Below are 124679 nucleotides of genomic sequence, written 5' to 3' on the forward strand. Positions count from 1 at the left end.
ACGTCCCCGGGAGCATGTCCCCAGGGAGCGTGCCAGCGCAGGGTGGCCCAGGGAGAGCCTTTATCGCTCCCTACAACTGCCTGAAAGGAGGCTGTAGCGAGGTGGGGGTCGGTCTCTTCTCCCCAGGAACAAGTGATGGGACGAGAGGGAACGGCCTCAAGCTGCGCCAGGGCAGGTTTAGGTTGGATATTAGGAAAAACTTCTTCACCGAAAGGGCTGTCAGGGCCTGGCCCAGGCTGCCCAGGGCAGGGGCTGAGTCCCCATCCCTGGAGGTATTTAAAAGCCGGGGAGATGTGGTGCTGAGGGACATGGGTTAGTGGTGGGCTTGGCAGTGCTGGGTTAATGGGTGGCAAACCCCGGGGAGCCATTGCTTCCCCGAGGAGGGGCAGGTGCGGCAGGAGAGTCCCCTCGGCCGGGCTGCGGTGGCACGGGGAGGGGAATTCGCTCACCTGTGGCCCCGGAGGTGCTGGGAGTCCCGCGGTGATCCCCGGCGGCTGCAGCCAGGCGCTCGGTCCCCGGCTCAGGATGGCCAGGGAGCCCTCGCCGGCTGCTCCTGGCGTCCTCAGCCCCAGCTGCCTGGCAGGGGCTGGCACAGGGCACAGGAGGCTGGAGGAAGAGCCGGTCCAAGCAGGGGAACTCCCCGCAACCCTCTCGGCTTTCCCAAGTACCACCTCTACCTCCTGGCATTCGAGGTCGGCGGCCGTCCAGCCGATCACCTGAGTGCCGGTGCCTCCTCCCCATCCTGCCGTTTCTCTTTCCCTTCCTTGTGGCTTCATGCACTGTTTTTCCCCCTCTGCAATCTTATGTCTTTCTTTTCCCACTTCCGTAGCTACGAACACCCACATGCGTTATCTCCTTCCCCCATCCCATCCTGAAGCCTATTTATACAGAGCCCAGCTCCTGCCCAGCTTGCCAGAGAGCGCCAGAGGAGCGGGACGGGGCTGGCAGTGCCCGCAGCCCAACATGCTCTTGTTTGAACACCGGCTGGCTGAAAGAGGATGCTTGCTGCTCTGGCTGCTCCCGTCTGTTCTCAGAGCCCAGTCTAACGGGGAGGCGAGGCCCAGGGCCACGCCGTGCCAGCAGGTAAGGCTGCTTTCCGAGGAGCCCCTGGGCTGGGATGCGGGGCTGCGAGCATCCCTCTGCGCAGTGCAGGGTGCATCTCCCCACGGCTCTCCCCTCCCTCCAGCCTCCACCTCTTTAACCTTCCCAGCTTCAATCTCCTCTCCACTCTCCTCTCTGAGCCGGTCTCCCGCTAGCCCCCAGCACCCAGCTGCTCCCACGTCCCTGCTGTGCCGGTGGCACCTTCCAGCAGTCCCTACCACGGGGGTGTCAGCTCGAGATGCTTGCTAAGAAGCAGGATGGAGTGCAGGGTCTCACGAGGATTCAGACAGCTGCCATGGATGTTAGCAAGGCAGTCGGGAGCCTGGACGTGGAGCAGCTGGATTCTGTCCCCAAACTCACCTCGAATGAGGGGTGGGGTGGGGGACAGAATCCAGCTGCTCCATGTCCAGGCTCCCAACTCCAAACTGGCTGAGGAAACCAGTTTGGAGGAAGAGGGAAGGTGGAGCCCACCAGGATGGTGCCCTTCCTCTGCCCAGACAGGACAAGGATGCTCTGGACCAGTCCCTGGGCTGTCCCAGTGCTGGTTTGCCCCACCAGCCTGCTGCATCTTCAGTGCTTACGCTACTTTTTTGCCCATCTTGCTCACCGGGATGCATGGGAGGACAGCCAGAGACTGAGCCTTCTCCTTGCACCATCAGAAACAACTCAGCAGTGTCAGCCAGTCTTGGGAAGCCCACCTAAAGCCTGGGGACACGTTCTTTGCCTCTGATCCCGGGCTCGGGAAAGGGGAGCAGTACTCATTTCCATGTTGCTCAGGCCCATCTTGGACAGCAGATGGCTCGGCTGGAGCTGTGGTTTGTAGCCCCGCTCATGCTGACGGCTTCTTCTCTCTCTCTGTAGAGCCCTACAAAGGTGTCTTGCAAAGGGGTTGGCCTGCGCAAGTTTCCAAAGGAGCTTGGCCAAGGAGTTAAGTACCTCGAGCTCTCCAGCAACTTCATCCAAAACCTTACAGGCAGCTACATGCCAGGGTTTGGGCAGCTTGAGTACCTGGACTTGTGCTTCAACCAGCTGGAAGCCGTGTCAGCCACGACCCTGGCTCAGCTGCCCCAGCTGCGCTCTCTCCTCCTGGGATCGAACCACCTGGACCGCAATTACCTGGCTAACGGGCGAGCCTTTCGTCTGCTCAGGAGCGTAGAGGTCCTGGACCTGTCGGCAAATAACCTGGAGAGCCACATGGCAGGCTGGTATGTCAGCAACCTCACCAGGCTGAGGACGCTCGATCTCTCCGGGAATAAGATGACCAGGCTGCCAGCAGGGATCTTCTGGAGCACACCACAGCTGCGCGAGCTCAACCTCAGCAACAACTACATCATGGAAATTGAGGAGGGAGCTTTTGAGGCTCTGGAAGAGCTGGAGGTGGTGAACTTGGCTTTGAATTCCCTCCACTGTATCTCTGGCTTCAGCCTCACGCAGCTGCGAGTTTTAAATCTCAGCCACAACGCCCTGGAGCTCTTCATCTCAGAGGAGGGAGCGGAGCCCTACCTGCTTCAAGTGCTCGACTTGAGCCATAACAGACTCCTCTATTTTCCAGAGCTCCCCAAAGCCCATTATCTCACGCACTTAAACCTCTCCAACAACCTTATTGCTTCCCTGCTCCCAGGCTCACGCCAGCCAGGGGAGTTTGTACTGCACTATGAGGAGATGGCGAGGTTTAATAGGACCTTGCGCACCCCGGCTGGTCTGACACATGTAGTTCACTTGGACCTCAGCAATAACCGGCTGCAGCTGTTCCCATTTACCTTCTTGCACAGCCTGGGCTCTCTGCACAGCCTCAGCCTGGCTATGAACTGTCTCCAGGATGTAGCCGGAGAGTCGCTCGCCGGCAGCACGGAGCCCAGCGACCGCTCGCCTGCACCGCTGGAGCGCGCCGCCCTCTCCGTGCGCTCGCTGGACCTCCACAGCAATGCCATCCGCGTGCTGCCGCGCTGGTTTTTCGATTCTCTGCCTCAGCTGGAAACGATCGATCTGGGCTCCAACAGCCTCCAGCCTTGCGAGAGCTGGGGGAGTGATGGGGGAGGGAGTGTGGGAGGGGGGTCTCATGTGCCAGCCGCGGGAGGCACCTGCACCCCCTTCTACAACGTGCCTCGCCTCAAGCATCTGAGTCTTTGCAAGAACAACATCACCAGGCTGCGTCCCTACGCCTTCAACCAGACCTCGCTGCTCTCCCTAGACCTGTCGGGGAACAAGGACTTGTTCATGCCGAAGGAAGCCCTGGGCGGGCTGGAGTTCTCCCTGCAGAAACTCTCTCTGAGGGGCAACCAGATGGACAACAGCAAGGCAGAGCTCCCCTGCCTGGACACACTCAAAGTCTTGGACCTCTCAGGCAATAATTTGAGCCTTTTGCCCACAGGTCTTTTCTGCTCCCCGCTGGAAAGCCTGGACGTTCGCGATAACAACCTGCTGACGCTGGAAGAGCCGGCGCTCGCGAGCTGGTCCCGCAGCCTGAAGGACATTTCTCTCGCTGGAAACCCCTTCAGCTGTTGCTCACTGGCCTGGCTGGACACGCTGCAGGCGGCCGGCGTGGGCGTGCAGGACCTGGACGAAGCCCTTTGTGCCTACCAGGACCAGGGCAGGAACTTCTCTGCCAAGATCACTGACAGTCCTCGGTGGCTTTGTCCACGTCCCAAGGGCACCGGCTCTCTGGCTCTGCTCGTGGTCGTGATGAGCCTTTTCTTTCTCAGCTCTGGGGCTTGGTGCCTTCTGAAGAAAGGGCAGAAGTCGCCGGGGTGTGCGGGACTCCGCAGCAACAGGGTGGGGGTCTTCCCCCACCGTCCCAAAAGAGAGGAGCCAGCCGAGACGAGGCCAGCGGACAGCGTCACCAAAGTGTAGCCCAGCCCTGGGGAGCAGGAACTGTAGCAATCGGTCAGAACTCTAATTATTATTAATAATATTAATAATATTAATAATATTATTGTATTTTAGGTCTCCTTCCCTCACTGGTATCCTGTGTGTTTTGCAAACCCAATAAAGGGAGCATGGTTGGTGCTGAGCTCTGGGCTGGGCAGAGGTGGTCCCTGGAAGGTGTCCCCATCTGCTGTGTTCCCTCCAAGAAATTAAACACGCTGTAAGCAATTGTGGGTGGGTTTTCTGCCCCGCCATCGTACGTTCTCATCACCCAGGACAAGAAGCCAAGGCCTGGGCTGCTCGTGTTGATCTGCCCCCCCCCCCCGAACCCATCACCTGCTCTTTGTGGGAAGGGAATTGTCTCCATTGGTGCCACCTGAGTGTTTCACAGCTTTCCCAGCAGTCACCCTCTGCCTTTTAAGCAGAGCCCAGCTAAATACCTGCTCCTGCTCCTGCAAGCATTCCCAGCCCGGTGCCGTGAGGAGCGGGCAGCGGCAGGGAATGGTGCCTGTTGGAAGCCGTGCCAGAGAGGGGGCTCCAGCGGTGGTGGGTCACCGCGCCAGGGTGGGAAGGGGTTTCTGCAGGCTCCCACACACCTCTCTTCTGCCTTCTGCTGCCAAGCTGTCGGCTGAAGGATGATGTGGAGTTGGCAGGGCTTAAAATGACCCCAGGCAGTGCTGCGGGTGCAGGAAGGAAATCTGCCCTGTCCTCACCCACTGAGATTGCGAGAATGAGGAAAAAAAACAGTCTTGCGCTGTCCCTGGCTGCTGCTGGGCCACTGGCTCTTTGGGTGCGTGCCGGGCGTTCCCACCCTCAGCGCCTGGACTCCCGGGGCGGCGGTGGCAGCGGCAGCTCGCTCTCCATCACGGGGGTAAGTGCTGTCTCCCGCAGGGGCAGGCAGGCAGCGGGAAGGAGCGATGCTGCCCAGGTCTGCCCGTGGTCCCCGGTGCATCTGGCACCCTCTGGGCATCTGATCCACGCAGAGCCAGTGTTAATATGGGGGCGGTGGACCCCCAGCTAGGGAGAAGGCGCTCGGTGGGACAGCGAGCCACACCAGGGCTGCGGGATGGCCGCTGTCGCGGTGCGATGGGTGCGATGCTCCCGGTAAGCACACAACAGCCGGTCGGCTGTCCCGGGTGCAACGTGTCCGGCTTCCCAGGGCAGAGTCGTGCTGCACCCCCACGATGGCGGCCAGGTGCCCGACGAGCAGCTGAAGGGCTGGGGCCAGCTCTGGTGAAGGATAAAAATCAGGCTGCCGTGAAACCTTTTACGTTTCACATCTCTTTGGTTTCACCTTGAAAGTCCCCAGCTGGCCCGGGCCACCTACTTGCCCACACACCTGCTGGGTTAGGGGCTGTGAGAGCAAAAGGGCTTGGAAGTCACTTAAAATCCCAATTACTTAACTTTTTTTTTTTTTTCTTCCTTTCAAGCTTATCGTGGTTTTACTGTGAAGCAAAGGGCATTTTTGCTGTAAACCATATGCCTTCCCCATGCTGCCCGTATTGCTGCTGGGGCTGCAGCTTCCTGGCCTTTGATGGGCATCCAGCTCCCGAGGGACCCCCCAGCGCCTTTGATGCCCCCGCGTTTCCATCCCCGCCTCAGTTTCCCTTTGATCAGGCACTCTGCGCCTTGTCATGGCGAGCGACCGGACGTGCCGGTGCCCGCGGCGTCGCGGGGGAGCCTGGCGCTGCGTGTCACCACCCCACAGGGACCTTTGGGATGGGCAGGCAGCCCACACCACTGGTGAAAACCCAACCTCCCGCTCCGGGGTGGCTGTTTGGTGGATCTCCTGCTTCCACACGTGCCCTTCCCCTCATCGCTCCTGCTCCCGTGTCCCTCTCGTTCGCCAAAGTCCCGGTGCGTGCCTGCCGCTCTCCCACCGCCACTGCAAGCCCTCGTCCTCTCCCAGCCCGGTGCTCCCCGGGTCCATCCCCTGCTCCAGCAAATGTCACCGGGAGGCACAGCCAGCTGGGCTCTGGGCATGGCGCACAGTGTGCCAGGAGCCACCGTGCCCCCCTTGTCACTTCTGCACTTGTCCTCAGCAGGGTCCCCTGTCCTCGGGTGGCACCCGAGCTCGCCGGGGCAGGGACGTGCTCTCCTGCGTGCCCACGAAGCACCGTGACAGCAGGTGGGTGAGCTCAGCCCGGCTTCAGCCCGTCCCTAAAGCTGTGCCAGCCTCCTTCCCCATCCTGGGCACTTGGTGACCTTGCAGGGACACTCTTCACGCCGCCTGGCTGCAGCCCAAAATGCTGCTGTCACCTTCGGTGGGTGTTTCTGGTACATTTTGTGCTGCCTCTGTTCCTCATTTAAACCCCCTCCCAGGCTGTACTTTCCGTGCGTGTCGCCATGAGATGTCCTGCCCTTTGTGCTGCTGCTTCACCGGCTCCCACCAGCGTCCTCCTCCCCTTAGGGCTTGCGGAGGGCTGGAGCCTGGCAGCCACGCGGAGCTGGGTGACCGGCGGGGACGCCGCGTACCGCCTGGCGCTCAGTCGGTGCCGGGCGCTGCCCCGGGCTTACCGAGCGCTCCCGAGCCGTGTTGATCCAGCGCTGTTGACGCAGGCCGTGTCATGTCCCCGCGGACCAGCAGCAGCAGCTGGTGGTTGACCCCTGCGGGGACGGTGGCACTTGGGGACAGCGGGCTGCCGATGCCTGAAGCTTTCTCCGAGGATTAGAGCACCTGCTAAAGCATGTACTAAAAATAGGAGAAAGGATCCTGGTACTGGTTTCGCGCTGCAGGGAAAGCTCCCAGAGACACGTAAAGCTTAGGGTAAGAGGGGTGGAAGAGAGATGCTGGCCTTGCTAAGGGACAGGGAGGCTGCCAGAGCCCGGGGAGGGGGAGGTAAGCTTTAAAAGAGAGACGAAAGGCTGGAGAACCCCTGAGGCCAAAGAAGGGTTGAGAAGGTACAGAAACTGAGCCAGGGAAACGGTGTGTCTGGTTATTATCTTTCTTGATGTCCGCGTGCTTTCCCAATTCAAAAACAGGATTCCAGGTTGTGGTCTCACGGGTACACAAGAAAGATTAAATCCACGTCAGCGCTCCCTTCTCCCAGCGAGAGGAGAAGCGTCGTGCTCTCAGCTTGGCCCGGAGCAGGGCAGGAGGTAGGCACCCAGGACTCATCCCGGCACGGGGGACAACGAGGTGTGACCAGGGTGGCCGGACCCTGCCCCAGAGCCACGTTCGTGTCAGCAAGAACCAGCACGAGTTACCCACAAGGTCAAGAGAAACCTGGCTGCGGCACCGACTGGTGTTAATGGGAGGGGGACGTCCTGTGTCCGGCACTGCTCCTCAGCCTGAGCTTCCCACCGTTGAAGGGAAATGGCTTCCTTGTCCCAGGGATGTCTTGGCACCTCAAGCTTTTTCTCGATCCAAAATGAAGGTAAGAGATCTGTAGAATATTGACGATCAAACAAATAAAGTGATGACGCCAAAAATGTTGCATTGTCATGTCAAGCTGTAAGACACCAGGAGTATAAATTTTGGGCTGAAAAAGAGCAGTGGTGGTTGAAATATTGTGACCATTTACAAATTTTCTGGAGAACTAGTTGAGAAATCCAGCAAAACTCATTCTTTCCAGTGGAAAGCCTTCACATTTCACTGGATCTGCATTTTCAAAGAAAAATAGATTTTATCAAAAATTTCCAACTAGCTGTTCTGCTAACTCATGTGGAAATTACCTTGCCTGCAACTAACTTGAATTAGAGGACTCTTTTTTTCCTTTTTCCCTTTCTCTCCATGGAGATGAGAGCCAGAGCTTCATCTGCGTCAAGAGCTGGAGCGTTCCCTGGTCGCTGGCTGGCAGACGTCACTCCTCGAGCCGCCCTGCCCGGCGGAGCAGGGAGAGCGCTCCTCACCCTCTGCACTTCGACGGAGCACAGGTTCACCTCAACCTCCCCAGCTCTGCTCCAGGTAACGCAAGGCACCGCGCCTTAGGCTGTCGCAAGGCGCGAAACCGTCGTAGCGGTGAACGCTGTTTTCCTCCCAGCAGCTCCTGCCCCGGGTTTCACCTGCCAGAAGAGCTCGGGTGAGTCCACTTCGGTGCACAGACAGCAGCAGAACGGCTGCTGAAGGTATCGTTTCTTCTATTTTTCACTGATATTGCTGCAATAGGCATTCCCAAGTGCGGCTGATCCCATAAACCCCCGTCCTCTTGCCTGGCTCCCTGCGGCAGGGTGCCTTTTACGTGCTCTTAGCTAATGAGGCGTTTGCTCTGTGGCTTTGGGATGGGGCAGGAGGCTGGGGACAGTGGCTCTTCCCCACGTGTCACCTGTGGGACACCAACCTGCGTGTTCCTCCCATTCGTAGGGCTGTGCCGCCGCCACTTTCCATTATCGCTGACTGCCACAGCCTCTTCTGCGTGACTCAACAAAACTCCCCTGGCAGCCAGCCTAGCGTTTCTAGCCTAGTTAGCGAGGTCGAGCATGTTATTCATGACACTTTCTTCCTCTCTGGTGGGGCTCTGGCCAGGCTGGGACCTGCCACCAGCTCTCCAGTACGCAGACCTTCAACCAGAGGAGACTCTGGCAGGGAGCAGATGGAGAAGGCAGCTCCCAGCATCTCCCCTGCCTTGCAACGTCCTGTCCTGCCTTCTGCAGCACCACTTGCCCGGGCTGTCCCGGGCTGCTGGGGGTGGACTGCAGATGCCAACACATGTTCTGCAGCTGGATCCCCCCAGCCCAGCTGTCCCAGGGCCCTGGGGACAGGGCGTGCTGCAGAGCCTGCTCTGGGCTGCCTTGGTGTCTGCTGCCTGCCATGGGACACTGCCACGGCTGCAGGCAGCCCCGGGCACAGCAGCTCACAAAATGCCACCAGGTGCTCTGTCTCCTTGAACCCACAAGCAGGTGCGGACCCACGGTCCCTGGTCCCAGCTTTGGGACCTCTCCAGGCAGAGGCGTGGGAGCAGCCTCGCGGCGAGGCAGGGAAGCCGCGGGGCCAGATGAGGCTGGAAGGCAGCACCGTGCGTAAGTGGCTCTGGAGGAGATCAGCTGGCAGGAACGAGTCCTTGCAGATCCCCGTCACCCCCAGGCTGCTTCTCAGTATCCGTCCTGTGGTGAGGTCGCTGACTCCACCAGAAAGAGGAAGGAGGACGGTTTTACTAAAGAAAAGCAGCCCTCTGCAGCAGGACAGTCACCCAGCACCCAGGGTGGCCCTCGCCAGCATCCCCAGCCTCCGGAGGGGACGGGATGCTCCCAGGCGCCCGCCTGCAGCAGGGATCCCGTCCACAACCTCTGGGACGCGGCGGGAGCTGGCCAGGGAGCACCACCTGCCTCCTCGCCGAGACGTCAGTGCCACATGACAGAGTGCCACCGCTGCCTGCGTCACCGCAACCCGGTGCTGTCACACCCTCCCAGGCAAAAGGATGTGGCTCCTCACGAGGTCCGTCGGTAGGTGAGCGTGGGGTGGGGAAGCGCCGAGGTTGCCAGGGGCTCGAGGGCACGCGGGGCGTGCTGACGGCAGGGGAACCCCTGGAAGGTCCGCGTAGGAAGCTGCCTCTCCTCAGCCTGGAAGCCACAAGCCCTTGCAAGCTGGGACGGTACGTGGGGAGGGGTCCCCGCATGCTTACACAGGTCACAAAGCATGGGCGTTTGCTTTGGCCCCTGTCCGAGTCCCGACAGTGGGACACACGAACCTTTGGCCATCCAGGACAACTATTTGATGTTCCTCCAGTAATCACCTTAATCCCAGGAGCAAGCCCTGGGTGCAGGCAAGCCCTGACCCGGCAGCAGGTCTTCTCCTTGCCCTCCTGCGAGCTCCTCCTTGAGCTTTCCCCTCCTGGCTGTGTCCCCAGGGCAGCCAACACCAGGCAGGCAGTCGGAGGGTGACATTTTCCAACGTCCCTCCCGGCTCCTCGCCCACTCCCCGCTGGGCTTTCCCCCCGCTCAGTGTCCGCAGGCGAACCCCCAGCAGCACGGCTGCACCTTCTCCCCGCGGCGGCTCGCCGGCGCGGGCAGGCTGGGGAAGGGAAGCCTTTCTCCTGGGCTGGGAATCCCCTCCTGCCCTCCTCCTTCCCCAAGAGAGAGCCTGACACCGAAGGGGAAGGGGTATTTTTAGCACTTACCCTACGGTTGTTTCAAGGATTAAGCTAAGAAGAGGAATTGACATCAAATGAAGGATTGCTTTTGCTTTAAAAGGAAGCCTTTTTTTTTTTTTTTTTTTCCTACTGCTCAGTCATTGCAAAACTTTTCTGTGAAAAGGGATTGGTAAAAATCACTTTTCGTAGGAGGCGGTGGCCTTGAGCAGGAGATTGGCATCAGAAATGGCTGGACGCTGTTCCCTGTGCTGGCACTGGCTTCTCGTTCCTGCCCTTGCCCAGCTCCCACGGTCACCTCGTGTCCCAGAAGAAGGGGACGGGGTGGTACTACGCCCCTCTGCCCCAGCGCTGATCACGGCTCCCAGCACCTGCGAAGCTATGAGATGCCTCCACCCACCAGGCCGCCCTCGCATGTCTCCGCTCCGCATTCCTGTTCTCCAGCAGCTTTTCCTAGCTGTTGCGCACGGCTTTTCCTAAAATCCCTGGCATCCCAGGTGCTCTCGCCTTCCCAGCTCCCATCCAACCCCAGTTGGGTGCTGGCTATGGCAACCCACCTGAGATCCTCCAGCTCCCAGACGAAGATGCCATCCACACCTTGAGGAGTTTGCCTGAAAGTCATATGGTTGATAAGGGGAAAAAAGTGCCTTGGTGCAACGCGAGAGTGGCCAGCACCAACACAGCAGGCAGGAGCATGGTGAAAGCAGGTTCTCCAGGGACCCGAAGGGGAGATGGTGGCCCTTAAAAGCAAAACCACTGGCCAGAAGGTGGCAATATCCCCTCTCTTTCCTGGGCCTGACACTGCGCAGAGCCAGAGGAGGGGTCAGCCCCTTGTGCCGGGATGGGGCCAGTTTGGTTTGGAAGCTCTGACCCCACTCGGACCCGCCTTTGGACTGAACAGCTTGGGCAATGGCGGGGCTCCATGCCTCACCCAGGCTCCTGGGCATCCCAGATGTCCAGCTCCTGAGCTCAGCCTGCACCGGCTGTAGCAGGTGCTGGTGGTGCGAACGCCGCAGCACCTGCGGCCAGCGGGGAGGAGGGCGTTCAACAGCGGGGAGCGCAAAGTCCTGCCCCGCTGAGAACAGCCCTGGGCACCAGTACGAGCTGGGGCCACCAGCTGGAAAGCGGCTTTGCCTAGATAGCAACCCCAGACCTTCCTCCCCCTCCGCCTGCACAGAAGTGGGCTTGCACTTTGCCCACCTTTGTGTCTTGCTGAGGGGCGATTAGGGGACTGCTGACCTTCCTGACCCTCTCATCTGAAACCCTCCGTCCTAGGGGCTAGTTGTGCTGATGGTCGCTTTTTCCTTGGGCAGCGTGGGGCTGTTCCAGGCAGCTGATGAGATAACGTTAGAAATCGCACCAGCAGGATTAGCATCTCCGGCAGAGCCTGTGTTCCCACTGAGACCCCCTCATCCCTCAGCAGAGACATGGCACTGGGATGCTCTGGAGCAAGAACCAGCAAAGCAGCTCTTCCTAGCAAGCGGGATGCAGGGCACCTGCCGCAAAGGAGTCCAGGGAAGAGTGACTGTAACTGGGAGGGACTGGAAGCCGCTGGAGCCCCTGCATCCCTCTGGCTGGAGTCTGGAGAAGGAGGTGTCTGGTTAGACATGCCCAGCACACGGGATTGCCTTTGCTCGGCAATTCCTGCCTTGCACGTGCTTGATGAGCTGCTGCCCTGCCTCTGCCTGCCGAGCACATGATGCCCAGAAAAGCACCCAGGCACCTCCCAACACTGACAAAAGCAGCTTTTCCTGGTCAGAAAATTCCTAATCCCTCCAGAAGCTGTTCAGATTTCCCCGCAATGTCCCCCTCGGGGCCCAAGGCATTTCCCCATTCCCCAAGGCTGAAAAGGGAACTTACAGAGCCCATGACTTCATAACATCACAATCCTCGGGGTTCGAGTGAAAGGAGCACTTGGGCGAGCACGAGGGAGAAGTGTGGACACCGTGTCTGATTGCAGGTCAAGGTAAGAGAGGGATCTGCAAAAGCCATGATTGGGAAGGTGGGATGTCAAAGAAATATCAGGGACTTCCAGAGCGCAGCGAGTACCCACAGGACCAAACTGAGTCAAGCAAGGTGAAAGCTGAACTATGTCGCTGTGGCGAGACCGGGCTGACTTCAGTCTCAGCAAGCACGACAAATAACTTCACAGCAAAGGACCCCAGCTTTACCTCAGGCCCTAAGGAGTCTCGCAGCACCAAGCTGTCGGTCATACGGCAGGGCCCCAGGCACCCCGGGGTGCTGTCACCCTGTCCCACACAGCACCAGCACCTGGCCCCCGCAGCAGGTCCTGCTTCATGGGGCTTTTCTACCTCCACCCTCGGGGTCCCGTGATGCCTACAAGCAAAATCCATCATGCCAGGGACTTAACAGGGACGGACTCTCATTGCAGAGCCCTCAGACCAGGTTCGGAGATTGGGTTCATCTCTGCTATGTGCCACCTCGGATTGCAGCCAGGGAGAGTTTGGTCTTCCACGGGACGGCAGCACCAGGCCCCAGGTACCACCAGAGCAAAACAAACAGCATCTTTCTTAAACAGGAGGGATGCTGGAGGAGACATGGGGCTAATGAGGGGGCAGCGGGGTTGGGCTGAAAAATCTAGGGGCTTGCAGAAAACTGAGAAAAAAGTGAATTGCGTTGTGGAAATGGTGCTTGAATTGTGCCTGGGACCGTAAGGAAGCCTCGAGGGTGAAAGATGCTCCAGGGACTGCCCAGGCTGAAACAGCACAGCACGTCCCGACTCCCTCATCTCCCCCTGGCAGGCTTTCCCAGGCGAGCCCGCTCCCGCAGAGCATCCTTCCCATGGCGGTCGGTGCGTTGCCAGCAGATCCCATTGCCCCTGCGGATGGATGAAGTCTGCCCAGATGCCTCTGGCCCACCTCCCTGCAGGCTGTGAGTTGCCCATCCCACAGCTGGGGATCGCAAACTGCTCTGGCCCTTGCACCTTGCTCCACGGGGCAATAATCGGGGCTGGCAAGGGACAGGACCTGCCCTGCTCTCCCACGGGTGCTGCAGGACCCTGTTGTACCTGATGCTTGGTTTGCAGGGTTGGGAGCAGCAGGTGCTACAGGAGAGGGCATGCTCGTTGCTACCTTATCCCATAAAAACAGGCAGACCATTGTTATTTTAATCAGCTTAGTCCTCGTTTTAGAGACAGAAACCGAAACATGGGGTTTGGCGTTTAGGGAATATAGACTTGGGTTGTCCCTTGTCCTCTCCAACGGGGACTCTGCTTTCTACAGCCAGGAAAGCATTTCCCACCCTGAAATCCTCAAGGATAATTTTCTAAGTACCGGTTGCAGTGAGAAAAGGCTCCTCTTTGCCCAAACCAGGGAGTCCCAGCCCAACAGTGCCCATGTTCGGGTAGCGGCGGTGCAGCCGGCGGGATGAACAGAGCAGGGCAGGCTTCCAGCTCGGACCACTCCGAAGCAGAAGCCCGCGGATGGTGCTTGCTGGCCTCCACGTGCCCTCTGCAGAGACGTCCGAGCTCTGAGCAGCTCAGCAAATTTGCTTTTATCCCATATCTTTCCTGCCCCTGCTGAAAAATCATTCCTCAGCTGATGAGAGCTTGCTGTAACTTTGGAGCCCTTTGGTGTCAGTCCGCAGGCATCAGGGAGAGGAAGGTTAATGGGATGAGAGCCAGCCGATTCCAGGGACACTGAATACAGCGTCTTTCTTTTCTCTCTGTCCTTTAATTAAACCCCTTGTAGCTCTGCTTGGGATTTAGGAGTGACCTCGGCGCTTTCCTGGCAGGACCCTTCCTCATGGGCCATTGCTCCGGCACAATGCACCCTGGCCTTTTCATCCCGAGGGAGCAGTTTGGGAAGGTCAACGATTCAAGCTGCGTGTCCTAGTTTCAGCGCAGATGATAGCAAGTCAAAGGGAGGTCACGGTGGGATGCTAACCAACCACCCAGTTATGTCCTGTAAAGGGAAAGCACCTTCCAGCGAGAAGGGAAGTTGTACGGCGAGGGAGAAAGTGAAAGCCCAAAGTAGAGGTTTTCAACCTGTGACTGTTTCCAAAAGAAGCTGGTGTCAGCCGGATTCGTGTCTCAAATGTCACCTCCCACTGTGGGAAAATATCAGCCTACCTGGTTCCCAAAGGTCTTCACAGCAGCAAGGCTGCACTTTTGTTTTTCTGCTTATGGAAGGGAAAGATTCAAAAAAACTACACCTTGGGACAAGCACGTGCAAGCCAGGGCAATGTCACACCAAACCAGCTCCTGTGCAAGCAGGGAGCGCTTCCCTGGCTGCGTCGTTTCTGCCCGCTGTAACCTGGTTCCTGCAACGAAGCGGGCGCTTCTGCGGCTGACGCCCGCGCCCGGCGCTGGCTCAGGGACGCGCACGCATCAGTTCGCCCGCAGCACCAGGCAAACTCCCCTCCGGGCTGGCTGGGAGACAGGCAGCGGACTTTAAGCTCATTTTCTCGGCCTGGAGAGGCAAATTGCTGCGGAACCTGATTATGCTGATTTCGGGAGCCTGGAATTAGCAGTGCACATCAAAACATCGGTCCCGATCCGGAAAGCCCAGTGACAGAGCCACAGCAAAGTCCTTTACCTGTCCCTCCTGCCCCCGTGCACTTTGGGGTGCTGAAGGCGACAGAAAGCCCCGTCCCAGCTACGGACTGGGGATTGCAGCGCTGCCAAGCCACAGACAGCCCCGTGCCCAGTCAGATCCTGCTCCGACCGCGTTTTCTAATGGGCGCGTTCAGTTTTAGGGCTGTTTCTCAAGTTCGCAGGGGCAGGGCCGCAGAGCGGAGCGCGGCGGAGGGAGCCCTTGCAGCGCAGCCCAGCACCTTCCTGCAGCAGGGAGAGGCTGCTTTAACCCCGTTACGTTGAAACGTGTGTGCGGGCTGGGTGCCGAGAGCCCTTCCACATGTCCCCTCCTGCTCACCCTCTTTCTCTGCGGCTGTGGAACCCGTTAGCGGCTGCGGCTGCAATGCCCTGACGAGAGGACGGGTCAGTAAGATGGTTTGTCTGTAAGAAAAGGGGCTGTGAAGTAGGTGCCTAGGGGCAGGGTTTCCCCACATTCAGCTTCAGTCCCGCACCGCCTTTGCCTGGGTCCTCTCCAGACTGGTGAGACCGGTGTCCACCCCGTGACTGACACACCTACACCTGGAGTCCTGGTTATTTCACTCTTTCTGGGTCAAAATGTATTTTTTAAAGCTTCTTGCAGAGAAAATAAGGAAAAAGCCAGAAATTAATATCAACCCCTTTTGTCCTTTACTAATCTGTCCCTTTCTGATTCCTGCCAGCCAGTTACAGGGAGGAGTTTCTACCCGCTGAGCAGAGCCGGGTGTTTGCTCTGGGATCCGAGGGCTCTCCTGAAGATGCCGAAGGAGAAGGCCACGCGTCGCCGGTGCCGGGGCACCCCTGCGCCTTGCGGGGGCACGAAGGGGTACGCGCCGGCCCTGCTGCCCCCCAGCTCCCCATCGCCCAGAGCCCCTCCGTCCTGCAGCGGGTCATTTCTTAATTGCTCCCTAGGTGCTGGTTTGGGGATGGTGGCAGCTAATAACAGCTGTACCCCCCCCGACATCCCCCCCCCGGCCCTGACCCGCTGTGAATGGCACCGAAACCGCCTTTGTTCCCCTCCCCGGGGGGGAGGACCCGCCGCCCGCTGCTATAAAAGGGGGCGGTGGTGCCGAGCGGCCCCGGCCCCGGTCCCAGCTCCATCCCCAGCTCCATCCCGGGTCCCAGCTCCATCCCCAGCCCCGACCCCAGCCACGGTCCCAGCTCTATCCCCAGCCCCCGGCCCCAGTCCCAGCTCCAGCCCCAGCTCCATCCCCGGTCCCAGCTCTATCCCCGGCCCCGGTCCCAGCTCCAGCCCCAGCCCCAGCCCCAGCCCCGACCCCATCCCTGGTCCCAGCTCTATCCCCGGTCCCAGCTCCAGCCCCAGCCCCGGTCCCAGCCCCAGTTCCATCCCCAGTCCCAGCCCCAGCCCTGGTCTCAGCTCCATCCCTAGTCCCAGCCCCAGCCCTGGTCTCAGCTCCATCCCTAGTCCCAGCCCCATCCCTGGTCCCAGCTCCATTCCCATCCCCGGTCCCAGCTCCATTCCCATCCCCAGTCCCAGCCCCAGTCCCAGCCCCATCCCTGGTCCCAGCTCCATCCCCAGTCCCAGCCTCAGCCCCAGCCATGGGCCACCTCACCGCCGCCGCCGCCCTGCTCTGCCAACTGGGGCTGACTGCAGCCATCCAGTGGCTGTGAGTAGTGTCCCCGGGGGGGATGCACCCAGTGGCTCCCTTCGGGGCTCCCTCTCTCCGGCTGGGTCCCTGGAGGGGTGCCCGTGGTCCCCCCCACCCTGCTGACACCCATCCTCTCCCCACAGTGGGCTGACGGAGAGCGGCAGCGGGGTGGCCTGGAATGAAAGCCACCACTGCAGATTGCTTGCCGGGCTGGTGCCCGACCAGTTCCAGATGTGCCGGAGGAACCTGGAGGTCATGCACAGCATCGTCCGGGCTGCCCGCCAGACCAAGAGCGTCTGCCAGAAGACCTTTGCAGACATGAGGTGGAACTGCTCCTCCATCCAACGTGCCCCCAGCTTTGGCCCTGACCTGCTGAAAGGTAAAGGTTGCTTCATCCGCTGTGTTCGTGCTCCTCTTTCTGCCCCACGTAGCTTTCCGGGCAGGCAGCGCTTTAATATACAGCTGATGGGTGTCAATTTTGAAGAAACTTGCTGCCGTTACACTGGTGTTAATCCTAGGCAACTTAGATCTGCAGGAGATGACAGACAGTGACTTCCATTTCCAACAAAAACAGCTGCTAGGGCTCCAGAAAAAGGGGGGGAGAGGTGGGGACACAGGCTGTATGCTGACAGCATAATATAATGGGTGGCACAGGTTAAAAACACAGCGCAAGAAAAACGCTGGGCCTTGGTTTTATCCTGTTGCAAGAAAACCCCCCTCATTTGCATTGTGAGATCTTTGAGAGGAGCATTCAGCTGGGCAGGGAGGAAGGACATCTCCCCCTCTTCTTCCCAGGAACCCGGGAATCCGCCTTTGTCTACGCCCTGGCTGCCGCTGCCGTCACGCACGCCATCGCCCAAGCCTGCGCCTCGGGAGAGCTCCCGCTCTGCTCCTGTGGCTCCGTCCCCTCGGAGGTCCCCGGGCCGGACTTCAGATGGGGCGGCTGCGGGGACAACCTGCGCTTCGGCCTCCAGCTTGGCGCCGCTTTTGCTGACAGTCCCTTAAAATCCAGCAAGCTGGGGACACAAGGGCTCAAGGCCATGAATCTGCATAACAACGCGGTGGGCAGGCAGGTGGGTACGTGCCCACCAGCACTGCTGCAGCCCAGCACATCGTACAGCAGCCTGGGGGGCAGAGGTGCCTAATGTAAGGCAGCAGACTCCGGCCAGGCTGTTGGGATGCTGTCCTTAAAAGCCAGGAGGCGACTAAATGGTTAAAATGGAGTTAGATGTGTTTGTAGAGACATCCCCCACTGCTACCCTCCCCTGCACCCTTTCCACAACTAAGGCAAGATATTTGCCACTTCACACCAGTACTTCCAGTGCTTCTTTCCGCCACTCTCATGGGAGCAGAGGCCCGTCCTGCCCCGCTCCAGCTGGGCTCCCAGCCCTGCCCGGCGCTGCGGGGTTTTGTGCTTTCAGGCACTCGGGTTGCCCAGGTGAGGCCGTGGCCGTCCCGCACCCGCCTTGGCTCGGGAAGCCACCAGCCCCACGGCAGGCTCCAGCAGGGAGTTCCCCGAGGGTTAGGCTCTTATCACAAGGGGAATGAAGCAGGGTGAGTCCTTGATTGCCCCATTATATTCATTTAAAGGTGGCAGTAAGCAGCCAAGCTCTTTCATCTCTTGAAGCTTCCCATGGATGCTCTTGATGAGCTCTTTCATCTCTTGAAGCTTCCCATGGATGCTCTTGCAACTCAATCGGTAGGGTGGGTACCAGGAGAAAGCAGAAGGAAATTCATCTGTTTTCCTGTCCTCTGCAGGTGCTGAGCGACTCCCTGGATACCAAGTGTAAATGCCACGGTGTTTCAGGCTCCTGTTCGGTGAAGACCTGTTGGAAGGGACTGCCGAACCTGGGTGAAATCGCCTCTGACCTCAAGTCCAAGTACCTGGCAGCCATCAAGGTGACCCACCGGCTCGTAGGGCCCAGGAAGCAGCTGATACCCAAAGAAACGGATGTCAGGCCAGTGAAGGAGACGGATCTGGTTTATCTCATCAACTCTCCCGACTACTGCACGCCAAATCTCCACCTGGGCTCTCTGGGGACACAGGATAGGTAAGAAATGGCTGCAAATACACTCTAACTCAGCCTCCCGCTTCACCAGTGTCTGTACCACTGGGTTTGAGAGCACGCTCCGGGAAGCTGGTGCGGATGGGTGGTCCCCCTTGGATGGGGATGCCCCAGGGACTGCTGCGAAATTTTTGCATCTTTAAGTCCCAAGGAGGGCAGGAAGGTAGATATTATTTTTGCAGAGCTATGCAGGTATAAAGGCAAGGGAGAGCCCTCACCGAGAGCCTGTCAGCTCCACTCTCCAGGACAGGATTCATCCACTGAGGAGTCAGAAAGGAAAATATCACCTCTCCCTGCAAGCCCTCGGGTGCTGCCTGCCGTAACCAGAACGGTTCCGCAGTCCTTGGAGTCCGCGGTGCTTCCCAGATGCCTCCTTTCTGGAGCAATTGCAGGGCAGGGGACAGCTTTTAGAGGGATGGGGAAGCCTTGCCTGAAGGCTGAGCCAGGGCTGCCTCAGGGTTGCGACTTGCAATCCCTGTTAGACTTAGCGCTAGCAGAAGTGCCCGGTCCTAGCCATCCACCCTTCCTTCTCCATGGGAAGCTCCTGCCCCCAGCGTGGCACAGTGAGCGTGCCCAGCCTGAAACACGCCGCAGTAACACCAGCTGACATCAACCCCAGTTTGCAAGCAGAGCCCTGCAGCTCGCTGCCTCCTGCTACGGGCACGTAAGCTCTGGGAGGAGGCCAGGGCAGATAGCTGTGGTCAGCACCGCCGCCGTGGGCGGGCAGGTAATGCTCCCTCAGCTCCCGCTTGTGCGTCCTCCTTGGCAGGCAGTGCAACAAGACCTCCGTGGGCAGCGACAGTTGCAACCTGCTGTGCTGCGGCCGCGGCTACAACGCCTACACGGAGGAGGTGGTGGAGAGGTGTCACTGCAAGTATCACTGGTGCTGCTACGTGGTGTGCAAGAAGTGTCGGCGGAAGGTGGAGAGATATGTCTGCAAATAACGCCAGAGGCGTCACGGCAGGCGGGAGGGCTCCTGCGCCGGTATCCTCCGGGGCACAGCTGGAGACCGAACGCCAACCGCAAGGGATGCTCCGAGCTACGGCGAGAAGCGGGCTGTGCGGGAAGCCTGGACTCTCTCGTTACCACGGAAGACCTCAAACTGAGAGATGCCGGGAAGCCCAAGACCGGGGGCCGACCTCTGCTCCGTCTCTCCAGAGCAAGACAAAGGGCTGCCCTCCTGCCGCTGATCGGGAGCATCCAGCCCTCTGCCTCCAGCTGGGGACAAACCATTTATCACTCCGTATGCACAGGCCCTTTTCTCCAGGGGTGAATGGGGACCCTGGGCTGCCATTGTCTCTTTGCAGGAGGTTTCTGACAGTGGCCTGAAAGCCAGGAGTGATGGATGGGAAGGGGGGTAGAGAGTTGCCCGTTGGGAGTAGGCTGCAGGGGAAGAAAGCTGCTTCGGGTGAGGGGGTCATGGGCGGCTCCTTTAGGGGCAGGTTTCTGCTGTGGGCTCACCCAGCACCACGGAGTGTTCCTCCTCAGGGGCAAATACTGCTCCAGTGCCCTTTGCAGCACCTGAAATGAAGACCAGGGTTGGACAAAGGCAGAACCAGTTCTCGCTCCAGGAGACAGAACTCCTCAATCCTCCCCACGACCCGCACGGAGACTGCCGCTGCTCTCACAGTAACGAGCCTTCGTCTCTGACTGATGATGGCACACAGACCTAAGGGCAGGAGCGGTCCTGGAGGCTGGCGAAGCAGGGCAGCATGGCAAAACTGCACCTAGCAGCCTTGTATTAACAAGGCAGCCATGGCAGCACTGTAGCTTCTGCCCTCTGGGCTTGCGTTGGAGGTGGAAGCCCACTCGACGCGTGGCATGTCCTTCCTGCCCCTGCTTCTAGACCACTAAGGTCTTCAGCCCACTCCTTCCACCCCCTTAATACCAGGTGTGCTGGCACTCTGGCCTGGAGAGAGAACCTTTAGTCTCTACACTTGATGTAAGTGGGATTCTGGTGTGTGTTTTTTAAATAAATGTATTATACTATACCTCTCTGTGACATGTTTCCTAGGACAACCTCCTTCCTCCATCTCCTTCTCAGCTGGCCACAGAGAAAGCGAGGCTGTAAGGAGAGCATAAAGCCCGGTGTCTGTGTCCGTACCCTCACACGCAGCGGGGGACCAGCGCAGTTTTAACTCTTTCTGCTGCTCATTGGCCCAGGTTTGCCTTTAATTACAGATATCTGTCAGCCTCAGCTACCGCGCACATACGGAAAACCTGTTGGAAGGTCCCTCAGGTCTCTGACCAGCCAGCAAGGAATCCGTCTTCCTGGGACTCAGCGCTGGCGGCTGGAAACCGAGGCAGTCCAGGATTATTTTCTGATCCTTGTGAGCATGGGGTGCACTAGCCAAGCAGCGTGTGTGAGCAGCAAGGGATGGGGAGCCAGGCATGGGGGCTCCGATGGCCCCCTGTTTCCCCCAGCGCGGAAGCTGGCCAAGTGCTTGCATGGGATAAGAGATTCCTGGTCATGCAGCCTTTGGAGAGAAAGGCTGAGTCTAAATACACAGGAGCTGAGGAGGACCCACGGCACAAGGTAAGCATGATGGAAATCCTAGGGCACTTTCCTGCAGCTCACACCATGACCTTGAGATTCTGGCGGCTTTGCGTGCGCCGTGGTTTATTTGTGGTTCGCATTGAATGGAGTTGGCCGCGTTCAGCCCCAAGTCCAGCTGTACGATTACTCATTTCCATATTCATTCAATCATTTTCAATAGCCTCTGCTGGGTCACGGAATCAAGTCATGAGCTTTTACTGTAAACCGTCCCCTCCACTTAATGTGCTCCAGGTTTCTGTATTAACCGTGAATAAGAGCTGAGAGTCAAAGGTGGTTTGAGACAAGCCTGGGAGCTGGGAGTTGGAAAGCTCGGGGGTGAAGCATATGCTCGCACAGTTAACCCAGTGAGTTAACCATCATCATCAGTTGTTAACGTGCCATTGACTTGATCTGGCTGCTGACATCTGGCCTTCCCAGAGTGACAGTAAAGCCCCAGCTGCAAGGCTTCCGTCACAGCTGCCGAAGGCCAAAAAGCTATCTTTTAAAATGCAATTAGGGGTTAGTCCCTGGCATTCCTCAGAAAAGGGAGTCTTCAGCTGCCAGGCTGCAAAATACCTGCAGTTTCTGTGTCCAGAGCCGGGCTGAGCCAAGAGGTGATGCAGGTACTTAATTAGGAGGATTGCTTAAATACCTTCCCTGTAGCCACCTCGCTGTGCATCAGAGGGAGGTGAAACCGGGAGGGGCTGTGAACTCTGCCGAGCATTGCAAAACGAGCTGGTGAGAAAAAGACAGGGGAAGGATCTTGTGGAGTGAGGGATTCAGCCAGGAGGGTGGGAAATGTGATTTGCATTTGGTAACTACAAGCACACATAGCCTGGGGTAGAGGAGAGGAGCCACAATAGCTAGGAATGCCCTGTGGAGATGTTGTGATCCCCTCCTAGCGAGGTCCCATTTGAATTTCTGCCTGGGAAAAAGCAGGGTCAAGTGCTGAATATGCAGAGTCCTCTCCTCCTCCTCCTCTTGCTCCTTGCATCTTGACTGCAAGCCCAACTGGGAAGAGCTGGGAAAGGACTGGCGGGGTCAATCAGCAGCGAGGACCTTGGGCTCCCTTTGTGTCCTGCGGGAAATCGGAAAGCGCTGTAATTAGTCGAAGGGTGCAAAGGGCCAGGCTGGCAGGAAGGACGATGGCGGGGAGGTGACAGTTAAGTGACAATGCTCCGAGTGGGAGGTGGTGTAATCTGGGCCCACGCCTGGATTTAGCAGGTTTGTGAGATCTGCTGGACTGGAAGGGTTTCCCATGGACCGAGAGCCAGAGCAAGGGCAGTCGGCATCAGACAGTGGATCCAGAGGGAATAAACCCTGTGCTTGGTCCCAAGGGTTGGGGGGACCCATCTGACTGCCTGCATTTTCCCTCTCTAACCCTGCTTGGGCAGAAAAGCCAGTAGGAAGGTGCCAGGGGGACACGGAGCCCCTTCACCCCACCCAGGCTAGCACAAGCACCCTCTGAGGCGAAAGGTGGGAAAACCTGGACCCTGACATCACCCTCCGGTGGCTTCCAGCACCAGCCAGTGCAGCCCTCTGCCAGAGAAATGGGTGCGGGAGGGCTCTTCTCCAACCCTCTACACCTTCGCTTCCACCACAAGCATCTCCAGCGCTGGCAGATAGCCCTTCAGGACCTGAACAAACCTGGGCAAGGCCAGTAGCCGTGTCCTCAAAACTGAGAGCATTTCTGTAACAACTGTGACTTTGCAGCCCTTCAGACACATCTTCACGCATTTCTTTTGCCCCGCTTTCACAATCGCTCCTCTCCAGCCTGTGGTAGGCTGCTGTCATTACCCTCTGCTTCAGGAACCCTCGCCAGGCTCACTGCTAATGTGATGGATCTACCTCTTTGACTTTCCTGTCATTAGCCATTTTTCCCGATGTCTTGTGGCTTTTTGTTTATCTGTCTCTCTGGAAATGAGACTCCCTGGAGCTGAATTCTCCATGGCCATGGCAGAAGTCTCTCACTTTGTGGTGCTGTGAACTGACATGGGAGAGATGGCTCTAAAAATGGCTTGTGCACAGAAGAAAACCATCCCTCTCCATGAAATGTGGTGAGAACCAGGCAGAGGCTTTGCTCTGAAAAGCCTCCTCTCGGTTACTGCTTGATTTTTAATTTGGGCTTGAAAGGAGTAACGCTGGTATGAATGTGATTGTTCCCTGCTGGTTAGACTTGTGCACACAATGAAATCTGAAGAAAGGAGAGTGGTTTTCGTGGACTCTTTTGACTTTGCTTCTAAAGCACTGATTTTTTTTTTTTTTTTTCCTTTTATTTCTTTATTCATTGAGGGATGCTGGATAACTTATTCCAAGAGGATAATCTGAGCAAGGGCAACAAGCTGTTGGTAATTAAGTAAGCATTTTGGAGGAAGAATGACTCTGTGTTCAAGAACATGTCGGGACATTTCTTCCCTACAGCCCGGTGTTGCGGCTGGGCCAGGACCATGGGTCAGGACCTCCACCTGCTTTTTGCTTGTGCTCTTCCCAAAGGAAGCTGAGCCAGAGCAAGGAGAAGGCACAGGATGGGGCCGCTGTCTGGGGGCTCTGCTGCCCATCGGCATCTGTACTGCTGTAAATATTTGGGGGATGTTGCTTTGACCTTTGGGATGATTGGTGCCTACACTATCACACCACAAGACACAAACATGAGTAAACGCTTGTATTTAAGGAAAAACCCTTGCATCTCTGTTCTCCTTTATTTCTGGGGTGTTCAGCAATATCATGATGCCCTAAGGATGACAAATGATAACAGGGATTGTCCTTACGGGGATCTTCAGCTGAGGGACAGGGACAAATCAACATAGGTGAGTAACAGCCATAAGACCAGAGGGGGAAGCAGGCTGAGGGCCCTTGGGCGTGCTTGAAGGGCAGTTGCGGCAATGGCTGCGCGAGGTTCGGAGGGGAAGCAGACCTCCGTCCCCTCTCCTAGGCTGGGCAGGCTGGCATCCCTTCCAGCTCAGAACCCTGTATTTCAGCAAGTTGCTCAATCAGAGCGGAAAAGTCCCAGATGCCGCAGGTTTGTGGTACCCCCACAGCGTCTGCAGGGGCCAGAAGGAGCGGGGTGGCACTGCTGAGCACCCTGCTCTCCCATCACCAGCCCATATTTCTCCCTCTCCCTTGCTTAAACCCATCCATCTTCAGCGCAGGCAGCATCCTGGAGGCTGCTCACGGTGGACGTTTCGAATCGCCTTTCTGCCAGTACAGAGAAGATGCCATGGCCTTCCTGTTGAATCACTAAATAGCAGCATCTTCCCTTTGTGCCCCCCTGGGGACACTGCCTCCAAGGTCCGTCAGAAAGCGAGTTAAAGCAGGGAGGGAGCTGCAGAACAGTCTCCTCTCCAGAGCAGAAGCTGACGTGGGCCCGTGAGCCGCTCTGGGGCTACCATCCAACTGGGCTTTTCCAGGAGCATCCTCCCACCAGCCCGGAACCGGGGCCGTACAGATTTTGAGGACTTTCTCAGCTTGCTTATGTGTCAGCCGTGACCACTGCGCATGTCCTGTGTGGTGGAGTAAGGAATTTCCAGGCGTGCTTCAGTCTGGCTGGAGCAGCACTCATGTGCTGCAGGACGACATGCAGAAGCTCTAACACCTTCCAGGAAGACTGGATGTAGACGTAACGTGCTGGAGCTCCTGGGAAGCACCGGGCAGGCCTTCTGGATGCTCACGGCCAGATGTTCCACACATGTGCGTTAAATGCAATACACCGCGGCTGCCGGTTTTACTACCTGTATAATGGAAAGCACATGGGCACGCTTCATGTCTGGAAGCAGAAACGCAAGAACCCTCCAGAAGCTGAGGCTGGTCCCTAGACATTGACTTTATGCTGAAAACCTACCGCACCGAGACACCTGGCAGAACTGGGGAGGAGCGGGAGAGATCGATCCCCAGCTTGCCAAAGCTCCAGGAACTCCCCCTTTTCACACGCAGTGGGACTAATCACAGCTACTATTCCTGTAGTCCCCAGCTTGAGGTTCATTGTGGTGTGAATAGGGGCTTGCTGGGTAATTACGCCTTCCAAAGAATCATTTATTTTTTCCTTGTGTTGAGAACATTAGCTCTGTAATTAGAAGGGGCAGCTCGGAAAAACATGTCCTGCCAGGCGGACCTCAGGCAGGAGGAGAACAACACGTGTGGGTACTCGCAGTTTGCTACGCTGGCGCCGAAGAGCAGCCGGAGGGTGATTCTGGTCACTAACCCTTACTGATTTCATGCCTCCGTGGTGTAACTGAAACCTGTTCTTGACCTGTTGGGACAGCGGAGAAAAACAGGGGGGTGATTAACTTCTAGCAAGAAGATTCAGCAGCGTCCAACCAGCTAACCCACGCGGCTCTAGAGGCAAAGCCTTCTCCATCTCAAAGGAAACCAGGCCTCACGCGGATTTCCTATTCTCGTGGTCTGGCTTGCCTGGCGAGCGGGATAAGGTGCTGCGCCTCCGGCAGCCTGGGTCGAAGCTGCCTCTCCCGGTTCTAAGGGGCAGGGAGGTGGGCTGAGATCCCACTCTCCATCATCAGCCCGTTCGCAGTTACCTGGGGAGGAAGCCTATGAATCCGCCTGGCTTGCTCTGAGGGGCAAAGGCCTGGAGGAGAATGCCCTAAGGAGATGTTTGTTAAAGATTAAACAGAGATATCCTATAGAAAGGTGATCTGTGAACTGCTCAGAGACTCTGGGTGAGACAAAGGACAATGCAACAGAGGAGCTCACTCCAGCAGTGTCTTTTGCTCTGATCCTTAAAAGCCTTGCTGAAATGTTGACTCATAGCAGTTACAGGGGTGATGAGGTGACAGGTTTACTGTAGCTTTTAACTAACACATACGAAGGGGCAAGATGGTCTGTTGAGAGTGGTATTGCCTCGATGAAAGCAAACTAGTTGTAACTGTCGGTGACGCCAAAGCATCTTCTGCTAGCGAAGAACAAACGGCTGCAGATTCCTGGCCCCGCTCCACTGCCAATCGTTATACTAATTAATTTTCCCACCGCCGGACACAGCATTGTGCTTCGCCTGCTGCCTGGCGTGCAGAACACCCCAGAACGACGCGGTCAGCTCTTGGCGTACCTCACACCTCCGGCGCCTGCCTTTGCCGCCCACGCAGAGCCGTCACGGGCAGGGAGGGCGACAGGAGAGCGGCACCACCGCGGGGTGCTCGGAGCACAGCCAACGCAAACCGAAACCCACAGCTCTTCGGGTGTTCATGAGTAACTTTTTATCGAGCTAGCTCGCGTAGGTATGAAGAAAACAAACAGAGTAAATCGTAAACTGACCTCATTCTTGGAGGCTGAGTGCTTCCAGCCCGCCCTGAATTATTGTTACACCATATACATTTCTCACACCCTGTCAATTACCTGTGTTTCTAAGGGACCAACATCAGGTCCTAAAAGCCCAGCTTTAAGCCTTACCTGCCTTACGCCTGTTTAAATTTCAGAGATATTGTAAGAAGGGACTTAGGAGTGAAATAAAAATGAGAAAGGCTGCTTATCTTACTTTTGTTATGTGCTGGTTTCAGCTGGGATAGAGTTAATTTTCTTCCTGGTAGCGGGTATAGTGCTGTGGTTTGGGTTTGGGACGGGAATAACGTTGATAGCACCCTGATGGTTTAGTTGTTGCTCAGCAGCGCTCACACCAGTCAAGGAGTTTTCAGCTTCCCCTGCTCTGCCCGTGCACAAGCAGCTGGGAGGGGGCACGGCCAGGACAGCGGCCCCGACTGGCCCAAGGGCTACTCCATACCCTATGGCATCGTGCCCAGTATGGAAACTGGGGGAGCTGGCCGGGGGGGGCAGCGATCGCTGTTTGGGAATGGGCTGGGCATCAGTCGGCGGGTGGTGAGCAACTGCATTGTGCATCACTTGCTTTGTATATTATTATTGTATTATATTATTACTCCTACTCCTCCTCCTCCTCCTCCTCTATTTTGTTTTACTTCAATTATTAAACTGTTCTTATCTCAACCCATGAGTTTTCTCCCTTTCACCCTTCCGATTCCCTCCCCCATCCCACTGTGGGGCAGTGAGCGAGCGGCTGTGTGGTGCTTAGGTGCTGGCTGGCATTAAACCACGACACGTTATGAAAAGAATACAGAGAGAAGAAATGGAAGGTGCTGTACTTAAAACAATAAAACGTAGCGCTACGCTAGCGAGCGTTCACGCCGTGCATTGCGTGCTGCCGGGATCGTCTGTCCGATTCAGGTCCCAGGCCATGCAGCCATAGCCCTGCGCAGTGCAAGCCCTACTGAGCCTGCTACTGGAAAGCGGCGAAATAATTCACTCTCTAAAACTTAATTTTGGAGTTTTAGAAAGCAGGCATTCTTTATTGCAGCGCTGGGCAGCACTGGGGATAATTCCACCATAAGTGCTCCGACAGCTTGATAAACTTTTAGTAATTATATACTATGAAAATACACATATTCATAGGATTTCTGAGAATTTGTCTACATAAACATGAGATTTCCTGGAACTTATTAGCATATGTAAATGTCCGATCCGCATGCACAATCATCTTCCGTGGCGGTCTTCAGGTGGTCTTCGGGGGTCTTCAGATGAAGGCTCGTAGTCGTCTTCACTGTGTTCGCTGACTGACCTTTACTTCTGCGCAAACTCAGTTCTGGGATCATGTCTACGATGTCCTTCAAGGTCGGTTTGTTCAGGTCTAATGCAACTTTCTTATCCTCATGGCTCCGCACGTCTGCTCTCCCAAGGCCTAGCTGTCTCAAGGGGAGTCTGAAGGACTAGCTGTCTAAAGCCTCCCAAGGCCTAGCTGCCTAAAGAGGAATTCAGGAGCTTCTTATCTTACAAGTGTCTTAACTATTCACAAAGATTTGCTTTTGTCTGGTTACCTCTGTTGTATAATGATTCTAACTACGTAAATTGATAGCTTCTATCTATATTCGCAGGTATCAAACCCAGCTGCTGTCCTAAGGCTCGGTGTCATCCGGGCTCTCCCAGGAGCAGACGCGGACCCCGTCCGTCACCCGCCGCCCCGGTCCGAGGCCCTGCCCTAGCAGCGCGGGCAGGACGCCCTCCCTTCGCCCCGTCTGCCCGGGGGTGCTGCCTGCCTGGCGGGGCGTCGCGGCCAGCCAGGGCCCGGCTCCCTCCTTGCAGCCGCCGGGACGGAGCGCGCAGAGCCAGCAGCCCGCAGAAGCGCGGGCCCGGCGCCGAGCGCCGGCCGCACCCACCGCTTACGGCCCCGGAGCCACGGCAGCGCGGGTGCACCCTCCTCCTCCCTCTCTTTTCTGGAGCGGGGGGCGCATGCTTTCCGCCTGTTTATCTAATTATCCTCATTTTTGCTTGTTTATGGGATCACGTCACCAGCGCGGGCCTAACACTGCCTCCCTTGGGAGTGCGCGGGGAGGCCTCTGCGCTGGGCGGCAACCAGCGGGGCAAGCTTTGGGAGCACCGGCCGCATGTGAGGGCCCACCGCCCCGCCGAGCCTCGTGTGGGCGACGCCACCGTCCCCGGGCGCTGCCCGGCCCGGAGGGGCGAGCCCGCGGCCCGCGGCCCGCCGCCCGGGAGCGGCCTCGCCAGGCCCTGCCTCCGGCCCGGCCCTCCCAAGATGGCGCCCCCGTCGGGTCGGGCGGCCCCCTGCCCTCACCAAGATGGCGGAAGAGGGCGGGGCCACCGCCGGCCGCCCCGGAAGCGGTTGGGCGGCGGCGCCTTCCCGGCCCAGCATGGCGGAGGGGGCCGGTGCGGGGCCGCGGCTGGCCGAGCTGCTGGCGGCGGGCCGCCGGCTCTGGGAGGAGGTGGAGGCCGGCGCCGAGCCCTCCTCGGGGGCCCCGGCCGTGCAGGATAAGGTGCGGCAGGGGCTGGAGGCCCTGCAGCGGGCGGCCGCCATGGTGGCGCAGCTGGACCTGTTCAGGTGAGCGGAGGGGAGGGACGGGCCTGGGCCCGGGCCCGGGCCTCGGGGGCCCAGCGAGGCCGTGCCGGGGTCCTCCGTGCCTTCCGCCGCCTCCACACGGGCCTCCGGGCCACCGCGGAGCGGGCTGGGCCTGGCCGGGCCCGGGCGGAGCGGAGCGGGAAGGGAAACGGGAAGGTTCGTCTGGTCTCTCCCCTTGCAGCGAGAACGAGGAGCTGGAGGAGATCGCCTCGGCCGACCTGAAGTACCTGCCGCTGCCCGCCCTGCTGGGGGCCCTGACGCTGAAGCAGGTGGACCTGAGCAGGAGGCTGGAGCACCTGGAGAGCGCTCGGGCCCACTTCTGGCGCTTCCTCAAGCTCTGCAGCAGCTACGGGCTGGGCAGCTTCCACCTGCCCCCCGCCAGCCCGCCGGGAGAGGAGGACGCCGGGAGCCCGTCCCCGGGGCGCCCCGCTGCTGCCCAGCCCAGCCTGGTGGCCATGGCGGCGAGCAGGCAAGCCAAAATCGAAAGGTAGGCTCTTGCTTTGCGGTCTTTAAAGGCATTTGGGAACCAGTGTAAGAGGAGGGGAGAGCCTCAGGCAGTGCGAGATTGTACAGACAAGGACTGTCGGGGAAGAACTGCTTCCCTTGACATGGGAATGCTTTGACCGTGAAACGTTCATTTTAAGATAAGCACCACGTATTATTTAATGCTGTTGGATCGTGCACAGGCTGGGGAGGTGCATTTATGTCTTTCGTTTCTGGTCTTTGAAGAAGAACTGCACAAAAGCTGTTACGATTAGTTCTTAAATCACCTCTAACAGCATAAAGCCACCCGCTTCGGAAGTTACCTACCAGTGTGCTTATCTTTAAAAAGGAGGTGATTGATAGCTCTTTGTCATGCTTTAGTTGGGATTTTGACGATCAAGTTGTTGCTTGTTGTGGTAGCACTGAAAGGCCCAAACTGAGCTCAAGAGCTGTTTAAATTGCACGAATACAAAAATATGACTTATGTTCTAGAGAGTAACCTAACCGAGATGGGTTTGGGATGCTACAATACATCGGGGCCTTTGGGGTCAGCGCAGCACAGCCTTTTCAGCACGGGCAGCTTGTCAGCCGTCTGAGAGCTCGCGTCGCCTCCCGAGTGCGAGGGAGTTTTGTAGGCGCTGCAGGCAGGGCTTCGGTTACGCTCGAACTCCCCTCTCGCTGAGGGCTGGCATTTGCCTGTACCGCGACTCCTCCCGCATGGAGACAAACGGGAGGCGCCTGCATTGTGAGTTCTGTCGCAAGCAGGTTAGCGCTTGATCAGGGTGAGACGTTGCAATTATATTTGCTTTCAGTAACATGCATAGACCGCGTGAAAATAATTTTCCTAAGAAGGCCTGTATCGCCACGCCGGCTCCAGGCGTGTCCCATCCTAGCTGCCTTTAGCCTTGCTCTCCGAATGAACACGCACTGCGGCGTCCCGGGGAGCGGGCTGGGATTGCAGCGGCCCGCTGAAGAGAACCCACCCCGCTGCGGAGTGTAGAGACAAACGGGAATGGAGTGGTCTGCTTTGCTTCCCCGCAGGAGAGGGCTGGGCGGTCAGGAGCTCGGTGGGTTCAGATGTGGGTTTGGGGGTTCTCTGTGGAGCACTTGCGGATGGGTTTGGTTTTTAGAACGACTCTTGTATGCTCCTTGTCCTTTCAGCTCCCCTGGGTTTCTAATCCTTGGTTCTCACTGTTGGTTCTTCAGGTGGCACTGTAGCTGAAGGAAGTGGGACACAAGGATTTAGCCTGGAAATGTATTATATAGATAGTTCTTCCCTTTAGTAACTAATTCCTGAAAACATCAAAAAAATCTAGAAAGCCAAAATTATATTACAAAACAACCCCCACACACAAAAACACCTGAGACGGAAACTGGAAAAGTGTTTTAATCGGCCTTATAAGCAGCTTCTTGATATCTTTGTGTCGTATAGAAGCAACTAAAATAGCTATTACATTGGTTTTCTCAGTGAAGAAGCCAATGAATTAAAGACCTGTTTTCTCCAGGAGATTAACGTTGCCAGGCTTGCCTAATTTTACCTGGGAGGCTTAATTTTGAAGGATTGTTCAACTTTTAGGAGAAGAAAAAAATAATTGAGAGAGGTGCCTCTAAATTTAAACTGTCGTCTTAAAGCTGCTTTTAACAGACAGGAGATACTTAAATTACAACAGTAAACCATCACAACCTCCCTTCTTGTATACAATTTTCTTTTTAAATACATGAAATCATGTTAAACCTCTTTCAAAGAGTAGTAAAGATCCTATGTAATGTCTCAATTTGAGTTGACAGATGGAAGTGATGAGGAAGATGGGAGGGAAAGATTCTGGCGCTGCATGTATGTATATAAACATGCGTTTTCAAAGCCTTTTTTAAGCAGAGAGGAACTGTTCTGATTTCTGTAGTTTTCATTTGTCAAAAACCTTCCGTTGTCAGTCAGATGAGGTGGGGAGATGGATCCCCCTGCTTGGCGTTTTGCCTCTTGCTTACGCACCGTCAGAGGTCATCAGCAAATGACAAGCAGTGTGATCTGGTGCTGCCGGTGCTCCTCCGCTTTGTAACGGGTACGTTCCTGTAAGCCACTGCTTTACTTCTGCAGGACTGACTCTGTTGTTAAAGGAGTGGGTCCTCCTCGCACAGGGAGATTTGTCAAAGACATGAGGAGCTTTATGAATGTCTGGGATTTGCGTACCCTAATGAGCGCTGGTCAGCAACGGTCACCTCTGTGAAAAGCAGTTAAAAGAGGATTGGGACAGGAGGTAGCTCTCTTTGAGAGAGATTGAATTTCATTTTTGAATTCAATTTGATTGAATTTCAAGAAAGAGGAAATTGTTTATTTTAGAAAACACTGTATCTGGGCTGTTTTAGAGAAAGGTTACTTAAATGATCTCGTTTTGTTCTCTTTGAGACAGATATAAGCAGAAGAAGGAACTGGAGAACAGGTTGGCCTCTATGACAACCTTTGTGGAGAGCGGGAAAGCAGATGAGGATCAGATACGGGAATTTTACATACTGCAAATCCAGAAGTGGATCAACACCAGCCTTGAGGAAATTGAGAGTATTGACCAAGAAATGGTCATCCTGAGGAGCAGAGGTACAGCGAAACAGGTATGAGATGTCTCTTGCACTGCAGGTTCTGTGGACTGTGGATAGTTAGACCTGATGACAGACCCTGTTGCAGGTAAAAGAACCTCAGAGGAATTCAACAGCAGAGTTTTGTAGGTTTTGTTCTGTGAATTCTTGATGGAAATTTAGCTCGCAGCACAAGCAGATGGGGTTTGGTTTAATTCTGAATGGGCAGGGGCCGGATTTTGGGGTTAGTCACTGTTGGTGCTGCCACGTGTTCTAGACAGCCATGGCTGAACCATCTGCGTGCAGAGGCTGTTCGCCACTTTGCTGGGTTCTGCCAGACCCTGAACTCTGAAGAGCTAAGTGTGTTTGTAAATTACAAGAAGATCCTTGGGATTTCTTTCAGACCTACGCTCCTGGCCTACAAAGTGTCCAGACATGACAGAAATGCCCATTCTGACTGCTGAGAGCTTCTGTAGACCTGCAGTTCCTGTGTAGAACAGTGTTTCTGGGCTTTATGTTACTCACCTAAAGCATCTGCCTAGAAATAAAAAGCCATAATGTGCTGACATAGACCATAGCCCAGCTTTGTTGGCACAGCTGGTTTGTGCAGTTCATTATTGGCGTTGCAGAAGTCTGCTCTTCTGTAGTGCCCTGGGTGATATCATCGGGAATGATGAGCTCTGCTTGCTTCAGACCGTACTGCGTTTCATCCGGGGAAGAATAAGCTATATTTCATGCTTTGATCTGAGCTGATCTGGTTTAGCTCTGTCGGCTTTCTGTTTTGATCAGAGCGGGCGTAACAAAGGCACAAAGAGAAGTGGTTTGTAGAAGCTCACAGGTGGAGTTCATGATTTAAACTGGATTAAGGCCTGAATTGTCCATCCGGGGATGTTGCTCTGACAGCAGAGGCATTTCTCTTCTACAAAACCTTTACCAACTTGTTGGGGGTGGGAAGCAGAGCAGGGGATTCTCATCTACATGATTATCTTGTGACTGTCGTTTGCATCCTCAGCCTTCAGCACCACCACACGGTACTTCTCGGCAAGTCAGGGCTCCACTGAAACCTTTCATTCTTACCCGGGACGCTGCTCAGGCTAAGTATGTTGTTTTCTGGTTATTCAGACGCAGTACGAGGCAGTGCTCTGTCCTCATGTCGAGCCTATGACACTCTTTCAAATGCAGAAAAGCAGTCGCTTTCAGGCAGCGTGTCACGTCGAGATGACACATGTTGTATCCGGGCAGGGGATGGGGGGAACACCTAATGCATTTCTTGAACTTTCTCTGATTTCTTCTGTTACCAGCATGCTGCAGTGCCTTAGCTAACGCTGTTTCCTCCTGTTGGGGTGGCAGGAGAGGAGATTAAGCAATATCACTGTATTAAGCAAATATCACTGTGTTAGTTTACAGGCCACGTGCTTGTGTTTGGTAAGCCGTGGAGAGGCAAGGCTTGTCTGCCCCTCTAACCTCTCTGTGATACAACAGGCTTGTTCTTCACTGTTAAAATAAAGAGCGCAGCAGTGAAAAGCAAGTGTGGTCTCGTAATCTAATGTAAACTCTGGAGGATTTCGGTGAATTCGAATAAGTGATCTTAGGGGCTGGGAAGATGTGATACCTACCAGAGAATCATCAGTCACAATAATACAGTTTTTAACTGAAAGGCTTTCCCTAGGGTATCGAGACCTTAATGCTTTGTGGCACCGTGAGATTCTTGCAAGGAATATGGCAGCTAAAGCACAAAATGGGATAGAAACCAGATTTCTTGTCGTGCTTTTGACATTATTTGCCCTGAGCCTTCCATACATCTATGTAGCCAAGCTGTGCCTAATTCAGTTCCCGGGACCTCCTTGGCAAGCCGTGCTAGCAGAGTGTTCTCCTTTGGGCTGGAGAAGTGATTCAGGGTCTTTGCGCTAGAACAGTCCTCACCTCTCTCAGCCGGCAGGATGAACTCTAAATGCCGTTATGGCTCGGTTACTGGCAAGCCTGTTCGTGAAGGCCCAGGCTGTAGAAATACGTTTGTTGTCAAGCCCTCCTTGATAACATGCCTTATAGTAATAGTACAGACTGGATTGCAGAGCAGTGCTGTGCGTGGTTGTCTATGTTTCCGCTCATTCGTAGCAATGTAAAGTGCCTTCTTTGACTCTCTCTCTCTTCCTGTAGGGTGTTTGGTGCTGGGTATCCCGGGCTGCCTACTATGACCGTGGACGACTGGTATGAGCAGCGCAGAAGGCAAGGAGTCGTGTCCGCTCAGAGCGCGCCTCAGAGAGCACCAGGTACGGAGCGCAAAGCGAGATGGGAATAGAGAATTCGGGAAGCCTCTGGAGAGGGAGGGTGAACGGAGGTGTGTTCAGGGTAAGACCGGACTTTACTAGGCTGTGAGAATAACCAGATTGCTGGACTGCTCGTTGGCAATTCCAGCTTTCTGTCTAGGCCAGCTCCTGGCAGGCTTCTGTTTTGAGAACCTGAGTAGTGACCTGCCACTGTCTTACTGCCCCGCCCTCCCGTTCTTGACCTTCAGCAGGTATCACTGATGAAGAGTTGCAGAAGCAGCAGCAGGAGAAAAAAGAGGAGGAGGATGATGAGGAAGCACTTCAAAAAGCTCGGGACTGGGATGACTGGAAAGATACGCACCCAAGAGGCTATGGCAACCGGCAGAATGTGGGCTGATGCCCTCGCTGTGGAGGGAGCAGGGCCTGGAAATCCTGTAAGAATTGCCTGTCTCCTGGAGATAGAGGAGTAAATACACTGTACATATGCGGAGGTGTCCGTGGCTTCTCTGGGAGGCACCGGCGTCAGAGGAGTAAACGTGGCGGTTTGGTTTACGTTAACTGTCAGACTGAGTGCGCTGGTCACGTGCAGTGATGCCGCGGAGCTCCTGTCAGGCGGAGCTCTTTCCGAGGGGTCAGGCTGCCTCTGTTCTCCCAGGCAGAGGCAGTCCTTGAAAGAAAAGTACCTGAATTTGGAAACTGCTCTTCGTATTGTGGGTGGATGTATTTATTTTTTTCCTCTATATTTTAAGCGAAATAAAATCTCTTGTGCTGCCTAGTTTTTGCTGTGAAAATCCCTTGCTCTTTGTCTTGGGCTCTTCCAGAGCAAGTCTGTAAGGCTGGTTTCCAGCGGCCAGGGGAGCTGGGGATGGCAAACAGGCAATGTCAGCTGGCCGGGTTTTTCGGCCGAGGCTCCTGCACGCACCAGCTTGCAGCGCAGCGTTCAGCTGGGCCGGGAGGTCTGTGCAGCCCGGCGTTCCGTGGCCTTTCCGCAGGCTCATCCCGCTGTTCCTGAGCGGGCGGGCTGAAGTGTTTGGAACTTTTGTGTTGAGTAGATCAGGTATTTCGAGGGCGATGTCTTGAAGTGCCGATACTACACATAGTACGAATGCTTTAATAGAAATGTTTGTCCTTCTGCTCAGCGTACCGCGGGGTCTGCGTGGCTGTAGCGTCCGTAATGCGATGCACAGCATGGGCGCACTCCGGACCCTCTCGTGAAGCCCCACAGGGGCCAACGCTGGGACAAACGGTGCCGTATTCAACAGCGAAGTAGCGCCCTGGTTGTCAGCGTGCTTTGATACCTACTTACAGAATAACCCTGAAGGGGTGAAAACCTTTTCTGGATTCCTCTGAAGCCAGTTTAAATAGCTGCTGGCGCTAATCCTGAACTGGGTGAGAAGAGGGGGCATGACTGGTCTGCCGTGCCTGGCACCGACCCAGCGTGCGGCAGGCGTCTCACTGGGCAAGAAAGTGAGGAATCGCAGCGGGAAGCTCAGCGTGGGCTTCTAAACCTGTTGCAAATGCTGGGGTAAAAACCCAAAGCATCGCTGCTGCTCGCCTCCGTGGCGGGGTGTTACCTAGAGCAGGCCGCAAGGCTTTTACCGTCTTCGATTCGGCGCAGTCGGGTTCATCAGCAGAGTGCTCCTTTACCTCTGGGGACAGTGGGACTCTGAAAGAATTTGGGGTTTTTCCTTCCTATTCGCACGATTCGGGCACACCCGAGGGGCCAGCTGGGCTGCAGGAGAGCTTGGATGTTTTATACGTAGCAATCTCAGCTCCTCTTAACTCATCTCCGCCTGCGAACGCTGTTGTGCTCCTTTTCCGGATACGGGGTCTCTACAGCCTACAACAGCAGATTATGAGGTTTTGTGGGTTCCTGGGTTCCAAGCGTGTTTTTCACTTTAACAACACATGCAATCCTATATGTGTATTTGTCCCTTCCGTACGTCTGACGTTAGCCAGCTCTTCCTAGCCGGTACTTCTGGAGAGGCGGATCCGGAGAAGTAGCTCTAGTGAATGAGTTCCTGGGGATTTTTACTGTTCCTTTGGCTGTTGGCCTGCAGCCCCATCTCAGTGCTGCTTTTGTGCTGCTCTTGTTCCCTTCTCATTTCTTCCCCCAGTCCTCTCCAGGCAGTACCCCAGTGTTCCCGGGCTAGCCGGCAGGGCCAGCTGCCCCCCGGTGCCCCTCGGAGGGCTGCAGGAGGAGGGGATGGTGCTGGGGGCCGGGGCTGAGGGCCAAGGCCCATTTGGCAGGCTGCGTTCCCGTACCGCGGAGCGGGAGCTTCGGGATGACGTTTTCGGGTGGCTCTGGAGGGGAGTCACACTGGCAGAGCATGACAGTGGTTTGTGAAATACCCAAAGCGTGGACGGTACCATTCCCGGGGGACGGCGGTCCCCGCCGAGCCGCCGCCGCTGTCGGCAGCGGTGCCTTTCCCAGGCGCGGCGGCTGCCCTTCTCGACGGCAGCTCCTCGCCGCTCGCCACGACTCCTCATCCTCCCCAGGACCATCAGCTCTTCTCCTTGCTCTGCGAGCCGGGGCCGGAGCGGGTCTGCTCCCCTCCGCGGCGGACGGTTTACCTTGGATCAGCTGGTTAAAGCAGCTGGATACACAATCAATCCCGCTCCGGTATTTCCAAACTCGCCTTCTAACCTGCTGAACCAGGGACTGGCGCAGAACTCCTTGCCACCATGAAAACAATTATTGCAGCCTGTTCCCAAAATCTTAGTGGTAAGATATTTCCAAAGCGTGTTTGAATGGTTTCTGACGCCCCGGCGATGCGAGGAGCTGGTCAGGCAATTAGCGTTCGTTGTCGCTATTGTCTGTTTGCTTTAGACTGCTTAGGGGAAAGGGAGGTGTTCGGAGCTATTTGGGGTTAGCGGCACCGGAGGAAAGCATGCAGTTGCTCAACAGGAATGAAATTTCTGACAATGCATTCAGTAACGTTACTCCCGCAAGATGCTCCAGAGTGCTGCAAATTCCCCTTCGTCTTTCCTTGCTGCCCCGGGCCGCGGAGTCCGAATTTCTGGGTTTGAAGAGCGTTCTGTCGCCATGGATGGGGCCAGCAGCGGAGCCCCCGGGGTTGCTCCATTTTCTGTCTGCGGTCTGGACGTTCATGGAGTGCTTGGGGGGGAGCTAGGAAAAGGAACTAAAAAAAGCAACTGTTTGGTAGGCACAAATTGGCTGGGCAGAGCTCTGCATCTTCCGTGGAAAAAAAAGGGGGCTTGGGAAGGTTGACAAGGGCAGGGCTGCGCGGGCGGCAGGGCTTCTGGGGAGGCCTCGCTGGGCGTGCGGGCACGGGCGATTGCCATCGCTTGAAGCACGGCACGCTCTTTGGGGGAGAGGGAAAACAATTCTTCAATGCTGGTGATGGCTCCAGTCTTTAATTTATTTCAGTTGTCCCATTCATGGTTTGGATTGAGATGGAAAGAGTTGAACCTCCACCAGCCACCCCAGCCAGGGCGCGGTGGTTCGCCTCCCACCTGAGGGTGCCCGGCCCGGGGAGCCATGGGGACAGGTCTGCGCCTGTCTCACCCTGAGCGTCTCTGGCTGGCCGGCATGCTGATTTGGGGTTGTTTTCCCAAGAAAACAAGGCTTTTGTGACACAAGAGGTAGCTCGCTGCGGTCGCAGCGGTGGCCGTGCCGGGTGGTCTCAGCCACGGCGGACCTTTGGCTGGGAGCGGTGCGCTGGCGGGACCGGCGCCTCGGGCTCGTTTCGGGGAGGAGGGATGGGGCCACCCGTGGAGTTTGGATCCTGGCGCCCGGCCCGGGGCGGTTAATGCTTCACCAAGGTCGGCTGGAGGGAAGGGGGTGGCGGGGGGAGTGGAGCGGCTGCGAGCTGCTGGACTGTCCCTCGCGGGAGGCAAGGCTCGGCGGGGACGGCCGTGGGGATGGCCAGCCTCGGCCGCCCTGGCTCGGCCCCTGGCCGCTGTCCTTGGCACTTGCCGGGGGGTGGACGCTGCCCCGTGCCAGCCGAGAAAGCCACGAATTCTGTGTGAGGCTGAACACGCCAAGGAGGGCACGGGACAGGCCCTGGCCCTCGGGGAGCTCAGCACGGTGCTCGGCTCCGCTGGTGCACCCAGGCTCACAGACGCGGTTGGGCTTAGGGGTGCCCAGCCAGCCAGCGGCCCCCTGCTCGGAGCGGGGCTGGCCCCAGAGCAGCCTCGGGTTGCCCAGGGCCACCTCCTGGCATGGTCCAGAGCTCTCTGGGGATGAGCATCCCCCACCCCATCCCGTTCCTCCTCGCCCAACTGCTTCATCCTTCCCATCCTACCTCCCACCTTGCCCCCGTACCCCAACCCCAGCAGCCAGGGGTACCACCGGACCGGGACCCCCGTGGCTAGCTGGGACAGCGTTTGCACAACCCACGCTGTTCTGGGCTGGGTGCCGTGTCCCTCCCCGCAGGCAGCCGCGCCAGCGTCCAGACCGCCCTGCGCACCCTGCTCGCAGCACCCTGGCCCTCGCAGCGGGACGTCCGCTCCTGGCTCCAGCTCCTCTCCGTCCTGCAGTGGGTGCTCAGCTTCCTGCTGCTGGGTGAGTAGGGGGCTGCAGGGGGTCCTGGTGGGGCTGGGGGGGTCCTGGTGGGGCTGCGGGGGTCCTGGTGGGGCTGCAGGGGGTCCTGGCGGGGCTGGGGGGGTCCTGGCGGGGCTGGGGGAAGTCCTGGCCGGGCTGCGGGGGTCCTGGAGGGGCTGCGGGGGTCCTGGTGGGCCTGGGGGGGGTCCTGGCGGGGCTGGGGGGGTCCTGGCAGGGCTGCAGGGGTCCTGGTGGGGCTGGGGGGGGGTCCTGGCTGGGCTGCGGGGGTCCTGGCAGGGCTGCGGGGGGCCCGCTCACCCTCTTCTCTGGCTCCTGCAGGAACCGTCAGCCTGCTGATCCTCATCTACCTGGTGTTCACCAGCTTCTGGCCCATCTCCGCGCTCTACCTGGCCTGGATCATCTTCGACTGGGACACGCCGGAGAAAGGTGGGGATGGGCAGAGCCCCCCTTCCTCCAGCTTTGCAGTGGGATGGCATGCGGGGTCCCCCCTTTCTCTGGCTCCATCCCAGCATGGCAGATGCCATGTCCCACCTGCTCCTTCCCTCCTCTCCCCCATCATCATCGTGGTGGGAAGAGGGATGCGGCAGGTCCGCTGGGGTGGGCGTCATCTCCTGCGGTCCCTCCCCGCTTTGCAGGTGGCAGGAGGCTGCCGTGCTTGCGGCGATGGCCCGTCTGGAGGCACTTTCGGGATTATTTCCCTGTGAAGGTACGGCGTGGGGAGCCGGGGTGCCGGGATGGGATGTTCCTGCAGGCAGTGGTGGTGGTGCCACCCAAAAGGACGTGCCACCATTATGTCCTTGCGCCCCCGTTTTGTCCCCACAGCTGGTGAAGACGCACGACCTGTCCCCCAGCCACAACTACATCATCGGCTCCCACCCCCACGGCATCCTCTGCGTCGGCGCCTTCTGCAACTTCATCACGGGCTCGACGGGCTTCTGGGAGATGTTCCCGGGCATCCGGCCCTTCCTCACCACCCTGGCCGGCAACTTTCGCCTGCCCGTCTTCAGGGAGTACCTGATGAGCGGGGGTGAGCGTCCGCGGGCAGCGGGGCGGGCAGCTGCCTGCCACCCTGCCCTCACGGGCAGCCCTGCAGGCAGGGCCCGTTGTGCTGGCCTGAGCTAGGCGGGTGCCCGGGGCCGCTCCCCCTGCCTGCCCGCTCCTGCCCACCTCTGCCTGCTGCCACCGAGGGTCAGAGCACGGCGGGGGCAATGCCCACGGGCAGGGGGCTCCCGGGGGGCTCCCCGCTCCCATCTGCGGGAAACCCGGGACCTACGGCCTCTGGGCTCGCCAGCAGCAGGCAGGGCAGGGGCGGTGCTCTGCCTGCACCCTGCCTGCAGCTTGCCTGCACCCTGCCTGAACTCCACCCTCACCTCACCTTGCTTGCACCCTGCCAGCACCTTGTCCACACCCTGCCTACACCTTGCCTGCACCCTGCCCGCGCCCTGCCCACAGGGCTGGCAGCCCCGGGGGACCCCACCCCGCCCTGGAGCTCTCCCGCAGCAGGGGGCACCCTTGCACTGTCCCTTGCACTGTCCCTTGCATGGTCCTTGCATGGTCCTTGCACTGTCCCTTGCACCGTCCCCTGCATGGTCCTTGCACTGTCCCTTGCACTGTCCCTTGCATGGTCCTTGCACTGTCCCTTGCACGGTCCCTTGCATGGTCCCTTGCATGGTTCTTGCATGGTCCTTGCACTGTGCCTTGCATTGTCCTTTACATTGTCCTTGCATGGTCCTTGCACTGTCCCTTGCACCGTCCCCTGCATGGTCCTTGCACTGTCCCTTGCACTGTCCCTTGCATAGTCCTTGCATGGTCCTTGCACTGTCCCTTGCACGGTCCCTTGCATGGTTCTTGCATGGTCCTTGCACTGTGCCTTGCATTGTCCTTTACGTTGTCCTTGCATGGTCCTTGCACTGTCCCCTGCATGGTCCTTGCACGGTCCCTTGCACAGTTCCTTGCATGGTCCTTGCACGGTTCTTGCACTGTCCCTTGCATGGTCCTTGCACTGTCCCTTGCACTGTCCCTTGCACGGTCCTTGCACGGTCCTTGCACGGTCCTTGCACGGTTCTTGCACTGTCCCTTGCATGGTCCTTGCACTGTCCCTTGCACCGTCCCCTGCATGGTCCTTGCACAGTCCCTTGCACGGTCCTTGCACGGCCCCTTGCATGGTCCTTGCATGGTTCCTTGCACTGTCCCTTGCCTGCTGCTTTCATGGTCCTTGCACGGTCCTTGCATTGTCCTTTGCATGGTCCTTGCATGGCCCCTTGCATGGCCGCTTGCATGGGCCCTTACATGGTCCTTGCACTGTCGCTTGCATGGTCCCTTGCATGGTCCTCGCACGGTCCCACCAGGCACAGTCCCTTGTGGGGTCCCTCGCGAGGTCCCCGTCCCCTGGGGCGCTGGAGGGGCAGGCAGTCCCACGGCACCGGTGCTCCATTCCGCCGCAGGCCTCTGCCCGGTGACACGCCGCGCCATCGGGTACCTGCTGTCCAAGAATGGCACCGGCAACGCGGTGGCCATTGTCATCGGCGGCGCGGCCGAATCGCTCTCCTGCCGTCCCGGCGTCACCACGCTCATCCTGAAGAACCGCAAGGGCTTCGTCCGCATGGCCCTGCAGCACGGGTGGGTCACGGGCAGCACCGCCACCGCAGGGGTCCGGGAGTCCCGGCACCCTGGCACCACCCACCGTGTCCCCTCCACAGGGCCTACCTCGTCCCCTCCTTCTCCTTCGGGGAGAACGACCTCTTCCGCCAGGTGGTCTTTGAGGAGGGCAGCTGGATGAGGAGCATCCAGCAGCGCTTCCAGAAGATGATGGGCTTCGCTCCCTGCGTCTTCTACGGCCGGGGTCTCACCTCCGTCCGGTCCCGGGGCTTCCTCCCCTACGCCAGACCCATCACCACCGTGGGTGAGCATCACCCGCCGGGGCAGAGGGGACCCCCAGAAGGTGGAGGGGCAGAGGAGGACGACACCCTGCGACGGGTGGCGTTGGAAGGCGACGCTCAGCTCATGTCCCCGATGAGCCGAGCGCATCCCCGTGCCACCAGCCTGACCTTCCTCCCCTCCCGGCAGTGGGAGAGCCGGTGACGGTGCCCAAAATCGAGGACCCGAGCTGCGAGACGGTGGACATGTACCACGAGATGTACATCCGCTCCCTGCTCAAGCTCTTCAACGAGAACAAGACCAAGTACGGGCTGTCGGAGACGGACGAGCTACACATCCTCTGAGTGCGGCCAGCGCCGGCGGCCAGGTCCTGGCTCACAAGGGCGGCTGGCTCTTGCGGGTGGGGATTTCAGCCAGCCCGGCACGGGGAACACACAGGGGACAGTCCCCACTCCGGCCCTCCGCTCCTCCGGCCGAAAAAACTGCATGGGAGGTGGGAGGAGGAGGCGAGGGGAAGGGGAGAGTGGGAAAGGGTCCCCCTTGAAAGGGGTCTGGAGGGGCCGCGGGTGACACGGCTGTCCCCTGAGGACGTGGGGCTGATGGGGGGGGTTGGTGCGAGGCTGGGGGCCGGCGATGGGCATGGTCCCCACAAGACAACCGGGACACCACGAGCTGAGGGAGGGGGTGTCGTGGCAGGAGGGAACGAGACGGGGCCCTTTGGGGTGGCATCCCGAGGGTGAGCGGGGCCAGGCTGGGGAGACATCCCCCCTGGGGCGTGGGGACCCGTGAAGTGGCCTCAGCCGGGACCGTGTGGCCCTGGGCAAGGGGCGGGTGCTGCTCTGGCCCCAGATGAGCCTTCTCCGCCGCCTCTGTACCCAATACAGACTTCCAAGACCCCTGCTGCTGCCTGTGTGTGCTGGGGACAGGATTGATGGCACCGCAGCCGTCCCCCTGCGCTCCCCATGTGGGTGGACCTGCCACCCACCCGTGTCCCCCCCCCGGGAGCCCCATCTCCAGGGGACCCTTGCACCACTCAGGTGCAACTGAGCAGCTCCTGGGTCCACCTGGGCTACGTTGGGTATAATGGGAGGTGAGGGGCAGCAGCTGCTCTTACTGGGTTAACTGGGCTGAGGAGGGAGGTCTCCTCTCTCTGCTTTCGGCTCAGTGGTGAGTGAGGGGCTCCCTGGGCACCGCTGTCTGCTGGGGTGGGGATGCGGGGCTGGGACGTGGCATCTCTGGGGCCCTCTCCCTCCCCGGGTGACCTGGTTAGCTCCCGGCGGGATGTGGCTGTGTGTGGCCAGGGCCGTGGCTGGGGGGTGACACCTTGATGCTGCTATGGGCATCCCTTCCCTGGCATCTGCTGGCAGGACTCATGGGGGGCCATGGGGGGGCCCCTCCTGGGGCTCCCCATGGTGGGGACAGCCCCGTCCGGTCCCTGGCCCGGCTGGCATGGGAGAGTCGGCAGCGCTGATAGCCATCTCTGGTCCGCTCCCCTCTGCGCGAGCCCTTGCTCAAACAAAAGGGCTGGGTAAACATTTGGAAAGCAAACACCCATAAAGGCAGATTCCCAAGGACCCTCCCATCGCTGCGGGTGTCACCGCTCCGGCGCCCTCGCTCCGAACCTGCGCCGTGCTAAGGTGCAGGGTGGCTTTTCTCCGCTCTCAAATGCTTTCTGGGGTGAGGGTGGGGATCTCGTCCCTCTTCCTTCTGCTATGGGAAGAAAGAAGCCTGAGCGTAGAGAAAGGGGAAGGGGCTTTACTGGGGGGTGATGGGCAGCGAGTGCCCTGTGCCGCATCCCTCCCCGCCTCTCCCAAGGCCAGCAGCGTGACAGCGACATCTCCGAGAGCCTCCGCCAGGCAAGCGGGGGGCCCAGCGTCGGCTCCATCCCCGGGTTCAGTCCGGTCCCCGCACGCCGCTGTCTGGGGGGGCTGTGCATGCCCAGGGAGGGACCAGTGTCTCTTCTCTTCAGTGACTTGTCAGCCCCACTGCATCCTCAGGAGCACCCTGGGATGGGACGCCAGCCTGTCTCCCCAAAATGGCTTTCTTAGCATCCTTCCCATTCCCACGGGTGCCCAGCGGCCGTCCTGCCCCGAGCAGCGCCGGCACCCTCCTCCCACGGCATGCCGGGGCAGAGCTGGGACAAGCCCCATGGCCACTGGCCCTCAGCCCTGCGGTCTCAACCCCTGCAGCGGCTGGGCAGGGGCAGGTCAGGTTTGGGGACCTGGGGGTGCCAGGGTGCCCACACAGAGCCCAGGGGGGCTGCAACTCGTGGAGACCAGGGATGAGGTTACTGGAACCCCCTTTGGCCCCTCAGCACCCGCCTCCGCTCTGTGCTGTCCCTGCCTCTTGGGTGTCGCTGTCAGCGTGGCTGCCACCTGCGACGTTGTCCACGGAGGGGGATACCAGGGCCAGGTCGCACATGGGCACGGGCCGGAGGCGCTGGGCTGGCCCCCGGCGCAGCTGCCCCCGGTACTTGTCCCCAACCATGAAGTACAAGATGGGGTCAAGGCAGCTGTTGATGCTGGCCAGGGGCCGCGTGATCTTGTAGGTGAGGTTGATGATGTTGAGGGTCCGGCAGTCAGCTTGGAAGTAGCGGGAGGTGTAGTAGATGGTCCGGGTGATGTGGAAGGGCACGAAGCAGATGGCAAAGACGGTAAGCACGATGATGATCATCTTGATGGAGCGCTTCTTGTAGGAGGGCATTCGGGGGCCGGGGCTGGAGAAGCTGGACTTGCTGAGTCTCTTGGCCATCAGGCAGTAGCACAGGACGATCACCAGGAAGGGGATCCCGAAGAGGAGGGCCATGACGGAGGAGCTGTAGTGCACGTAATCGTCGAAATGCTCGGGCTTGGTGGTGTCGTGGCACAGGGTGCTGTTGCCCTTGGAGCTGGTGGTGACAAAGACAAGGTTGGGGATGAGGCAGATGGTGACGACAAGCCAGGCACCCACACAAATGATGCGGGCGTGCTTGGTCTTCAGCCACTTCAGGGAGCGGATGGGGTGGCAGATGCCCACGTAGCGGTGGACGCTGATACACGTCAGGAAGAGGATGCTGCTGTAGAGGTTAGCGTAGAAGAGGAAGCGCACGATCTTGCAGAGCCATTTCCCGAAGGGCCAGTTGTTGCGGTCGGCGTAATAGTAGACCAGGGTGGGAAGGGAGAGAACGTAGAGCGTGTCGGAGACGGCCAGGTTGAACATGTAGGTGGTGGTGGCATTCCAGGGCCTCATCCTGGAGATGAAGATCCACAAAGCCCAGGAGTTGAGGGGCAGCCCCACCACGAAGACGATGCTGTAGGAGACGGGCAGCAGGATGAACTTGAACTCCTCGTTGAAGACACACTTTGCCTCCTCCACTGCGGTGGTGTTTCCTCCTGGCCAGGGAGCCGGTGTCGGTGTCCACAGGGCAACTGGGAACGTCCTCACTGAAGTGGCCATGTTCTCCGGGCCAGATCTAGGGGAGCAGTTAATAAAAGCGCATTAGTCGTTGATCCCGACCATTTGTCAGGCACAAAGCGTGGAAGGGAGCCAAAGATGCCAGATTTTCCCCCCCTCCAGGAGCTCCGGCCACTTTGATGGTTCTCTGGTTTTTCTCAGCTCGCGCGTTCGGGCCTCGCGGGGAGCCGAGGGAGGCTTGACAAATCCTCCCCTTCGCAGCCCCCGCAATGACACCCGTTAATCATCCCTTTGAGCAGCGCGCAGTGACACCAGCGCCGTGTGGAGCCGGGAAGCGTGCCTGAGACAGAGGACCGCGCCGGCCCCGCCGGCCAGCAGCCCCACGGCGCGCCAAACAATGAGACCTTTATGAGCAACAGCAGCCCCCGGCCGGTGCCAGCGCAGCCTCTTGGAAGCTGGCTCAGCCTAATTGGCACCATCCTGACAATGCTGCTCGTCCCAGAGGGCTCCTTGACAGAAGAAAGGCGGGAGGAGAAGAAAGGCTTGTCTGGGGGAATATTACGGCCCGGAGAAATCCTCGGGGGGCTGGTAAAGGAGCCTTTGGGAGAGAGCGTCCCTGGACGGCGAGGGGCCTCCAGCTGCTGGGTATTCTCCGTAGGAGAGGGATGATCTAAGCCCTGCGGAGAGGAGCTGCGCCGGAGCCAAGTCCCAGCCCAAGACAGCGCAAGTTCGCGAGGCAGGCAGGACGCTTCCCCGCGCACGTTGTTAGGATCGAAGGCTGGGATCCGCGTCCTCCTGGCAAATCGTTCCCCGGGGCTGAGGTGCAAGGGCGAGCTGTCAAAGGGTTGCATTCACCTCTCGGGATCTCTAAAGTTCAGAGCCCTCTCCTCCAGGGGGAAGAGGGAGCTTCTGCCACCATCGTGGTGTCCAGCAAAGGACTGGTGAAGGGTGCCCGTGTCTTGGCCCCTCCACGCCCGCCACCATCCCTGGGAAGCGATTTTGGAACAGCCGCTTCTGCTGGTGAGGATGGATGCTCGGATGAGCAACCTGGGAGCAGGAGCATCTGCCGTGCTGTGGGCAGAGGTGAGGGTGTAGGCAAAATCGGATCTGATGGAGGCAGCTCTGGCGTGTCTCCAGTTTCTGTTGGTCCCAAGCTCACCCAGGAGGTGATGGGCACCAGGGTGGAGGAGGACTCTCAGGGAGATGTGTGTTAGTGGGATGCTGGTGGTGGTGGTACGAGGCAGAAGGCTGAGTCCTCTCAGGCTCCTTCATCCCTTGGCTCCCTCATCATCCCCCTCCTGTTTGCCCCTTGCCTTCGCCACTGAGACATGCAGTCTGATGGCTTCTCATGACAAGCGCCGTTGGCAGGAATATCCTGCAGGGTGTATCTATGGGGTCAGCTGAGCTGCGATCCGTCTTCTTCCTGGAGAGACATCCCTGGGTTTACAGAGGTGATCATAAATGAATCAGCAGGCAGATGGGCAAGCGGGTGGCCGCGGGACCGGCCCCTCCGTGCCGCACGCACCTCCGCGCTGTCTGTTTGAGTTGTGGGCTGAGCTGCAGCTTTGGGCTCCCATCGTACACCCCGCAGCTTCCCTCCCGCCGCGGCTGGCGCAGGCAGCTGCCTGGCTTTATTACAGGGATGAGTTCAGAGAGCAACAGGCAGGTCCTAATCAAACATTAACAGTGGGAAGAACTTGGTCTGTTTTCCCAGAACCAGGAGGGAAAAACAGCTGGTAGGAACCCCCGAGCTTCTGAGCACTGGTGCCAGTGGTAGTCCCATGGGGGTGGCTCAGCCAAAGGAAACATTGTGCTGGTCCTGCTGGTCCTAGTCCTGTGGCTGTGTCTCCCCAAGCCACGACACTGCCGAGGACATGAGGCACCAGGAGATTTCTTTTCCTCTTCTAACCTCTGAGTGTCAGCAAGCATGAAGCCTTGAGCCTGCAGGGTTCAGTGACCAAAGCCAATGCCCATGACACAGGCCAACAAACAACTAAGGTATGAAGAAGCCAATAAATAAAAAATAATAATCTGGTGTAAGAAACACATAAGGGAAAAGAGCCCAAGTAGCCACACGGTGCTGGGCTGCTTGGGGGAGAGCGCAGGTATGTGGCTTCTGCCAGCTGATAAAGCTCGAGCACAGTCAGCACTCAGCAGCGTGATTTAAGCAAGCTTCCTTTGGGGATAACCACTGAAAAATAAAAATGCAAAAGAAGATATTTGACAAGCTTTATCTCAACAGGTTTCCTGCTTCCTCATCTTAGTCACGATCAAAATCAGTGGTTTGAATTACTGATTCACATCAGTTCACCCTGAGGACACGTCACCGCCCGGCCTGTCCCTACTCCTCGCTGACGTTCCCAGCAAGGCTCTCCCTGGCCACGGCCTCTCCAGCGTGAGCTTTTCAAGGAGGGACTGACCGCAGCCGCGGTGAGGTCTGAGCTGAGCGTTCGGGCTCGCTGCCGGAGCGGGAGGTGGGAGGCACTGCAGGGAAAGGACATGGAGCTGGGGAGGTGATGCCCGCTCCTGCCCTGCCTGTTTTGGATGCACGAAGGCTGCAATGCTGGCGAATCCCTTGCCCGTGGCATGCACATCTCCCTGGGACGGTGCTTGCGGGCTGGCCCCCGCACGTGCGCTGGGAAGCAGTGAGGGGTCCTGCAAAACACCGGCACAGCCATCCGCCAGTGGAAAGGGGCAGGGGCTGGCCACGGGGCCATGCGTCGGGGGACACGTGCTGCCCTTGGCCCTTTGCCGCAGGAACGGGAGCCCTGCCCTGGCTCCTGGCCCCGCGGCCATGCCCAGTCTGAACCCGTCCTTCGGCCCCGCAGGCAGCACTGGCCCCGGTGGGAGCCAGCGGCCACCCCCAGGCTGGGGTGCTCCCAGCCTGGGGTGCCCCAGCAGCTGGCCGAGGATCTACACGGGCAGGGGAAATGCCGAAGGCAGACTCTGTCCCGGAGCCAAAGTCCTGCCCGCTGGCAGGACGGGATGGGGAGTTGGGGATTGTGGTGTAGCGGGCAGGAGCTTCAGAGGGGCTGGGAGAGTGGATTTCGGAGGGGAGCAAGCGACTGCCGAGGGACGCGGGGCTGGGTGAGCCTGGGACCGGCTGCCGCTGGAGCACAGGAAAAACAGGGCTTTTCTTCTGACTTAAGCGCTCAGAAATTGCTAAACAAGGGGAAATTATGCAAAACATCCTGCAGAAGGACCCTTGTCCCTAATCGCCACGTGGTTTGTGCAGCCAAAGCCCCAGCACAAGGTGAGCATGACCTAATTTCTTTTCAACCCTTCGGCTGCAAGAGCAGCCAAAGCATGATCTGCCTGTGCTGCCCCGGCACCGCTGCCTCCTCCCCGGGGACACCAGCAGGGCCAGGCGCTTCCCTCGCTGCCCACCACGTCCGGGGTGACCCCAGTTCTCAGTGGGGTGGGAGGTGAGGGTTTGCTTTTGCCCTTGGGTGGGCTGTCCCTCTCCCTCCGCCTCCCCGGGGAAGGGCAGGAGCCCGAAGCTGCAGCAGCCCAAGGGGCAGCTTCACCCTGCGAGGAGGCAGTGATTTGAGGGATGGAGAGGAAGATGAAGGAGAGGAGGTGGCTGCACCAGGAAGGATGAAGGCCCTTAGTGATGGAGGAAGGCAATGACACATTAGGGAGGAGGATGCATGGGGGGATTTGGGGATGGTGGAGGGATGGGGAGAACTGGCTGACCCTTGCCCCCCACCCATCCGGCCCCTGGGATCCCCCCTCTGTCCCTCGTGGGGCCAAAGCTGCTCCCCACAGGGCCCCCCAAAGCCCGGCTGCGTTCGCATGGCCATGTCACGGCCATGGTGGGGCTGTGCTGGCTGCTGCCCTCCACCAGGCGTGGGCTGCCCCCGCTCACCTGCGGTCCTGGGCTGGGGCAGCTCTCAGGAGGGGGGCACCCCCAGGGAGCGGCCGTCCCCCGTGGGGCCAGGGGCCATGCTGGCGGGGCCGCGGGCTGCCCTTCGTCGCGCTGTGTCGTCTGTGCCCGCTCCTGCGCTCACACCGCTGGGAGCAAAGTGCCCGGGAGAGGCAGGGCTGGAGGCGGGCAGAGGCGTGGGCAGGAGCCCGCAGCGTCCCTGCCCGTGTCCCTGCCTGCGTCCCTGCCCGCATCCCTGCCCGCGTCCCTGCCCGCCCCAGGGGCTGCCCACAGGGCTCAGCCCCACTGCACTCCCGTCCTGTCCATTGCCCTCGCAGGCTTTGGGCCATCTGCAGCCCCCGCAGCAGCCCCCCAGATGTGGGACACGTGGGCCTCCCCCATGGGCTCGCAGCCCTTTCCCCGTGGGGGCCAAGGACCCTTGGCCATGGGGACCACGGCCCCTCACTCATGGGGACCACGGCTCCTCAACCACGGGGGCCATAGCCCCTCGTCCGTGGGGACCGCAGCCCCCGTCCATGGGGACCGCGGTCCCTCGCCCGCCCCCGGGCAGCCTCCCTGCCCCACGGGGGCCACGCGTGTCCCGGCGGTGCCCGCACCCCGGGGTGCTGCCCTGCTGGCACCCCAGCCCTGCAGGGCAATCCCAGGGACAAAGGTGGCCACTGCCACCTTGAGGCCAGCCTGGGCATAGTGTCCCCAAAAACAGGGCCACCTCAGGTGCCGCAGCAGCCAGGGCCCTGCTGGGTCGGGGTGTCCTCGTGTTTTGGGGGGAGCAAGTGCCCCCGCTGCCTGCAGAGCTGTGCCCGGTCAGGGGGATTTAACTCCTTTGCGAGCGTGCAGGTGGGCGAAGGGTGGGTGCTGTGCAAACATGTCGGCATTGCAATGAATGGGGCACGCCGGGGGCGAATGAGCGCACCCCGAGATGCGGGGGACCGCAGCCGAGAGTGGGCTGGCTCGGGGGAGCAGAGGTGCGAGGGGCAGCCCGGGGATGCTCGGCCACAGAGGGAGAGCGCGGGGTCTCCGGTGTGCAGGGCTGAGCAGGCAGAGCCGGCGCATTCGGAGGGGAACCCTGCCACCCGCCCTGCGTGGGAGCCCCGCGGGACACCAGGTAAGGGCAGCCTCAAGGGCTGGGGTTTGCAGGGTCCCTGATTAAACAGGGGAGGTGGGGGGGAATGCTCCTGGAGCAGCCGGGGCGCTGGCAGCCAGTGCTCTCCCCACCGCCTTGCCTGGCTCCGCTTGGCTTGGCAGCTCTGCTCGGCTTGGCACGCTCGCTCCTTGCTCCGGCGCAGAACCAGGCATGGCACACACACACCCCAGCGTCCCTGAGAGTTTATTCTGGATAGGGATAGCAAGGGCCACCTTGTAAGGAGATGGTGCTGCGGCCTCCGGAGCAGCTGCTGTAGGAGAAGTCCTCTGGGAACGCTGTCTGACCAGGACTGAGCCTGGGGAGGAGGGAGCAGCCGCTGAGGCCGAAGGCACGAGGGTGTGTGTGGGGCTGGGCTGGCCGCAGAGGCCGCTGTGCCCTTGCAGGCTGCACGTCAGGCATCCGGAGAGGCTGAGCCTCAAGGTCCAAAGCACCCAGCAGTCTCCACTTCCCAAGTGGCCTCAACATCTTCCCTGTCCCCCATCCCTCCTTGCTGATGGGGCTCAGCACGGTCCTTCCATCGCTTTGGGGAGGGAGAATGGAGATGGGCAATGAGACCTGGAAAGTGTCAGTCCCAGTGGCCACAGGAGCTGTCTGAGTCTTTCCAACTGAGAAACACCAGTCACTTGCTGGTGAGGCCAAACAAACTGGGAGCATAGCCAATAGGTCCAGTCCTGGGTGCCTGCCTGCCCGGTCCTCCTCGGCAGCTCTCTGCCCGCCCCGGGAGCTCCACGGAGGAGAGCACAGGCGGGTGCTGGGGCGGGGATGGGTGCTCTAGGTGCTGGGTCCGAGGTCAGGTCTCCGCGGCAGGCTCACCGCAGTGCCCTCGCCGAGCTTGCCATGGATGAGCTGGGGATGGGTCGGGCTGAGCAGCCCAGCCGCCAGCTGGTCCCGCTCCGTGACGTCTCTGTGCACGGGGTGAGGGGCAGCAAGGGCTGGGGATGCCACCGAGAGGGAGCGGGGACCCCGTGTGGCCCCGGGGCATCCACGGGGATCTGGGGACTCGATATCCTCCTGCCCCTGCCCTGCTGCATCCCCACCCCGAGGCTCACCTCTCCTCCCTCCTGGGGCACGGGGCTCTGCCAGGGACCCCAGGGCCACAGGAGCTGGCCTGCCCAGGGCCCCCCTTTCTGAGCTCCAGGGCTTGGGGGTACCTGAAGATCTCCAGGTGGTCCCAGCCGTGCTCCTGCAGCCCTTCCATGTCCTGCTGCAAGCCGAGGTGGCCCAGGCACCCGCCGACACCACGGGACCGCTCGCCCCTGTCACAGGGCCACTGGGGAAAGAAGAACAAGGACACACGCCAACAGTGTCACACCGGGACCACAAAGTCCCCACCTTCACGTCGTCATCCCGCATGAACCGGGCACATTGCTGCTCCTCCACCTTCCAACGCATCCCAGTGCCCGTGCTGCGGTGGCTCCACCAGGCAGAGCACTGCCATGGGGATGGGACTCTGCATCTGCTGGTGGCCCCACAGCCAAAAGCAGGTCCCCTCCCCTCCTTGAGCTCCCCCCAAGCCCCCCAGCTGAGCTCCAGAGCCCCGCGGGAACCACAGCAGTACCTCTCTGGGGAGGCCGTGCTGGTGAGGATCCAGCGTGCACCTCGGCACCTCCCGGCAGGGCCGCGGAGGCGGCTCCAGGGCGCTGTGGGTCTGGCGCAGCAGGGTCTTCTGGCTGTCCCCTCCGCGCTCGGGGGATGCCCGGTCCAGCTGGCTCAGGCAGGTGGCCATGTGCAGCGCCGTCAGCGAGCAGTCGCCCAGCCCCGGTGTGTCACTCGCCAGAACCGCCGATTTGGGTCTCTTCTGCCGGCCCACACCAGCGGGGCTGAGTGGGTGCCCACAGGACAGGCCCCCTGGCACGCAGTGGGGCCAGCCGCCCCACCACTCTTCCTCTGAGGGTGAAGGGACCCGTGCTCCGAGGGGACTCCGGTGCCGCTGGCCCCCGGCCGGGCTCTCCGCCTGCTTGTCGTGGGCTTTGCCAGTGCTGGGGGCCGGCACCCACATGTTGGGGACCCCCTCGAAGATGAAGTAGGCTGGGTTGGTGTAGCCAGCGGCCGGCTCCGGAAGGCTGCGGGGCCGGCTCCTGCAAAGCACAGCGGGAGAGGGCTCAGCATCAGCCCACAGCTGGGGCTCGTGGCGGGGCTGAGCCCGGCTGGGGTACCTGAGGCGCTGCGGGGGTGGCTTGGGGCACGTTGGGGCGTCTGCTGCCGGCTCGGCATCCTCCTCCTCAAAGCTGATCCACTCTGCAAAGGCACCGAATTCTGCCCTCTCCTCACCGTGCACCACATGGCCCCTGCCCGCAGCCGGGGTCCAGGAGGGCAGCGTGGGCATGGTCAGCTCTCGGCCACACCGTGCCCGAGCGTGGCCCTGAGCCCCCATGCCCAGGGCGATGGGAGGGGGCTGGCATGCAGCCGCCTTTACCGTAGAGCCTCTCACGGGTGCTTCTCCTGTCCTTGGGGACCCGGACTTTCATCCAGCCGCGCATGGAGCCCGTCTCCTCGCCACGGTGGAAGAGGAAGGTCTCGAACTGCTGGGCCATGCTGCCGATCATCGACCTCATGGCGATGCAGCACTCGCCTGCAGGCACAGTGCATGCCTGCGTTAGCCCCCCGGGCCACTCGGGGGGCAGGCGAGCCCCGGAACGGGGTGGGTGCCAGGGTCCCTTCTGCCAAGCTCCAGCTGCAAAACCTTACACCCAGCAGGCTGCTGCCTGAGCCCCGCGGGGGCTCTGCTTGGCACCCCCCACGCCACCGTCTCGCACGCACCGTAGGACTCGCAGCTCTCCACGCCCTTGATGCTGAGGAGCAAGTGCTGGTCCCCCAGGTACTCCAGGTCGGGCAGGATGGGGTTCAGCTGCATGCGGAGAGAGGAGCGGTGCTCGGGGGACTGCCGCAGGGTAGGGTGGCACAGGGGTGGCTCTGTCCTGGAGCGGGATGGTGACAGCCCCCGGCACCCCTTGGGGCTCAGGGTCCAGAGCCAGCGGGAGGGATGGGGAAGAGGAGGGAGGAGGATGCTGGAGGGCTGGGGGGGCCAGCGCCTGCCCCCCCGCCCCGGTGCATACCACAGGCAGATGCTTTGCGGACCAGCCCATCTTGAGGAAGCCGGGGACATCGCAGCTCTGGGAGGTGTTCTCCCCACTCCGCTGGGCCTCTGCCGGGGGAGAGCGGGGCGCACAGCTCCAGCCGGGGCTGGCTCGCCCCGCGGCACACCCCCGGCACCCCGGCCCCGCGGGGCCACCTCACCCTCCAGGCAGTAGGAGTGAAACTCGATGTAGCACTTGCTGCGGCTGGCGGTTTTCACGATCACCTCGATGCTCTCCCACTCGATGCAGGCCAGGGGCTCGGGGCCGGATCCGGGAGCTGCGGGCAGGCACCAGCGGGTCAGCATGCGTTGGCCGAGCACCCATGGCCAGGGCTCACCCCAAACCGGGGGCAGGGGGTGACAGACCCCAACCCCTTACCCTTCTTGGGCACGAACTGCGATGTCACTCCCACCTCGAAGGTGGCGAAGACAGGCGAGTGGTCGCTGGTCACGATGTCATCCGTGCAGCCTGGATGGCAGGAGGGGGCAACTGGGTGACGGTCCCCAAGCCCTGGGGTCCTGGGCAGCGTTGGCCACCCCGGGGTCCCCCCAGCCACAGGGTCTCACTCACCGTAGGAGTTACAGACCACGTGGGTCTCCGGGTGTGACTTCCACAGGATGCGGTCACACCACGAGGGGACATTGATCCTCATCTAAAAATGGGGAAAGCAGCTGGCTTCAGTACCCCCTCGGGTCTGGCTCCCCCCAGCCCAGAAAGCAAGCTCCCTCCTGCCCAGACCCTCCTGGGTCCTTCCTCCCCGTGCCCCAGCAATGCCCTGCAGCTCGGCGGGAGGCTCCGGGAACTCACCCCCGTGGGCTTGAACTTCTGCCACATGTAGCTGTCCCGGGAGCCCCGCTCATACCGGTATGTGGGCGGGAAGGAGATGTCACCTTCGCCTGGGAACCAAGACACAGAGGTGGCATAGGGACCAGCGTCCCTGCCTGTCCCCACAGCTGCAGCTGGCCAGGGAGCGGCCCCATGGGGTGTCACGGTCCCCACCCGGGGCTCACACCGACGGCTGGTACCCCTGGCCTCTCTGACTGTCCCCGTGCTTGCACGCTCTTGGGACACAGAGCCCAGGGACCTGCTCCGGGGGGCTTGCATGGTGCACATTGATGTCCCCCAGGCTTTCGGCACCTCGCGCAGGGCTGTGCCGGGACAGGGCACCGCCGTGCACTGGAGGTGGCACAGGGAGAGGTCTGCAGGACCCTGGGTGCCTCTATCTCGGTGGGGGGAGCGGTGCCTTTGCCCCTGCACTCACTGAATCGCAGGAACACCTTGTTCTTCTCCCGTTCCAGGTTGAGCTGGTCGACAGCCAGGAGGGCTTCAAACTCCTTCTTGGTTAAATGGGCAAGGATGTCCTGTGCCGGGGGAGGAAGGCACGGTGAGCCCCGGCTCCTCTCACCGCTGTGGCTGCACCGGCGCTGCAGCCAGCGTGCCGCCATCCCCAGCCACGGTGCCTGCAGGGTCCCACCTGCACGTCCATGTCCAGGCGGTAGTTGAGGTCCCCGAACCAGAAGAGGTGGGTGAAGCGCAGGGTGAGGTCGAAGGCACTGAGCCGCTTGTCGCCCAGGACCAGGGAACGCAGGATGTCACTGTAGTTCTGGTTACGCCTGCGGGGGTGAGGGCAGTACCGCGTGAGCCACCCCGGGGACACCTCATCCTCATCCTGCCCCTGCCAGCTGGGGACAGGAGGGGCACAGGGACAGCCCCACAGCCCCTCAGGGCTCCCCCAGCCCCCTGAGACACCCGCCTGCCCTGGGCCAGCCCCAGCCCCTCCAGCCCCTCCATCACCTGTGGGTCTTCTCGCTGCCGGAGGCCAGGTGGCAGTTGACGAAGCCGAAGGAGGTCCCGTTGAAGAGGAAGGAGACGCCCACAGCTCCCTTGTTCCCTGCAGAGATGTGCCGGGCTCTGAGCTCTGGGGGGGCCCGGAGGTCCTGGGATGGCCCCCAGCCTGTCCCCTTGCTCTGGGGCATTCCCCCCACCCCAGCCCCTTCCCTACCCAGCGTGTTGGCGATCCCGGTTTTCACGCTGGAGGTGTGGACGTGGCTGATGCGCCGCTCGTGCTCGGGCTTGACCAGCACCACGATCTTGATGCTCCAGAGGCATTGCAGGGCAACCTGCGGAGGGGCGGTGGGGGCAGAGAAGCAGCAAGGTGAGCCCACCCACCCCTGAAATGTGGCTCCTGGGGAGGGCACTCCCTGCACGGAGCCCATGGGGCACAGGAGGTTCCCTGGGCTGCATTTGGGGTGGGAGAGGATCCTGGGATTGGGGGTAAGAGCCCTGGGGCGATGGCTGCTGGCAACCAGCTCCCCGAGACTGCCGGGGGATGTCTTTAGCCTGCTCAGCACTGGGTGCCTCCCCAGGCACAGCCGGAGGGGTCCTGGCTGTGCCCCGCCATTACCACTCGGTAGTCGATGGCCATCAAGGTCTTCAGAGATGCACGGAGGAACTCGACCCACTCGCGGTCGCCCAGGGAGTTCTCCTGGGTGCCGATAACGTAGATGTCGTGGGGGATGCAGGCAGTGGTCTCGTCCTGCGTGCGCCCCAAGCCCCTCGAGGTCAGCCAGGAGGCGAGGGAGCGGGGCGGTGGCGTGCTGCCTGCGGGCAGGGGACAGCAGGTCACCGGAGCGGGGACAGCAAGCCAGGCTCCTCGAGCTCCTCTCCAACCCCAGTCCCTACGCATCTCCAGGAGCCACTGGAGACAGGAGGCATCGTGCCAGCCCCATGCTTGCAGCCCAGACTGATGCTGGGATTTACTGATACCACCCAAAACCCTCCCAGTACCCCAGCTCCTCTGTTTCCCTGACAGCCCCCGGGCAAATGGATCACAATGAGACGGACGAATCCGAAAGCGGCCAGGCTGGGGTTTTCTCCAGCCTCCTCCCACCGAGGACCAGCTCGGACCTCAGGTTTCCTGGGGCAGCTTCCTGCAGCCCTCACCTCCCAAAACCCACCCGGGCTCACGACGAGCCACGACAGCCTCCCAGGACAGTGCGACCTGATCTTGGCCCCTTACCCATGTTCCATGTCCCGACATACACCGAGATGAGGTCAGGCTCATCCAGGTTGGAGTGCTGGATCTTCATCAGCTGCAGCAACTGGCAAAAGGCCTCTCGCTTCTGCGGGATGATACGGGGGTCTTAGGGTCCCAAAGGGGAGCCGGGTGCCCCAGCACCCCAGAAGGTGCCGGTGGCGGGATCAGGGGGACATCACGCCCAGGCGTAGGAGCTGGCTTGTAGGGGTGGTCTCAGCCCTGAGACCACTCATTTGCTGCATCGCTGCATAACGGCTCTGTATTCCCCCAGGACACCCAGTGAGCGCAGCCGGTGCCACTTACCCGCGCATTGGGGAAGACGAAGTCTCTGCTCAGGCTCTTCTGTGGCTCCCGGTCGTACACCAGCCTCACCTTGCTCTGCACACTCTGGTATTTGATCAGCTGCAGGACTGAACGCGGGGCATGAGGGGGGCAATGGTGGCCCCCCCACCTCCTGCCACGGGGGCAGCAGGCAGGGTGGGATGGGGGCTCGGGGTGCGAACGGAGTCTGCAGCCCATCACCCTGGCATCAGGCCTGTGCCAGGAAGTCCCACGGCCCCGCAGCGCCCCATCGGCAGCTGGTGGGGGGTCAGCAGCCCCTTACTTTTGTCCTGCGGGATGGTCTCCTCCGGGGACCCGCTGCCCCGCTTGGTGATGGCCACCGTGCCCGACTCCACATCCACCGTCAGGGCTGCCCGCTGCGACTTGCCCACCTTCACCTGCAGACGGGGACGCGGTTCCCGGGTTGGCCCCGCGCCTTCCCTGCCCGAGCAGCGAGGCCGGGGCCCCGCCACACCTCCCGCCCTCACCTCGAAGCTCTGCACAGCCAGGGGTTTGGCGGCCGGCGGCGGGGCCGCTGCCACACTGGGCAGCGCCAGGTTGTGCCTCGACACTGTCTCCTGCAGCGACTTCAGCACCTGCCGGAGAGATGGGCACCGGTCTGGGGGCACTGGGCTAACTGGGAGCCCTGGGCACCCTGCGCCAGCCCGTCCTGCCCTGAGGGGTACCCCAGGGCTGTGCCACCACCGGCAGCTTGCTTTGCTGGAGGGTTTAATTTAGGTGAGGGGTTTGCTGGAGCAGAGTGAGGTTCCCCAGCCCGGGGCACCAGCAGAGCTGGGCAGGGGCTGTGGTGCGCAGTGGCCGTGCTCCCCCTGCACCCAGCCGGGCTTCCCCAGCCTGGCATCACGGGGTGGGCGGGCACCTTCTTCTCCAGTGAAGAGAGGAGATGGTTAACTGTAGATATCTTGTTGAGGAGCAGCTCAAGGTCTGGATCGCTGGTCAGGAGACCCTGAGGGGAAGGACAGACATTTTTGGAGCAGCACAATGGCACTGGACCAGTGGATTCATCCCCACAGGTCTGGGCTGCACCCCGAGATGTGGGGATCCCTGGGGTCCGGCAGGGGAAGCAGCTTCCCCCCCCACCGCATCCTGGACCGGGTGCAGGAATGAGTCCTTGCTTGTCCCCAGGCCACGGGGAGCCAGGTCCCCTCTGCCAGCTGCGGGAACCCTGGCACACACAGCACCCAGGGACCACCGGCAGCACCACGGGGCGTGCAGCACCTTTGGGTGCCAACAGGCACCAAAACCGCCCCAACCGTCTCCCCTGCACACCAGCTGCACCCAGCCACATGCAACCCACAGGCGGCTGGGGGCTGCGGCGGCCCGAGGAGGGCTCACCTGCTCCCTGGCTGGACTGCGAGGGGACGCAGGGGGGTCGAACACCCTGGCCAGCGTCTCCAGACCCGCCAGCGTGAAGTCGATCTCACTGCAGAGGAGAGGAGCAGATGAAAGCCAGCACAGGCATCTCCCGAGCCTCGGTGGTGATGCTCAGCCACCACGAAGGGGACGGGGATGACGCAGGTGGCCCCAGGGGCTGGCCACCCTCCCCGGGCCACTCGCCTGTGCAGTGCCCGGCAGGCGGTGACGAGCGCGGTGCTGAGATGGCGCAGCTGCGGGTGCCCATGGCGCAGCGCCTCCAGGTCCAGCTGCAGGTGGTGGTTCAGGTACTCGGCCATGAAGCCCATGAAGTCGCTGGCTGGGCTGAAAAGGTGGGCGGACATCTTTGGAAAGATCCCCCCTTGGGCATGCCACCATCTCAAGGGAGGGGTGGCCATGCCCACCCCATCACCTCTGCCAGCCTGGGGTGGGCAGGGGCGCGTTACCTGCTGTGGACCTGCTCCTGCAGCCTCTGGTGCAGCTGCTGCGAGATGTGGGTCCGGCCGGCGACGGGAGCGCTGAGCCATGTGCCCGCCCCGGCTCCTCCGGCCGGGACCGCGCTCGCCGCATGCCCACCGCCTCGGCCGTCCTCCCCGTCTGCAGGCAGAGGACAGCCAGCTCAGCGGGACCCCCTCCCCGCTGGCAGCCTGGTGCAGTCCCCGCTGCCCCCTCCCTGGCTCACCCGAGTCCTCGTCGGCTGCCTGCCTGGCCCGGTGCACGGGGTAGAGCAGGGGCGTCACCAGCCCGTTGTTGGGCTGCTGGTAGGCGCCGATCAGGTCAGGGAGGGTGCGGAAGCACTTGGCCTGGATGCCCTGGATGGTCTGGGGAGGCAGAGAGGGTCAAGCACCGTCATGGCCCCCCGTCCACCAGCTCCGTGCACCAGGGCAGCCCCCCGCTGGGCTGCAGACCAGCCTGCCATGTCGAGCGGGTCTGTCCCCCAAAATGTGCCCGTGGTGAGCTGTAAGTGCCAGCTGGATGCCAGCCCCATGGGAGCTCACCCCAGCCCCTGGCAGGGCAGCAGAGCAAGGAGAGGAGTGTGGAGACATCTGCCTCGGACAGCAGATGGGGATGTTCCCTAGGGATCCTCGGGATGCTCTTTTTAGGGTGTTAGAAGGGGTGGCTGCAGAGAGCTGGGTACTGGGAGAAACTGTGAAGTGACACCAAAGAGGGGAAGTGAGGCTGAGCTGGTGGCCAGGACAGACATCATGGGGACAGACATCAGGGGGATCAGGCCTGCGTGGCCAGGCTGGGGCAGGGGACAGCGGCAGGAAGGGGAGAAGCGTTTTGCTGTGTTGCAGTGGGCAGGCTGGCAGCAGCCGTGAGGCCAGCGGGGAGGCAGCTCTCCCAGGCGGCCCTGTGCCGAAGGGGCGGCTGCAAAGCCCTCGCATCCTGCTGTGCCGGGTCGCAGGCAGCTCATGCAAAAAGCAAACCACACTGCTCGCTCGCAGCGCTGGTGTGCCGGCGAGGGCAGGCTGACACCGCCTCTCCGGGCGCTGCACGGGGGCTGGCGGGGGAGGCGAGCACCCCGGCTCCTTCACACCTGCATCCTGCCCGCACCCCAGCTCGCAGCCGGTGCCTCCCCTGGCACGGCACCTGGAGGCGTTAGCCAGGGCAGGGAGCACGTCCCGGCGGCACCCTGCCTCTGGGCAGCCACTGCTGCACCCACCTGGACGGAGAGCAGCCCCTCGTCATCAGGGAGGATGCGGTAGGTGTGGACGTGCCGCTGGAACCTGGGAGAGAGCAGATGAGGGTCCCCCGTCACGCCCCCCACGACACCAGCCCCGATGCAAATGCCCTGTCTGCTCTGCAGAGAGAGGAACTGAGCTCTCATTTCTGGAAATAAAAGCATCACGCTCAGCTCTGGGTCTGTACCCGTCTGCAGGGGAGGATGCACATTGTCCCCCTGCCTCCAAACAGCACCCTGCCTGCAGCAGGCACGGCCACGGCACGGCCACGGCACGGCGGGGGCTCAGCCACGTCTCTGGCAGCATTTGCTGGGGCACCTACGGACCCGTGGCTCTGCGTGGCGGCGAGGGATTTGGCCAGAGCCTGGCACCATGTCGTACTCGCTCCGAGGCCACTGCACATCCCTGCCTGTGCCACCGTCCCGTCTGGCATGGGCCTGACCTCTGACTCAGTACCGGGATGCTGGCGGAGTCGGGGCAGCTGCCGGCTGAACCCCCGTCATGCCCCGCAGCCCCCGCACCCCTCAGCACCATGTGTTTGCAATTTGCCCCCGCGCTCTGGGCCAGGCCAGCCATAGCAAAGGGGGTGGCATCCTGCCAAACCCACCAAGGCACCGCCCCGCGCTCCCCGCTGCAGACGTGTCGCTCGGCTGCAGGAAGGGTGCAGGCAGCAGGAAGGGTGCAGGCAGCCCCAGCAGCAATGCTCTCAGGGGCTCTAAGCCTGGTCCCGTGTGTGGAGATGGTGGGGGGCCCCATGGGCAGCGGGGGATGCAGCCCCGAAGCCCCGGCATCTGAGATGTTAACAGTGGGCGTCGCGGTCCGGATGCAGCCGCGCTGGGGGTTGGACGGAGAGGGGATGTTTGTTTTTGCAGAGGGAGGGCGATGCGAATCAGCCGCTCCCGCGCACGGGGCCAGGATGGCAGGCAGCCCAAAAGGGCTTGGCATGCCCTGGATTTTGGGTTCTCCCTTCTGCAGCCCTGGTGCTGAGCAGGGCTGCTGGCCCAGGCTTCTGCCTGCTCCCAAGGACATGGGGTTTTCCCCTGGTCCGACTTGGGGATCACCCAAAAACCCCGGTGCCAGAGAGCTGGCACCCTGCGTGCCCCGCTGGCATCCCTGCAGAAGGCTTTTCCACAAGGTTGTGGCAGTGCCAGCCCGCGGGAAAGTGCCAGGATTGCTGTGCCTGGAGCCCGGAGTGGGGAGAGGGACAGAGGGACCCTGGCAAGGGACAAGAGAGAGAAGCTGCGAGCAGAAGCCAGGCAGGTGACTCACAGGAGGCAGAGGGCATATGCCCCCGAGACCGACTCGCTGTCCCGCACCAGGAAGCAGCCGTCCCGTCCAGCCTTGGCCAGCAGCTCCTCCGCCACCACCCGGCTGATGTCCCGGTGGTACCAGCTTGCTGCCGCCATCCTCCAAAGTGGTGGGACACCGGCTGCGCTGTGTCCCTGTCCCAGCCCCGCATCGGGGCTCAGCGGTGGATGCTGGCCATCGGCTGGCCCGTGGAGTCCGTTGGGGAAGGCGAAGGTGGGGGTGCTGTGGGGGGACCAGCCCCCCGGTAGCCGAGCAAGCTGGTGGCTAGAGGTCCCAGCAGGTGATGTGCAGCCACCGAGGTGATGCTCATGGGGACGGGGTGCCCCGCGGCCAGGCAGCGTGGCAGGAGCAGGACTGGGGGGGCGGCTGGGGGAGGCTGGGGGTCCGGACGCTCCTCATCGCAGGGGGCTCCAGCCTGCGGGGTGCACAGGGGCAGAGAGAGGCGCAGATCAGCCAACGGATCTTTCCCATGGGGGAATCATCCCGTGCTGCTGCCCCAGCCCCGGGGCCACCATCCTGCCCCGGTGCACGGCGAGGACAGGCCATGCTGGCGTCCCAGCGGCACGCAGAGGCCCAGACCTCACCCGACACACTCACCGTCCCTCGCAGACACGGTGTGGGGCTCCTGCAGCTCTTGTTGGGTGCTGGGGGCAGCGAGCTGAGCTTTTGGGGTGCAGCCAAGCAGGAGCGGAACCGCGATGCTGCACCAGCCGCTCTCGGCTTCCTCCCGCGGGGCACGCCGGCAGCCCTGCCTGGCACACGCTGCCCGTCGGGGCGGCGGCGTGGGGTCAGGCAGCACCCGCCGCGGTGCCCCCGCTCCCTGCCCCCACCGGCCGGGCCCACCCGCTTGGTGCCCTGTGCCGCTCGCTCGGCACCGCGGCGGCCGCCGTGCTCTTCCTCCTTCTCTACGCTCCGCTCTCCCCGCCGCCAGGACCAGCCTCCTCGCTCCTCCTCCCGCTCCAGCCCCGCTACGAGGAGAAGCCTGCAGCCACACAGGGCTGAGCATGGCAGGGTGCAGGCAGGAGCAGTCCTGGAGCAGGGGCTCTGCCTCCACCCCGCTCCCCACTGCCCGGTTTCCCCAGGGGTGAGGGATGATGGTGGGGCAGAGCCCCATCCCTCGGGCAGGACCCTGGGAGAGGGAACCGTCAGTGGTGTGGAATGGCAGCAAGCCCCTGAAATGTGTTTGGGGTGGTGGGCAGGCAGGCAGGCAGCTTGTGGGCAGCAACTGAGCTGCCTGCTCCCAGGGAGCTTGCTGCCCACACCAGGGCTGAGCTTTGCTGTTCGCTGCCAGCCACACGGAGACGGAGATGCTGCAGGCATCAGGCGGCTGAGCAAGCCGGGCGCCCGTAATCACATTCCTGTCACCCCATCTGTGGGTGCCCTGCCTCCGGGCAGGGGGAAAGCGGGGTTCAGGGGCTCCTGGGAGGGCGTCGGGAAGGTGGGAGGATTTTCCTGGCTGCAGACAGCACTGGGGTTCCCGCAGCTCCCAGGCACAGACCCGGAGGTTTTGCTCCTCGTGGCAAGCAGCGAGCGGGCCGTGCACATGCCAGCGGCCGCCTGGGCAAGCAGCTGGCTTGAGCTGCACTAGGGTGATTAGCACCAATTAATTACAGATGAGTAGCAGCCACTGTCTGCTGCCAGGGTGCCCGGGAGAACCAGGGCTGCTCCAGGGGGAGACAGGACAGCGGATTCCTGCCGGAGGAGGATGAGGATGGAATGCTATACTGGGCCGTGCTCCTGGCTGTCTGCCGCCCTTGGCATCACAAGCCATCCCCTGCAGCCATGAGCCCAATGCCCGCTGGCAGGGATGTGCCAAAAGCCCCTGCCGAGGCTTCCTCCTGGGCTCCTGGCCTCGAGAGGAACCTGTGGCCAGTGCCACCGAGAAGTCAGGCAGCCCGCTTGATTTTGGGCTGGCACCTCTGGGCCACATGGCAGCAGTTGCGTCTCTCACCAACGCCCACCATGGAGACACGCAGCGATGGTGGGTCTGTGTGGGGACGGTGGCTGGAGACCCCCGTCCGGCTGGAGACCCCCATCCTGCCAGAGACCCGCTCCTGCCAGCGCTGCTCCCTCCTGTTACTTAACAGCATGGCAATAATTGCCCGCAGCCACGGAGGTGCCTGGCTTCGGATTAATGCCGTCTGCGCCGCTTAATCCAGATCAGGGGAGGAAGACCTGGAGCTCTCAGGAGCTTTAAGAAATCAGCAGCACCGGCTGCGGGCATTTACGTAAGGTGGCTGCGGCACACAGTGCCAGAGACTGAGCCGGGACGTTGTCAGATGCACCGGCACCCGGGGAGCTCTGCCAGCACCTGGGGACATTGTATTTTGGAAGGCAACGTGGGTTCAGCGGTGCCAGCTTGCTGGCTGGCTCCGGCTCCACCCAGGCTCCCTTCGGGGTGCAGACCCTGCGGGCCAGGGCACCGAAGCAGGAGGACGGGGGAAGCCCCGTGGCTGCTCCCCGGCGAGGCAGGACACTGCAGGGCACCGTCCATCGTCCATCGGGAGCCGGGGATGAAGCCGGACCCCCGCGCACTCCACCAGCCCCACGTCCACCGGCGTCCTGCCCCGCTGGAAGGGGCTGATGGAGCTGTGCTTCGTGGGCCTGGAGGGACGGGTGGGACGAGGCAGATGAGAGGAGCCTTTGACCGTTTATTAAACAGGAAAAAGGAAGAAGCCCTCTCTCATTTTCCTATTATTTTTAACACAGTGCTGCATCCCCCAGCTTCCTTCCCCGGTGCTCGGTTCGGAGCACGGTGCGAGCGCAGGAAGGGATGTGGTCTGTCCGTCTCACCACTGTTTTGGGGGGGGGGGGAATATCTGTCCCCCAACCCGGGCAAGGTCTCCCTGGCTGAATCCACCCAGTCAGGATTAAACCAAGCTGAAGCCACCCGTAATGAAATCTGCTCTCCATCCTCGCCACGTTCTGCAGACCCTATGGCCATGGCCCTTGTGAACCGCACCCGTCTCAGAGGCCTTATTAAGAGCCGAACGAAGAGCTGCAAACAGAGAGCTCGGGATTAGGTGGGCAGCGGGCGTCCAGGTGGGGCTGCCTCCTCCTCCTCCTCTTCCACCCGCCAGCGGGAAGGTCACAGTTCACGTGTCCCCCCAACCTTGGCAGAAATAGCACCCGCTAATCTGCAAACTAAGCAGCTCTCCTGTGTGCAATTAAAGAGATCACAAGTCCCGGGCCCGGGCAACGCGTGCTGACAGCTAAAGCCCTGGGCAGCGGGGCTGGCAGGGCTGGTGTGCCATGGTGGCTCGTGGTGGCTCCCAGTGGCTCCCAGTGGCCCATGGGGCCAGGGCACAGGTGGGCTGCGTTTGGGAGGGGCTGGTACCCAGGTGATGAAGGTCGTTGAGCTGATCCAGGGTGCTGGGAGGAGGCTGCTGGCAGCTCTGGGATGGAGGCACAGCAGCGAGCAGGCACATCCCAACCTTGGTGCTCAGCTCTGGGGGCTGAGCCAGAACCAAGTGCGTGCTCAAGGCAAAGGGTCTGGCCAAGCAAGCAAGGGCTTGAGGGATGCTGGAGGTGAGGAAGATGAGCGGGGCCTTGCTGGAGCAGTTTGCAGGCTGCCCTGGGCTGTCCCGTGGGTCTGTGCCCTGTCCCTAGGGCCAACCCGGGGGCAGCACCCACGCGAGCATCCTGCAGCCGCCCCTGCGGGAGGGGGATCCTGCGCGCCGGCAGCGGCCGAGGAGGGACGGTAGCAGGGAGCGCTTCTCTCCCAGCCAGCCGTAAGGCAAATCCACTCTGCGCTTTCAAGTTTTCTATTTGCAGCAGCAAACCTTGAATTAATGATGTGCTAATCGGGTCAGGCGAGGCCAGCCCACGGTGTTATGAAATGATGCGGGGCTGAGCAGATTGCCCAGCGGTGCTGGGGGACGGTGGCAGGTCTGTGTCCCACCACCGAGGGGTGGCCAGCCCGTCCCTGCTGCTTCGGCGGGAGCGGAGCCTGGCGTGGGAGCTGCCGCTGCAGCCCCGAGCCTTGCCTGTGCCTTCGCCCCATCATCTTGTACATCAGCGTCCCTGTGGCAAGGGTGTCCCGTGGGCCCTGGACCACAGCAGGTCACCTCTAGGTGACCAGCCAGACGGGCACGTTGGCCGTGCAAGGAGCTGCCTGCGCCTCCCGTCCATCTGTCAGCCATTCAGCAAAGTGCGTGAGGGAGGGATAAAACCAGGCAGGTCCCTCCCTTCCCGCTGCTGTCTCCATCCATCCTCGTGCCCAGGGCTGGCCCAGCTCCACTTGCCATGGGAGCAGCTGTAGAGAGCCCCCGTGGGAATCTGCGCCCCTGCCCGTGCCCTGCCTGCACCCCTGCCCACCGGGAGGAGAGCTTCCACCTCAATTACCATCACCTTGCTCCTAAGCCTGCTTTGCCAATCTCCGTAAGCTGCTTTCTCAGGGCTCCAGCAGCAGCCGTGATTATAGCCCACTCTTACTCATGAAGCGTCTCCCCAGTTAATAAACTAATAGGATTCTTCCCGAAAGTACCTCTCCCACGGTGCAAACACACACACGCACCCCCCCGTCTGCAGCCAAAGCCGAGCGGGCGAGATCAGATGCCAGGGGAGGGACCGCGGTGAGGATATAAGAAGCTGGAGGACTGGGAGCAGCCTGTAGCGACTGGGTGGCAGTGGGACGTGTTGGGAGAGGAAGAGGAGAGCGTCTGTCTGTCTGTCCGCCCACCCGTCAGGTGAGTGCTGCCTGCTCTGCTGCCTGGGCCCTGCCGGTGCTTTGGAGCACGGATCCTGCTGTTTTGTAAAACGCTTGGGGGCAGGGACATTGGTGGCTGGAAGGAGGGTGGCCTGGGGCTGAAAGGGGAAAAACGTGGCCAAAAGGATTTCAGCGTGGCCGAGCCAGAGGGCATGGGTGGAGGGGCCGGGTGGCAGCGTGGGAGAGCTCAGCCAAGCCAGGAGGGGTCCGGGTCCCCTCCCTGGGGCTTGGGAGATGCAGAGGAGTTCAGCGGTTCTCCACCTTTCATTGCCTCGTCCTCAATTCCCGAGCTCTGGAGAGGGCCGAGCCTGCGGCACCGCTCTGCTCCCGCTCCCTCTGCACCGTCTCTTGCTGCTGCCCAAGAAACCCTGCAGGCGAGGATGCCCGAGCTTCCCATCCCGCAGCACCTGAGGCCATCAAAGATCCTGTGTTTGGGACTAATCCCTTGTTTTCCCGTGGGGAAGAGGATCACCTCCTCCCCCCATATCAATTTCTTCTTTCTCCCCAGCATCCCTGCGGTTGCGTAAAGAGGCAACTCTGCCCACACGCCCGTGGGGCTTAAAATCCTGCCTGGGCTTAAGCTCTGCTAATGTCAGAGCTGCCTAACTTTAAGAAGCTGAGCTCATCCCATCTAATCTCCCGGAGAATCAGCTGGTGATCAGTGCGATATTTACGGTTTAATTCTGGAGGCCAGGCTCGAGGGAGCAAAACGCGGGCAGCCGTGGGGCAGGGCTGGGCAGCCCCAGCCGGGCTCCGGGCATGAGGGCAGGGCGGCCGGCGCTGCCCTCCCAGAGCCGGCTCTGGCGCTGCCCGATGGGGACGGAGGGGCCGTGGGTCGGGGCCGTGCAGTTCAGTGGGACGGGAATGATTCTGTCCCGCCGGCTGGCGATGGCCGGCCGCTGCCCCTTCCCCACCGCCTCGCCCAGCACTTCTCCTCCATCTCTCCCTGCAGATCCCTGCCTGCACGGCCGCTGACTTAAAATGGCAGAAGGAGCAAAGTAAGTGTCTTCTTTTTTTTCTTCTTTTTTTTTTTTTTTAAATTGGGATGGAGCAGGGCGCTGTGAGGCAGGAGCAGAGGGAGAAAGCGAGCCCCCCGGCTCCCCCCAGCCGCTGCCATAGCCAGCGGGTACGTGAGCTCGCCGTAACGAGATGGAGCAAGCCGTCGCGGGGCCGGCAAAGCACCTTCTCTTTCCTTCTGCGTGTTGGTGCTTTCTCACTTGCCCATAAGACGCAGCCAGCTAACGCACCCCCTCCTCGAGGGTCACACGCTGAGCTCAGGAGCATGACGTCCCCCGGGGCAGCCAGATGGGGCGGGTTTGGCTCTGAATTTGCAGGACACCGAGTTCCCCAAGGCCAGGACATCCCGTGCACGCTCCGGCACCACGCACCACGCTTGCAGGGAAGCCCTCGCCCCCGGCAGATGAACAGCCACCCGCTCCCTGCCTGCCCCAGGGCTGTGCCCCATCCAGCCTGCTCCAGGGCGTTCCCAACCCGTCTGTCTGTGTTTCCTCCGCAGGGTGTTCAAGAAGACCAGCCCCAACAGCAAGGTGAGTCCGTGCAGGCAGAGAGGGGAGCGTGCGCCCCGTCCCTGGGTGCGGGTCAGCCCAAGGTGCAGGCTGTGCCGGTGTGGAGGGGCTGCGGGGCTCCTCGGGCTGGCTCTGCCCGTGGGACGGAACATGGGCTGCGTTTCCCTTCCCTTTGAAATCTGATTGATTCTTGCTATACCTGCCACGATGCCACCTCAGGGCTCGCTTTTCAAAATAGAAATTTAAAAAAAAAACCCTATATGAATCCTTAAATGCAATGCCTGGTCCAATGTGTTAATGGCAGGGTTAACAAGCCCCTCAACACCACCCGGGGCTGGAAAATTTTAGCCAGTGCCACGGCAAACACTAACTGACCCGTTTCCTTCTCTCCTTTCACCGTGTGCTGCCTCCAGCTATCCATCTACCTGGGGAGGAGAGACTTTGTGGATCACGTGGAGTCGGTGGACTCCGTAGGTGAGTGGGGCCGTGGCTGCCATGGAGGGGTAGCACGGGCAGTGAGCAGGCAGGGAGACCGGTCCCTGTGCCGGTGGCTGCTCGCCTCTGGTTCCTGCTGGGGCAGGAGCAGCAAGGGAAGCTCCAAAGGAGCAAATGTCCTGTTTTCCTGCAAATACTCTTACAGAAAAAATGGCAGGGAAAGGGACAAAGTCCCTTTGCAAAACAACCCGGCCACGCTGCTGGTGGAGATGCTGGAGGAGGCATCGCTGTCCCCCTGACGGGCAGCTCCCCTCGGGCACCTTCCCAGCTGATGAGCGGATTATTTGACTTCAAAAAAGCACTGTATTTTTGCAAGGATCTTCCTGGGCAGCCGAGCTCATTGGCCCTTCTTCTCTGCTTGTTTGCAGATGGCGTCTGCCTCATCGACCCCGAGTACCTAAAGGACAGAAAAGGTATGAAGGCACAAAACCCCACGTTATAAGGGGAAGGGATGGAAACTGGTCCAAAGCTCACAAGGAACCTGGGACTGTAGTCAGGTTAAAACTGCAACGGGTTGTCTACAGCTCGTTGTAGGCCAGGGCCACGGCAGCTGACCCAGAGGGGAAAGCTGCCTCCTTCTTCTCATCTCCTCTGCCTGGGGCACCAGCTCTGAAGCCACCCGTGCCTTGTAGAAAGATGTGGTGACTCTTGTTAACTTGGTGTTTGAGGTCTGGGTCCTGATAACAGGGTCATATTTCTCCTAAAGAGTTATTAAAGTAGTTTTTCTTTCTTCCCTCTTTTCTGAACCCCTTGCCTTCCCTTTGTCTCATCCTCCCCCGAACCCCACTCCTCTCTGTTTCCATCCTTTCCATTCCTTCCACATTTATGGCTTCAGTGTACGTGACGCTGACTTGCGCATTTCGCTATGGCCGAGATGACCTCGACGTTATTGGGCTGACCTTCAGGAAGGACCTCTATGTCCTGACCACCCAGATCTTCCCACCGGTGCCGGACCAGGCACCCAAAACCCTCACTCCGTTGCAGGAGAAGCTGATGAAGAAGCTCGGGGAGAACGCCTACCCCTTCACCTTCGAGGTAGGGGCTGCTCAGCTCTTCCCGACTGCACACCTCCATGGTGGGCACCAGGGCTCATCTCTGGGCATGGTCTTTATTTACTTTTCCCTCACTTTCCCTCTTCTGCCCAGGTTGCCACCAACCTGCCCTGCTCGGTCACCCTCCAGCCGGGACCAGATGATGTGGGGAAGGTGAGCTGCTGTCCCCGACCTGTGTCCCGTGGACCCGTTCCCTCTGGCAGGGGGTTAAGTTGTGGGGTGCCAAAACCGAGAGCTGCTTCTCTTTCATGGGGACTTGGCCCGCGGGGTGAGGGTTGGAGAGGAAGGATGGCTGGAGCTGGGACCAGGATCTCCGGGGAGGCAGTGGAGGAAGGTGGGGAATGAACCGAAACCTCAGGCAGCTCAGCCCCTCCTGCTTAGTGACCATACGTGTCCCCCTAGGCCTGCGGCGTGGACTTTGAGGTCAAAGGATTTTGTGCTGAAAATCTGGAGGAGAAAATTCACAAGAGGTATTTGCAGGGGATCCCTTTCCTGCCCCAGGGCCCTAAAACCAAACCGCTGGGTGGTTTTGGGGTGGCCAGCTTAGGGGTTGGGCCGAGGACCTGCTGTCAGCCCGTGCCACGCTTGGATGGGGTACTTTGCCCGAAGGAAGGGCAGTGGTCCCCGTGAGCACGTCCCAAGAGCAGGCTGCAGCTTGCATCCTTGGCTAGAGACACTGTGATGTCCCTGAAGACAGCCAACGCGTCCCCCGCAAAGGCTGTGTCAACACGTCCCTGCCGGGGGGACTGGGGGTGACCGCTTCTCGCCCCGCAGGAACTCGGTGCGCCTCATCATCCGCAAGATCCAGTTTGCGCCTGTGAAGACGGGGCCACCCCCGAAGTCGGAGACCATCCGGCAGTTCATGATGTCCGACAAGCCCCTGCACCTCGAAGCCTCCCTGGATAAGGAGGTCAGCAGGGGGGCCATCCCCTGGCTCGTGCCACCACGTGCGTCCCCAGGGATGGGGACCGGGATGCCCGGTCACGTAACCGAGCCTCTTCCCACTGCAGATCTACTACCACGGTGACCCCATCAACGTGACTGTCAACATCAACAACACTACCAACAAGATTGTGAAAAAAATTAAGATCTCGGGTGAGAGGGGGCAGGAGGGGCACGTCCCGGCAGCCACCGCGTCCCGGCCTCCCCGTCGGAGATGGGGACTGCGCGCCCGTGCCTCTGCCGTGTCCCCAACGCTGCACCCTCTTGTCTCTCCTCAGTTGATCAGATCACAGACGTGGTCCTCTATTCTCTGGATAAATACACGAAGACTGTGTGCAGCGAGGAGATAAAGTAAGTAAAAAGGTGCTGGGGGTGGCGTGACATCGCGGCCAGAGGGAGGAAGAGAAAGGAGGAGGAGGAGGAGGAGGAGGGGAGAGGGGGTGGGGAAGACGGTTTTACACCAGGCAGTAAAAATATCAGGGTTAGAAGAGCAGATGCAGAGGAAGCAGAGGAGAGGGAAGGCTGCGGATGCCGTGTCCCCCAGCACAAGCCGGTGTCGGCTGGGGAGGTCCCTGGGGGAAGGTGCGCAGCTGCCCCCGCGCCCGGCTGCTTCCTCTCCTCGCTTCGCATCTCTGAGGCCAGCCGCAGCCTCTGCGCCCATGAGGACGAGGAGGGCTGCAGCAAAGGCGGGGGGTAGAAAAAAGAAGTGGTTGTATAAGGGAACAAAAGGAGGAAACGGGCCCAGGCAGCTGCGTGGGGAGGGCAGGGCGGGGGGGGCTGGCTCTGCCCAGGTGTCTGGCGCGATGCTGAGCATCCCCGGCGGGTGCTGAGCGCCCACCAGGCTGGTGCTGGCTCCGAGCTCTCCTCTCCCACCCCTTGCAGCGAGAACGTGGCGGCCAACTCCACCTTCTCCAAAACGTACTCCGTCACCCCCACGCTCTCGGCCAACCGTGAGAAGCGAGGCCTCGCTCTCGACGGCAAGCTGAAGCACGAGGACACCAACCTGGCCTCCACCACCATGTAAGAGCCGGGTGGGCTCCCCCCGCTGCCCGCCACGGCCGAACCCGCCCCTTCCCCCCTCTCCAACAGCTTCTCGCTGCTCAGGATGCTCTGGGCTCCTGCCAAGGGTCCCCCACACCTCCTGTGCCCACCCCATCCAGCTGGAAAACGTAGGGGTTTCGTGGCACGGCCACAGACCCACCTCTCCATCTCACAGGAGACGTAGCCTCCCAGTCCCAACCATCGTCCAAAGCCCCTGCATCCCTCTGCAGAGCTGCACCGGGTCTTGCCGCGGGAGTAAATCCCAGCTCAGGCAGCTCAAGTGGCCTCCAGAAACAGCTCTGTGGCTTCAGCCAAGTGGCCTCCCCTCTCTTTTACTGCCACGTTGTGTTGTCCTCTCCTGCTACACCCCAGTGCACCCCACACGACACGGGGCACGGACACAGCCCCGGGAGCTGCTGCGGGGGGAGCGGACGGGGTCTGCGAGCAGCGCTGCCCGCCTCACCGCTCCGCTCTGCCTTTCTCCTAGCCTGAGACCCGGCATGGACAAGGAGGTGCTGGGCATCCTGGTGTCCTACAAAGTGAAGGTCAACCTGGTGGTGTCCCGAGGAGGGTGAGGCTCTGCGGGCGTGGGGGGCAGGGACCGTCCCCTTGGGCCATGCTGGGGGATCTTGTACCCCCGGGCAGGTGACGAAGGGATTGATGCCGTGGATCCCCTTGTCCCGCTCCCCCCGGGCCGTGGGGCAGCCGGGCGCTGGGCTGCTCTCTGGCTCCCACACCTCCATCCCCATCGCCGCTGCCCTTCACCCCCATTATCAATCATCTTATTATAAAGCGAAGTCTAACACCTCCCCTCCTCTGCCTTGGCTGACTTCTGTCCCTTCTCTCCCGCCGCCGCAGCATCCTGGGGGATCTCACTTCCAGGTAAGGAGGGAGCTGCCCGCGGGGCTAAGCACGGTGCGGTGCCGGGTGGGTTTATTGAAAGAAGTGCTTTTCCTTCCAGCGACGTCGGCGTCGAGCTGCCTCTCATCCTGATGCACCAGAAACCTGTGGACGGTAAGTAGCACCTGGGGTGCCGCTGGAACGCAGGGGAGGAAGAGGCAGTTCCCATTCCGAGGGAAACTGGTAAAAGCAACACCGATGCAGCTGCCTCTGCGCAAAGGGCCCTGCTCTGCCCCAGCACCCCTGGCTGCGGGACGGGCAGAGCTGCTCCGGCTGCGCGGCAGCCACCCTCTGTCCGGGACCAGCCATGGGAGCAGCTCTCCTCCCCGCGCCGCCCCAGCTGCCGCCCTTCTCAACATCTCTCTTTCCAGAAAAACACTTGAGCATTAAGAAGAGATGTTTGTTAGTTGAAATGTCCTTTCTCTACTAACCTGCATGTATCTCTCTCCCAATCCTTGCCTCCTGGTGCTTTGCTTATCAATGGACTGCAGATAAGCCAAGGTAAAGAGGTTTCCTTATACCTCAAGCCCGTATTTCCTCTAACACAGAAACCATACGGATCCATCGCAGATGGATGTGATGCCCCATTCCAGTTTGAGATTACATCCTTGGATTAAATCATCCAGGCTTCAAAGCCCTGTCACAGCAGACAGCATGACACGCTCCATGGTGGACAGGCAGCAGGAGCATTGTCACAGGCTGGGAAGATGCAAACGCTGGGCTCAGCACGTGTTCTGCACATTTCCAGGGCTTACGTTACAACTCCCCTTGCCGCAAACACAGCAGCCTCTCTTGCTGCAAGCCCAGACCTCACCTTGTCCCGCGGAAGCAGCCGGCAGTGCTGCATCTCCCAGTCACCAGTGCCACCGCTGGACATAACGTCCCCTTTGGGGCCTCAGTCCCCATCTGCCCCGCGCTGAGGCCCCTCGGCCGCTGGAAGCGGCACCGGTCACAGCCCCGTGCCCCCGCACGCTCCCCAGTGCCAGAGCCCTCTCCTCCTCCCACAACAGGAGCTGACTCCAGCTGAAGCCACAGCTGGGGTGGTTTCCCTCTGGGAAGCCGCAGCGTGCCAAACCCATTCCTGGCAGCCACGGCCGCCAACCAGCCCCGCAGCCGGCCCTGGCTTGGAAAGCCCCAAAAGGCTGTTTTTGTGTCTGGTTACACCCTGCAACGGGACACGAGCACTGGGATTTGGAGCCTGGAAACTCGGGCTGCAACTGCAAGGCTTTCACACCAAAGCCTATCAGTTTCCCAGCTCAGCGAGGATATTTAAACTTCCAGAGGAGGAAATCTCTTGGCCTGTCCCCACCATCGCTCCCTGTAGGTTTTGCCAAGTCGTTTCACATTCGCAAGCTTTTGGAATTGGTTTTGCTGACTCTTTTTTTCCGTTTTCTTCCCCCACTTTTCATTTTGCTGCTCTCCCTTGATGTCATCTGCCGCTCGCCTTTCACAAGGAGGTAACTAATCTCTTTGTCTCCACTTTAATTTCTTTTCCTTCCTTTTTTTCCCTTGACAATGCAAAATATTATCTTAAAAAAAACGCCAAAAGTTGCAGGCGAAAGCCCAGCTCCTCCGGTCACGCACGCTCGCAGTCGAGCCAGCGATCTGTCCTGGCTGTGTGTCCTGCGTGTGCTCGGGTCAGGCTGCGGCTCCGTGGCTGTTCCCGGCAGCCTGTGGGGCTCCGTGGCTGTTCCCGGCGGCCTGTGGGGCTCCGTGGCTGTTCCCGGCGGCCTGTGGGGCTCCGTGGCTGTTCCCTGCAGCCTCTGGGGCTCCGTGGCTGTTCCCTGCAGCCTGTGGGGCTCCGTGGCTGTTCCCGGCGGTCTGTGGGGCTCCGTGGCTGTTCCCGGCGGTCTGTGGGGCTCCGTGGCTGTTCCCTGCAGCCTGTGGGGCTCCGTGGCTGTTCCCGGCGGCCTGTGGGGCTCCGTGGCTGTTCCCTGCGGCCTGTGGGGCTCCGTGGCTGTTCCCTGCGGCCTGTGGGGCTCTGTGGCTGTTCCCTGTGGCCTGTGGGGCTCCGTGGCTGTTCCTGGCGGCCTGTGGGGCTCCGTGGCTGTTCCCGGCGGTCTGTGGGGTGCCAGGGCCGGGGCGAGCACCACGCTGTCCCCTCGTAGGAGCAGGGTTTGGGTGTCAGCAGGGCTTTCTCCCTCTTCGGGACCGCGGCCTCACCGCGCTCCGCTCTCCCTTCCAGCGAGGAGGACATCGTCATCGAGGATTTCGCTCGCCAAAAACTCAACGGGGAGAAAGACGACGAAGATGAGAAGGAGGAGGCTGAGAAGGAGGAAAGCTAACCTGCGCTTCGGAGAGCCGCCGCTCCCACGCGCCCCGCTGTGGGACGTAGATGCCCGTAGCGCGTTCCCCGCTGTACCGCCCGCGGCGCGGACCCCTCGGCCCCCTGCGATGCGTCCCCCTGGGCACACCCCCCTCCCCCGGGCTCCGTGCACCGGCTCCAGGCCCCGGCTGGGGTGGCGGGGGCCGCCCGGTGCCGCCAGGCTCCGAGCCGGACGGTGGCCAGACCGGCGCCCCCGCCTCCCTGCACCCACGGGTGCTGCGAGGGGACGGGGACAGGGAGGGTGCAGCGGGGCGCGATCGTCGTTCGCCTGCGTGACGCGATGTACTCCGTGACACCGTTACAAATAAACCCGCCCCGGTGGCCCGCTGCCGGCTGCGTGTCGTGGTGCCGGGCGCGGGGCCCGCCCCGGGGGCCGCGGGGGGAGCCCGAGGCGGGCCCCGGCGGGAGGGCGAGGCGCCGGGCGCCCCCGCCGCCGCCGCCGCCCCCGGCCCGGTCCCCGCCTCGCCCCGCGGTGGAGGCCGCAGCGGCGGGCGGCCCGGCGCCATGGCAACCGCCCGCCCCGGGGGCGGGGCGGGGTGACGCGCGGGCGACGCCGGCGGAAGTGACGCGCAGCGGGCGGGGCGGCGGCGGCGGTGGGCGCTCGGCGGTCTCTGCTTCTCCTCAGTCACGGCTCCGGCTCGGCCTCCCCGCGCCGCCATGTCCGCCCCCGGCAGCGGCGGCGAGTTCGGGAACCCGCTGCGGAAGTTCAAGCTCGTCTTCCTGGGCGAGCAGAGCGGTGAGCGGGGCGGGCGGGGAGCCGCCGCGGGCCTGGCGCTGGGGGGGCGGCGGGAGCCGTTAGGGGAGAGGAAGCGTTGAGGGCCTTCCCCCGCCCGAGGGAGGGGCGGCCCCGCCGTGGCCCGGCCTCAGGCCTCCGCCGGCGGCGGGCGAGGGCCTGGGGCCCCGTTTCCCCCGCTCTGCCTGCCCGGAGGGCCTGGCCGCCCGCCGCGGCCGGGCCTCCCTTCCCCCCCCCCGCCCCGGGCCGGCCCGCAGTGCGCCCGCAGCCGCGCTGCCGGGGGGGCGCGGGGCTTGGCGGGGCCGGGCCGGGCCTGGCCGGCGCCTGGGAGGGATGCGGTGGCTCTCGGGCTGCTGCTCCGCCCCGCCTGTTGTGTCCCCGGCCGCGTCCGCACCGGGCGTGTGGCATATACGGGAGAGAAAACAAATGGCAGAGCAGCGCTGCTCGTATGGCGTGGCCGTCGCCTCCCTTACGTCTTCATTTTTTTTGTTTTACCTGGAAGTTGCCTCCCTTTTGTACCCCCTCCCTCATAATATATGGATGAGTTGTATCTTTTTCTTGAAATTGTGGTATTCTTTGCTGTATTATTTTCTTTAGATCTCTTACTGCTTCCCTCCTCCTCGGTCCCAGAACTGTAGGTCTTGGAGGAATTTCCAGAAGTTGTCTGATTCCCCTGCCTTACCGAGGCAGGATCGACACTGCTGCTGACAGACATTTGTCTAACCTGTCTTTAACCCTCTCCAGCGTTCACAGTTTCACAGCCTTTCTAGGCAGTGTATTCCTTTTCCCTCTTCTCTTCCATCCATGTCCTTTGAATTTTTCTTGGCTTCCTCCAGCTTCCTGAGGGAGGATTGGAGATCCTCTCTTTCGTTCCCGTTTCTCGTCAGTTCTGCACTTTGTCTCTTGATAATATTTGGAGACATAGATTTAAAGCTTTTAGGCAAGCCACCAAAGTTTATTCTCTATCTAAAATCTTGTTGAGAAGAAAGGATGTAAGTCTTGAATGTTGCTTTTCTATCCAGCCAGAGGCGGGTAAATAGTGTCTTGTTTTGATGTTTATGCCTGTAAGTCCTAGACTTGGTGATTACATAAGTAGCAAAATATGGGTAACAAAGCAGATTTATTGCTTGCTTGAAGCAAACAAATCACTCTTTGTCACGTGCATCACAACGTACCTAATTTGAGGACCAGGTTTTCATCGTGATTAATTTTTGACCTACTGAGGTTGATTTGGCTTCACGTACTTCTGTCATTTAGTGAATTTCTTGGCTGGTTGTTTCGCAGGAGGCTGTAGCTGGGAAATAGCCTTAGATGGGAAATTTCATTCTGATGATTGGCGCTACCGGCGTGTCACTCCCAAAGCAGTGGTCATTTTTTTCCACTGCTGCTTGAAAGTAATTTTTCTTTTCTTTTGTAGTTGGGAAGACCTCTCTGATCACCAGGTTTATGTATGACAGTTTTGACAATACTTACCAGGTATGTGGTAGTTGTTGGTTTTTTGGTTTGTTTTTGTTTTTTCTCTAATATATATGGGTAAATCTATTCCCCACTATGAAAATGTACGCCTGTGAGAACTGTTAGGGGCGAGCATGTTTCTCCGTGAGATACCAGTTCAATATCATATGTAAGGTTGTATTGTGCCTTGAAATGGAGTTGAGACTTCACGATGAAGCCCAAGCATCTGGTATGATGTCAGGAAATACAGTGTACAAAAAAGAAGCAAGGTTTAGATCCTGTCTGGATATGTGAGAAGCCTTGAGGAAAACAGGGAGAAACATGGGTTTATGGGGTTGGCTGACAGAGAAGAGGATGGTCAGGATGCCTGATGATGGATATGGAAGTCTCAGGAAACAGAGAGAAAGAACAAGGTGCAAACGTGCTTATGATGGTTCTTGGTCTCTAGCATCTGAGTCCAGAGTGTCTAGATAGATCTGCAAGAAGCCAGCATGGTATATTCTCTCTCTCTCAATGTTTTTTTATTAGTTTATTTTATTTTATTTTTTAACTAAAAGGCTATAGATAGAAAAAGCTGGGGAAATCTCAGCAGGGAAAGAGTAGGGTAGGGATGAAGAAGCTGCAGATGAAAAGCTGAAGGTGCGTAAGAGGCCTGAAGATTTCAGGAAGGGTTAGTCGCATCAAAAGCGCTTAGCGGTATTTCAAGGGAATAACAGAGGAGGATGAGACTATGGTGTTCTCTTTTAATTCAGGCCAGAAAGAGTTACTGGTTTAGACTGGAGTAATTTTAAGGTGGAAGAGAAAGAGAAGACTGTTTTCTTGAGGACAAGTCATGCACTGGAACTGGATCCTCTTGTGCTTGCCGTGTTTCTTTTCCTGACTTTTGCTCTCGTGGATTTATCTGCTTATTGTAGTTGTTCTAAACTGTGTCCTGGCTGCGGAAAATAGGACTCCCAGAAGTCCGCACTGCCTACAGAAACTGACTGTTGTGGTGTCGTCCAATGCTAAAGGGTTCACGTTCTGATGGAGCCCTTCCAGAACACGTTATGCTGCCTGTGTTTGTTAAGACCGGAGATAATCTGTTTGAAATACTCAAATCTGTTACATCAGTAACCTGTCTCCTGTTTCCCGGGTTATGATGGGCTAGGACATCTGCTTGATTTAAGTGCCTGAGAGCGCATCTACCTCAGTAAATTATTTTAGATGTCTTTGTACTGAAATTGCTGTACAGCAGTGGAAATGGGAATGGAAGGAGAATTACAGAAAGAACTGCCCGGGAAATGAAGCTTCTGAATGTCGCTGGAAGCATATTCTCAATTGGAAAGTCCTGAATAAGCATTGCTTTTTAGCTTTCAGCACAGTTGCCTGCAGTTTGTATGTGTAATTTGCTCTACCTTTTGGTTACTTCTAATAAGATAATTCTTACCAGGCTGAATTATGGTAGACCAGAAAGAGATGCCAGTTCAGATACGATCCGTGTTAAGATGCGTGAATGTCTGAGGCTAAAATGCAGACTCACAGTTCTTGTGCAGTTAAGTGTTAGAAGAATGATGTGAAATGCAGATGGTGCAGATATCCAGATTGCTTTGTTTTTATCAACTGTATTGAAGGCAAATGACCTCAACGGCTCAATTATAAGTTTGTGAACGTTTTTGAGAGTTTGTGTAGAAAGATCTGATTTGCAGATGCTGGAAGGCAAGTTGCAGTTACTAATGCTTTTCTTCTTTTCAGGCGACCATTGGAATTGATTTCCTGTCAAAAACAATGTATCTTGAAGATCGCACGGTAAGTGAGGCATCTGTGTGAGAGCAAGGCAACTGCAGTCATGGGAGCGGCAGTTGCCGTGCGTGCCGCTTCGCCTGGCCGTTCCTCCAATGGCTGCTGAAATCCCACAGCAGCCTCAGAGGGACGGCCTTTGTTGAATCAAACCACTGACCCGCTCTCCTGTTTCTGATGCTTGTTAATATCTGACACCTCTAGAATGAAGTCAGAAAATCTTTCATGCAAAATTGGGGCAAGCTAATGTCCGTATCCCGGGGAGTGGGCTGTCTGCTCTATGTGCCTTAGGCGTAGTTTGCTCCCAGAATTTGCCGCTCTGCCTCTGGGATCGTCAGTGTAAATGGGTCTGGGCAGACCCCAGGCAGTTCCAGGTCTTGAAGTCATTCGTGATTACTGGTGGTGGTATAGCTCCTCCTCGCAGAAAGGCTCCTGTTGTAATGCGGTTCTGAGGTACTGTTCATAAAGCAATTTTGGATTTAGCTTGCATGAGATTCCTTTTTGCATAAAGAGATCCCTCACATCCCTCTCCTGTCTTTCAGTATTTGTCTTCTCATTAGTTCATGTTTTGCCTTTTTGCTAGTTTTACTGCTGGCTGAGAAGTATGAAACTGTTGAGGGGAGGAAGGGGCCAGTGGTGCGATGGAAGTCCTTTGTGTTGCTTTGGGTCTGTTGCTTCTGAAGAAGTCTCAGCCCAGTGTGCGTGGTGAGTTCCCGAGTGCTGCTCTGCCATCTTACCAGTGATTCAGTACTAGAAAAGACCTTTCTTAATCTTTGTTCGGGAAAAACTACTTGGATAACTTTCTCCAATGGTACTGACAGTGGCAGAAGAAGAAGGAGATCCTGGGATTTCTGCTTGACACCCATGAAGGCAAGCTGGAATGCCTGTGTACTGTTTTCAGCAGTGTAGTCTTGATTTCTTAGGGTTGGGTGGGCCCGGATGTCATTCACCTGCTGGCCTGCTATCCAGAAAATACTATTTTCTTTCCGATATTGGAGGATGTACTGTTAGCTTTCCTGATTATGTAAGTGGTCCACAGAGCCCATAAAGCCTGTTTAAATAGCAGAGAGGTGTTGAACGTAGATAAGAGGAGGGAGAAATATAAGCACACAAGCTAGGAAAATTCAGACATCGAAATACTTTCTCGGATATGGCTAATGCTGTATTTTGCACAAGGCTTTGACTGCTGTGCTTGAAATGAAGAATGCTAAGCCTCAAACTGCAGCGTATGCTTTGGCATATTTGATATGTCCTTACACCAAATAATCTATCCTGAAATTATACCTGTGCCAGATCACTCAGCTCTAAGTGTGGCCCGGGTAGCCCGTACTGGCCAGCAGAAGGGACAAGTACATGTGGAGCTGGGTTCTTCAAAGCCGTCTCCTGTAGAGGACAACTGTAAGTGTGCCGTTTCCAGCACGTTGCCAGTCCACTGGGAGCTGTGGCACTAAGTGAACTGGGGCCTCGAGAAGCCCCATCCTCAGTCCCGACCATCAGGCCAACAGTTCCATGTTACAGCTACAACCTCGTTCTTGGAAGACCCGAGTAGTGTTTCCTTCACTCTGTCTCGATATCTTCCCAGACTCATTGGATTTCAGCCCAAGATAAGCCAGTCTAGAGGGTGTTTGCTGTCCAGGCTTGTACCCCACTGCTGTGGCTCAGTACTTGACGCCGCGCTTTCCAGTAGATTCATCGGTGGCGGGGTGATGGTGTCCTTGTGGTTAGGAGTGACCCCATCAGCTGTAGGCTGCGGTCTGCTGGTGTGGCCGTTACAGGCAGCGTCCTGACGTGGCAGGATGCACCCAGGTATGTATGCTTGTTTCCCCTGTTAGCAGATGGTGTGAGAAGGTGTTTTAGGGGTATCTTGGTTTTGTGATTAAATGGAAGAACATGTTCATGTGTGTGAGTTATTAATGGGTCTGTGGAGGGAGGGAGGTCTCTCAGGCACACTAGGCTGAGGTTAATGTGAGAATGCAGTGAGGATTGTTGGCTCTTTTCACATTTCTGTTCCATTTTAACTTTCCTTTTGTTGCATTATTTTTGCCTTGCAATTTTTTTCTTTTGATTTTTATTTCACTTGTTTTGGTTTTGTTTTCCATTTTCCTGCTCTTCCCCTTCTCTCTTCCCCTACGCTTTTCCATTTCCCAGATCAGGCTGCAGCTGTGGGATACAGCCGGCCAGGAGAGGTTCCGCAGCCTCATTCCCAGCTACATCCGTGACTCTGCTGTGGCTGTCATTGTCTTTGACATTACAAGTAGGTATTGAGCCGGAGTGTCTGCAGGGACCTCGCTTTTAAAATGTGCCTTTTATGCGTTGGAAGTGGTGGTGTTATCTGAAAGGAGCTGAGATAGGCCCTCGGCCCCAGGACCGTAGGTGTTTCATGAGCTGAGGGGAAGTAGCAGAGCATCTTCCCCCACAGCCAACGGTAACTCCATCCCATAATACAGAAACTGGGGAACTGGAAAATTCTGGTCTGCTCAAAGCTCAAACTACGGAAGTGATACACAGAGGACTGGCAGGTAGGTGAACAGGGATTGTGACTTCTCGTGTGTCTGTCCTGGCTGGAATGAAAGGTGATTGGTAGCCTTTGGAAAGCTTTTTACTCTTTCTCGTTTGGGTTGTGGGGTTTGTTGGGGTTTTTTTGGGTTTTTTTTGTTTTTTTTTTTTTTTTTTTAACCTCAGAAGCAATGTTGTTTTCCTTTCTGGATAACAAGAGAGGTAATACAAGTAATGACTTCAGATGCCAAAGCAAAGGAATGCTGTCAGAGTAGCTAAAACAGTACAATGCTCATTTAAATAAAAGCTATGCAGAGTCTTATGAGGATTCAAGGCTCCATTTCATTGAAGAAGAGAGCTGGCAATTCATATGAGTAACCAGAGAGCTTTTGAAAGAGATGAGATGTAACTACCATAATTTCTAAAGAATAAACAAGCTTTTGTAACTCTTGGCATGAATGTTTTAGTGTAAGACATGATGATATGAATACAATTATTTCATTATCACTCCTTGTTATTGATTCTACTTGATCTGGCTTTTTTGGTTAAGCTACAGTATCACCGTAAATATCTAGACTGGATATATACCAGTGAGCCAACACCACGTGGACAAAGTTGAAGTAAAGAACATAATGCAGATGAAAAACCTCTGGCCCACCTTTATTCTGTCACAAACTAGCTTAAAGTGAGGCTTTACAGACTGGTGGTTTGTTTTGCTTAGGTTAACAGAAGTGCTTAACAAACAGTAAACTTCTGTTAACAATTTATCTTGCATATTGAGGGCAAATAATTATATGGTCTTCCTCCCACTTCTGTAGCTGAAGTAGTTGACTCTGGGAGGATTTCTGGTTTGGTGCAGACTAATGTAAAACTGAAGTGATCTGTCTGGGGTTTGAGGAGTGCTGAGATGTGGACGTGATGACTGTGCTGGGAACACATCTAGGTGAGACAGCGTGGCAGGCTGCGCAGGTTGGCGTCTTTTCTCCCCACTCTCGTGACAGGTACAGGATGCTGTTTATCCAAGCAGCTGGAAAAATCTTACCCCAGTCTAGGCTTTTCTTAACAGCTTCCAGACGTGTCAAAAATAATTAAGTGATAGCTGATCTCACCATGCCTTGGTAATGGTCTGATCGTTTCAGTTAATTTCATGTTTTTCTTGTTACTGCTCTTTGTTCTTAGTGACTGAGAGGTGTTTAGTTTTCTTGTGTTATTGAAGGAACATGCTCATGTAATTCTGAGAGCGTGATGATGGTGAGCACTAGTGGGATTAGGAAAACACAGTTTCCTTTACCGCTCTTAAGAGCTATATATTTGCATTGTCTTCAGTGGTAACTGTGTTTGGGAACATCAGATAGTCTCCCCTAAGTTAATGCTGGTCATGGTAGTGTAAAATAGGGGCAGTCCCACAGGACGTACTTAAGTGCCAGCCAAGGTACGACTAGTAGAGAGAAACCGTTAGCTAGTATGTGGTGAGCTGAGAAGAAAAAAGAGAGATTGCTTAGCTGTTGTTAATCTACAGGGCATCTTGAAACGCGAGTGGCCCGTGGAGAGATCCAGGGTGCAAGTCCATACTGCAACTGGGGTCCCTTTCTGAGCCAGTTACCTTGTTTCTGAGAGGGGCTGGGTGAATTCTTGGTTGAGGACCTTTCGTCCTTCCAGACCGGTAGGGTTGTTAGCACGCTGTCATATTTGAGTGGGTTATTTATATTTTCTCTTCCCCTCCAAAATGGATGCACGCAAACTTGGACTTCTAGAAACAAGAAGCCACAGAAATACTGCAGCTGACTTTCTCAGGTCGCTTCAGGGGTGCCTGCATGGTACCTGCGTACTAGCTGAAGGCCTTCCCTCAAATAGTGTTACCCTTCACTACAACAAGATTACCGGGACCAGTTCTTCCCCAGCTCTGTGGTCCTTCCTCTTGTTGCCTTTTTGACTGGGAGTCTGAAGGTTGGAGTGTTTAAATCACCACCTTGGTAAACTTTCTGGGTGAGCAGTCTGGTGTAGCAGCAGTGTCTTGGGGACTGTGCGGAAGCTCGTTGTGAAGTCGAGAAGCAAGAGCCAGAAGCTGCCGTTATCCATCTGATCTTCCAGCACTGGTGTAATATTGTCCAAGTGCTTGGAGTTTGTCCCCCTGAGCTTCCTGGGGGAGTGAGGAGCCCTGACTTTTGCTGCTGTAATCAAGGCTGCCTTCAAAACGAAGCATGAGCTAATTGCATTAACTATAAGCCCTAATCTTCCTTAAGCCCCAGGGCATCAGATCTACATATCCTGATGTAGATACGATGTTGTTTTGAATCTGCTTTTAGCAAGACACTTTGCAGACACGTGCTCTGTCCAGCCTCTGTTTCTTTTCTAAACAAGCCAATTCCTGGTCCTTCTGAAACTGCTTTCTGCCTTGTAGCCAGTCTCCTGCAAGCTGCCTTGTTAACCACTGCTCTGTGTGGAAACCGCTGCTCTCCCTCGTTGCTGAGCAAGTGGCTTTGTGAGCACATCTAACCAATTCACGTAATTGAGCTGGGAACCAGTATCTGCCCTCCTATAAGACTCGCGCCTGTTGGGAATGCCAATAGCGGCGGTGTTTTCTGGCAGCGTAGTGCTGTTTGTACAGCTAGCTGCGTGGGGTAATGGCTTGGAAGGAAATGGTATCGCTCCCAGTTGTGAAACGCTTTTGTCTAGCGCTCGCTCTGGTAGCTGGGCGTGTTTTGACCATTGCTGTTTCAAATAGGCAGGTTCCAGACCTTCGAGCTATCGTATAGAATAGGCCAGTTTGTGTTTGGGCATAGTCCTGGAGATCAAACTGTACCTCTCGTAGCACTGGTGCTTGTTTCTGACTCTTGGCTTACCTGAATGGGAGAACCCCATGCCCTTTATGTCATGTGAAGCTTTTGTTTCTGCTGGAACTTAAATTATTGATTGCCTTAATCTTGCATGAAAACCCCCTTTGCCATCTTCTGGATGCTTGATGCTGGAGAATGGATGCTGGTTTACGACGTGGTGTCTGGGCTGAGGGAATTGCATGTCTGTCATCTGGGAATGGCCCAAAAAGCCTTGATCTGAGATGCTGTAGGCTGGGAGTCCTGGGAAGACCCCATCTGTAATCCTGGGTAGAAGAGCTCGGTATTACTTGTTAGCTACCGCTGTCAGCAGTGACTGGACGTAGTAGCCGTAACCCAGAGCTCTTTGGGATGCGGTGACTGGGGAAACAGCAGAATCTCTAGGCAAGCAAAGGAGGCAATTAAAGCACATTATCAATAAAGAGAGTCAGAAAAGCCAACTTCTGTGGGGTTTGGGTATTTGGGGCAAGATTACAAGGTCAGCCTCAGCTTCTCAGACTGAGCTGCATACAGTTAATTCTAGAAATGGCCTTTTCTCTAAAGGACAGTTTCCTCCTCTCTTTTCTCTCTTGCTCTCTCTCTCTCTGCTCTCCCTGGCCTGGTACCAGCAGGTTCGGCTGCAGCTTTGGGACACAGCAGGCCAGGAGCGGTTCCGCAGTCTCATTCCCAGCTACATCCGTGACTCCACTATTGCCGTGGTAGTCTATGACATTACAAGTGAGTGATGCTTTGGTGTCTCGTTATTTGAAATACTCCCTGTAAGCAGAACTCGTATGTTAGAACCAGTTCTGCAAAAAGATGACTAACGTTAGAAACAGTTTTCCCTCACCCCGTTTTTCTGTCTGAGCAGAAAACAATTTATGGGTCCTTTATATTTGGTGTGGGGAGATTTGGGGAAGCACCTGGGTACAAGCATAGCATTCTGCCTCTCTGAAAAGAAGTTTTATCCTCACATTCCCATTTAATTCTTCCCTACAGACTTGAATTCTTTCCAGCAAACCTCCAAGTGGATTGATGACGTTCGGACAGAGAGGGGAAGCGACGTCATCATCATGTTGGTGGGGAACAAAACTGACCTGGCAGACAAGAGGTAATGGAGGGGAGCTGGCGGCCTTGCTGCTCTGACCAGTAAAAGCGAGGAACTGGCCAACTAGTCTGTCTTCAAAACAATTGTTGATTTTAAACGAAGCATAAATAGCTTGCCATGAAATCCAGATTTCTGGTTTCAGAATATGCAAAGTTAATCTATTTTGCTATTCTACAAATAGTTTTGGTTAAAACAAACCCACCTAAAAAAATTCCTTTTACTGAAGTATCTCTAGACCATGTTTCTCAATAGTGTATTTTGTCTGACTTCTCTTTTCATGCTGAGATAAAGCCAAAAAGATGCCTTGCAGAAGCAAGGAAATCTGCGTTTTTTCAATAATCCTATTTACATGACTCTTCCTGCATGTGAACTGCAAGTTCATAGTGAAGTTTCTTCTTGTTACAAGATGCAGCACGAAACTTTACAGTATAAATCTAAGAGGTTTCCCTCCGAGCATAAATTTCATGTCCAATATAACACAAACTGTGATGTTGTGGATGCATGAGGGGAAACTAGATTAGCAAAAAGAGACTTCTGCAAGAGATGTAAATGTTTTGGGACATGTCCTAAAATTATGTTTTTAAAACTCTTAATCTTAAAATGCCACTTTAACCAACATAACCAATGTAATAGTTTCTCAGAAGACCACAGGCTTGCGCTTTTGTGTTTCTGTTTCAAATTTTTCTCTTGATTGTTGGTTTAGCAAAAATTTTGTTTAATGTTTTCAGAGACTTCATTCTTTGTGAAGACATCAGAAACAGAGCAGATAAGGAAAGATTTTTATTTTTAATGGTTAGTGTCAGTAGTTGGCAAAGGGAAGATGGAGTAGGCCATGCAGTTCCTTACAGTCCCAATACTTTAAACTGAACTATCTTCACGTACACCAGGTACTCTAAAATGTGTGCTTCCTATGTCATAGGAGATAGGAAGCATTGAAGTGATGGGGAATTTTTATCGGATGCAAAAGAAAGCATCTCAAAAAGGCAGAACAGGGAGACACCTGGGTCTCACAACGAAATGAGATCTTATGAAATCAAAACCTTATCCTTTGGCTGTTCACGAGATGCTTCTGATCAAAAGATAACAGCGTGAAAAGCCTTACAGGTGGAAGAGAAATGTTTTCTCAGAAAAATCTTGTGCTGGTGTCTGAACTGCCTGTTTGTTTACGCTCGCTCTTGGGATGATGGGCCTAACAGCGTCTGACCGTTTCATTGTCGGAGGCTATCACATTTTAAATTCTAAGCCTTGCTTTAGTCCCTGCTGCAGTACATTGCTTCAGAGTGTATTGTGATGTGGTTTTTCCCTTCTGGTTTTGGTGGTGTCCAAATGCTCATATGAGACGATAGCTGGCACCCCCGGCTGCGCGGTGTGGTGTCAGGACATGCTTTCTGCCCTTTGTCGCTGTACAAGTCATGCTGTTAGTTTTTGGTTCGCCATGCCAGGCAGGAAAAGCATCGGCAGCTCTGATACTGGCAGGTGGTTTGAGTCAGTGGGGAAAAGGATAAAGTTAGGCTCCAACTGGGCGCTGCGTGGGCTTTGTACTGATGGTTCTTACAGAAACGTGTTCTGTGTCCGCCACGCAGACCACCTTACTCTTAACAACTGTTTGGCTTTTCCCGCTTCCAGTGGGGGGCCATTCTAAGTGTCCTGTGCATTGCACTTTGGAAATATAGGTGAAACTTGGTGCTCGGAGCTTCAGAAATATGATAAAAATGTGTATAGCTGATTTGGATTAAGAATTCCAGGTGGCAAGACCTCAGATCAGTCTGGTGTCTGAAATCAGCTTACAAAAGCAACTGAGCAAAATCCGAGATGTTCTACTTGAGCCAGCTCTGGATGTTGACGCCTTAGTACCTCTTACGCCCTCCTGGGAGCTAGAAATAACCACAGCTCCCTAACTGAATAATCTGGCGTTTAGATTTGAGGCTTTTGAATTTCTATCAAAATCCAATTTCGTGTGGAACTGGAAAACCCGATGGGATATTTTCTGCCTTGGATTATTTCCTGGTAGCACATAGGTGATGTAGAGTGTGCGTGCAGGACAGCTGGCCCAGCGCTGCCATAAGAATTAAAAATACCAGAAAACTGGAACACAGCTACAGTTGAAGTTCATGTAGCACTAGAAATTCTTATTGTAGAAGTTTAATGTGAGTGTCACTAGTCCTGGTCCAGGCTAGAATTTGGAATTATGGCGTATATCCAGGTCTCAGTAAAAGAAGGTGCCTTGCCTTTCTTTTAAAAGGAAGTTAGATTTGTGTTGGGCTGAAATACTGGGCCTTTGAAGGCTGGACAAAGCCACAGTATCAGTCTGAGCTTGGTCGTGTTTTGTGAAATAGAATACAGCGTCTTGGAAGCTGCTCATCCTATGGTAAAAACCGAGTGATGGTGCAAGTTAAGTTCTGAGGCCAAAAAGCTGAACTAAAAATAGCACTCTTCTTATGTGCTGCAGCCTGCTAAGTTTTTCTTTCCTGTTAGTGTTGCTTCAGTTGGTGGCTGGCTTTTTCCTGCAGTTTTCTTTTTATCATTTTTGGACTATTTTTCTTGGGTTTGGTTTTTCTTTTCTGTGATTTGTTCTCAGTGCTGTAGACAGGTTTCTATAGAGGAGGGTGAGAGAAAAGCCCCAGAACTGAGTATGATGTATATTGAAACCAGTGCTAAAGCAGGCTATGATGTGAAGCAGGTATGTACAGGGTATTGATCCGAGATGCGTTTGCGGGTGCTCGCTGGCAGGCAGCAGCCCAGCACTCGCTGTTGCGCTGTACTTGCTGCTGGAGCCTTTCTGACATCTTTGTCGCCTCACGGACTCCCCTTCCGTCGACTTGTGGGAAGCTGCTTTTTCTATCAGCTGCAGCGTACGGGGATTCTTCCTTCCCTCGAGGATGCCACGAATGAGGCTCAAATGCACCGCACGAACTTCATCCCCTGCTGATCATTCGTTCTTAATAGTCCTAAGTCCAGGCGTTCCCTGGGTAACCTGAGCTTGTTTCATTGTTGGCTGGAGGACCTGGGGGCCTTAAAGGCCGAGAGAGAGGTCCTGAGGTCTCCATTGGTGACCGACGCGCTCTCGTGAGGGGTGGCGAAGCGGCCCTCCCTTGAAGAGCGGCTCGGTCACAGAATCTCTAACTCTTCCTGTCTGTTCTTCCTTTCTGTCTTTCTGCTTCTGTTTGCATCTTTGTCCAGGCAAATCACTACAGAAGAAGGTGAACAGAGAGCCAAAGAGCTGAATGTGATGTTTATTGAGACCAGTGCAAAGACTGGATACAATGTGAAACAGGTAGATCGATGTTCTGTTCTAAAGACAGGAAATCTGTACGTTACTGCTCTGGTATGTGGGAGGATTAAGCTTCTGCTTAGGGTTCGTGTTCCATCAGCTATTTGCTTGTATGTACTGTCAACCCCTGAAATGCTTCTTGCCCCATGAGCGCTGCTGCTGCTGCTTTATCTAGTGGAAGCTCCTTTCCTGTCAAGTCAATGATTCCCCGTTAAAGCTAAGCCAACCTACCTTGAAAGAAAGGAGAGTGTAAAAACGGAATGTGCTGAGGGATGGGAACGCCGCTATTTTGTGCAGCCGGTCAAACGTAACTTTGTACATTCCCTTTGCTTTTGTTAACAGTTAATGCCCTGTTTTCTAAAATCAATGTTGACATCGGTGGGGATAATTGCATATGCTGACGCCCTAGAGTAGAAGCTCCTGCTTCTGTTTGCAAGCCGCAGAGGAAAATCTTAGAATAGTTGAGGTTGGAAGGGATCTCTGGAGATCGTCTAGTCCAACCCTCACGCTCAGAGCAGGCTGCCCAGAACTGATTCCAGTTGGGTTTGGAATACCTCAAAGGATAGAGACTCTGGCTCTCCAGGCAGCCTGTCACGGTGTTTGACTATCCAGACAGTAAAAAAAACTTTAAACTTTTCTTACGTTTAAACAGAATTTCTCGTATTTCAGTTTGTGCCCGCTGCCTGTTGCTATAATGTGATCCCACTCTCCCCTAGTTCAGGCATCGCTCTGAAGCGTGACAGAACTTGGGGAGTAAGGCAGCCACACGGGATCTGCAGGGAGCATAAGTGCTACTGGTGTCAGCTGGGAAACGTGCTTACCGGCTTGCGGCACACCCGCTGCTTAGGAGAACCTCACAGTGGGGTTAGGAGACTTGGGCTTGTTTTTCTTTTGGCTATTCTGGATTGAATCCACTTCAGCCTTTGGTTCTAACGTCCTGTTGCTTTATTTGCCTAGTGGGTGTTTGCGGTGAGAACTTCTGTGCCTCGAAGGATGCTCACTGCAGCACCTCGCTGGTACCTCAGTGGCTTGGTTTTCCAAGTAACGCAATTTGGAGGGGTGGATGAGAGGCCCCTGCCAAGCTACTGGGAGAAAAATCATCATTAGCTGGTGATTCCTCTCGTTCTTTACGCAGCACCTCATCAGACTGCCTAGCAGCATCTGTAGCGTGTTAGCTGCTGCGTTAATGTCAGCAGGAGGAGCTCTAAGCATTGACTTGAAAAATTATGCAAAACCATTTTCTGTTTTGTATGGGGATATGATAGTCCTGCCCAGGTCTAGCCCAGCCTTAATAGCTTAAACCCAGCTCACTTGAGCCAGCTGTTCCGCTCACACGTGGCTGTTTTGCAGCAGGACTAAACTGAAAGGATGGGCTGTAAAACCCGTTATTCCATAAACTTCTTAAACCTTCGGTCTCTTGCGAGGTTGCTTATCAGAAATCCCGAGTCGTGCACTGTAACATTGCAGTCGAGGCTGGAAATGGCAGGTGACACGCTTACTGAGTGCAGGAGGGAATTGTTCTCTGCGTCCCTAGAAGGGCTGTTACTAATTAATTCCATGTTGCGTTCAAGAAAGAACAAGTAAAATAAAACTGTTTTGGAGGCATTGAATAACTTCTTTAATAAAACCCATTAAATTTCTTAGGTGAAATTCTCGTGGCATTTGTTGATCATTGCTTTGCTTGCTAAAGTAGCTGCGTAACAAGTTTGTACAATTCGGATTCTGAGATCTGCTGTAAGGCAGTGTTTTTTAACATGCATTTTTTTCTGACAAACCTTCAGCTTTACCTATTGCTACGTTTCAGCTTTTCCGTCGTGTGGCTGCTGCCTTACCTGGGATGGACAGCACACCAGAGAAGAGCAAAGAAGACAGTATCCTTGCTTTTTTCATCCGTAACTTCCCTGTTCTCATAGAATTTGGCAGTTATCTTTCGTTAGGTTGGGCTGGCTGACTTTTTGGCACGGGGTGGGGATGAGCCTTCCCGGGGTTTTGCAGGGATATGGCTGGAACAGCAGAATAGTGTGGTGCTTACCTATGGGCATAAATTGAGGACCCTGCTTGTGGTCTGTATATAAATGTACCCAACTGCTTATACTAGGAAGCACGAGTTCTGCTTTCCCCACTTAGGCTTAGGACACAATCTGCATAGTTTTAAAATACCATAATATTTTCCTCTTTTTGCACAGGGCTGTCTTGTGTGCAGGCCTGTCCAGTTGGGCTCTGTCCTCTGACTGGTCTTGACATTCCCAGTCCACTGGTTTTGCAGTTAATCCTGCTCAGGCAGGATATGTTCTGCTCTGCTACAACACCTGCCCTTACCAAGAAGGGACAGCTAACGGCCTTTGCAGGTACCGATCCCTTTCTCTGTTCTCTCCTCCCTGTTTTTCCTTGAGCCGGGCGATTTCCTTAACTTGTCTCCTGCAGTGATTGACATCAAACTAGAGAAACCTCCTGAGCAGCCAGTCACGGAGAGCGGGTGCTCCTGCTAACAGGCCCGTTCTGTAGCAGCACATTCCCCAACCGGCCAGTCTCACCGAAGAACATCACCGCTCATTGGCTAGGCAACCCTACTTTGTGGGCTGAAAAACCAATCTACTAAGCGAGCGAACTCCCTGTTTACTGGTGGGGAGCAGCCCCGGCCGCCCCTCTTACTGCATGGTATGAGCCCTGAGTGCAGAATGAGTGTCCTGTCTTTTATTTTATTTTTTTATGTTGTTGCACTTTGGCACTGCGGTGCCCTTTACACTCCCTCTCTTCCTCCCCTTCTCCCCCTCTTCCCCACCTTGAGCCTGTCTGCTCAGATGTATCTTGTGAATGCAATGGAAAAGCCACCGAGTTAGGGAAGACAAAAATAAAGCTTGGGGGTGGGCTTTCCACCTTCCTTACTGCCTTGCATCGTAACTAGTTCCCCGTCCCCTCCAGCCCTGTCTTTGTCCCGCATCCCCACTTCCTCTGTTGAAAGGCTGCTCCTTTTAAACCGGTCGGTTTGACTTGGCCTTGCCTTTTTGGACAATACAGGTTATCTGTTTGTAGGCTTTCGCTTCCTGCAGGGCACACACAATATTAGCTCCTCAGTTTCTCCTTTCTGTGGATGATCTTGGCTAACTCTTGCTCACGACTTCTGAGTTTTGCCCCTCGTGTTACACGCAGCACTGGAAACCCCCAAACTCTGATAGCTTTGGCCTCGTTGCTCCCGTTTGTGTAGCAGAGACATCCCACAGGCTGCTCTCCTCGGTTGGAATATCTTCCCGTCCAGAGGACGCTGGCGCTCGGTGAGTGTTGGCTGCCAGAGGAGGGGAAGGAAGAGGGCGCAGAGGCTCTGCAGCACGGGGCTGGGTGGGGAGAGATCCTCAGGGTGGTTTGTAGGGACCTGGGTCCTGTCTGTCAACAGCGAAAGCAAACAGTTACCCAAAATCCATCACTCCGGGGGCAGTACCTGCCCTGGGAGTCATGGGTGCTGCTCAGGCTCCTTCCCTGGTCTCTGTTCTCCTGTTCATCCTCACGTAGATGGGAGCTTCTTCAGGCGGAGCAGGAGAGCTGCAGCAGATGGGAGGCCAGCGGTAGCTGCTCTGCTCTTGTACCTAGGTTGCTGCTTGATGAAGTCATGCGTAGCTGCTTCTGCCTTTGTAGTAGCCTTCTGGGGGATGGGGCTAGTAGCCATTTCACTTTTGGAATCGTGTTCAGCTGTAACGTTGCCAAAGCTGAGATGAGCAGTGGCAGGGATTTATTGTCAGACCTGGGCAGAGGAATGGAGGAACGTATGCTGCTGAAGTGAATTTTGGTGTAGCTTCTCGACCTCGGAGGTTGGGAAATGCCTCCTCTTCCCCCTGCCCCTGGTTTCTAATTATGTTAATAGAGCTTTTCAGAGACTTTTACTGGGGGTTTTCATCCGTCTGTCCTAACCAGAAGTCTGTAGGTTTGTTGACAGCGAGGAGAATAAAGCAGGCGGGTGGCTCTTAGCCACGTCATGCTGCCGGGGGATGCTAGCGGGCAGGAGAGCGACTGACGGCAGCGTGACGGGCGGGGACGCCGGCGGTCGGTGGTGGGTGACGCTCCCCCAGCAGGGTGGCTGTCGGTCACTGACGCAGCCTGCGGCCCCTCGAGGGAGGGGAAGGGGCAGCCTCGGACCGGGAGCTGGTAGTCCCCGCGTTGGCTTGCTGGCGGCAAGTCGCCTCGCTGATCTTTTGTTCCCCAGAGCCCTGTCCCTTCCCCTCCGGCTGAGCTGGCCCGCAGGAGGAAGCCGGGATGTTCTTTCCCATTTCACTCTGGCGTCCCCCCCGTACCCACCGTCCCAGCTGACGTAGCCGGGTCCCAGCGCCGGCGGGAAGCTCAGCCCCCTCCTCTGTACATACCCCTGTTGTGTGGGAATTGCTGATGTTTGTCGGTGTGTCCGTGTCTGCCGTAGAACAGGTTTTGCTGTCCCCTTCTCACAGGCAGGTGTGCGCTGCTCTGCTGTCGTGTTGTTCCGAGTCACGGACCGGGGGGGAGGGAGGGGGGAGACCCTAAGTAACGGGGGGGTAACTAGCGAAGAAAATAGTTCACTTCCCGCTGTCTTCTCTATGGATGTGTATAATATTGAGTGTGTGTCTGGCCCTGCTGTCTCCTAGCTGTTAGCCGAGTAAGTGTGACTATTAATATGAGTATGGACTGTCTGACCACAGCCGTGTATCACACTAAATAAAGTTATTTCACCAACGCCTTCGCTGTCCTGCTGCCGGGGAGGGGCCTTCCGCTGCCTCTGCTTGTTTTGCCCCTAGGTTTAACAAGTCTGTCCCACATAGGCTATGGTGGAAGAAGGACGAGGTTAGCGGGCGTAAGCCCGGCTTTGGGAATGGAGCGAGAAGGGAAGGGCTTTACGCCGGCCCAGCCGGGGCGCGGGAGGGCCCGGAGGGTGGCGGGGGGCCGCCTCCCCTCAGCGCCTGTCTTTCTCGGCTGCGTCGTCCCGCTCCCGGCCGGGGGGTCACCGGGGATGAGGGATTTCAGTACAGGAAGCTCAATTTCCCTCTCCTAAAGCAGCTGGCTTCGTCAGGGGATCTGGGCAAGCAGATGATGGTCCCGAGGAGGTAAATGGGCCTTCTGCCTTTCTCTGTAGTGGGCCCTGAGCCCCTCCTAAGCAGCCAGAAAAGAAATGGAGTAGGTTAACACCTAGAGCAGACGTGTGCCGAGACCTTTCCTGAGCTTCCACGGGTGTCTCCCCCCTGCGCTTCCCCGCTCCTGATCAGATGTGAAAGAAACTGCACAAGGCCTGCACGAAATCCCCTGCCCGGCAGCACCACGACGCAACCGCGAAAGCCCGGCCGAGCCGAGCGCGCTGGTGGAGGCGGCGCGGCAGCGTACCGCCTCGCTGCAGAACACCGATGAGAGCGGCCTGGCCCAAGCGAAGGGTGAGAGGGGCGAGCACGGCCATCCCGAGAACCGGTGCTGCTAGCGGTGCTGCAGGGAGGAGCGTTAGGCGATGCTGCTCGGGCTCGTCCAGGGGTTTACAATAAGGGGTGGGGGGAGTTTTTAAAGAAAATCTCTGGGTTTGTAGCCTTTTCGCTCGTGACGTGACTGCGTGGATCCGAGCACGCCAGCCCTGCTTAGCGCCGAGCCCCGCCTGGCCGAGCGATGCTGAGGGAGAGGAGCCGTACGGCACGGTTTGCAGGTGTAACCCGCCGTGCCTTCGCGCAGCACAGCTCGTTCTGGGGCCGTCGCTGTTCCTCCAAAAAAGAGGCCTGCAGTACCTCTGCTTCCCGGCCAGGGGTTATTCCTTGACAAACTAAAGCTGCTCCAACGCTCGTGACTCTTGGTCTCTATTTTGCAAGTCACTAAAAAAAAAGCCAATGTTGCTGGACCTGTTGTTTTCCCAGCAGGAATCTCCAGTTCTGGAGAAAGGAATGGACTGCAGTGGCCGGTCCTGCCCTGTCAATTAAGATACCGAAGACACGAATGTGTCTTGGGAAAGAATCCACCCTTTCCTGTTAGCCCACAGCAGTCACGGGGTCAGCGCGATGGCTGCGGAAGCACCCCGCTAATTACCTGAGTAATGGCAGGGAGGAAGCTGCCCGAGGCAGGCGAGAGCGTCCTGGAGCCTGAACGCCGAGGTTGTATTTGCAGTCGCCTGGGGAGAGCTGAAGGTGCCTCGCGGCTCCTCGGCAGTTGGGTTGTGTGCCGAAAGCCCAACGCCCACGTTCAGTCGCGCTTGTCCACCGGGCAGAGCGCAGGGTTGGCTCTGGGGCCAAGGACCGCGCGCTGAGCCGTCACCCTGGCACCCCGAGCGCAGCAGGGCGGGGAGGGAAGATGGAGCAGCACGAAACGTCGCCTTGCATCCTGCTTCCCCAAGGAACACGTAAACGCTGGGAAACTGGTGCGCGACTGGAGAGGCGAATGTCCCGTGGGACACAGGCCTGTCCCCTGTCACCCTCTCAGGTGCTTATCTCCCTGGGAGAAAAGCTAATTTTTTTTATTCTGAGTGAAAGTCTCTTTTCTCGTGTATTTTTCTCTGCTTCAGCCTGGCAGCTTCCTGCCCAGCGCTGAGCCAAGAGCAGCCTGGCTGGCGGTGCTGCAGCTGTGGCAGTTGCATTGGTGCCACCACAGACAAAATCCTGTTGCAGCAGTGCTGCAGCACCGCTCCAGGCTCATCAGGGGCCGACTTCCTTCACAACGAGCGGAAAAACACCCTTAAATCAGAGCTGCACCTCGCCTGCGCCCCACGCTTCCCTCCTACAGGCTGCAAGGGCAACGGGAGCCCACCCTTGTCCCAGCTCTCCGCCCGGCCTTTCCTTGGGGCAGCGCCAAACAGCCCTCCATGGAGAATTCCCAGTGGGAATCAGGTGAAGTCCGGTTGCTATACTTTTTATTATTTCAGTTATTACAGATAAGCGGGAAACGCCGCGCAGGAGGCCAGAGCAAGGGCTGTCCTGATGCCGTTTACAATGTGATCCTACCGCGCATTTGCAGCCGGATTTGCCAGTAACCGGCACGTTTTCATCTGGGCTCTCCCCGCGCGGGGCGCAGCAGGCCTCCTCACCTGCCTTTGAGAAGAGGGAAGGGGAAAAGGAAGCGGCGGGGAGCTCTGATGGGAGCAGGCGACAGGGACGGGGCTGCGCCAAGCGAAGGAAGCGAGTTCAGCGAGCGAAACCCTTACCCGTGCGAGCGCCACGCCCGAGGGAACCGGGCCCAGCGCCCGCAGCGGTTCAGAAACGCGCTCCGAGCGTCTCGGTCCTGCGTCGTGGGGGGCGTTACGCAGCAGAGGCGCACAGACATGCCTTGGCAGAGTAGTGCAGCTAGAGACGGGCACCGAGTTTGAGTGGGTTTTACTCCTCGAGTCCCAGGCAAACCCGGCAGCGTAGAGCAGAGGTAGGACAGCGGAGAAGGAAAGAATTTTGTGTCACCAGAGAAGCGGACAGGCTGATCTCTTGGAGGACAAAGGCTCAAGCACGCTCAGACCCTCTTGGCCTCACATCTAGCAACAAGGGATGGATGCAGAACCAGCAGAGCTCTCCTTTAAGTTACATCCTACTAGAAGAGAAGCAGAGATCTTGCCAGAGAAGCTGCCCTCCGGTACCCACTTCCACACCAGCTTGTTTCCACACCCAGTTCAAGGCGTACAGACTAAAGCCCCATCCATCTTCCAGCTAAATAAGACTCTGTCGCCATCCCTCCGTGCAGGAAGCAGAGCCGCTGCCTCTGCGGCCAACAGGACAGTTGTACCTCCAGTGACAGCTGAAATCGGTGTGTCGTCTCGGGTGTTGAGGAAAAGTAGTGGAGAGTTTTTTGCAGGACGGCCACTCTGGAGACCCAGCAGACAGCCGCCCACTAGTGAACAGTTCTTTCCTTCTGTCTCTGGTAGTCTGGAAGGGAAAGAGAAGGCAAGGCTGAAAGGGCAGGAGCGGCAGTCGCTGATGGCTGGGGGAATTAGCCAAAACGTTAAAGGAAAACATATATTCTGTATATGCCTTGCTAAGCAGAGGCAGTGTTTGCTACCCTCTGGGGTGGCAGCTGGCTCTAAAACAGCACATTTGCACCCCAGCCAGTCATTTCTAGCTATTTCAGGGCATTTAGAACAAAAGTCTGTTTGAAGTCCTCTCTTACCCTGCTGCACGTTTTCCTTCTTCACTTAAGGGTCAGTTTCCATTTTACGAGGAATCCTTGTTGGGCTTGACTCGACCTCTATTTCCCCCCCCTTATATCTATGAACTTTTATGGGTGCAGAACCCGAGAGCTAACACAGTCTTTTCCCCTCAATCAGAATTTAAACGTTCCCAGGTAGAGATAAAACCCACAAGCAGCGTCCACCATCGGCACAGATCCACCAGTGACAGAACTAATTCCTAGGTTATTCAAGGATAAGTAGCTTCATCTACATCTCTAAAGCTAACACTTCCGTTCAAAAATCATCCCACCTTTTGCCACTGTGTTGCTAAGCCCTGCTCTACAAGTTTTTTTATCTGGGCAGCTGAAACCAGGCCTTACTGTTTTGACTCGGTAGCTGTCCTGATCCCCAAATCAAAGCCCAATGTTCGTTCTGATCTGCAGGCCGCTAGCTTAACACCATCTGAGGCTGTAACCTTGGACTCGTAACCGCTAAGCTCAGGTGGAACCGGCAGGGATGCGTGGCTGTCTGCTTCCAAAGGAGAAAGGCTGCTAGGCGGCCGGGCTCGGAGCTAGCGGGCACTTACTGTAGGGGAAGTAACGCACGCGCATGGTGATTTCACGGGCTGTCTTCAGGATCTCCACGGCCTGAAAGCAGAAAGAGTTGCTCAGTGACCAGACTGGGCTGGAGGACAGGAAAGGGGAATGGATCAGTTATGGGGTGCCAGCAGCTGAGCTGGTGCAGGCTGAGAGGCCGGGAGGAGACGGTGTATGCATGGACTCCCCCTCCTGTCCCCGCTCCGGCAGCTGGACGCAGGAGCGCTCACCTTGCTGTGCTCAATGTCCTGGAAATCCACATCGTTCACCGAGAGCACCTGGTCCCCTTCCTGCAGCCCCGCTCTGTGCGCGTCCGAGTCAGGGATCACCTGTGACGGGAAGAGCAGAGACAGCAGCGGTGACTCCCGCTCGGCCAGCGCCGCAGCTCCCCTCCCGCCCAGCCGAGGCGGCCCAGCCCCACGGCCTCCCCACGGGGGCTGGGGAGCGGGGACTGCAGGCCACCAGCAACACTCCGTGGGCTGGGGAGGGATCGGGAAATGGCGCAGGACCGTCTGATTGCTGCTTGGTGCGTGGCAAATTACAGCTGTGAGTTGGGAGATGCCTATAAGGTGTATGACAGTCTCCCTGCCCACCCAGCTGGCTCAGCAACACCCAAGGGAACAGACAGAACACGGGGAGGGAACGGCAGAAGGACAGACACACCTTAGAGATGAAGATCCCCAGCTGCGAGGCTTTTCCTCCCCGGATGTTGAAGCCCAGCTGTGAGAGAAACCAGCAGTGAAATGCAGTCACCCCCTTTGGCCCAGGACCCTTCCCACTGGATACGCGTCTCTTCCGGACGGAGCAAAGGTGTTGGTGCTGCAGCGTTCAGCCGGGCAGCAGCAAGCACCGGTCCCTCTCTGCTGACTTCTGTGGCAATCTCACCTTGAACCCCCAAGGGGCCCCCTGCTCCCTGTCCTCTACCAGCTCCTCATCACAAGATATTGCACGTCCCTGCCTCACCCGCAAAGCTTTCTTCTCCCCCTGCGGCAGGGCAGGAGCAATGCCCCATCCATCCTACCAAATCGCTGGATGAGGAAAGTACCAGGAACCTGCCCAGCCTCCCCTGGCTGCGTTCGGCAGTTATCTTGCTACGAGGATGCTACTGGTGGGCGATTATCATAATCACAGAATCGTTTAGGTTGGAAAAGACCTTTAAGATCATCAAGTCCAACCGTTAACTCAGCGCTGCCAAGCCCCCCGCTAAACCATGTCCCCAAGCACCACATCTCCCCGGCTTTTAAATCCCCCCAGGGATGGGGACTCAGCCCCTGCCCTGGGCAGCCTGGGCCAGGCCCTGACAGCCCTTTGGGGGAAGAAGTTTTTCCCAATACCCAACCCAAACCTGCCCTGGCGCAGCTTGAGGCCGTTCCCTCTCGTCCCAGCACTTGTTCCTGGGGAGCAGAGACCGACCCCCCCGGCTCCAGCCTCCTTTCAGGCCGTTGCAGAGAGCGATGAGGGCTCCCCTCAGCCTCCTCTTCTCCAGGCTGAGCCCCCCCAGCTCCCCCAGCCGCTCCTCCCCAGCCTTGTGCTCCAGCCCCTGCCCCAGCCCCGCTGCCCTGCTCTGGCCACGCTCCAGCAGCTCTGCCGGCCCCTCCATCAGCTGCTTTTTGCCAGGAGAGGCCTTGGGAACGGCGGCCCCGAGTCAACCGCGGGAGCCGCCGCGCCGGGGCAAGGGCCGGGCCGGGCCTGCCCCCCCCCCGGAGCCCGCCGGCCGGCGCGGGGGGCGGAGGGCTCCGGCGGGGTCTCACCTGCGCCCCGGGCGGCTTCTTCAGGACGATGGTGCGGGGCAGGAACTGGGTGAGCTCGTTGTTGTAGTCGGGGTGGTACACCCTCTGCAAGGCAAGGGCCGGCGCCCGTCAGCCGGCGGGACCGGCCGCGCGCCCCCGGCCCGGGCCGCGGCCCCCGGCCCGGGCCTCCGCCGCCCCCGGCCCCGGCCCCTCACCTCATGCGGCGGCACCCAGGCGGGCGGGCTCTCGTAGGGCGGCAGGAACACCACCGGGAAGTCGTCGTAGGGCAGGCGGCCCTCCATGCTGCCGCGCCGCCTGACGGGACGGCCCCGCCCCGCCCCGCCATTGGCCGTTGCGGCGCGCGGCCCCGGTTTGAACGTTGGCGGTTGCGGCGCCGCCATTGCAGCGGCGGCTCCAGGTGGGTCCGGGCGGCCCCGCTCCCGCTCCCCCCGGGCAGCGCCGGGGCCCTCCTTCGCCCCGGGCGTGGCGGGGAGGCCGGAGGGCCTGGCCTGCCGCTGGGCGCGGCCCGCCGGCAGGGCGGTAGCGGGCTCTAGGCGCCCCTCCGGCCGCCTCTCCGGCCTAGGCCTCGGCCTGCCGGGCCCCGGGGTCCCGGGCCGCAGCGCTAGGCCCCGCCGGGGCGCTACCTACCTACCGGCGGGCGCTGCTCCTGCGAGGCCTCACCCGGTTCCGTTCCTCCGCAGGGCGTTCACGGTGACCGAAAATGGTGAGGGAAGATGACAAGGTGATCCCGGTGCGTGTGGCGCTGCGCTGCCGTCCCTTGGTGCCGAAGGAGACGGCCGAAGGGTGCCAGATGTGCCTGTCCTTCGTGCCGGGGGAACCGCAGGTAAGGGAGCCGGCCCTCTGCCCTCGGGGGGCGGCCTCGCCTGCCCCCCAGCCCCGGGTTTGCTGCCAGGGTGCTGTGCGGGCAGCGCTGTCTGTGCTCCTCTCCTCCGCAGGTGGTCGTAGGCAACGATAAGTCATTCACGTACGACTACGTGTTCGACCCTTCTGTTGAGCAAGAGGAAGTCTTCAACACAGCCGTCGCCCCTCTCATACGAGGCATCTTCAAAGGTTTGTGGTAACTGAGGACAAGCTCTGTTTTAAAATATTGGGGATTTTGCTGGGCTCAGCTGTGTGGAAGAAGGCGCTGCACTGTTTAATTCTCTGTTCGAACTCATTTCTTCTTTGATCTTCTCGGAAAATAAAATCCCGCACTATCTAGACACTGGCTCCAGCCTCCAGTGAGAAGCGCCAGATCTTACCATTTACAACCTGTAGTACCCCACAGGGCTATCAAAGTGACCTGTGTGTGTTCACTGGCTCATTTTGGTTCCTGAAGCTATTGATGTGCAGCGAGAGAATTTTATCAAGGATAATAGGATGAGTTGATGAGCATCCCATGCCAGAAGCTGTTACTGATGCTACAGCAGAGCTGAGATGACAGGGAACTTACACAGCGTTTCTATGACTAAATAGTAAAGTAACAGAGCTGGAATAATAATTTTATCTGTTCTTTGCGGAGCTTTTTGTTGACTTTTCTCTGTGATGTTGCTAACTATGACCTTGCATAAAGCTTGTGTAAACTGACGGCGAGAGGCAGTGCTTTTCTGGCAGGATGGTTTTACTAGAATGCAGCTTTGTTCGTCAAAGTTTCTCCTGGTTCCCACGTGACTGTCTGATCCGGGCGCCCTTTGTTCCCCCAGGCTATAATGCTACCGTCTTAGCCTACGGACAGACAGGATCGGGAAAAACGTACTCTATGGGAGGTACCTACACTGCCAATCAAGAGCATGAACCTAGTGTGGGGGTCATCCCTCGGGTAATCAAACTGCTGTTTAAGGAGAAGGAGCAAAGGCAGGAGTGGGAATTCGTCCTCAAAGTTTCTTACCTAGAGGTAAAAGTTGTTTTGATTTTCAAACTATTATAAAGCTGTGGATTACAGATAAAGTGAGCTTTAATGAGGCCACCTCCTTCAAGTAATAGGTATTTATTAAATCAAAATCAAAGACTACGTAAGGTCTTGTCAGGAACTGGATCCTGAGTCCTAGGTATCTTTCTCTAAAGGTAAAACGAATGGAATGTCATGCACAGTCAGCCACGATTGCAGCGTAACTGTACCTCTTTCTTTATGCGAATTGTTCTCATGCAAGGCTGCTAACCGAACTGCTGTCCTGATGCTTTCAGATCTACAACGAGGATATTCTAGACCTGCTGTGCCCGTCAAGAGAACGGTCTTCTCAGATCAGTATACGGGAAGATCCGAAAGAAGGCATAAAGGTCTGTTGCCCTGTTAGATACGGGTGCGTGAGGGGGTGACGTGGCTCGGGACGAATGTTTTGGTGAAACAACTGTCTGACTCCTTGAGCTCTGCTTTGTATTAGTGCATATGAAACCATCACAACTACTCATTCCTCTCAGAATTGAGCTGTTGGTGATCCATAAGTTTACTCAGAGTAACACCGATAGGGTTAGACATTCGTGACAAAGCCACTTGCAAGTCCTGTTCTGACTTTTTTTTGCAGGCTGATTTAGGTGAATATCTGACAACATTGTACTGTGGGTCCCTTCACCAAATTTCAAACTCTGTTGCCATTGTACTTTTCGGTTTGGCAGAAGTACTGTGCAACAAAGGATTCCTGAGGGGAAACTAGTTAAGTGCCCAAGTTATTTTCAAGGAAAGCACGAGCTTGCCAAGGATCACGACCAGTCCCTACCGCTCAGTCCCCTCTGTCCTTTATGTCCCTAATACCTGCCTCACCTCCACTCTATCCACAAAAAATACCCCACCCCCTTCAGCCAGTTTCCCCCTTCTCTGCCTGCAGCTGGCACAGCTTTCAGCTCGCGGCTTGGCCGGGCGATATCTGAGGGCAGCTAGGGATTTCTCCGAGTGCTGAGGAGCTTTGTCTCCGTCCCGTAGCTCAAGCTCCATCCCGTAGCTCAAGCTCCGTCCCATAGCTCAAGCAGGCACAGAGGAACTTGGTGTGTGCGTGCAGCAATAGGATGAGGGAGAGGTGATGCGACTTAGTTACTGATACGGAGTTAAGAATAAATTTTTGCTGGAGGAATCCATACCAAGCCTCTGGCTTGAAGTGAGACTGATTCTTGTGAGTGTGTATTTACACAGAGACTTCACTTTTCCTGCTGTAGTCTGAGACAGGATAATTTTTCTGATGTAAGTCGGGATGAAGAGGAAGGAGAGGATAAATGATGCTTTCTTCCTGGATACAGATTGTAGGGTTGACAGAAAGAAACGTCACCTGTGCCCAAGATACTGTATCCTGCCTAGAACAAGGGAACAATTCCAGAACGGTGGCCTCCACGGCAATGAACTCCCAGTCCTCACGGTCCCATGCCATCTTCACCATTTGCATTGATCAGAAAAAGAAAAATGACAAGTAAGTGTGATTGCGCAGCCACTCCTAGCAGCTGTTAGCAGTCAGGCTTACTCAAAATTTCATAGTCCTGTCATTCTTTCTTGGTCTTGGATGAAGTCAGCTGAGCTACTCTTGAGGCAGTTCCTTTATTTGGCTGTCTCTGATATGAAGTATTTTTTTTCAGCCTGGTAGCTCAGCTGTAGTAACCGCGGGACTGCTCCTTTCCTAACTGCATGTGTATTTGAGAGAGTAAAATAGTCTATGTCTGCCATAGGAACAGCAGTTTTCACTCCAAGCTACACCTGGTTGATCTCGCTGGCTCTGAGAGACAAAAGAAGACCAAGGCTGAGGGAGACCGACTAAAAGAAGGTCTGTAGGAAAAGGACTGGTATAGCTTGGGTTGCTTACCACTTTGGTGTTAATAAATTGAGTCCTTGTGAGGAAAAGCAAAGCAGTTCTTTAATTAACCCTTATAATGTGCTTTTTTTAACCTTCTTAAATTTTTTAATAAGGACAGGAAATGACCAATTCCTAGCTATTGAGGTGGCTCTACTCGCTGTCATCTGTTTGTGTGCAGGCATCAACATAAACAGAGGTCTGCTCTGCCTGGGGAATGTGATTAGTGCTCTTGGTGATGAAAACAAAAAGGGCGGTTTTGTCCCCTACAGAGACTCCAAGTTAACAAGACTGCTGCAAGGTAAGAGACAGATGATGGCAAAGCCTAAATCTACAGATGCACTTTAAATAACAAAGTAGCAAAAAAAAACCCGACAGCCAAACAACCACAGTTCAAAGCGGTGGCTCCTGTTGACAAAGGGATTGCATTTATTGGCTTAGTTCCTCTTCTGGCTGAAGCCAGACCTTTTCTGTACTCTTATTTTTAGGTTGCAAATGCGTTGAGATGGACTCATAAATGAGTCCCGCTCTTTTGCAGTTCCTATGTGATAAAAGGAAATCAGACAAATTCAGTGCATTTTTTTTTTTTTTTGGTGGGGAGAAGGAAGATGAGAAGTTAAGTCTGGAAGCAGAGATCTGTTATTATACCCTAATTATAGCTACTTACTGGAGGATATCGCAGCCAGAATGAAGCTCAAGCTGTCTGTGCCTTCACTGTCTCCATCGTATTTATGTTTGGCTGTCTTAGTCTGAATGTCTGGTCTTCATGGTACTTATTTTTCAATAGTTGTGATGGTCTTTTAATACATTTTGTCTAAATTAGCCTTAAATATGGGCATGGCTATAATAATGCAATTTACTGGGAATTTTTTTTTTTTTTTGGTAGTTAAATAATTTGGTACAAAAAAGTCAGGCTCTTCAGTATTTTCCGTATCTGAAAGTATCTAATAAAAAGAAACTGGATGCAGAGCTGGATGTGGGGCCCTAAGTAGCCAGTATGTGTTAGTGTCAAACCAAAGGATAAAATGCCACGCAGCTTGGTGATCTGAACAAATATGTTCTTGGACAGTAATTCTTTAAATTGGAAGATAGTGTGAATTCTGATGTCTGGATATCGATGGAGGTCTTGAGTATTATTGTGTGGGAGAAGGGAGGAGAAAACCTGAAAGAACTATGCCAGAAATGGCATGTAGAAATTACAGCAATTATAGAAATTTCTATAACAGGACAGCAATATTACTGGTGCTTCTGATACGAAATTGTCAGTGCTTAGAGCCGAGACATAATTTTGGGACTTTGGCTTTCAAGAAAAGCTGTTTAGTATAGAACTGAGGGAGGCAGAGGGGAAAGTAGATGACAATGACACCAAACTTCTAGCTGTATGTAGTATGGTGATGCACTCATGCGGTCTTGGATACCTTAAAGATGATATCTTACTAGTCACTTCTCTCTCTCAAAGCTTTGGTTGTGCCTTGTTTTCCTTTTCAGATTCTCTGGGTGGTAACAGCCACACTCTCATGATTGCCTGTGTAAGCCCAGCGGATTCCAATCTAGAAGAAACTCTAAATACTCTGCGTTATGCTGATAGAGCAAGAAAAATAAAAAATAAGCCGATTGTCAACCTTGATCCCCAGGCGGCTGAGTTGCATCACCTAAAGCAGCAGGTACTGGGCGCTTTCTTCATGTGAGAGGAGCAGATCTGTCCTTTTGGCACAAAGCTCAGTAAACAGCGAGCAAAGGCACAGGATGCCTAGCTACACAAAATATGAAAAATTAATGTGTGTTTGTCTCTTGAGATGGCTGTGTAAGTGCTGTAAAGGGACTACATGAATACTTCTTGTAATTCTACAGCAACTATTCAATGCCATAGGAAAACGGTAGTGTTAGTGTAATTTACATTTCCCTTCTGCTGACCAAATCATCGCCTGCCCATTAGGCTACAGGCAAAACGAGAAATACAGTGATGGTTGCCTTGCTGGCATCACCTGCCTATGTCCAGCAGAGGGGGAAGTGACGAGTGCTCCTCTGTGGTCAGCTTCAGAGGGAACCAAGTTGCATAAACTAGAATTGGTTAAACCCAAAGCTGGAGGTGCCCAAGGGCGGGTCTGCCGATGGGAGGTAACCGGGCTTGCTCTGCTCACTCGGCCGTGTGCATGCGATGGTCTTTCATGCTGCCTCTCCACAGGAAAACTCAGTCGTCTTGCTCCATTGTGGAACAAGTAAGAGGCGTTGCTTGCCACACAGCAGCGCTCACCAGAGCCTAGTGAATGTTTATTAACGTACTGTAAATTCAGATCACGTATTCAAGTAGCTCAGGAAGGCAAGCGACCCGACTCTCTCTCTCATGTGAAAGGTAGCAACAGAGCGTTGGTTCAGCAAAGCGGGAGAGCTGCCCGTTGGATCAGCGAGGTCCCTGACACCCTGCACAGAGCAGTGTGTCAGCTGTCTGTGGGTGACGTTCCTGCTGAAGAGAAGGTAGCTTTTTTAGGACCAAATTATTTGAAATACCGCAGCAACATGATTCCTTTCCACAGGCAATGGTAAAAGGACAATTGTGGAGCAAGTGGCTCGTTATTGAGACTCAGGATCTTGATAGTGTTCCTTCAACCATCTAGTTACTACATGGAGAGATTTACAACCAGTAATTGTTTGTCTTTCTAGGTACAACAGCTACAGGTGTTACTGCTGCAGGCCCATGGCGGGACCCTCCCAGTGTCTCTCAAGTAAGCTTTGTAGATTAATGCCCAAAGTAACTGATGGCCATCACACACCAGCAAAGGCTCTGGATCTCCTTTGCTCCAGGCAGTGCTGTAGAGTGTGGGCAGAGCAGACTGGTTGCTTTCTAATAGGATCTGGACTTTTTTTTTTTATCCCATGCGCACTGAAATTCCATGCATGGGTCACTTAGTTTTGTAGCAAACCCCTTAAGATGGCAAAAATCAGTTGTAGGAGACATTGACTAGTTCCTCTGATATTTCCTAACTAAGTATCTTTCTCAGATCCATCCATCCCTCTTTTCTTCCTCACCCCTCTACCTCTAAATATAGGGCAACTCCATCTCCATTGTTCTTAAAAGCAGGGTAGAGTTGGATTGCGTAGGCGGTGTCTTCTGAGGATGTTTCAAACCCCACGTACATGCAGTTTACAGACTTACTATTGATTAAACAGCATTACTCTTTCAAAAGGTGTTTTCTTCTCTTGCAAATGTCTGCTTTTGCTGTGCTGTATTACTTGCATTTTTAAATTCAGATTAGACTTCCTCCAATTAGTTCTGTGTATCTGCTACAACCTATATTTATTGTAAGTGATTTAGGAAAATTGGAGGTAATTCCAGTGCTGTTACAAACCTCTACTGAAGTCATGCTCACAAGCAAACCTGTCCGTAATGTTTCAGTAGTATGGCACCGTCAGAGAATCTTCAGTCCCTGATGGAGAAGAACCAGTTGCTAACGGAGGAGAATCAGAAGCTGAGCAGAGGGCTGAGTGAGGCCGCTGGCCAGACAGCACAGATGTTGGAGAGGATCATTCTGGTAAGGTTCAGTTACCCAAGAAGAGCTTTAAGTTGCGTGACTTCCCCTTTTAGCTGAAGATTAATCAATAGCAGCTCCTGTACTAAGGGCACGTTGGGAATCTCGTTTCGATGTTTCTTTCGCATTTATTTCAAATCTCTAGCTCTCAGTCAGAACCAAAAGTCTCCCAGAGCCCGTCAGGGCCTGTAGATCTGGTGACTTCAGTGGGGAAAAGCAGAACCGGAATCTTTCAGCTTTTCTGTTGCTTTAATGTTTTAAATACCATCACTTGCGCACACGCGCTCTCTCTCTTCCCTCTTCCCACCCCGCAGCTCTGCTTTGTTTGGATTCACTGCAGTGTATATTCCTGCGAACAAGGGTGCTAAGTCTAAACCAACTAGCGGCAATGATCATGCACGATCTTTCAGTGCATTTATTTGCCACTGACTGACAACATATCTCTTGCTACAAATAAATTAGCTGTTTTCTGGTTTCTTATCTTGCTTGTCCTACAATTCAGTATAATTCTGGCTTCTCTTAGACAGAACAAGAAAATGAGAAGATGAGCGCCAAACTAGAGCAGCTTCAGCAACATGCTGTGTAAGTGTTTCCACACCCTGCTCATGCTGAGGAAGTGTCTTTCAGCACTAAATGTTTTTGTTGGGATAAGCTGGATACAGTCAACTTGTGTTTGTTTATCCAGAACTCGTTTGTACGTTTGGTGGGGAAAGCTGTTCCTTGTTGGCACGTGTGACGCAAACGTGCCGTGTAACACTCGGGGACTTATTCCCACTCTGCATTGCAGATGCAAGCTTGATCTGCAGAAGCTGGTAGAGACTGTGGAAGATGAGGAGCTAAAAGAAAATGTAGAGGTGATTCGCAATCTGCAGCAAGTGTTGGCTCAGTTGCAGGTAAGACTGAATCCAGGGAGAGAAAAAGAGTGTGCCAAGCGAGTTTGCTAATGAAACCTAGGGTGGTTCTGCTGATCTGCAGAGCAGTAGATTCTGCTCTGCAGAAACCTTGCTTAAGGAGCCCTGGAATTAAAAGTATTAAATGACTCTTGATACCCACTTCAAAACAAGCTGTCCTGCTGTGCTTTTAATGCTGCAGAAAGGCCACTTGTGCTTGAGTGGCTGCACATGGTGGGGGAAAAGGAAGAGCCTCCATAAAAGAATCTGATAGTGGGGGATTAGCATGGATTTACAATCCAAAAGTTGGAAGGAGAGTTATAAACTTGGTAGTTTTAATGAGCAACCCAAATGGCAGGGACCTGAAACTGTTAAATGGAAGTTGCCAAACCTTTGTCTAATTGAGGAACTTCTCTGTTCTCCCTTGCTACGCATTGCCCCTGTTCCCAGACTCTTGTGAGGAGCTGGCTGCCAATGCTGGAGTTCAGGGAAGACGAGAAAGACTGCCCTGTCCAGCTAGTCTAGGAGGAGTATGCTCGCTCTACTAAAGGAGGAAGACAATGGCATCCTCTTCCCAGAGAGATTCTCCTCTGTCCAGAAAGCTAACATTACGCTTTGTCATAATAGGCCAACAAACTGTTATTAGCTTCATTTTACTTCATCTTTCCCTTTTTACCAAAATGTTTTTCTCTTTGTCCTATGTAGAGTGAAAACGCTGCCACAATGGAAGCTGCTGCAGAGATGGCAAACTCTGAACAGGACGCTGCCGCTGTAAGTGAGGGGGGTCCAGCAGTGCAGACCTTACCGGGGTGTGTACTTGTCCCCTCATCACTCCTCTTTTATCTGCATCCTTATGCTCGCGTTCTAGCCCAAATGTTTGGTAAATAATATGTGTCACTCTTGTATGTGCTGCCTTTCTGTGCTCTTACTTGCTCAGTGTGTTCAAGATCAATAACCTGTTCTCATTTCTGAATATCTAAATTTTTTACGTAAAAATGAATTTGAAGTGTTCTGGAGAAACTGCGATCACATAGTTAAAGAGTCTTGGGCTGGCCTCTGCTGCTCATTGCTGTGTCTTCTCCAGGAAGCAGAAATGGGCCAGGATACCAAGAGAGCCTCGGATGACTTCACCACTCAACATGCCCTCCGTCAAGCACAGATGTCCAAAGAGCTGCTTGAATTGAATAAAGCCCTGGCTCTGAAAGAGGCACTTGCCAAAAAAATGACCCAGAATGATAGTCAGCTGGAGCCCATTCAGTCCCAGTACCAGGTAAACTCTTCCGAAATAGTTCTTGAAAGGATGCGCGCAGTTTATTTTTGCCAATTAATGCAGTCCCCCCATGCTGAGGAGGGAAGGGAGGAGATCTGTCCTCTCATGAGCGTGTTCTTATTGGGTCTATCTATTTCCTTACGCTGGGTCACTGCCCCCTTGGGCATGGGGAGCAGGTAGCTACATGTGTCAGTAGAGAAGGTGAGGGGGATGACCCCAGAAGACAGTCTTTGCCCTGAAATAAGCTATTAGCCACTAGCTGTTCTATGTGAAATGGGCTCCTCTGCTTTTTACTCAGAGGTTTGCTTGGCCGTACCAAGCCAAAATGCGAGTACTCCACTGTTGCCTCTCATAGTACAGCCAGCTGATCTGGCTTTCCCTGTTCACTAGCTGTGCTGGGATCTCCCGTCTCTAGAATTGTTCAGTCATAACTTTTAATTTGTTACAGTGGTTCTGTAGACTAAGATCTCAGTGTATGGAGGACTAGCCCTTTTGACACTCAGACTGCTTTTAGACAAGGTGGTTTACAGCTTGTTGGAAAGGAACGTGGTTTCCCGAGGTCTTAAAGCTTTGTCTCAGAGTGGAGTTTAAGGTTTTTATTTGGAGGCTTACTACTCTTGTCCTTTCTAGACTAATATCAAGGATCTGGAATTGGAGGTCAGCAGTTTGCAAAAAGAAAAGGAGGAGCTGATCCTTGCTCTGCATATGGCGAAGAAGGATGTCAACCAAGCCAAGTAAGAGTGACTGCGCAAGCCGTGTGACTTACAGCCCTGAAAATTCATTGTCTTGCGTTTCTACTTTTTGTAAAAGCTCTTATTTTAATGCAAATGCATCTCTTGCCATGTGAGTTGTATGAATTGCAGAGAAGCCTGATAGTGGGCTTTTATCAGTGGGAAAGATGATAATACACAACTGCTTTATTTTTCATAAAGTGTCTCTAAAGTTGGAGCGTACTCGTTTGAGAATAACAGTTATTGGGGGGAGCTGTTTTTAAAGTGTGATTTCTTTACAGACTGAGTGAACGGCGTCGGAAAAGACTGCAGGAGTTGGAAGGGCAAATTAATGAGCTGAAGAAAAAGCTGAACGAACAATCAAAGCTCTTAAAGCTGAAGGAATCTACAGAACGCACCGTCACCAAGCTGAACCAGGAGATCAGGGTAACTAACCCTCGCATGCAGTTCTTGGGCTTGCTCCAGTGTAGACAAAGCAGCTTCCAGGCAGAAGGCGCTCACTCTCTGTTTTGTTAGACTGAGAGCACCAGGTTTTGGCAAGATTCCTTTGGCTACGGGACCACAATTGCGGGTGTAGCACAATAGGCAGGTGACTGCTGAGACTTGGAGGAATGAAAGAAGTCCAAAGTGTCTTCTGGCTGTTCTGATAATTAATTGCCTCAGTCAAATCACTTGACTGCACTTTGGTTTCCATGTGTATGCAGTACATATGTTCGTCTTCCCTTCATGCTTTAAAAAATGAATTCCTGGGTTTTAGCACTTTGAGCATGTCCTTAGGCATGTACTCCGAGCGGGCAGCACACTGGAATATTTCCCGTCTGCCCCTCCCCACCCCTGACAGGCACGCTAGGGGAATGTAGGTTGAAACGACCCAGAGCACAAGTACTGGACAATTCTTCCAGCCACTTCTACTTTTCAGGAAATGAAAAACCAACGGGTACAGCTGATGCGCCAAATCAAAGATGATGCGGAAAAATTCAGGCAGTGGAAACAACAGAAGGACAAGGAAGTGATCCAGCTGAAAGAACGGGTGAGCAAACAATAAGCCCCCAAACTGTACCTCCCTCCAAAGAGCAAAACAAATCATTGACGTGTTCGCTGCAAGGCTTTGTTTAACTTGCAAGCATCTGAAAAACATCTGGGTAATGCTTTGAAGATAATGTTAGTTCATATGGTCGCCACCTTTCACCAGTTGTCGTAAATTGACTCACTCGCTTGTGACTGGCAATCTTAAAGCTATCAACACAGTCGTGATTCAGCTCTAAAGCAGAAGGCAAATATTTAATATTTGGAAGTATTTAAAGTTATAGGGTTTGGCCACAGAATGGGAGGTATTAAAACTTTCAAATATTGAAAGTATTGAATATTGAATCTGCAGGTAAAGAGTGAGAACTGTTAATGAAATCCTGCTGGCTTGTAGCATTCAAGTGTAATGGGCAGCAAACATCTGTACCTTTGAGTTCTGGTCTCGCAGGAACTCTTACTGTAAGAAGTTTGCTCCCCGATGTTTTGGAACACTAAGCCTTAAACTTGTGGTTTGCAGTCTCTTACCACCTTCAGGCTCCTAAACCTTTTTGACGGAAACTGTGGAGACCCTTCTAGCCACTTTAAGCCTAACAGCCATTTATTTTCAGGGGTACTACATGGCTTAAGCTTGTAATGATCAGTGCAATTATTATCACGAAGCGTTTGCATTGCAGAATAGCAAACGTAATTGTTCTGTTCCCAGAAGTGTGAAACTGGCCATAGGTATTAATGTGACATGTGATTATTTTCCATCTGTCTTAACGCTATTTCCCTGCAGGATCGCAAGAGACAGTATGAGCTACTTAAGCTAGAACGAGATTTCCAGAAGCAGGCCAACGTACTTCGGCGCAAAACAGAAGAGGTAAGGAGCCAATATCTGCTAGAAACTCCTGACCAGTTCCTAAAGGTCTGCAAAGTGTGGTTCGTGGTTGTAATAAGATATGCAGAAATTTCTTAAATGCAGTTTGGAGGTCTGGAAATAAGGGCTTTTCTCTCTGTAGAAAAATACCGTGCTTCTGTCCTGTAGCCTTTGAGGGATTCTAGTTAAATCTGCTCTTTAAGGGGTAAGTTACCCTTTGAGCATCAGGTTGCCGTGGCAAATGTATTACAGATACCCAAGCCAGAAAGTGTAAAATGAGCTTGAGCGGATCTGCTAGATTGCAGTTCAAAATTCTTTGACGGCTATATAGAAGATATGCATCTTGAAACCATTTTGGATGCTTTCTTCTACCTTTAGGCCTAGAAGCAGATTCTTTTTAAACCGGGAATCTCAGCAAGGGAAACTAAGTCAGGGACTCTCTAGTCTTCGATTAATCCTAGAGTTTCATTAAGCTTACACTCTCTTCCGATTGTCTCGCTGTCTGGCTTGCACTGTGAATACCTCATGTTTTCAGCTGTTGCAGATTAAGTGGAGTAACTACTGTTCAGCTTTTGTGTAAAATGTTTTACAGGCAGCAGCTGCTAACAAGCGCCTAAAGGATGCTCTGCAGAAACAACGGGAGGTTGCAGATAAGCGGAAGGAGAGTCAAAATCGGGGGATGGAAGGAGTTGCTGCACGAGTAAAAGTGGGTGACAATGTGTTGTTTGTTGGAATCCACAATGGGCGAACTTAGCTTTAACTCAGTAGGTGCTGCTGGGGTTGATGGCTGGAGAGCAGAGGGGAGGAACATGGCGTTGCATATTAAGGGAGGCAATGTGATTATTCAGTTAATCTGCGAAGGCGTTTCAGAGAAGGATTCAGTCCTGAAGTTGAGACTACAGCGAACCACTATACTGGTTTTTGGGTTTTAGTGTTTGGGTTTTTTTTTTTCCTCCAGAGTTGGCTTGCAAATGAAGTAGAGGTTCTCGTTAGTACTGAAGAGGCTCGACGGCACCTTGCAGACCTTCTGGAGGACAGAAAGATCTTGGCACAGGAGCTCCTTCAGCTTAAAGAGAAGAAAGAGGCTGGGGAAAACCCACCTCTAAAGCTGCGGGTAAGAGAGAGGGAAAAGCCCTTTTCCCCGTCCCACGCTGCTGGCTGTTCAGCAGGTACTGTCACTTACTCTCATTCGCTCCTGTTTGACCTCTTCCCTCAGAAGGTAGGGATGGGGATGGTTCCCTTTCTGGAAGAAAGGGTTAACGTTGTTGCTGTCCTCTGGTGTGTCAGGAAACAGTCGCTGAAGTAACTTGTTTCTTAATGCAATGCATCTGATGGATGTGAGTGGGCCTCACCCCTTATCAAAGACTTTATGCTTTTGGGAAGGAGCAATGGAATTTAAGCTGTAGATGCTTTTATAATAGTATGACTCCTCTTTGCTGAAACATCTGTAAATGAAAGCCCAGTCTTCTATGCATTTCTTCATCTCTTGCTCCCTTCTGTCCATTGCTGTAATTCTTTAGAGACGCACCTACTCCCTCGCAGATTTGCAGGCATCGGAGATGGACCTTTCCATATCAAAGCAGATAGAAAGCCTGGAAACTGAGATGGGGCTCAGGTAAGGCAGTACGACAAAGCCGGTTTGCACAGCCTTGCCTTCTTTTTTTCCCCTCATCTCTATCTACAACTCTTCTGTGAGACAGAAGAGAAAGTAAAATAACTTATGCACCAACACTACAAATTATGAAATAAGACCATGTGGTTTTCCTGGTTTGAATTGTTCCTAAATGTGGGGATATGAGGACACTACTCGCTCACTAAGACTGCTTTGTTCTCAGCTGTTTGTGAGCATCTCTGTATGACGGAAACACTGCACTTTCAATTGAAAAGTGTGGAGGGGAGGAGAAACTCCCTGGTATAACATTGCAGACTCCAGCTGCTGTCCTAAGCAGTCAAAACTGTGACTTGAACTATTTTGTCTAGTATTCTGGTAACACTAATTTTAGCCCAGACACTAGCCCGGGTTTTCTCCTGTGTTGTAACCTCAAATACATGCGTTCTTCCAAAGGAGCGCCCAGATAGCGGATCTACAGCAGAAACTCTTAGACGCAGACAATGGAGATCGTGTGAAACAGCGCTGGGACAGCATTGCAACAATTCTAGAGGCTAAATGTGCTTTGAAGTATCTCCTTGGAGAGGTAAGTTCTGAATTTTCCTATTTTATCACTAAAAACAAAGACTCTAAATGCTTAGCCCGGAATGAAAGGAAGTGACTAACAGACTGATAGCAGAGATGAATTCAAGCGAAGCACTGCGGTACTGGATGAGGTTTATTTCCCTCACAACTTCCAACTAAAATATTCTCCTGTGCTGTGGATCATTTTGGGGAGTGAAATCCAAAAAGAACAGGGAAGAGGGAAACAGAACAGACGCAGGTCTGGAGATGTCAGCTAAAGCTGTGCTTACAGGAGGCTTGCATGGGAATAGTAAAAGGGAAGAAACAAATTTCAGAAGTGGAAGAGAAAGTATTTAAATACCTACTGAACAAGTAGGCACTCTGCCGGGAAACAAGGGCACCACTCTCTGAGGTCAGAGGGGAAGCAGTGGAATGGATGTTGGGATGGGAGAAGCTTGAACAAGACTGGGGGCAGGAGAGTAAGCGCTGGGCTCATGTGGAATCAAGGAAAGAGCGGCTGAATGGCAGAATGACATCGGTCCCCGGTGCTTGGAAATTAAAGGAAAAGAATGAAGGAGCTAATATGAGAGAGCATTCATTTTTGGGGTCCCCCCCAATACTCGGATTTAAAGTGTTGCAGGAAAGGAGATGAATCTAGAACTGTTAACGAAACTTCCTGCTATCTGTTTTGCACTGCCATACTGGCTGTCGGGTGCCTAGCTCCGAGTGTCTCGTCTAGCCTCCTCGTTGCTGATGGGCAGAACAGTTCTTAGGGTGGTTGGAAGTTAGGCAGAAATACTTCGCCTCCAGGCTGAAGCAGGCCTGCCCCAACAGCCACTGTGAAACATGGAACTCGCTGACCCAAGCAATCGTCGTGCTTTTGTCTTTCAGCTGGTCTCCTCAAAAGTGCAGGAAAGCAAGTTGGAGAGCAGCCTTCAGCAGAGTAAAGCCAACTGTTCAGACATACAAAAGATGCTGATTGAAGAGCGAAACCACATAACGGAGATGGAGGCCGAGTTCCAAAATCAGCTTTTGGTGCAGGAACAGCACCACCAGGAGAAGGTAAACCATAAGCGATAGAAATCTTGAGAGCTCCTGTGTCTTGGGACTCTGATTCCTAGATCTGCTCAGAGATAAAGGCAAAGCGTTGTGCTGAAACCGCTCTGTTGCTGTATATCTGATCAACATTTGTTAGACTCTTGCAGGGCAGCTAATAAAAGCCCGAGAAATCTCCCTATTCGTGTGTCCTATGCAAGTTGTTTTATTTGATAACTTTTTGCAATGCTGTAAGTGAGGATGTTACACCTGAGCACGAGATAACTTTTAAAGTAGATCAGAGCAGAATCATGCTGGAAGTGGCAGAAAGAATCCTTCTGAAATTGTCAAGGCCTTCGCCTGAGCTGCCAGATGTCTCTTTAGGAATTCACGCCTCTGCCTCTGCTATGTTAACTTGCTTTTAGGTTCTGTACCTGCTTAGCCAATTTCAGCAAAAAGAAGCAGCAGAGAAGAAACTGGAAGATTCACTCAGTGAGCAAGAGAAACAGCTACAAGAGCGACTCAAGTTCCAGGTAGAGTGTCTGGATGCGGCTGGGGGAGCGTGCTCCTCAGGGCTACCTGGTACTTGGAAGAGTAGCTTTGGAGTGAGGAAGGTGCAGAAGGATTGAGAGCACTTCCATTTGTAGCTACGATTGCTCGATTCAGTTGCTTGCAGGGGATAGTTGCTATACAGGTTTGAATAAGCCTGTGGGGTTTTTTCTCTTATGTGTCTTCCATTAAATAAATGTAAATGCAGCAATGATGCCTGCCACAGTCTGACCAGCTCACATGCACTTCCTCCATGCTCGGAACACCTTTAGTTAGGAGATTCAACGTGCTGTTACTCATCCTTTACTGAGCACAGCTCCGCTGTGCTACCAGCAATGGAAGAACTTTAGCTTGATCATATAAACATGTCACCGGCTGCACCTTGTCTTGTGGTGTAGCAAGTTCCTGTGGAAAGGCATGTTCAGTGATGTATTAAAGCAAAATCAGTCCTAGGGGCACCTAATTTGGAGATAAGCCTTAGAAATAGAGGGAGTTTTAGATCGTAAATGCTCCCTCTGAAAGGATCGGATTCTCTCTGTTGTATTGGCAGTGTTAGGCATAAAACAAGGTAGTAGCACTACTGATTTTCCTGATTAGCCAGAGCTGGTCTCCTGTTGGAGAGTACAGAGAAGCCCCTTTGATCTTGCAAGAAAGATCCCAATAGAAAAATCTGTCCCAAACAACTACTTGTGCTACCCCTGTGTAAGCCTACAGATTTCATCTTGTCTTGCAAACAGGAGGAAGAGCTGGAGAAAATGAGGGAGATCTGTGAGAAGAACCAGGAACTTCTCCAGGAAAATGACACTCTTAAGCAGGTAGAGATCTGCACAGACATAAGTCATAGAGCTGCTTGGCAGCTGGGTTCGTGTATTTTGCAAAGCTAACTTTTTTTGTCCCTCTTAACAGAAACTGCTGCTCCTCCAAATTGCCAGTGGACAGAAACTCCGTCACATTCAGCAAGTGCCGTCCGAGTCCCCAGATTCTTCTTTTGATTATATTCCACCCAAAGTAAAGATTCTGCATACCGGTTTTCATGCTTGTATTGTACCTGGGCTCTTTTCAAAAGTTAACGTTGGCTAGTAATAACCCGGGTTTCTTTCTCCCAAGTTGCTTTTTACACAGTATCTTGTTCTGCTGACTGAAGTAGGCCTGTTCTCTGCTTCAGACAGTCCTTAAGCTTTCTGTTTCCAGAATGCTTCTGAAACTAGCTTGCACTAGTTTCTTTGATCTGAAAAAAAAAAAAAAAAGCAAACAAAACCCCAACCTGTTTCCTCAGTCTAATTATGTCTGACTCTGTATCCTCCTTAGTAATCCAGGTACTTTCTCTGTAGCATTTCCAGTCTCTGAATCATGGAGCAAGGCAGCTGTCAGAGCAAACTGAATCATTGCCTGGCAAAAGAGCCAAATCTTAGTGCTGGGAGGAATAAATGATTTAGAACTGTTTTCTCAAGACTGTGACACAAATCTATTAACTTTCCAAGGATTTGTCAACTCTAGCAGTTTAAATTGACTGATTGACTTTTGAATCCTGACAATTTGATCTTTTGGCTCCTCCCTAACCCTGCAGCCGCCTTGGCTGTCAGAGGGATGGGGCTGTGGTGGGCGGGCTCTGAAGTGCCTTAATAAGATGTAAACCCACTGTTATTTCTTCTGGGGCCTCAACCCTTGTCCCTTCTGTCTGCAGCCAAAGGCTCGCCGGCAAACGACAGCAAAACCCCGTGCCCCAACCCCAGAAATGGATATGGAAGAGCTGTTCTCTGACTCGGGAGAGTCCGGAGGGGAGATGGAGGATGCGGAGTGGGTTCCGGTAAAAGCAGTCAAAGGAGCAAAGAAAAGCGTGATGGGGGTAAGATCCAGTTACCTTTGACTTGTTGTTACCTATAAGGGAATCGCTTGCCTGTATCCCTGAGGATCTGGTATGTGTTCAGAGCAACGGTGAGGCTAGTGTCTCCACTGTCGTTCTGAACAGCCTTAATACGATAGTACTGCTGGCACTGGGTATTTGTCGTGTTCTGACGGAAGGAACAAAAGTTGCCCGTAGTCAGCAACACCTTCCTAAGTAATTTTTCCTTGGACAAGTCATCTACCATGAGACACGTGTGTTCTGTCCTGCTGCCTGTGGCCGAACTGGCCTGCATGTTTCAGACAGCAGCAAAATAGTGAGCCCTAACAGCAGCCATATTCCTTCGTGGAGCCTCTTTTAGGGGGAAAAAAAAAGGGCTGGCCTGTCACGTATCCCTGCGTACTGCTCCCCCTGTGGTGTGCTGCGGCTCCCGGTCCTGACAGAAGCCTCGGCTTCTGTTTTCTGTTTGTATCGGTCTGCTGGGCTTGAAGCTTCAGCCTGCTGCTCATTAATTCCTGGTGGGATGGAAGAGACGGTTTGAACGTGCTGAACACAAGGCACCGTGAACCAATGGGCCTCTTTGGGCTTGAATTGCTACAAAGCTCGGCCCCCGTTGCGAGACGTGGTGGTCTTCCCCTTCCACAGCGGGGCAAATTGTTGCCCATCTCACTACTGTGAAAACGTCAGCAGTTAGCCCAGAAAAGCTTAGGAATTTAAAGGTCTAGCTTTAGTTCCTTTTGCTGGAACTTGCCAACCTGATAAATTCTGAACTACAGGACTATCGGTGGTTTGGTTCTGGGGGAGTTTTTTGGCCACGTTGCAGGAAGGAGGGTTTGTGCTTCATACCTGGCTCTTCCCAGTTCGTTTCCGTAGCCCAGTGGAGCTCCAGTGCAAGTTACTGCTCCGTTCGGAGCTGTGGCTTGGAGCAGCTGGCCCCTGCCGTCTGCTACTGCCTCCCGTGCCCAGAGTGGCAGAGGTTCCTGGCTCTGCTATGCCATGAGGTAGCTGAATTGGGTCGCCTCCATCCGGATGGAGGGCCCTGGCTCTGGCGACTCAGGTTTGCCTTCAGGTGCGCAAACGTTAGCTTGTTTAACCCCCACCGAAACCGGCGTCCTTTTGGTTAACTTGAAGTCAGGGACTGAGTAGTTGAAGATGCTTATTTTGGGGATGCTGAAGCAAGAGATGGCTCTGTAGGTGGAAAGACCTTGTTTCTTTTCCTGGGACGCAGGACCGACACAGTGAAACGATAAATGGTTTGTGGCAGCTTGGGGATGGTGCTGTCCTTTAGGTTGCCTCAGGTGTTGGCAGCTGTGGCAATCTAGACGCGGTCTATAAAACCCCGAAGCTCTTTCTGCACAGAACTCTTCTCTCACGCAGTGCTCGTGCAAGGGCCGGTGTGGAAATCGGCAGTGTGGCTGCAGGAAGCAGAAGCTGGGCTGCACCGAGGGCTGTAGCTGCGACTCGGCAAAATGCAGAAACCGAGACCCTGGCTCTCAGGTGAGGGGCGCTGCCTTTGGGGTGCGAAAGGGCCCGCACCCAACATCCAGACAGCGCCTTTAAGCGAAGCTGGATGGTTACGTGGTTATGCTGTTAGCCCACGTGCGCGTTTGTCACGCTAAAGCTTAGCCACCTTTCCGACACGTTTGTAAATGTCACCGTAATTCAGTCTTTATCTGTGGTGACAGAGTACAAAGTTTTCCGCTGCAGCGCCAGGCTCTTGCACTGAGTGTAGAAATTTCTGTGATGTCCCAAGTCACGCAGATTTACCTGCTGCCGGTTGTCAGCCATGAATCTGAAGACAAACCATTTAAGTCTGTCTTTTGCACTTAGTAAATAAAAACTGTATCTTTAGCTTCAGATGGCACAAAAGCTTAACTTATTTTCAGTTTTTTTTTTTTTCTTTAAAGAATGGAAGGGACAATTTGGGGAGGGAGTTGTAGCATCAGGAAGGTTCACGAGCAACTGTTGTTCATTAGAACCCTTGCTAGAAACGTCTGCCTTACTCTTGGACCTGAGAGATTTGAAGCAGAGACCTCCCGTAGTAATTCTTTAATTATTGACTGTTTTACAAAACCAGTTGCCTGACAGAGGCATCCAGCGTCCTGTGCCGCGAGCTGCTTTGCAGCTGGAGAGGAGGTGGCTTAGGGACCCCTGGTATTTCTTCAGCTGTTGGTGGGGAAGGAAGGGATGGGTATTGGGAAAGTGCTTCAAAGTAGTATTGCCCCTCAGGACGCCACTCTGTGCGAGAACCAAACGAGGGACTCTGAAGGTTCCTTCAAACTCGAAGACCCCACTGAAGTGACCGCAGGAGAGACCTTCTTCCAGCCTGTGTGCATCGTGCCAAGTACGAAGGTACGGCCTAAAGCCCTAAGAGAGCGCGGCGGTTCTGAATACGTGCGCCCCTTGTTCACAGCTGGCAACGGATCTGAAAGAAGGGAAAACCCAAGCTGACAGACTGCTGCTAGAAAACTCTGGACAGACTACAGCTGTCAAGCCAGCTCGTGTTTAAGTTTTGAGTCTACTGAATTCTTAAGTTTTCATACTAAAACTGTGCTGCACAGGCTTGCCACGCTTTCCTGCTGCACCTGCCAGAATGAGAGACTGGTAACTGAGGAGCTCGTAGGCCAAAATCATGTCTTCCTGCGTCCAGACTCACTCTTCTTATGCCATCGGGTGCTCTGATTGGCAGCTGTCTCTTTGCTTCAGCTAAACGCATTCATTATCCCCTGCGTACCCTCGGCGCGCTGTTCCGAATGCCGTCTCTTCCTGCTCAGCCCATGAATTTGTCCTTGGAATTTTGACTTGAGTAAAGAAATTCTGTTTGTGCTGCCTCCAAGCTCCAGCGCGCGCTGGCTGGCTTCTCCAGCGCAGTGACCAACTCCAAAATTGTCTCCCTTCCTTTTCTTATAGGTGCTGAAAGACATCACAGACCAAGATGTGTTCACGAAGAAGCCCAGCGCTGCTGCCTCCCTGCTCGTGAGAGATGAGGAGTCCCAGGAGAACCAGATGCCGTTTGTAAAGAGGAAGAAGAGAATGCTGAGTAGCAACACCAGCTTTTTTTCAGGCTGCACCCCTATCAAGGAGGAGCTTAACTGAGGAGCGCGGAAGCTGCCCCCTGACTGGGTTGTGCCGCGCTGCTTTAGACCACGTTGCTGGTGACTCTAAAAAAAGTGTTGGGATCGCTTGCTGCAGCAGAAGCCCGGCGCCTGTCGTTCCTGGCAGCTGCTGGCACCAGCAAGGGAGTCAAACACCGGTTCTTGCGAGGTTGTGTCCAGTTCTTTGTACATATTTGTATGTGTGGGCCCTGGGCCGCTGGCGAGAAACCCTCTCCCTCCGCCCTTCCTGGAGCGAGCGGAGGTGTTTTACCCAGGTTGCTCATTCCGGCTGCCTTCCTCCTCCTGAGCTGTGAACACGTTGGGTACAGCGTAATCCGTAATCTTGAAAGAATGTGCATTTGCACTGGAAATCGGGGCACCGTCTCTTCCCGCGCGGCATCGGGAACTGTTCCAAGCTGCGGTGCGAGACCCACCGGTGCGTAAGCCTGTAGTCTTAACTCGGGCGGCAGCTCTGCCTCGGTCAGTGGTTCTGGACCCTTTGGGCACTGCTCTGTCCCTGTTCCACGAAGTTAGAAACTTGCTAGCCGTATGGGAATAGCGTAGGAATTTTAACTTGGTTTTGTAGCTTTAATAAAGTAACTACTAAAAAACCCCTGACTTTCAATTTTACATTATTGTGTACAACAAACCAATTAAAATGGGTCTCAAAACTCTTCCAGAGGCTCGCTTCTCTAAACGTAGGGGTTTTTTTCCTCTAATGGTAATACCGATTTGCAGGATGCTGCGGTAGCGCCGTGCCTTCCCTGAGCCTACGTGTATCTCCTGGGGCTTGGCGCAGGAACGCCGACTGCGTGGCTCCTGGCTCGGCGCAAGCCGAGCAGGCTTTTCTGCACAGGGGCTGCTCAGGCAGGCCTTTTATAAGCACCAAAGGCTCAATAAAACCAGTATCGGCATTAGTTTCTTTCCCCTCGCTCTATTTACAAGCTTGTTCCTCTTCTGCGTCCCGCGTGGAGCAGAACTCCTGGGCGTTGGTAGCGAAGCAGGGTTCGGGCGGTGCCTGGCGGGGCTCTCGCTGCCGGAACCGCGCCGCGGTGCCTGTGCAAGCGGTCAGCGCGGACGCGGTCCCGCGTGGTCGCTCAGGAGCGATTCCCATCATTAAGCAAGGGTTCGGCAAGGGCCCCCGCTCGGGCTGGAGGCACCCGAAAGGCGCTTGCCCCACCAGGGCAGCGAGGTGGCCGGCAAGGGCCGTGCCGAGCCGTGCTAAGCCGTGCCAAGCGTGCCGAGCCGTGTCAAGCCATGCCGAGCCGTGCCAAGCGTGCTGAGCCGGGGCGAGCCATGCCAAGCCAAGCCATGCCGAGCCATGCCAAGCGTGCCAAGCCATGCTGAGCTGTGCCAAGCGTGCTGAGCCGTGCTGAGCCATGCCAAGCCATGCCGAGCCATGCCAAGCGTGCCAAGCCATGCTGAGCTATGCCAAGCGTGCTGAGCCGTGCTGAGCCATGCCAAGCCATGCCGAGCCATGCCAAGCGTGCCAAGCCATGCTGAGCTATGCCAAGTGTGCTGAGCCGTGCTGAGCCATGCCAAGCCATGCCAAGCCGTGCTGAGCCATGCCAAGTGTGCCGAGCCGTGCTAAGCCGTGCCAAGCGTGCCGAACCGTGCCAAGCCATGCCGAGCCATGCCAAGCGTGCTGAGCCGTGGCGAGCCATGCCAAGCCAAGCCATGCCGAGCCATGCCAAGCGTGCTGAGCTGTGACGAGCCGTGCTGAGTTGTGCCGAGCCATACCAAGCCATGCTGAGCCGTGCCAAGCCGTGGCGAGCCGTGGCGAGCCATGCCAAGCCAAGCCAAGCCGTGCTGAGCCGTGCCGAACCATGCCGTGCTTGCAGCCATGCAGCGGGCATGGAGCCCGTGCGGGCCGCCCCGGGCGCGAGTCACGCCAACGCCCGGCGCCGTGGGCCGCGCTCGGGGCCGCGCTCGGGGCCGCGCTCAAGCCGAGCAGCTTCGTTTTGCGTGGGTGCGGTGCCGGGAGCCCGACAGCCGCTGGCGAGCTGCCCCGGGGCCACCGTCGGCCCCGTTATACATTAAATATTATATACACAACACAGCTATAGATATGGGGGGGGCTTTGTAGAGCATAGGTACATAAGCATACGTGTCACGGCGTGAACACGTGTGCACGCGTGTGAGAACATAAATTTAGTTACACACGTCTTAGAATATTATGTATATAAAGGAATAGGTGTTTGTGAGCGTTGGCTGTGGCTGTGTGTCTGTATGTTGTATAAACGCTAGCTAGTATGTTACAGGTTATGTGATATGTCATATAAGGAGTTATATGGTTTAGATATATAAAATATAGATAATAATATATAATAATAATGTATAGAATGTATAAATATAGACTCATAGACTCATTTAGGTTGGAAAAGACCCTTAAGAGCATCGAGGCCAACTGTGGTTTGGTGTTTTTAAAAAAAAAAAAAAATATATATATATATATATATACACACACACAAATATGCATATTAAAAAATGTGTGGTTTATATATAAGCTATATGCTATATGAGCATTATACAAGATAGTGTTATATGTTCTCTATTACACTGTAAGTGTTATAGTATAGTATATATGGCATATTGAATATATTTTTATATACACGCCCCCTTCCCATGAAAGGGTCTCTGAGCCGGTCAGTGCATAGAGTATTAAAGATATATATATGTATGTATGTAAAAGTATGGGTTTCTATGTGATTTAGATACACTATATATGTAGTATATATGCTGGATAATGTATATCATATATATGTTACACATTTTATAGTAATATTACGTATTATGGGCTATGTATGGGAGATAAAAAAAGGTTCTCGGAGTCGGGTGGGGAGAACACACACACACACACAGACAGACACACACACACAGACAGACAGACAGACACACAGGACGAGATGGGCGAGCCAGAGTGAGCGTGGGGGGTGTGTGTGAGTGTGTGTTATAATGTATATGTATGTAATATATTATATAATTCTATAATTACAACTAATGTTCTAATATATCTGTGTGTGTATATATATATATATATAATAAGCAACAATGTATGAAGCTATTATGTACTATATATCAAATATAAATGTGAATAATAGATTATATGATACATAATATATAACATATGGCACATATAGAATACGCTGGATATTATGTATTATTTTATATATATATAAAACTGAAAGTGTCTGAGACTGTGCACATTTACAGCGAGAGTGTAAATGTCGGAGTGCGTATATAAAATCTGTGCGAGAGAAAAGAGTGTGTGTGTGTGTGTGTGTGTGTGTGTGCGCATATGTAATATATAAAGGGGGGCTGAGTGTGTTTCTGTGCGTGCATGATTAACTAGTGTATACACACCGGTTTCTATAGGTACTGTCTATATGTACATAAAAAGAATAGCTGTGGGGGAGTTTGAGAGTGTATAATGCAATTTTATATGTGTATGTATACATACATACAGGTGTATGTGTATACATATATATATATATCTCTCTCTTAAAAAAAAAAAAATATATATATACCTGCTGTCTGTGTCTGTGTCTGTGTGCACGCCTGCCTGGGTCTATCTATCTTCTCCCCAGGAACAAGCGATAGGACGAGAGGGAACGGCCTCAAGCTGCGCCAGGGCAGGGTTGGGTTGGGCATTGGGAAAAACTTCTTCCCCCAAAGGGCTGCCAGGCCCTGGCCCAGGCTGCCCAGGGCAGGGGCTGAGTCCCCATCCCTGGGGGGATTTAAAAGCCGGGGAGATGTGGTGCTTGAGGACACGGTTTAGTGGTGGGCTTGGCAGCGCTGGGTTAACGGTTGGACTCGATGATCTTAAGGGTCTTTTCCAACCTAAACGATCCTCTTATTCTATGACTCTGTGTGTGTCTGTGTGTGTCTGTGTGTGTGTCTGTGTGTGTGTGTCTGTGTGTGCATGCATGTCTCTGTGTGAGCATCAGTGTGTGTGTGTCTGTGTGTGTGTGTGTGTCTGTGTGTGTGTGTGTCTCTGTGTGTGTGTCTGTGTGAGCATCAGTGTGTGTGTGTGTGTGTGTGTGTCTCTGTGTGAGCATCAGTGTGTGTGTGTGTGTGTGTGTGTCTCTGTGTGAGCATCAGTGTGTGTGTGTGTGTCTGTGTGTGTGTGTGTGTCTCTGTGTGAGCATCAGTGTGTGTGTGTGTGTGTCTCTGTGTGAGCATCAGTGTGTGTGTGTGTCTGTGTGTGTGTGTGTGTGAGCATCAGTGTGTGTGTGTGTGTGTCTCTGTGTGAGCATCTGTGTGTGTGTGTGTCTGTGTGTGTGTGTCTCTGTGTGAGCATCAGTGTGTGTGTCTGTGTGTGTGTGTCTCTGTGTGAGCATCAGTGTGTGTGTGTGTCTGTGTGTGTGTGTCTCTGTGTGAGCATCAGTGTGTGTGTGTGTGTGTCTGTGTGTGTGTGTCTCTGTGTGAGCATCAGTGTGTGTGTGTGTGTGTGTGTGTCTCTGTGTGAGCATCAGTGTGTGTGTGTGTGTGTGTGTCTCTGTGTGAGCATCAGTGTGTGTGTGTGTCTGTGTGTGTGTGTCTCTGTGTGAGCATCAGTGTGTGTGTCTGTGTGTGTGTGTCTCTGTGTGAGCATCAGTGTGTGTGTGTGTGTGTGTGTGTCTCTGTGTGTGTGTGTCTCTGTGTGAGCATCAGTGTGTGTGTGTGTGTGTCTGTGTGTGTGTGTGTGTGAGCATCAGTGTGTGTGTGTGTCTGTGTGTGTGTCTCTGTGTGAGCATCAGTGTGTGTGTGTGTGTCTTTGTGTGCATCAGTGTGTGTGTGTGTGTCTCTGTGTGTGTGTCTCTGTGTGAGCATCAGTGTGTGTGTGTGTGTGTGTGTCTTTGTGTGCATCAGTGTGTGTCTCTGTGTGCGCACACCCGTGTGCGCGTATCTGTGTGCGTGTGTCTGGGTGTGAGCGTCAGCGTGCGTGCGGCTGGGTGTGCATCAGTGTGCGCGCCTGTGCGTGTGTGTGTGCGTCTGTGTGTGTGCGTGCGTGTGTGTGCGTCTGCGTGTGTGTGCGTCGGTGTGTGCGCGTCTGCGTGTGTGCGGGTCAGTGTGTGTGCGCGTGTGTGCGTATGCGTGTCTGTGTGTGTGTGTGCACGCGCATCTGCGTGTGAGCGTGTGTCTGTGTGTGCGTGTACGTGTGTCAGTGTGTGTCCATGTGCATGCGTGTCTGTGTGTGCGTCTGTGCGTGTGCACGTCTGTGTGTGTGCATCTGCCTGCGCATCCGCGTGTGTGCGCACCTGTGTGCATCTGTGCGTGTCTGTGCGCATCCCAGCGCGCATCCCTCTGTGTGTGCGCCTTTGTGTGTGTCTGTGTGTGTGTCTGCGCGTGCATCTGTCTGTGTGTCCTGTGTGCACATGTGCATTTTGTGCGTGTGCGTGCAAATAAACCCCCAGCAAAGCAGCGGGGGCCCCCGGGGCCGCGCGCCTGCAGCACCCCCCACCCTGCCCGCCCACGCAGGCGTGTACGTAGGGTGCCTGGGGGGTGCGGGGCCAGCGCCCCCGCCTCCGCCGCCCCCCCGGGCCCCCCCGGGCCCCCGCCTTCGCGGGGCAAAACCGCAACACGCAAAACGACGCAGCGGTCGGACAGGGAGCCGGCGGCAGGCGCCAGCCCGGGGCGAAGCGAGGGGGCCGCCCCCCAGCATCCCCCCCCAGGAGGGAGCGCCGCGGCCTGTGTCGCCCCAGGAGCTGGCGTACGCGGTCGCTTGTCGGCCTTTAAAAGCGTCGGCGGGAAAGGGTGATCTTGCCTCTGCGGCTGAGCCCGAGCTCGTGCGGGAGCTCTCCCCGCCTACGTCGGCCTGAGAAAAGATGCCTCAGGAAGGGCAGCACGGGCTGAAGCCTCTGCCAAGAGACGCTGTTAAAGCCCCGCGCCGCTTGGCTTATGCTTCAGTACATAAACACACCTGAGATTGATTCAGCCTTGTAGTAGGATCTCGGTACAGCCCAAAAGCGTCCGCAGGGACCCCAGGCAGCGAGTCCGACACCCGCAGGCATCGCTCGCGCCATTCGCCCGTCGCCAGATCCCGCTGCGTGCCCCGCGGGCAGCGACGCTCCGTTCCACGCCCGCGAGCACGAGCTTAACGCAGCGACGCTGGCAGAGGTGTGGCTCTTCGGGCATTAACACAGAACAAATCTTGGCTGGGATTTTACCTCTTCTCCGGCTTTGGAGTTGCGGGTACTGGTGTAGGCGTTCAGGCCAAGAGCAGCCACGGATGAAGGGAGAGCGGAGCTCAGCCTACGCGAGGAACCCCCTCCTCTCC

At 56.1% G+C, this 124679-nt stretch overlaps 10 protein-coding genes across 22 annotated transcripts; 7 read left to right on the plus strand and 3 right to left on the minus strand.

The window, feature by feature from the left end:
• The first annotated feature begins 926 nt into the window (after positions 1-926).
• LOC309595789 (transforming growth factor beta activator LRRC32-like) lies at positions 927-3958 on the plus strand. Its single transcript, XM_082323116.1, has 2 exons — positions 927-1083; positions 1963-3958. The coding sequence occupies exons 1-2, from the start codon at positions 964-966 to the stop codon at positions 3949-3951; spliced, it is 2109 nt and encodes a 702-aa protein (XP_082179242.1). The 5' UTR covers positions 927-963; the 3' UTR covers positions 3952-3958.
• Positions 3959-12813: 8855 nt separating this feature from the next.
• On the plus strand, positions 12814-19309 carry LOC309595817 (protein Wnt-11b-like; the record flags this gene model as incomplete). 2 transcript variants are annotated; one of them, XM_082323180.1, is made up of 6 exons in its annotated part: positions 12814-12884; positions 15246-15388; positions 16316-16551; positions 16968-17245; positions 17931-18223; positions 19008-19309. In XM_082323180.1, the coding sequence occupies 5 exons, from the start codon at positions 15321-15323 to the stop codon at positions 19180-19182; spliced, it is 1050 nt and encodes a 349-aa protein (XP_082179306.1). In that variant the 3' UTR covers positions 19183-19309. The 2 variants fall into 2 exon arrangements, with proteins under 2 accessions (XP_082179306.1, XP_082179307.1); XM_082323181.1 differs by lacking the exons at positions 12814-12884; positions 15246-15388 and adding an exon at positions 16123-16190.
• A 9112-nt stretch (positions 19310-28421) lies between these two features.
• IGBP1 (immunoglobulin binding protein 1) lies at positions 28422-34728 on the plus strand. 2 transcript variants are annotated; one of them, XM_082322858.1, is made up of 6 exons: positions 28422-28623; positions 28823-29128; positions 31533-31728; positions 32705-32790; positions 33850-33962; positions 34208-34728. In XM_082322858.1, the coding sequence occupies exons 1-6, from the start codon at positions 28436-28438 to the stop codon at positions 34354-34356; spliced, it is 1038 nt and encodes a 345-aa protein (XP_082178984.1). In that variant the 5' UTR covers positions 28422-28435; the 3' UTR covers positions 34357-34728. The 2 variants fall into 2 exon arrangements, with proteins under 2 accessions (XP_082178984.1, XP_082178985.1); XM_082322859.1 differs by having other exon boundaries at positions 34211-34728.
• A 1916-nt stretch (positions 34729-36644) lies between these two features.
• Positions 36645-44603, plus strand: LOC309595724 (diacylglycerol O-acyltransferase 2-like; the record flags this gene model as incomplete). Of its 2 annotated transcripts, XM_082322989.1 has the most annotated exons (9): positions 36645-36684; positions 38359-38487; positions 38806-38913; positions 39123-39193; positions 39310-39514; positions 40932-41106; positions 41187-41389; positions 41554-41668; positions 44585-44603. In XM_082322989.1, 9 exons carry the CDS (start codon positions 36645-36647, stop codon positions 44601-44603), a joined length of 1065 nt encoding a protein of 354 aa, XP_082179115.1. The 2 variants fall into 2 exon arrangements, with proteins under 2 accessions (XP_082179115.1, XP_082179114.1); XM_082322988.1 differs by lacking the exon at positions 44585-44603 and having other exon boundaries at positions 41554-41708.
• P2RY4 (pyrimidinergic receptor P2Y4) lies at positions 43675-45842 on the minus strand (the record flags this gene model as incomplete). The annotated part of the gene is made up of 2 exons (XM_082322990.1): positions 45805-45842; positions 43675-44815 (listed from the first exon to the last, which is right to left on the minus strand). The coding sequence occupies exon 2, from the start codon at positions 44797-44799 to the stop codon at positions 43675-43677; it is 1125 nt and encodes a 374-aa protein (XP_082179116.1). The 5' UTR covers positions 44800-44815; positions 45805-45842.
• Positions 45843-50142: 4300 nt separating this feature from the next.
• On the minus strand, positions 50143-61427 carry LOC309595768 (phosphatidylinositol 3,4,5-trisphosphate 5-phosphatase 2-like). Of its 2 annotated transcripts, none has more exons than XM_082323080.1 (28): positions 61208-61427; positions 60572-61025; positions 59284-59347; positions 58300-58438; positions 58064-58214; positions 57801-57941; positions 57579-57666; positions 57103-57189; positions 56711-56818; positions 56506-56620; positions 56205-56311; positions 55884-55986; positions 55269-55465; positions 54867-54984; positions 54659-54755; positions 54339-54477; positions 54126-54225; positions 53672-53760; positions 53435-53516; positions 53243-53332; positions 53025-53141; positions 52844-52932; positions 52548-52635; positions 52204-52359; positions 51944-52025; positions 51346-51865; positions 50939-51057; positions 50143-50691 (listed from the first exon to the last, which is right to left on the minus strand). In XM_082323080.1, the coding sequence occupies exons 2-28, from the start codon at positions 60706-60708 to the stop codon at positions 50559-50561; spliced, it is 3456 nt and encodes a 1151-aa protein (XP_082179206.1). In that variant the 5' UTR covers positions 60709-61025; positions 61208-61427; the 3' UTR covers positions 50143-50558. The 2 variants fall into 2 exon arrangements, with proteins under 2 accessions (XP_082179206.1, XP_082179205.1); XM_082323079.1 differs by having other exon boundaries at positions 50837-51057.
• A 4872-nt stretch (positions 61428-66299) lies between these two features.
• Positions 66300-73664, plus strand: ARR3 (arrestin 3; the record flags this gene model as incomplete). The annotated part of the gene is made up of 15 exons (XM_082322889.1): positions 66300-66316; positions 66835-66865; positions 67258-67318; positions 67708-67752; positions 68175-68374; positions 68485-68544; positions 68794-68861; positions 69166-69301; positions 69402-69486; positions 69612-69684; positions 70216-70353; positions 70862-70945; positions 71233-71256; positions 71336-71392; positions 73460-73664. 15 exons carry the CDS (start codon positions 66300-66302, stop codon positions 73557-73559), a joined length of 1179 nt encoding a protein of 392 aa, XP_082179015.1. The 3' UTR covers positions 73560-73664.
• A 515-nt stretch (positions 73665-74179) lies between these two features.
• On the plus strand, positions 74180-91734 carry RAB41 (RAB41, member RAS oncogene family). 4 transcript variants are annotated; one of them, XR_014229348.1, is made up of 9 exons: positions 74180-74336; positions 75751-75809; positions 77520-77573; positions 83506-83611; positions 83873-83984; positions 87162-87255; positions 89057-89123; positions 89677-89910; positions 90403-91733. XR_014229348.1 is itself a non-coding variant. In XM_082323232.1 (9 exons), exons 2-9 carry the CDS (start codon positions 75784-75786, stop codon positions 89739-89741), a joined length of 633 nt encoding a protein of 210 aa, XP_082179358.1. In that variant the 5' UTR covers positions 74197-74336; positions 75751-75783; the 3' UTR covers positions 89742-91734. The 4 variants fall into 4 exon arrangements, 3 of the variants coding, with proteins under 3 accessions (XP_082179357.1, XP_082179358.1, XP_082179359.1); XM_082323232.1 differs by adding an exon at positions 79713-79818 and having other exon boundaries at positions 74197-74336; positions 83503-83611; positions 89677-91734; XM_082323233.1 differs by adding an exon at positions 79713-79818 and having other exon boundaries at positions 74197-74336; positions 89677-91732.
• A 168-nt stretch (positions 91735-91902) lies between these two features.
• Positions 91903-98082, minus strand: PDZD11 (PDZ domain containing 11). Of its 4 annotated transcripts, XM_082323230.1 has the most exons (6): positions 97868-98082; positions 97674-97757; positions 96586-96642; positions 96153-96251; positions 95913-95973; positions 92141-95084 (listed from the first exon to the last, which is right to left on the minus strand). In XM_082323230.1, exons 1-6 carry the CDS (start codon positions 98051-98053, stop codon positions 95050-95052), a joined length of 522 nt encoding a protein of 173 aa, XP_082179356.1. In that variant the 5' UTR covers positions 98054-98082; the 3' UTR covers positions 92141-95049. The 4 variants fall into 4 exon arrangements, 2 of the variants coding, with proteins under 2 accessions (XP_082179356.1, XP_082179355.1); XR_014229346.1 differs by having other exon boundaries at positions 91903-95084; positions 95913-96251; XR_014229347.1 differs by lacking the exon at positions 92141-95084 and having other exon boundaries at positions 95962-95973; positions 96153-96642.
• KIF4A (kinesin family member 4A) lies at positions 97990-118940 on the plus strand. 3 transcript variants are annotated; one of them, XM_082323226.1, is made up of 31 exons: positions 97990-98070; positions 98354-98496; positions 98609-98723; positions 99356-99546; positions 99837-99929; positions 100881-101047; positions 101301-101395; positions 101604-101723; positions 102911-103086; positions 104084-104145; positions 104817-104952; positions 105473-105531; positions 105737-105842; positions 106545-106610; positions 106924-107109; positions 107740-107843; positions 108122-108266; positions 108760-108870; positions 109645-109728; positions 110318-110431; positions 110684-110839; positions 111246-111340; positions 111791-111920; positions 112790-112960; positions 113359-113466; positions 114220-114297; positions 114389-114490; positions 115167-115328; positions 116703-116822; positions 117555-117677; positions 118236-118940. In XM_082323226.1, exons 2-31 carry the CDS (start codon positions 98374-98376, stop codon positions 118419-118421), a joined length of 3684 nt encoding a protein of 1227 aa, XP_082179352.1. In that variant the 5' UTR covers positions 97990-98070; positions 98354-98373; the 3' UTR covers positions 118422-118940. The 3 variants fall into 3 exon arrangements, with proteins under 3 accessions (XP_082179352.1, XP_082179354.1, XP_082179353.1); XM_082323228.1 differs by lacking the exon at positions 117555-117677; XM_082323227.1 differs by lacking the exon at positions 113359-113466.
• The last annotated feature ends 5739 nt before the right edge of the window (positions 118941-124679 follow it).

The sequence above is a fragment of the Platalea leucorodia genome (assembly GCF_965183815.1).
Source record: "Platalea leucorodia genome assembly, chromosome: 10".
Lineage (NCBI taxonomy): Eukaryota > Metazoa > Chordata > Aves > Pelecaniformes > Threskiornithidae > Platalea > Platalea leucorodia.

Excerpts from the sequence above, each read along its gene's own strand:
- IGBP1 (XM_082322858.1), top strand. The coding sequence starts at position 28,436 with ATGGCGGAGGGGGCCGGTGCGGGGCCGCGGCTGGCCGAGCTGCTGGCG. Across the intron at positions 31,729-32,704 it reads GCAGAGGTACAGCGAAACAG|CCTTCAGCACCACCACACGG; the intron begins GTATGAGATGTC and ends TTGCATCCTCAG. Across the intron at positions 33,963-34,207 it reads CGCGCCTCAGAGAGCACCAG|CAGGTATCACTGATGAAGAG; the intron begins GTACGGAGCGCA and ends CTTGACCTTCAG.
- LOC309595789 (XM_082323116.1), top strand. The coding sequence starts at position 964 with ATGCTCTTGTTTGAACACCGGCTGGCTGAAAGAGGATGCTTGCTGCTC. Across the intron at positions 1,084-1,962 it reads GGGCCACGCCGTGCCAGCAG|AGCCCTACAAAGGTGTCTTG; the intron begins GTAAGGCTGCTT and ends CTCTCTCTGTAG.
- RAB41 (XM_082323231.1), top strand. The coding sequence starts at position 74,258 with ATGTCCGCCCCCGGCAGCGGCGGCGAGTTCGGGAACCCGCTGCGGAAG. Across the intron at positions 75,810-77,519 it reads GTTTTGACAATACTTACCAG|GCGACCATTGGAATTGATTT; the intron begins GTATGTGGTAGT and ends TCTTCTTTTCAG. Across the intron at positions 83,612-83,872 it reads GGTAGTCTATGACATTACAA|ACTTGAATTCTTTCCAGCAA; the intron begins GTGAGTGATGCT and ends TCTTCCCTACAG.
- LOC309595768 (XM_082323079.1), bottom strand. The coding sequence starts at position 60,708 with ATGGCGGCAGCAAGCTGGTACCACCGGGACATCAGCCGGGTGGTGGCG. Across the intron at positions 55,466-55,883 it reads TGTCGGGACATGGAACATGG|GCAGCACGCCACCGCCCCGC; the intron begins GTAAGGGGCCAA and ends CCCTGCCCGCAG. Across the intron at positions 51,866-51,943 it reads CCACCCCCGCAGCGCCTCAG|GAGCCGGCCCCGCAGCCTTC; the intron begins GTACCCCAGCCG and ends TGTGCTTTGCAG.
- KIF4A (XM_082323226.1), top strand. The coding sequence starts at position 98,374 with ATGGTGAGGGAAGATGACAAGGTGATCCCGGTGCGTGTGGCGCTGCGC. Across the intron at positions 104,953-105,472 it reads TGTTGGAGAGGATCATTCTG|ACAGAACAAGAAAATGAGAA; the intron begins GTAAGGTTCAGT and ends GGCTTCTCTTAG. Across the intron at positions 111,341-111,790 it reads GAAACTGAGATGGGGCTCAG|GAGCGCCCAGATAGCGGATC; the intron begins GTAAGGCAGTAC and ends GTTCTTCCAAAG.
- PDZD11 (XM_082323229.1), bottom strand. The coding sequence starts at position 98,053 with ATGGCGGCGCCGCAACCGCCAACGTTCAAACCGGGGCCGCGCGCCGCA. Across the intron at positions 97,758-97,867 it reads CCTGGGTGCCGCCGCATGAG|AGGGTGTACCACCCCGACTA; the intron begins GTGAGGGGCCGG and ends CTTGCCTTGCAG. Across the intron at positions 96,643-97,673 it reads AGAAGCCGCCCGGGGCGCAG|CTGGGCTTCAACATCCGGGG; the intron begins GTGAGACCCCGC and ends TTTCTCTCACAG.